At 47.5% G+C, this 140,714-nt stretch overlaps 9 protein-coding genes and 1 pseudogene across 16 annotated transcripts in view; 4 read left to right on the top strand and 6 right to left on the bottom strand.

The window, feature by feature from the left end:
- LOC136550544 (pentatricopeptide repeat-containing protein At2g16880-like) overlaps positions 1-4,416 on the top strand; it is a 7,259-nt gene extending 2,843 nt beyond the window's left edge. Inside the window, exons 2-7 of one of the 4 annotated variants that reach the window (XM_066542161.1) lie at positions 1-638; positions 929-1,056; positions 1,153-1,302; positions 2,456-2,898; positions 3,022-3,224; positions 3,697-4,416. The exon at positions 1-638 is cut by the window's left edge and continues 114 nt beyond it. The gene's annotated coding sequence lies outside the window, so the exon portion shown is untranslated. Of the gene's footprint in view, positions 639-928; positions 1,057-1,152; positions 2,899-3,021; positions 3,225-3,696 lie in introns of all 4 variants that reach the window. The other 3 variants (XM_066542158.1, XM_066542170.1, XM_066542152.1) reach the window with 3 other exon arrangements.
- A 7,046-nt stretch (positions 4,417-11,462) lies between these two features.
- LOC136504714 (endo-1,4-beta-xylanase 5-like) lies at positions 11,463-14,648 on the top strand. The gene is made up of 6 exons (XM_066499691.1): positions 11,463-11,594; positions 11,721-11,815; positions 11,933-11,979; positions 12,675-12,897; positions 12,980-13,143; positions 13,259-14,648. Exons 2-6 carry the CDS (start codon positions 11,746-11,748, stop codon positions 14,489-14,491), a joined length of 1,737 nt encoding a protein of 578 aa, XP_066355788.1. The 5' UTR covers positions 11,463-11,594; positions 11,721-11,745; the 3' UTR covers positions 14,492-14,648.
- Positions 14,649-15,293: 645 nt separating this feature from the next.
- On the bottom strand, positions 15,294-18,850 carry LOC136504706 (uncharacterized). The gene is made up of 5 exons (XM_066499681.1): positions 18,620-18,850; positions 16,679-16,900; positions 16,154-16,329; positions 15,769-16,060; positions 15,294-15,632 (listed from the first exon to the last, which is right to left on the bottom strand). The coding sequence occupies exons 1-5, from the start codon at positions 18,697-18,699 to the stop codon at positions 15,575-15,577; spliced, it is 828 nt and encodes a 275-aa protein (XP_066355778.1). The 5' UTR covers positions 18,700-18,850; the 3' UTR covers positions 15,294-15,574.
- Positions 18,851-18,967: 117 nt separating this feature from the next.
- Positions 18,968-22,280, top strand: LOC136504697 (elongator complex protein 5-like). Its single transcript, XM_066499668.1, has 9 exons — positions 18,968-19,138; positions 19,233-19,325; positions 20,024-20,199; positions 20,284-20,330; positions 20,864-20,933; positions 21,164-21,387; positions 21,488-21,577; positions 21,700-21,775; positions 21,873-22,280. The coding sequence occupies exons 1-9, from the start codon at positions 18,969-18,971 to the stop codon at positions 22,076-22,078; spliced, it is 1,152 nt and encodes a 383-aa protein (XP_066355765.1). The 5' UTR covers position 18,968; the 3' UTR covers positions 22,079-22,280.
- A 10,161-nt stretch (positions 22,281-32,441) lies between these two features.
- Positions 32,442-35,228, bottom strand: LOC136504689 (endo-1,4-beta-xylanase 4-like). Its single transcript, XM_066499660.1, has 6 exons — positions 35,148-35,228; positions 34,684-34,835; positions 34,421-34,556; positions 34,151-34,317; positions 33,943-34,038; positions 32,442-33,850 (listed from the first exon to the last, which is right to left on the bottom strand). Exons 1-6 carry the CDS (start codon positions 35,200-35,202, stop codon positions 32,735-32,737), a joined length of 1,722 nt encoding a protein of 573 aa, XP_066355757.1. The 5' UTR covers positions 35,203-35,228; the 3' UTR covers positions 32,442-32,734.
- Positions 35,229-35,985: 757 nt separating this feature from the next.
- Positions 35,986-40,791, bottom strand: LOC136504678 (endo-1,4-beta-xylanase 5-like). Its single transcript, XM_066499651.1, has 5 exons — positions 40,631-40,791; positions 40,425-40,474; positions 37,900-38,122; positions 37,633-37,796; positions 35,986-37,504 (listed from the first exon to the last, which is right to left on the bottom strand). Exons 1-5 carry the CDS (start codon positions 40,707-40,709, stop codon positions 36,272-36,274), a joined length of 1,749 nt encoding a protein of 582 aa, XP_066355748.1. The 5' UTR covers positions 40,710-40,791; the 3' UTR covers positions 35,986-36,271.
- An 8,059-nt stretch (positions 40,792-48,850) lies between these two features.
- LOC136504649 (adenylyl-sulfate kinase 3-like) lies at positions 48,851-59,387 on the bottom strand. Of its 5 annotated transcripts, none has more exons than XM_066499625.1 (7): positions 58,827-59,387; positions 56,751-56,891; positions 50,455-50,604; positions 50,270-50,388; positions 50,113-50,163; positions 49,972-50,013; positions 48,851-49,335 (listed from the first exon to the last, which is right to left on the bottom strand). In XM_066499625.1, the coding sequence occupies exons 1-7, from the start codon at positions 59,002-59,004 to the stop codon at positions 49,237-49,239; spliced, it is 780 nt and encodes a 259-aa protein (XP_066355722.1). In that variant the 5' UTR covers positions 59,005-59,387; the 3' UTR covers positions 48,851-49,236. The 5 variants fall into 5 exon arrangements, with proteins under 5 accessions (XP_066355722.1, XP_066355730.1, XP_066355713.1 ...); XM_066499633.1 differs by having other exon boundaries at positions 49,967-50,013; positions 58,827-59,385; XM_066499616.1 differs by having other exon boundaries at positions 50,113-50,197; positions 58,827-59,384.
- A 926-nt stretch (positions 59,388-60,313) lies between these two features.
- LOC136504640 (mitochondrial outer membrane protein porin 5) lies at positions 60,314-63,985 on the bottom strand. The gene is made up of 6 exons (XM_066499601.1): positions 63,794-63,985; positions 63,636-63,703; positions 61,491-61,601; positions 61,312-61,398; positions 61,029-61,237; positions 60,314-60,941 (listed from the first exon to the last, which is right to left on the bottom strand). The coding sequence occupies exons 1-6, from the start codon at positions 63,837-63,839 to the stop codon at positions 60,635-60,637; spliced, it is 828 nt and encodes a 275-aa protein (XP_066355698.1). The 5' UTR covers positions 63,840-63,985; the 3' UTR covers positions 60,314-60,634.
- Positions 63,986-64,880: 895 nt separating this feature from the next.
- LOC136467971 (bifunctional dethiobiotin synthetase/7,8-diamino-pelargonic acid aminotransferase, mitochondrial-like) lies at positions 64,881-113,607 on the top strand (annotated as a pseudogene).
- Positions 113,608-116,326: 2,719 nt separating this feature from the next.
- LOC136504631 (uncharacterized) lies at positions 116,327-121,728 on the bottom strand. The gene is made up of 8 exons (XM_066499589.1): positions 121,512-121,728; positions 121,222-121,387; positions 119,876-119,986; positions 119,561-119,695; positions 118,507-118,611; positions 117,533-117,702; positions 117,345-117,444; positions 116,327-116,876 (listed from the first exon to the last, which is right to left on the bottom strand). Exons 1-8 carry the CDS (start codon positions 121,625-121,627, stop codon positions 116,634-116,636), a joined length of 1,146 nt encoding a protein of 381 aa, XP_066355686.1. The 5' UTR covers positions 121,628-121,728; the 3' UTR covers positions 116,327-116,633.
- Between the last annotated feature and the right edge of the window lie 18,986 nt (positions 121,729-140,714).

The following is a 140,714-nucleotide window of genomic DNA, read 5'->3' as shown; positions in this document are numbered from 1 at the left end:
GTTTTTTGTTATTCTCACCTCCTGTTCTTGAACTTTCATTTACCTTCATTTTGCCAAGCTCTTTTTATGAAAACTTGCTTACTAGTTGTAACCAGGGTTTCCTTTTTCGGTCGAAATTCCCGGAAATTTCTGTTCTATCAGTGGGGCCGATAAAACTAGCTATCTGCCAAATTTTCCAGGCTTTTCCTTGCTCCCACTCAGATGGCCCAAATTCAACCGCACAACGGTCCAATAGCGCCTATAGCTCCTCCCAGCCCACCAAAACCCTAGAAATCCAATTCATTTCCCAATCTTTCCCCTCTCACTGGCTACAGCCACACTCATGGCGGCGCCGCCGCCATAGCCACGAGCCCCCACCTCCAACTTCTCTGGCTTCGTTTCCTGATAGAACTCAGGTAGGTCTCTGGCGAGCATCATGGGGAGTGTCTCCGCTGCCGGTCCCAGCGTTGAGATGTTGCCCTGTAGCCCGTCGCTTGTCTGCGCCAGCCCATTCCACATTGGTGGAGCGCAACGTATGTCTCCATACTCTTCAACAGCTTCACTTTCAGCACACACGGCCAGAAGCGTATTCAGTGGATGCAGCGCGACGTACGGGTGTATGGCTTCACGCCTTCAGCAGTTCAGCACTCCAGTGTTTGGTATGTTTTCTCTTTTCTACTTAAGGAAACTTTCTTGCCAGCAATAGATGATAGATGGTAGAGAAGTGCAGTGGTGGTTTGCTAACTGAATAATTAGTGCTGAATCATTCTAGGATGTTGTTTGAGTACAAAATAGTTTCTTTTATTTGTTCAACTTGCTGGATTAGAGACTAGTAGACTTAACTGGAAGCGTGTATCAACCTGCATTTTTGTACAGAATGACTACTCTTGTATAAAATGAAATTCATTTTGGGAATTTTGATACAGCATGTTTCAATCCTAATTGGCAGACAAATCCTAGGAGAGATGGCATTCCATGGCAGTGGCAAGGGGAAAGGGAAAGCTGTAGCTGAAAGCAGCGGCGAGCCGTCCAGTGTGGCCTGTGGGTCATCTAACACATATGTGGTTACTACTGGAGGTCTGTTTGTGTAACAAAATACCTAATTTATTTTTGTTTCATGTTTCATCCATTTGAATTGTTCTGCTCTAACGATGGATCACGCTGTTTTTTTAGGGAGGCAGATACAATTGAAAGGAGCAATTGAGGATACATGGAGCCATGGGACACCGTGCGGTAAAAATGGCTTCAAGTGTGGCTACTGTTCTGTAGGCCAGCAAAGTGGAGGGTGGACCTGCCTAACGCAGCATTTGTGTGGATTACCCGGTAATGTGAAGTCATGTTCCCATGTGCCACCTAATGTTAAGAACATATTGCTGAAACAAGTAGCATTAGCGAAGCAAAAGAAGAGGGATGTTAGGGAAACTTGTCTTGAGAAGGCACTCATGGAGCATGATTACAGAACCGCTTTGGCTAGCCTTGACGAAGAGTCACAGTATGAGTCTATGAGAATGAGATGGCAGTGCAAGAGTCACTAATGGATATTGGCTTAACTCCTAATAGTAGGGCAAGTGGTAGTGGTATTTGTCAGGCAACCAGTCTAGGTGGGTCAAGTGGCAGCCCTCTGTTTCACATGGGAAGTGCCACTAGTACTGGGGTTTCAAATCTAGGCAAAGCAGCAGTGGGAGGAGTAGGTCTGCTACCTTAGGCAAGGCAAGTGGCATTGGCAGTGGGCTGCTGCCTCCAGTAGACAAAGCTCGCTTCACAGTTTCTACCAGAACCTAAGTTCATCAAAAGCTCCCTTTAATATAGACTTGGCACGTAGTAAGGCACCATCACAGCCTCGAATTGACATTATGCTTAGTTTAGATTCCAAGCTTAAGCTTGGTTGGTCTAAGTTTTTCCATGCCAATGATATTCCTGGAAGGAAAGCTGACTGCCTCTACTTTCAATCGGCAGTTAAATTGAGTCAACAACTTAGGGAAGTGCTTATCCCGAAAGGAAAAGAAATAGATGGTCCATTGGTAGAACAGAATTTTAATGACTTGAAAGCTCACATGGAGTCTTTTAGGGAAGATTGGGATCGATTTGGAGTTACCCCCATGTGTGATTCATGGACAAGCACTAGCATGATGTGTATTATTAACTTTATGATCTTTTGTGATGGCCACATGTTCTTTCACAAGACCGTGAATGCAACTGGTGAGGTCCAAAATGCAGAATTCATTTATGGTTGTATTAGTAAGGTTGTTGAGGATGAGATTGGTTCCAAGTGTATCATTCAAATTGTGATGGATAATGGTTGCAATTACAAGAGAGCATGCAAAATGCTCATTGCTAAGCATCTACATATTACATGGCAGCCATCTGCTGCACATACTATAAATTTGATGCTGAAGGACATAGGGCGATTTAATGAGGTTGAGCATGTAGTGAAGAGTGCAAAGCGCATAAGTAATTTCTTCTATAACAATAACAGATTTCATGCTATGATGAGAGAGAAGATTGGTGGAGAGCTGATCCGGTGGAATGCCACTAGATTTGGCACGGCGTTCTTGTGCTTGCAGAGTTTTTTTGATAGGCAGGATGAGTTCAAGGCATGGATGGTATGTCCTGAGTGGAAAAACAGTGAATAGAGAAATGAGCCAGACCATGAATTTGCATATGATTGCTTGACAAATAGGGTGTGGTGGGAAAAGATGGAATTGGTGTTGGACCACTTTTCTGTGTTCTCTGCTATGCTGATCAACAAAGGAATGGTACTGTATCTGGCTTCCTTCCAAAGATGATACATGCATATAATGAGAATAAGTGGTAAATTAAAAAATGGTAAACATGCTAAAGAAGATCTTCATAAGAGGGTAGCTGAAGTAATCAGTAAAAGAGTTCGATAGCTTCTCAATGAAACACTTATTCATGCAGGTAACAACCATGGACTGATCTGAAATTTTTGTTCAATTAATGTTTCTTTGCATCCATTCTAAATTTCTAATGTTGCTTTCAGTTCATATGTATCTAACATTACTGATTTCTTTGCCTTTGTAGCTGCTGCACTTGATCCTCAAGAATCATACAGGTCAAACCTTGCAAAAAAAGTCAACTTCCCAATTTGCTGTAACCATGGCAATCAAACTCAACGTCAGAAGCAGCAGCTGCGATTGATCAATTTTCTCGGTTCATTGAAAAGAGATTGTTATTTGGAGATACAGAAGCTCGGTGGTCAGCACTAAATGGCAAAACCAGCGCAGGTATTGATCTGCTGTTACTCCTGTGTGTAACAGTAGTTACTACCATGACTATATGGGACATGTAGTATTTTATTTTATTTTGAGATGGAGACATGTAGTTATTTTTACTGCCTTACTGGAGATAATTAACTCTGATAGTTTGTGAATATAGACAATGTTGCTACACGGTTGGCTCTGATAGTTTGTAGACTCAACATCAGTCTTAGATAGCTATTTTGTTATCTGAAAATCAATTTTTTCATTTGTTCTTTTTTTAGAAAGAAATAAATACTTTGCCATCTGCATTCATTTTAAATTGTGTATAGATATTGCCATTTCCGAATTTTTTATTAATGTCACTCTCCACTTATCTAAGGCCTAGCACTGTACAACTGAAAGTTTCTTTAGTAATGAGTTCCTAATTTACATGCATGATACTAAAAAGAAAAAAAAGCATTTAGCTCATTATGGACCTTTTGTTTTTCCTCTACAGTTCGCTTATTGAAACCAGGACAATGCTTTTTAGAGAAGCTTGGTGGCAAGCAGACTACTCTCTTAGCCCTGCTTCCGATGTTGCAGGATGTATGCATGACTAGTTGGCCGTTCATCGCCGATTTGGTTAGCAGCACTTTTGATACCCCTTGGGCATTGGCCCTGTATGTAACACTGCTTCCTGTAATACTGCTTTAGGTTTACATAGGTTGCTGATTCTTTGTGGTTAGAGAGTTAAATTTTTTAACTTATTGTGTTTGGTACTCACTGTAATTTCACTGTTCCCATTTTACTCACAGTTGAAATCCTCGTTTCAATCTGTGTTTGCTGCCATTTGCTGAGACATATGGAAGACGCGAAATTCTGTGTGCTTTGAAGGCAAAATTGTGACAAATCCTGCTACTATTATTTGTTATGCGTGTTCGTTCATGGGTTACTGGGCAGGCTTATTCCTGGGAGCGTACAGAGAAGCTTTAGAAGCGGGTGTCAACACCATGCTGGCGATAGCGGTGAAGCTGACGTCAAAAAAGAAGGCGAAGCAAGATCAAGCGCTGCTGAGGGATGACCAGAGCGACGATCAAGATGCTTGAAGTCTTTGCGGCGACACGAGACCAGTGTCCGATGGCTGCATGGTTGTGATGTTACCTTTTAAACTGCTTTTGTCAGTTATGGGTCTTAAGGGCGTGTGGCCCCTTCTTGCTGGTCGTAGCTGGACGTTTTTTTTCTACTTAGTTTCGCGTCTGAGGCAGGCGCCCTGGCTGGGTAGTAGCTGTTATTTTCTGTATTGATCTTGCTCTGCCCTGTAAACTCTTAAAACTGCTGTATTTCCGTTGATTTCAATGGGAATTGGGAAGGTTCCTCGCGTCAAAAAAAAAAAAAAAAAAAAAAAAAAAATCTGTGTTACCACATGGAATTTTGCACTTCAACGGGTCGTATCCACCCGCTGCCGCCTGCAATAACAATACGTACAGAATCAGTTTAGTCTCCTGGTGTTTCTCCACCTGCCAAATTTCAATCTGCAACCAGCCGTTCTGATGCTGCATATCTTGTTACTCTGTAGTATAAAATTGTCTTGTTGCAAGCATCAAAAGCGCAACCTAGCTAAAATTCCTGCAGAAAGAACAACTAGGAATTGCAACAGGAACAAGCATGTCTGGTCCAACTGTGCAAGTGCCGATACAGTACAAACGCTAGTATCGAACGAAATCAGCATACTACATTTTGATTCCTAAACAAGGATGAATAGTCTGTTTGGTAGAAAGATGCGTTTCACATTTTCATTCCTCATGGAGAAGGGAGCCAAGCATAGGACACTGCCGTCTCCATCCTGCGCCGGCGCTGGTTGCTCCTGCTCGATCCATGCAAGGGGAAGGTTCCCGCTGTAAGCTCCTGCTCGTCCCCTACTCCCCTGTACGTTCCGTTGGTTGCGCATTGCTGGCCGCTTCCCGGCTAAGTTATACTTATTATATACAACGTTCTTGTGACTTGTGAGTATTCCAATTCTGTCAGTCAATGAATCTACGGTGAGTGGCGCCTCGTTGGCGAGGTGGGGTTGCCATCATATCATCTGGATAGATGGTGACATGTTTTCCTACTTGGAAGCTATATTCTGTGTAAAAAAAGCCAGGAGCCATCCTCGAGCATCTTGAGGACTTGTGGTAGGCGGCGTCACCTCTGTTTATTCTTATGGTAAAAGGTCATCCCTGTTTATTCATATGAACTGGAAAAGATACATGTTATTTTGGACTTGAGGATGCTCTTGACTGTTGCTGAGGAAAGATTCTGTTATATATGAAGAGCATATACACTGGGCAGCATGCATGCAGGAGCCACTAACTGCCAAGCTCTGAACTTCCTAGTCTACGTTTTCGTCAGTATGACGCTCTTTCTAGAGATTGATTTGAAAATGAACAAAAAGACAAACTAAAAAAAAATAGATATTGCATAGTCACATCAAGTACTGTTTGTTTCATTTTCAAACTGAGCATCAAGTTTGGCATGTATGTTTACCCAAGCAAGGTAGGCAAAAGAGATGAAGAATATTCACCTTTTTTCACTTATTTGCCCTCCAAGGAACGGTAAGTGGCGATGGACAGGCCTCAGTCGGACCCTCATTTCTTCGCTGCACGCCTGCACTGCACTCATCAGTGTTTCATTCTTTGTCCTTTTACGGTTTACGCCCCCAGGCAGTTTGATGCCATCTATGGTCACGAGTCACGAGTCACGAGTTCTCTTGCACGAGCGAAAAGCTAGTCGTATAAGTTAAAACTGCGGGCCGATCCTGAATATGACCCCCAACATTCACATGATGATGGCGGTTCTTTCCTCCTTGGCAAATTAGAGAAGTTTTGGGCGATCGCCCGTGCACAGGTAAAGAGAAGCTTGTGGGGTTCAGCTTCGACTTTTGGTGTATACGGCCATCGCATGGTGGAGGAACCAGGATCTGTTCCGAATCACTGGTGTACCACATGTTTAATTTTTTTTTATTTTCGTACATACAAAAATATATAAAGAAATAAAAAGAAACTTACATGAACTCCTTGGGCCCTTTGAGCTGCCAGTTGCCAAAGCCGGCTCTGTTTCACATGCATGCATCCAACAATGAGCCACTGCACAGCCGGCTCCGGTAGCTAGCACAATTTTTTTTAAACATTTTTTTAAACTAATTTTAAATTTAACACTGTTTTTTTAAACTAACACTTTTGGCCGCGCCTATTGTCATGGCGCGGCGAAACGCCTGTGCCGCGCCATGCATGGTGGCGCGGCAGGAGGCTGACGTGGCGAAGACCGGGGCCGCTAACCGGTGACATGGCAGGGTCTGCCGCGCCACTGATCTTGGCGCGGCAGTGACTTGCCACGGCGCATGGTGCGGCAGGATCAGATAAATATCGCCCGCGAGCCGCCCCTGCCCCCGAGCCGCCCGCTATGCCTCCTGCCTGCCGCCCCTGCCCGCAGCGCCTGTCGCCGCCGTGCCTGCACGCCGACCACCGTGCCTGCCTGCCCGCCCGGCCGGTCGCACGCTGCGCAGAGCCCCGCTAGCCGCCCGCCCGCGCCGCACGCTCCCGCCCACTCCGGTCGCGCCACGAACGCCGACGCGTCACGGCCGCCGGCCGTCCGCTCATATCAAGGTAGGCTCTCTCGATTTCATGTTATTATGATTGTTATTTTAGTTAGGGTTAGTGATTTAGGAGAGTTAGGTTAGTGAATTTGTTAGTGATTTATAATTTGTTAGGATAGTGATTTAGAATTTGTTAGTGATTTAGGATATTTAAGGTTTGGTTAGGTAGTTAGGGTTTAGGATACTGTTAGTTAGGATTTTGGGTTTAGGTTAGGTAGTTTTGGTTAGGTAGTTAGGGTTTAGGTTACTGTTAGTTAGGAATTTAGATTTAGGGATTGATTGTCGGTACTTAGTAGTGCGTGATACGGCGATTTGGATGACTCGATGAAATTTTGTCAAATGCTTATTTTTCTAGTGAAGTTGTTTAATATGTCTGTTAATGTTACTTTGAATATATACATTTGCTTTTATATTGTGTTCGTATTGCATAACAAGTAGTTCAAATTTTACAATGCTACATAATGTTAATTTGAATATTGTTAATTTGAATACTCTAACCCTTTGTTTATCAATTTGTAACAGGATGGCCCTTCCCACGCAGCACCCGTTGTATCCCATTCTTGAGGTGGAGTACGACGACCAGCACCGAGCACATATCTTGAGTGACACCGACGCACAGGTGGTCTTGCCTACTTTGAGGCCCCGCACGCACACCGGGGCGCATCAGTGGGACGAGCGTTACACGTCGTATATACGGCGTGCTGACTTCCTCGAGCTTGTTCGTGTTGTCAACTACGGTCTTCCGCCCCGTGATCCAGCACTACTTACTGCAGCTGTAGACAGGTGCGAGTGCCTTCTTTGTACGTAAACATTCTTATAACAAATTTGAGTCAACTAACAGTCGTTCTATTCTTATAATAGGTGGAGGCCTGAGACCCACGCGTTCCACCTACCTTACGGTGAGATGACCTTGACCATGCAGGACGTGAAGGCTATCTTTGACCTTCGGTTGGAAGGACTTCCAGTAATGGGTATAGTTAACAACGATCACTGGAGGGAGCTGGTGGCTCAGTTCACTGGCTTTCTTCCACCGGACGACGAGGTTTCAAAGAAAAATAAGTGAGCAATTCAAGCATATTTAATACTTGCATTACTTTCCTGTAGCCATTGGGTCTTATTTTCTTTGGTGAATTTCAGGAAAAGTTCTGGAGTTTCGTCGTCCTGGATCACAGAGCACTTTGATTACTTGGAACCACAGGCTGAGGAGGCTCAGATCGATAGGTTCGCTAGAGTGTGGCTCTAGCACTTCCTTGGTGCTTTTCTCTTTCCAGACGTCTCGGGCAACACCATCAGCTGGATCTTCCTTAACATACTACGCCAGCCGTGGAAGAACATAGCGACGTACAACTGTGGCAGCGCAGTCCTCGTATGGACGTATCGGTAGCTATGCGTTGCCTGTTGTCGCACCTCAGGGTATGCGAACCTTGGGGGTTGCTCCTATCTACCCCAGGTTTAGTATTGGGAACGAAGACCCGTTGGGAGGCCCCTTAATACTGGTTTACCGATAATTACTTCGGTTCACTATATTCTTTAAGACAGTTACATATGATGATATTATTAATGGCTAATTTATTATCGTATTCAATGCAGCAATGGAACAGGCATGATACACTTCCTACAGCTCTGTATATCTAGACGGAAGTAGAATTAGTTAGAGGGAATATGAGGCACAAGTACAGGGAGTACACGGACGGTCTCGACGTCTTGACATAGCACCAGGTTACGCTCTCTTTACTATCATACATGTGTCTTGTTCGATGTACACTATATCACAACCTAACTCAATTACAAAATATTCAGGTGCATCGGTGTCCTTGGGATGCTCCGAAGCTCCAGTACTATCTTAGTTCTATCACTAGGGACGAGTCAGATGAGTATCACGGCAACGTCCCTCTTATTTTCTTCCACGTGGTCGAGATTCACTTGCCCATCAGGGTCTGCAGACAGTTTGGAAGAATGACAAGCTACCCACCACCGCTTTACTCCACCAACCAAACATTGTACGGGTGCATTATCGATTAATAACAAAGCTGCAATTTAGAGGTGTGTGTGGTACAACTAACATCGTTTTGTTACAGGTATGACCGCAGGAAGAGGTACAAGACCAAGGATTGTCGCGTGACACATCCACTTGTGGGAGACCAGGGAACGGCAGCCAGTCCATGCGGGTCCTCCACACGACCAACACACCTTCGAGAGTACCTGCGGTGGCTTCACAGGTCTATGAGGACACATATCAAGCCCCCGTATACTGAGGAGGCGATTGACGAGGACTCGGAGGAAGATGTGATCAAAGATGTGTACGACGTTGCCACTAGGGAGGACACACAGCTATAGCGAGCCCCGCTTCAAAGATACGTGGTAAGATACTTGAATGGTACAATTTGTTATCCTTTTGGTATTAAGTATGTGTACTAAAACTATTCAACTACGTTTCTGTACCCAGGCGACACAATTGTCAAGAATGTTCAACGAAGCAGCGTTCCGGCTTCACGAGTCTAGAGGGCAGGGGCCAGGCGTTCCCGAGGCTTTTGTGGAGGTAAACATAAACTTATCCGTTCCGAAAATATTTTTTAGTGTATATACGTTTGGAAAATGCACTACCTTTAACGTCTATTTATGTAGAAGGTGAAGAAGAGCTGCAGGAAGCTAGCTCAGAAGCTGAGCTGCATGGACACTCCTTATGTGGAACCGTCACTCCCGGCGCGGTCGGGTGGCACGTCTTCAGCCTCTTTAAGGACACCAGCCGACTCTTCTCAGCCGGTGACAGGTGCCACTTCCGCAGTGCGTACACCACCACATCATAGCGCAGGGAAGGACCCTGCAACCGAGGACGACGACCCCCCGGGCTTCCGCAGATAGCACGACTAGTGGGACGATTGGCCGCAGGACGAGATCGGCATGTCTCAGCTAGGTGGTGCCCTGTTTGGTACCAAAGGAGCCTCACATGTACTAACAAAGGTAGTTTCTTTAATTACGTAGGCTCCATGAACAAATGATCATAAAGATTATAAGTAATCGTGCATATCATATACTTACAGGGTACGAGCCGTACGCACCGGCGACGCGACCACACCGACGTTGGCTACACTCCCAATGTGTTGTCAACAAATCCGAAGAGACAGAGGTGTCTGAGGTATCCTTACATTCCTGGGTCTTAGTTTATTAGGTCGAACGAATATTGGCGTCCGAAACTTGCAGGCTTAGTTGGTTATGTTATGTCGAACTTATGTCAAACCAATGAAAATTTTATGTGGCAGCTTATCAACTTGCGCACGGACTGCATTTATTTGCTTCATATTCGTTTCAATGCGTCGCGGCAGCACTGTCGGCGAGATTAAGTAGCAACTAGTTTGGGAACCGGCAGTCCTGGCGTATCTCGACGCCGGTGGCTGTCGTCTTGCGCGAGGGGTCGAGGAAGCCAGGGTCCATGGTCGCGTCGCTGCCGATCCTACAATATGGGACAAAAAACCAAAAAAATAAGTGATTCGTTTTTAGCCCTTATAAAAAGAAAACGGATTTTTGAACCTCTTTCACGCTCATGTCCCGTCGAGGTACTGCAGAAAAAAGAACCGTAAAATCCGATCCAATTTTTCGTAATCGATTAGTTAACATGGTGGTTAACCGTATTATGAAAGACGGAAAAAAATAATTGGCTTATCAAATTCTCTATCGAGCCGTGAAAAAGATTCAACAAAAGACAGAAACAAATCTACTGTTGGTTTTACGTCAAGCAATACGTAGAGTAACTCTCACTATCGACGCGGAAAGTTTTAATTAAACCGTCCAGGTACTGTCGCGCCATGCGCCGTGGCGCGTCACTGCCGCGGCAGACCCTGCCACGTCACCTGTCAGCGGCCCCGGTCTTCGCCACGTCAGCCTCCTACCGTGCCACCATGCATGGCGCGGCATGGCAATAGGCGCGACTAAAAGTGTTAGAGTTTTGAAGAAAAAAATAGTGTTAGATTTAAAATTAGTTTAGAAAAAGTGTTAAAAATAAAAAAATCCTAGCACACAACGATTCTGCCAATTAATTCTCCGAATCTGACGTCGGTTGTTCATGCGCTGCAGATTACTGAAACCAGTATCAGTATCCCAAATGCATGGCCTCCAGAAGATACGTTACACCGAACCTGTTACTAGGAGAAGTTCAGTCGCTGAGAACCATGCATGCAATGGGATGACTCCAGGTGAAGTTCAGTCGCTGAGAACCAATGGCTCCGGCCAGGAGAAGTTCAGAATGCGTCGCCGTTTCAGTCGGTGAACCAGTGCACAGACGAGAGGACCGTTCGTGCTCGTGCGTGCCGGCCGGGTCACCTTGCTTGCATTTGCAGAGGATACCAAACACCCTCAGGTCTCGTACCGTCTGCCGAGCCACGGCCACCACAGTTGCGAATAGAATATGGCGAGGACGGACGGCGGCAAGTGTGTGTGTGTGTGCCGCGGCGAATGAAGTCAAAGCCCGGGCGGCGCACTCACTCTTTGGCTGGCCCTCGCGGGAAGCTCTCCTGTGGGCGTAGGTGACCGCGGCCGGCAAGCAACTGCCAACGTATATCCCACGGCCGCTCGCGGGGGTGTTCGCCGCCCGTCCCGCCGTCGCCTATAAATGGGGAGGCCACGCAAAGGTCATGTCATTCCGTGGTCCCGAACCGCACTCTCTTCACCTGAGCACAGGCACGCACAACAACCTCGGAGTAGCTAACAGGCCCGCTGGGTCCGCCGTCTTCTTCCTCACCCTTCTTCACCTGAGCACAACAACCACCTTGGCTTCTGAACGCAGGGTACTGCTGCACCTACACCTGCACCATTGTCCATTGCTAGAGCTCTGTTGCTCTGTACAACTACCATGCATGTCGCCGCCATTGCCTAGACAGGCGCGTTATTGATGGTTGGTTGCTTTGCTGCAGATTGAGTGCCGCTTGCCGAGACAAGATGACGACCAAAGTTAACGGTCTGATGGATAAACTGGCCTTCTGGCTCGGATGGATTGCTCTCCTGCAAGGTAAGGGTACTCCTAGAAGCCTCTGGTTCATGCCTCACTGCGCTGCCATTGCATTCTCTGAGAAACTTGGCCTGTAACTGACATTGCTGCTTGCTGGTTCGTTCTCCGTCTGTGCAGGCTGCATGGTGAAATCTCTTCCATACGATTACTCTGCAAGCATCGAGGCAAGTCCCTGCTCATGTGTGCATGTGTGATGTGTCAGTATTGCTTTCGCAGTTTCAGCTGCCCATTACCCATCTGGGTAGGACACATTCGTGGTCCAGCAGAAGCTTCACTGGCCGGCATTCTAGCTTAGTTTCGCAAAATAATATAATCATTGCCAATTGGCTGCCTTTGTCACGGGCTGCACGATAATCCACCGCACGCAATTCGTTCCTGTTGTGAGCTAACTACTACTACTTAAGATGGAATTCCCATCGTCCCTACGTACGTTATTATATGCTTTTCAGTGCCATGCACGACAGCGGCGCCGGCGCCGGCGTAGTAGCTGTGGTCCGTCGACGTCGAGTGTGTGTTTACATGTCATATAAACCACGCCAAGCTCGACAAAAAGGACAGCATTTTAGACTCCACTCTCCCAAATTTAAAAGACTAAATTAGTTTGGTCCACGTGGCATGCTGCACAAGTAAGCTACTAAACCATTGTTAGAGCGATGGATTGTCTGATAATCTCAGGTACACGCATGCGTGTTTCTTGCTATACAGCAAAGCAAAGCATCTGCCTATTGCCAAGATCAAAGGAACATGCCTTCGTTAAGGATTCCGATGGGAAACTTGCAGCTGCATCCGCCAAATTCAAATTGATCGATTAAAATTTAAAATTTAACGGGAAAAATTTATTGATGGCCGCGTGGTGCAGTGCTTGCCGGAGCCGCTGGAGCCGCAGTACGGCGGCGGCATCCTCCGTAACGCCGACTTCAGCGCGGGCCTCCGGGGCTGGTCCACCTTCGGCTACGGCAGCATCGCGGAGAGCACGTCGGCGGCGGGCAACGGGTTCGCCGTCGCGCTCAACCGGACGCGGGCGTACCAGAGCGTCAGCCAGAAGGTGTACCTGCAGGGCGACACGCACTACACCCTCTCCGGTACGATGGATCGATCGGCCTCGTCGCGTGTGCTTTGCGATTTCTTTCGACTGAGACTGATCAGCTCCGTCGTTGGTTACAGCGTGGTTGCAGGTCAGCGACGCAAGCGCCGACGTGCGGGCCGTCGTCAAGACCGTCGGTGACTTCGTCCACGCCGGCGGCGTCGTCGCCAAGGCCGGGTGCTGGTCCATGCTCAAGGGCGGTCTCACCGCCGCGTCTTCGGGTCCGGCCGAGCTCTACTTCGAGGTAGGAATCAGAACCAGTAATAAGGTTCATTAATTGGTTGTTGGCCTCGCAAATTTTACACGGTGTGAGAGCGAGTGAGACCGATCGATATGAGATTGTGCGTCCGTACGTGCAGAGCAACGCTACGGTGGACCTGTGGGTGGACAGCGTGTCGCTGAAGCCCTTCTCCAAGGACGAGTGGACGGCGCACCGCGCCCAGTCCGTGGTGGTGGCGCGCAAGAAGACGGTGAGGCTTCAGGCGACGGACTCCGCCGGGAAGCCGCTGGAGGGCGCGGCGGTGTCCCTGGACGCGGTCCGGATCAACTTCCCGCTGGGCGCGGCCGTGAGCCGGTACATCCTCACCAACTCGGCGTACCAGACGTGGTTCGCCTCCCGCTTCGCGGTGGCCACCTTCGAGAACGAGATGAAGTGGTACAGCACGGAGCCGGCGCCCGGGCGCGAGGACTACACGGTCCCAGACGCCATGATGGCGTTCGCCAAGTCCAACGGCATCGCCGTGCGTGGCCACAACGTGTTCTGGGACCAGCCCAGCCAGCAGCCCGGGTGGGTGCAGTCGCTTCCATACCCGCAGCTGCTGGCGGCGGCGTCGCGGCGGATCCGCTCCGTCGTGTCGCGCTACGCCGGGCAGGTCATCGGCTGGGACGTGGTCAACGAGAACCTGCACTTCAACTTCTACGAGGGCCGCTTCGGCTGGGACGCGTCCACCGCCTTCTACGCCGCTGCGCGCCTGCTGGACGCCGGCTCCGCGCTCATGTTCATGAACGAGTACAACACGCTGGAGCAGCCGGGCGACATGGCCGCGCTGCCGGCCAGGTACCTGCAGCGCCTGCAGCAGATCATCGCCGCCTACCCGGAGAACGGCGCCGGCATGGCCATCGGCCTCGAGGGCCACTTCACCAACCCAAACATCCCCTACATGCGCGCCGCCCTCGACACCCTCGCCCAGGCCGGCATCCCCGTCTGGCTCACCGAGGTCGACGTCGCCCCAGGCCCCTCGCAGGCGCAGCACCTGGAGGAGGTGCTGCGGGAGGCGTACGCGCACCCGGCGGTGCAGGGGATCGTCATCTGGTCGGCGTGGCGGCCGCAGGGGTGCTACGTCATGTGCCTCACCGACAACAACTTCAAGAACCTGCCGCAGGGGGACGTCGTGGACCGCCTCATCGCCGAGTGGCGCGCGACACCGGGGGCCGGCGCCACGGACGCGCAGGGCTACTTCGAGGCCGAGCTCGTCCACGGCGAGTATAAGGTCACCGTCAGCCACCCGGCGCTCAACAGCTCCATCTCCCGAAGCGTCAAGGTGGAGCTGGGCACAGGGAGTGAGCACTACTTCATTGACATGCAGGTCTAGACCAGCCGGATTATTCTTCAGTTGCTAGGTGTAATGTAAGATTTCAGTCAGGCTCTGGATCATTACCGGTTAATTACCTGCTGTCGGTCAGAACTGTGAAAGCTTAGAAGCTTAGTCATTCGTGTGTATCAGTTTTCACTTTTCACCTTGGAAAATTGCAACGGAAGGCAAAGGAAAAGAACATTTTTAATACTGCTCTCCAAGATTCCAAAGTAAAATGTTCCATGCTTCAGCTTATCATTCCTTTCCCTTTTTTTTTTCATAAAGCTTATCCCCCCTTTGGCTTTGGCTTCAGGTCAACGTTAACTGCCCCTCTCGCCATTTTGATGCTTATTTTTTCTTATATATGCGTTTCTTATATGCAACAAAACAAATCTACATCACTCTGCTATTCTACTCGACATCACGTCACAAGAATAAGTTCAAAGACGTAAACTGAAAACCACAAACAACGACATGTACGTACTCTGATAAATATGGAGCTAGGCTTTTGTCTCATTGGGTAGAACATTTTGTGCTCTATTGCAAAGATCTCCATCGGAGCAATTAATTTTTCAACCATAATTAGCTAGAATGATTAGTGACAGAACAGAAGAAAAGTAGCACCCCAATAAAAGTAAAAAGGGACAAAACTCCTAATTATCCCTAAAGAAATTCCACAGAGAGTTTATTCTTTGAGATGCCATCATCCCAATTCCCAACTCACGATTATGACCTCTGTTAGTTTTAGTAAGTCACGTAACCAACGAGTTGACGTCATCTAGAAGCCAACAAGCAGAATTATGGGCGAAGTACAGGCATAAAAAATGTCATATTTTCGTCCACAGCACATCCAAAGTCCCAAAATGAGTTGCATTATTTGCTACAAAACAAACCCATGTCACACTCTACACAGTTTAAATGATGTGAACTCTGTTATTCTACTCAACATAGCATTCGCATTACAACAGTAAGTTTGAAGATGAAAGAGAAAAAGCACAAACAGCAATAAAAGCTCTGATATACATCACTAATTAAACAGGAGATACTATGGATAAGAAAGCAACTCTTTGATCGTGACAACTTTCTTAAAGCACCAAGTCGTCACGAAGCTTCAACAAAGCCGAACTTGCCAAGCACTGCTGCTGTTTCCTTCCTTGAGCTGCAATTTTGCACTTGGTGTCAAAGATTATTTTTTCTAAGCATTGTGGTAGAAACAATTTCATGCTTCCATCGCTCAATTTGATGAGAACATTTCATTAAAGTTTTGAGGAATTGATACAACTAGTACCGCTTACCTTCCATCTCTCAATATCTTGTAAAATCCTGGTGTTATTAGATCAACAATTGTTGAACCAGCACGCCCAGAAGGAAGTACTCCACCATCAAAGACATATGAACAATGTGGCCATAAACCCTCAAAATCTTTGACACAGACACTACTAGGCTGTCCGCTTAAGTTGGCGCTTGTAAGTGCAAGTGCACTTCCAGCACCATGAGCAATGGATCGTATGAAATCCAGATCCGGCACACGAACTCCAATGCTATCCAAGCCAGGATTAAGTGATGTCTCTAATATGCTGTTTTCACCTAAATGTAAACAAATGAATAGTATGATCAATGCCTGAGCTTGCTTAAGATAGATGCTACATAAAACTAAGGAACACAGTGTGGTAACTGCACCTCGTTTTAGAACAACAGTGACAGGCCCAGGAAGTAGACTATCAAGCAAGCCATGTGGCAAGTGGTCCACTAAAGCAAACCGTGATATGTCTGAGACATCAGCAACACAAATTGCCAGAGGCCGTGTTTGTATGCGCCCTTTGATCTCATAAATACGATTAACTGCTCCCGCAGAGCTGTCATGAAGAGTGTTTTAAGAAACCAAACCAATAAAGAATAAAAAAAATGAAACACAGCCAATGAAACTCCTAAATGAAATTCTCTTCTTCAAACTTCAAAGGATGAATCAGTACTAATTTCTAGCTGGGGATGAAAGCAGAATCGAAAACTAACTAAAAGAGAAATATGAAATATTTGTGTATGTTTCCTCTCACTTATTTTTATGGGTACAGATTCCTCATTACTTGATCCTGCAATTATTACAAAAGAACCTAATATTGCTGTATAGCTGTATTGTGTCCTAATATGGGGCAAGTCATATATGCATTAAAGTTCCTATGACACTAGGGGGAAGAAAACACTAACCAGGCATCACACGCAAACCCGTATATGGTATCAGTGGGCACCGCAATCACTTCTCCTCTGTTGATTGCATCAGTTGCTTTCAAGACATGATCTTTTATTGCTGGGAAAATGTTTTCTGCTGTGGCATCTATTCTGTGAGCTGTGCTTTCTGACACCCTAACTGAGCAGGATACTTGAGACTTCGTCTCATATTGAGAGGGTAATCTGCTTACCTTAACAAAGCTGAACATAGAAATGTGTCATCATGTCATTATGCCATGTAGTAATGCCGATAAAAGAAACAAATAGTTCTCCAGTGCACAAAAAAAGAATCTCCATGAAAAACATAATTCTCAAGCAAATAATTTTCATGGAATACTTTATTCCAGTAGCAATACATGACATAATTTGGAAACTGAGGTTGAAGTTCATCATGCCCACAATTTTCTCAGTACTGTTTGTGTCTGCAGTTCACTGGCAAACCAAGAAACCTAAGATCCCAATTTTCTCGTGACTAAAGAATACACAGAATATCAATTAGCAGACCCAATCTATACTAATGATATGAAGTTGGTAGCATGGGGTAACAACAAGCTCAATCAGAACAAAGGTACTACCAGGCCCAGGTGCCCCAGCGCAACAGCAGGGGAAGCGCGGCCACTGGCCTGGGACCCAGATGACAAGGGGACCTGAGCTTGGCCAGCTAGTATTACTTATTTACATATATAAAATATACAAGCACACCAATCTTGATTGTTTTGTTTATATACACCTTTGACCATGGTGCAGCCTTTTGCGTTCCAGCACTAGCCCCCCTCATAGCTTAATGCTTATAAGCTTCCCATATCATGATTCATGATATCCGTTCATAGCTCTCTGCTGAAATTTTGTCTAGCCTAGTCTCTGTTACCACTAAAAACTCAAATGTGTACTCAAGACAGGCTCTGTTATATACTTATAACTTCAGTGTGCTCCAAAACATCAAATTCATGTGAATTTGTTCCTTGCTTTCATCTCTTATATTATTAATATGTGGTAAGTAACATGTGTATCTGGATGTGGGAAAATAAAGGAAACACACAAACGAATTAATACACATATTCTGTCAAAAAGATCCTGAATTCTAGACTTGTTAAGAATTTTCTTTCTTTCTTTTGCCTTTGGAATCTAGCACTAACAATATTTCTTGAAGAATAATGAACTGAAATTGAAAACATCTCAATGAAATATCTTTTATTTATTAAAAAATAACAAAATTTTGTTCCCTAACAATAGTTCATGTTCGTGCAATATTTGGAATCGCAATAACAAAAAAAAAATTGTCTAAGGGCCTCCACCTTTGCTTTGCCCCAGGCCACCAAAATCTCAGGGGCGGCGCTAGCTGCTACTGGTGGGCACTTTTACTTTACAAGATACAGTGATGATCGAATACAAAAGAATCACTTGCCATCACATGATTTGTATCCAGGTAGTTGGGAGGGAACACAACTGTGAAACAAAGGAGCATGAAAACATACCATAGTAATTTAACTGCTAAATAAAGTTAGGCGACCCAGTAATGATACTAACGCGCCAATTTGTGGCAGTGCCGGAGGTATATGTAATTGTCAGGGTCAACTCACCCCCACGAACTTTCCAATTTCAACTGTGAAACCATCAAATCACTCTTCTAAGCAAACAAAAAAAAAATTATATTGTGTTAGCACTGCGAAGCCCAGTGCCTGACCCCGGTGCACAATACTCTGGCTCCGGTACTGGGCAGTGGCATGCTTATGCGCACTAGCAGAACAACTCATGCTAGATGTACACTCCTACATGTCAATCCTTTGTTTCTATATATACGTATTTAAATAACTGATAATGCCTAATAAGCATATCAAAATTATGAAACGAGGGCATCGAACGATTAGGGAGCAAGCGGAGGAGAATTGACCAGAGATAGACAGAGAGAGATGATAATACCTCCGAGCGAGAGGTCGCCTGGTTGACGGAGCACAGACCAGCGGCAGCCTCTCCCCCGCCGCCTTCGCGCACGCCTTCATCTCCCCTCTCCCCTCTCCCCTCCTCTTTGCCCCCCGCAGGCCGCCGCAAGAGAGGAGAACGAGCAGCGGAGCAGGAGGTGACACGAGGTTTCGAGGCAGCGTCAAACGAGTTCGCCTTGACTAATATCCGACAGGGGTAAGGGGTCCCGTGTCTCTCTGACAGCTGGGCCCCGCGATACCCCTGGCTTCCGGCCTTCCGGGAGTTTGGCACCCGTCTCGGGCTCTTGTGTGAGCTAGGGTTTAGGCACTAAGCGGCGGCGGCGGTGAGGATGGCGGAGGCGGTCGTGAGGTGCCTCCGGGACGGACGGCTCGACGGCGAGCACGCGCCGGCGCTGGCTGTGGAGGGATCACTCCAGTGCTGCCCGCTCGCGGCTGGCGCGATGCTCCACATCGCGGCCGCATTCGCCTCCCTGGTCGCCGCAGGGAAGGCGCAGGCTAGGTTTTGCCAGTCTCTTTGCCTCCTGGTGCGTAGGCTTTGCGTAGATTTGGCTGATGATGTGAATTAGCTTGGTTGTGAATTTTTGGTGGTGCAGGGGGCTGGTGGTCGTGGCATTTGATCGGAGCCCACTGGTGTACCTGGAATTCATGCGGCGCCGCGGCCTTGACACAAATGCTTTGGACCGATGGTATGATCTCACAGAAGCATTTCTGATAAATAGAAGGTGTTTGTTGTGCACGGACCGAATTCGTAAATATTTTTCAGACATGCGGAATGTTACTCCGACATGGACATTGGTGTTGGAATTTGACTCCAATTTGGGTCTCCTATTCAGAATATATTTTTTTTCACGACAAAAGATGTTGGTGCAAAATTGGCAATTTAATAAATTTTGGAGTAATTGCAAAACAAGAGCCTCTTTTGTATCAGGGTGGTGTACTGCCAATGTAGCTCCTCTTAAGCATAGATCAAAGAAGATTCTTATATTAACTAACTTTCTGGAGTGGGAGCTTATGCATTTCCATTCATGCTTAAAATATATCAATAATTTTGATTTTCTGTTGGTCTTGGTTGGTTGAGCACAAATTTAACTATCAGTATCTCAGCGTGTGCAAAATCAAACATTGGATTCTTTGGTAACACAAATACCAGAAACATCTGTAGGGTCACTATGCAAAGAAATTTTAAATTTTAAATTCATAAATGTTCATACAATCTCCTTTCCAATTTAAAATCTGAAGTTGATATACCGAGTTGGCAGTTTGATATGCCATCTGAAGAGTTAAATGCTCAAGCTAACTGGACACTCTTTTGGCACACTATCTGTAAGGCAGAATGCATTCCTTCTGATAAAACGTACATGACAAGTTTACATGCATTCAACAGTGTTCGAATATTGGATTGCTATTCTGACCCCCTTGGATGGAAGCAGAAGATTCAAAATCAGCAGCATCAAGGGAACAGTGCAAAGCAGTTCTCAACAAACAAAGAGAACATTACTGTTTATAGAAGTGTGAAGGATGTTACAAAATTGATGTCCTCCATTACTGAACTTGGAGGAGGTATTATTTGCCATAGAGCGTTTGACCTGTTATTATTCCTTTGTTTCTGCCCTAATCCTAATTTGCTTACATTACTGATGTCAGGTTTTGAAGGAGAAGGCAAAAAGTATTTTTCTGTGGCAGTTGACTCAGTAAGAACTAACTACTTCTCTCTGACATTTTTGTGGGTGGAAACAATACCTGAGTTCGGATTATGTATAGTAACTTTGTTTCCCCCGTTGACAAAACTGGGGTTCCTACTGAGATTAATACCATTTGTTGAAGATTGTTTCATCGTCCATGTTTAATTATCTATGGAACTGATTTGACTAATGTTGTGGAAGTATGAGACATAAATAAACAGAAGATATAGTCTTATACTTCAATGGTTTTGTTATTGGAGTTCAGTTATTGTTCAATAGGTTGAAATTTTGGTGAATCATCATTAGCATATCTTTAACTAACAGCCAAAGCATTATCTCACTAACAACAGAGCAGTATGACATCAATCAAAAGTATTCCACTATTTGCTTTAGTTGGCATTGTTTACTGTTTGAAGGAAAACCCTATATTATCTCTTTATATAATCCAATATTTGAAAAGATGAAAGTCCATTGACTCATTGCTCTTATATATTCAACTTTCATTTGATACTTAACACCAAACATCCTCTATGTTATTTCAGATTAGCTCCATGTTAAGGCATGCTTCAGTGCCATCAATTTCAGGCCTTCTTACTAATCTTCGAAGCCATGGTATCCCTGCTTGTTCTATCTTCCATGCATATCATAGTGTTAGTGTAACCTTCTTGAGCAGCTGAACATAATTTCTAGCAGTGTAATAATATTTTTGGGGATGTGAATCATCTTTGTCTTTTAGTGTTAGTATAGATCTGCAACATTGTACATGCCTATTTCAAACTCTGGACTTTTAAATGCCTTCAAGTAACACTAAAGTGTATTAATATATATCTGTCCTATTGTAGAACAAGTATCATCAATCTTTTGGATGATACATTCAGACCTCCATGAGCCCAAGGTGCCCCGAGCATTTGAATGTCTTTCCACTATGGTTGCTTGTGTGGAGCCAGCGCTTGTGGATCCTGTTTGTGGAGAGAGTCCTGGAAACTTGTCTGTCCTTGAGCAAAATTATTCAAAAGCAAAATTTATTGTGCGCCTTAAAAGACGAAATGGACGGGTGAAGCACCTTGTAAGGCTCCCTGCTGCTCCAGTGTTCTTATTTTTTTCTTTGCTTCTAAATTCAATTGAGGAAAGCCTGTTGATATTTGGTACAAACCCTACCTGTGCAGTACGAGGACCTGTATATTGAGGGGAATGATATCAAATTTGATTCGGCTCCTTCTGTAAGTATAGAAGTGAACCAAAGTCTAGTGCCTAAGGTTAGTTCCTACACTCTAGATTCTAGAAGAATTAAATACTGTTGTGGGCCACTTATGTTAGTTGTTACTCCTATTTACAAATATTGGTCGTTGTTGTAAATTGTGATAAGTTGGTTCAACAGGCTCAGTTCAATCTTGAGCTGTCAGAGAAGGAGCGCAGTGACAGGGCAAATGTTGTTCTTCCTTTTGAACATCAAGGTAAATTTTATATGAAGTAAAGTTATTTCTGAGGTTGTGTTTTGATTCTGGGAGGTGCATTGCATCTGGAACTTGACTTTCCCACATTTTATCTCAGGAAATGGCGAACCAATTCGTATATATGATGGTCGCCGGTCCCTACCTGAGGCTCAACATGACCTGAGCTTAACCGCACCGGCCCTTGTGGATGAAATAAAAGCTCCCAAATCTGGAACTGCAAAGGGTGAAATACATTACTTCCGTGACTCAGATGACGAGCAACCTGACTCAGATGAAGACCCAGATGATGATTTGGACATATAAAGTGTGAGTGTAGGTGCTCTTTACTTTAGTAGGTGGTATGCGCAGATGAACTTAAAGTATAGGTTTGAATATATGTAAGTATGAGCGTTGAGAGTTGCTATCTTTTGTAGGTTAGTATTTTTTTTAGCGCTTCCATGCTTTACCTTGTCAATCGTAGTTGCACAAACCTTGAAGCGCTAAAATTAATGAATTGTATTACTTATTTTGGAGTATGTTTGCACAAATCAACCTTGCTAAGTTTTTGATTGAACTCAAAGAATTTGGTGTTTACATCTGTTTAATATATTGAATGTTTTGCTTCCCATTCTTGGCCACATTGTAGGTAGCAGAAACCTTAGCCAACACTTTTTACTTAGATGAAGTTTGATTGACTAGTTTGTCCAACAAACAAAAAAAAAATGCATAAATGACATGTAGGGGCATGGCTGACTATTTCCCCCCCTCTTTTAGGCTATGTTAAGGCTGAAGTACGCAATAACAATAATTTGGGTGCATAATTCTTTATTAATGAGTTGTTATATTTAATGATATAGGACGATTTTGTTAAAACGAAATCTTACATATGAACTTCAAATGCTCTGATCTCACTGTAACGTGGCTGGGTGAGTCTAAGAGAACTCCTCACGAAATGTAGGCCCAACTATTCGGATTTTGGATATAAACAATCACATGTATGTTGGTCCCTCGGCTGCCCTGCACAGGTAAGCTTACCAGCACACTCACTCACTATGGCTAGAAGTAAAAGAAGATATTGAGAACAGCTCACACACACACAACACAAGCCCAGCGCTGGTCGAAAGCTCTGTCTCTGGATGTGGCAAACTGAACTGATTTGTTGTATTGCCTTTGGATAGAATATATATAACTCTAGCTGTACCTCTACCAGGTACATAGTTGTTGGTGAGTACACCAACTACCTACTACCGGAGTACAAGAGTACATCAACTACCTACTCATAAGGTACAGAGTACACTAACTATCTACTCCTAAGGTACAAGGGTACACCAACTACCTACTCCTAAGGTATAAAGCTTAGCTCAGTCATCTCCACTCTACATGCCTGAAGTAAACCACTACTACTATGTTCTACTGCCTTACTGCTATAACTACAGGAGCTGGTCGGTAGAGCCGATCAGTCTCCAACTCCCAACAGGGAGTGGTCAGCCGAGCCGACCATTCTCCAACAATGGAGAAACGAGAGCAGCAGATTATGTCTTACAATTCTTCCCCTAATCCTGCTGCTAACCCGATGCCTTGATCTCATCCATGCCAATCATCTTCCTCAGCTCCATGAACCGCAGGCGTCCGAGTGACTTGGTGAGGATGTCAGCAAGCTATCTGCCGGTCTCGACGAACTCAATGACGATCTGCCCTCCATCGATACAGTCCCGGAGTAAGTAGAACTTGATGTCAATGTGCTTACTCTGACGTGGAGGACAGGGTTCTTGGTAAGGGCGATGGCGGGCTGGTTGTCCAGCATCAGAGCTGGCAGGTGAGCTTCCTCGCCGGTCAGCTCGCCCAGCAGCCGGCGCAGCCAGACAGCCTGGCACGCCGCCCTGGCCGCTGCGACGTACTCCACCTCACACGTCGACAGCGCCACGATCTTTTGCTTCAGCGACTGCCAAGCAATTGGGGCCACTCCAAAGAAGACGAGCACGCCAGAGGTGCTCCGTCGCCCATCAATGTCGCCCGCCATGTCCGCATCGCTGAAGACAGTGAGCTTCGGCTCACCTTCCTTTGCCTTGGGGGTGCCTCACTGAAGACCGTGAGCCGCAACCCACCCTTGCCGCCACTCTTGGGGAAGATGATCGCTTGATCGAGCGTCCCCTTGACGTAGCGCAACAACCTTTTCACTGTCGACCAGTGATCTTCGCGCGGGTCCCCCATGAAACGACTAACGTACCCAACCACGAACGTAATGTCCGGTCAGGTATGAGTGAGGTAGCGTAGCCCGCCGACGATGCTCTGGTAGCGCGTCGCGTCCACCTTCGCAGCAGTGCTGTGCTTGCTCAGCTTTAGCCGCTCCTCCATCGGAGTCGCGCATGGCTTGCACTCCGCAATGCCGCCGCGCTCCAACAGCTTCTCCGCGTAGGCACGCTGACCTAGGGAAATGCTCTGCTTCCCCTGCCTCACCTCGATGCCAAGGTAGTAGGAGAGCGCGCCGAGATCACTCATCTTGAAACGAACCGCCATCTCGCGCTTGAAACCGTCGATGTCCTCTACTCGCGCTTCGGTGACGATTAAGTCATCCACGTACACGTCGCCGACGAGCTCGTCCTTCCCCTGTCGCCGCGTGTAGAGCGCGTGCTCTGTAGCGCAGCGAGTGAACCCAAGCTTGCCCAAGGTGGCGTCGAGCTTGGCGTTCCACGCCCGAGGGGCCTGTCGTAGCTCGTAGAGCGCCTTGCGCAGCTTGAGCACCTTGTGCTCAGCGCCCTTGACGGCGAAGCCCGGAGCTTGCTTGACGAAGACCGTCTCCGCGAGCTCGCCGTTGAGGAACACAGACTTGACGTCGAGGTGGTGGACGCGCTAATCCTTCGCTGCTGCCATGGCCAACACGCTGGAGCAAAGACTTCCTCGAAGTCAATGCCCTCACGCTGCACGAAGCCGCGGGCGACGAGCCAAGCCTTGTACTTGACAATGGCGCCACGCTCGTCCTGCTTCACCATGTAGACCCACTTCAAGCCGATCGGCCTACAGCCCACCGGTGGATCTACCAGCTCCCATATGCCATTGTCCTCGATAGCCTTCATCTCTTCCAACATCGTTCATCGCCAATTGGCGTCGCGTTCAGCCACTGCAAACGTCGGTGGCTCCTCGGCACTAACAAGGAGCAGCTTTGGATCGTCGAGCAGCCGACTCGATAGGCCTGTGGCCCCTGCATTATCGACGATGTTGTCCAGGCTACGGAACCACACCTCCTCACCATCGTGGAAGGCATCCACGAACTCACTGATGTCGCTTGGAGGGGAGGTAAACTCGATCGGTGGTCCCCGGCCTCCCTGTTCTACCGGAGTGGTCGGCATCATTGCTGGACCGCTCGGTACCACTGTCAGAATGGTCGGATCCACTGCTGGAGCGGTCGGCGCCACTCCTAGAGTGGTCGGCTCCACTGCTGGAGCGTTCGGCACTTCTGCTGAAGTGCTCGGCACCCCCTCTGGAGTTCTCGGCATTGCTGCTGGACCACTCGGCACCACTCCTAGGGTGGTCGGCACTTCTTCTCCAGCGTCTCCACCACCGTGGATGACTAAGTGTTCGACGACGAAGGTGCTGCTCAAGCTGCCAGCTTCCCCAGTGCCCGGACCCTTTCAGTCCCAGGCTGTCATCTCATCGAACACCACATCCCTAGAGATCACAACCTTGCCTCTCTTAGGATCATAAAGGCGATAGGCCTTGCTGCCCTCCTCGTAGCCCAGGAGCACCATCGACGTGCTCCTGTCTTCCAGCTTGCCGAGGTGAGGCTTGGTGTTCTTCACATGGCCGACACAGCTGAAAGGTCCTAATGGCTAGATGGGGGGTGAATAGCCTAATAAAAATTTCTACAACAGCACTTAACAAAATGGTTAGACAATTATGAGGCGAAGCAAGTGTTGCGCTAGCCTACTCAAAATGCAAGCCACCTACCACAATTCTAGTTTAGATAGCATCTATTCACACAATAGCTATGACACTACTCTATGTTAGTGTGCTCTCAAAGACTAACTAAAGAGCCACACTAACTAAGCAAGCAAGCTCTCACAATTAGCTACACTAAAGAGCTTGTCAACTAGTTTGCAGTAAAGTAAAGAGAGTGATCAAGAAGGTTATACCGCCGTGTAGATGAAGAAACCAATCAATCACAAGGATAAATAACAATGAAGACCAATCACCTCGGAATCAATGATGAACACAATGATTTTTTTACCGAGGTTCACTTGCTTGCCGGTAAGCTAGTCCTCGTTGTGGCGATTCACTCACTTGGAGGTTCACGCGCTAATTGGCTTCACACGCCAAACCCTCAATAGGGTGCCGCACAACCAACACAAGATGATGATCACACAAGCCACGAGCAATCCACTAGAGTACCTTTTGGCGCTCCGCTGGGGAAAGGCCAAGAACCCCTCACAATCATCACGATCGGAGCTGGAGACAATCACCACCCTCCGCTCAACGATCTTCGCTACTCCAAGCCGTCTAGGTGGTGGCAACCACCAAAAGTAACAAGCGAAACCCGCAGCGAAACACGAACACCAAGTGCCTCTAGATGCAAACACTCAAGCAATGCACTTGGATTCACTCCCAATCTCACTATGATGATGAATCAATGATGGAGATGAGTGTGAGGGCTTTGACTAAGCTCATAAGGTTGCTATGTCAATCAAAATGGCCAAAGATTATGAGCTACAGCCGGCCATGGGGCTTAAATAGAAGCCCCCACGAGATAGAGCCGTTATACCCCTTCACTGGGCATAACGCGGGCTGACCGGACGCTCCGATCAGTTGACCGGACGTTGAGCCTCCAGCGTCCGGTCGCTCGTAGTCAGCCATGTGTCCCGACTTCAACGGTCATCTGCCTTGATCGGACACTGCTCTTGAGTTGACCGGACGCTGAACACCCAGCGTCCGATCGTTTACAGTAAGGTTCCAAAATCAATTTTTGCTGACCGGATGCGTCCGGTCATGCTTGACCAGACCCTGCCAGCGTCCGGTCACACTGTGACTTCTTACTGTGCTGACCGACAACACGACCGGACGCAGCCCTTTAGCGTCCGGTCGCAGAGCGACCCAGCGTCTGGTCGTTTGACCAACGCCAGCATCTTCTCTGCTACACCTGACCGGACACATCGGTCCAACCGAGGCTAACGTCCAGTCACTTCCAGTGACCTCCGTCTTTTCTGTCTAGGGCGCCGGTGGCACCGTCGGGCTGTCCGCACTCTACGGGCGGACACTCTGCTCGTGGAGTTACTTACCCTTGCACCTAAACTTCACCACCCTTGATCAAATGTGCCAACCACCAAGTGTATCACCTTGTGCACATGTGTTAGCATATTTTCATAAACATTTTCAAGGGTGTTAGCACTCCACTAGATCCTAAATGTATATGCAATGAATTAGAGCATCTAGTGGCACTTTGATAATCGCATTCCGATACGAGTTTCACCTCTCTTAATAGTACGGCTATCAAACCTAAATGTGATCACACTCTCTAAGTGTCTTGATCACTAAAACAAAATAGCTCCTATGGTTTATACCTTTGCCTTGAGCTTTTTGTTTTTCTCTTTCTTATTTCTAAGTCCAAGCTCTTGATCATCATCATGGCATCATCATCATGTTATGATCTTCATTTGCTTCACCACTTAGAGTGTGCTACCTATCTCATGATCACTTGATAAACTAGGTTAGCACTTAGGGTTTCATCAATTCACCAAAACCAAACTAGAGCTTTCAACAGCCAAATGTCCTAAGGAAGTACACATTCGGCTTGCGTCCATGCCAAGCCTCGAACGACGTCTTGCCCTTCAGGGCCTTGGTGGGCGCTCGATTGAGGATAAACACCGCCGTCGTCACCGTCTCTCCCCAGAACTCGACCGGCATCTTCTTAGCCTTCATCATGGATCGAGCCATGCTGACCATCGTCTGGTTCCGCCGCTCCACCACGCCATTCTGCTGTGGCGAGTACGGCTGAAAGGTCCTAATGGCTAGAGGGGGGTGAATAGCCTAATAAAAATTTATACAACAACACTTAACCAAATGGTTAGACAATTATGAGGCGAAGCGAGTGGTGCGCTAGCCTACTAAAAAATGCAAGCCACCTACCACAATTCTAGTTTAGATAGTGTCAATTCACACAAGAGCAATGACACTACCCTATGTTAGTATGCTCTCAAAGGCTAACTAAAGAGCCACACCAACCAAGCATGCAAGCTCTCACAACTAGCTACACTAAAGAGCTTGTCAACTAGTTTGCGGTAAAGTAAAGAGAGTGATCAAGAGGGTTATACCGCCGTGTAGATGAATGAACCAATCAATCACGAAGATGAATAACAATGATGACCAATCATCTCGGAATCAAATGATGAACACAATGATTTTTACCGAGGTTCACTTGCTTGCCGGCAAGCTAGTCCTCGTTGTGGCGATTCACTCACTTGGAGGTTCACGCGCTGATTGGCATCACTCGCCAAACCCTCAATAGGGTGCCGCACAACCAACACAAGATGAGGATCACACAAGCCACAAGCAATTTACTAGAGTACCTTTTGGCGCTCCGCCGGGGAAAGGTCAAGAACCCCTCACAATCACCACGATCGGAGTCGGAGACAATCACCTCCTCCACTCAACGATCCTTGCTGCTCCAAGCCGTCTAGGTGGCGACAACCACCAAGAGTAACAAGCGAAATCCGTAGCGAAACACGAACACCAAGTGCCTCTAGATGCAACCACTCAAGCAATGCACTTGGATCACTCCCAATCTCACTATGATGATGAATCAATGATGTAGATGAGTGGGAGTCCTTTAGCTAGGCTCACAAGGTTGCTATGTCAATGAAAATGTGTAAGAGTTGGCCCTTGAGCCGGCCATGGGGCTATAAATAGAGCCCCAATCAAATAGAGCCGTTATACCCCTTCACTGGGCAAAACGCGCTCTGACCGGACGCTCCGGTCATACTGACCGGACGCTGGCCCTCAGCGTCCGGTCGCCCGATGGACGCCACGTGTCATCGCCTTCAAACGCTGTTCGTCAGATTCCAACGGCTATGACGCTGACCGGACGCAGCAGCTTCAACTGACCGGACGCAGCAGCTTCAACTGACCGGACGCTGAACCCCTAGCGTCCGGTCGTTTCCAGTAAGGTACCGACCACGACCGGACGCGTCCGGTTAAAACTGACTGGACGCTGGAACCTCAGCGTCTGGTCGAGTACAGTAAGGGTCGAAACCTGGTTTTCCTCGACCGGACGCGTCCGGTCCACCTCGACCGGACACAGCCAGCGTCCGGTGGTAAACCCTAGCCACTGTACCGACAGTCAACGCGACCGGACGCAGGCAGTCAGCGTCTGGTGCTTCTGGATCCAGCGTCCGGTCACTGGACTGACGCTGGCATCAGCTCTGTTCTCTCGTCTATCTTCTCCACCCTTGCTCCAATGTGCCAACCACCAAGAATTTGCATCCGGCGCAACAGAAAATAGGCATTTCATTTTCCCGAAAGCGCCGAATCCCGCCGAGCTTGCCAGCGTCCGGTCGTTTCCAGTAAGCTCCTCGAGGCATGTTTTTTCGACCGGATGCGTCCGGTCCACCTTGACCGGACGCAGCCAGCGTCCGGTGCTCAACCCTAGCCACTGTGCCGTCTGACAGCTCGACCGGACACAGCCTTTCAGCGTCCGGTCGCTGAGTGACCCAGCGTCCGGTCAGTAGACCGACGCCAGCATCATTTCGATCAACTCTATTTCAACTCTTACTTCTTCATCCTTGCTCAAGTGTGCCAACCACTAAGAATTTTGCATCCGGCGCAATAGAAAATAGACATTTCATTTTCTCAAAAGCGCTGAATTTTCACAAACCCATCTCAACCCTACACACACCATGTGCACATGTGTTAGCATATTTTCACAAATATTATCAAGGGTGTTAGCACTCCACTAGATCCTAAATGCATATGCAATGAGTTAGAGCATCTAGTGGCACTTTGATAACCGCATTCCGATACGAGTTTCACCCCTCTTAATAGTTCGGCTATCAAACCTAAATGTGATCACACTCTCTAAGTGTCTTGATCACCAAAACAAAATAGCTCCTACAAGTTATACCTTTGCCTTGAGCTTTTTGTTTTTCTCTTTCTTCTCTTCAAGTTTAAGCCCTTGATCATCTCCATGCTATCACCATTGTCATGTTATGATCTTCATTTGCTTCTCTACTTGAAGTGTGCTACCTATCTCATGATCACTTGATGAACTAGGTTAGCACTTAGGGTTTCATCAATTCACCAAAACCAAACTAGAGCTTTCAACGGCGCGGTGTGGTGTCGCACCACGCCCTGATCCGTACAGTACGCAACGAACTCCACCAAAGTGAATTCGCCACTGCGATCAGTTCGCCGCACGCGCAACTTCTTGCCGCTCTCTGCCTCCGCGCGTGCCTTGAACTTCTTGACCGCTTCCACCGCCTCGGTCTTGCTTGTCAGAAGCTGCAGCCATATGTACCGACTGCAGTCATCCACCAGCAAGATGAAGTACATGCGCCCATCGGACGTCACCGGCGTGATCGGCCCACATAGGTCACCATGGACCAGCTCGAGGGCCTCTGCCGCGCGATACTTCGCCGTCTTCGGGAACGACAGCCTTTTTTGCTTCCCGGCCAGGCAGCTGTCACAAAGCTCGCCTGCGTGCTCGATGTGAGGCAACCCAGTCACCATCCTCTCTAGCCGACCAAGAACGTCGAAGCTAAGATGTCCATACCGGGCATGCCACAGCCATGGCTCCTCCGTGCGTCGTGTAGCCAAGCAGATGGGCTGCTCCACTTCAAGTCGAGCAGGTACAGCCGGTTCTGGGACCTCTTCACCTTGGTAAGAAGCCGCTGCTCCTGGTCCCTGATCCTGAGGACGCTCTCCTTAATCAGTACCTCGCTGCCGTGCTTATCCAGCTGGTCAATGCTGATGATGCTTGAACGCAGCTGCGGGATGTAATATACATCCGTCAACGCGCGGTGCTCGCCGTTCTGGCACCTGAAGATGATGGTGCCACGTCCTCGGATCGTCACCCTTGAGCTGTCACCGAACTTCAGCGTGCCGGTCACGTTGCCGTCGAGCTCGAAGAAGGTTTCCTTGGAGCCCGTCATGTGGTTGCTGGTGCCGGAGTCTAGGTACCACCGCTGCTCCATCTCACCACCCACGTCCGAGGTGGACTTGGGCGCGCGGTTCGTCGAGGTGGACAGCCTTCAGAGCCTTGCCGTGCCCTTCCACCGCCATCACCTCTCCCTTCTCCTTCGCCTTAACGTCGTGCAATGCACAAAACGTCACCATCAGGAGAGTGGCCTCATCATCCTCATCAGCCTGCGTTAAATGAGCCTTAGCCTTCTTCTCCTGCTTACGATTTGGGCACTCCTTTGCCTAATGGCCCATCTTCCCGCAGCGTCGGCAGGCGTTGGGGCCGACCTTCTTCTTCTTCTTCTTCTCCGAAGAAGCCTTACCACGGCGCTTGCCATCGCCACCGCGGCCGGAGGAGGTTTCCCCGGACTTCTTCTCCTTCATCTGGGCAACCCACTCATCCTCTGTCAGCAGCAGCTTGCTGCTGTCCGTTGATACTGTGGTCTGCTCCATGCGCTCGTCCACCACCCGTAGACGGCCTGTCACATTCTCAATAGTGAGGGTGGACAAGTCTAGCATCGTCTCCATGGAGAGAGCAATCTAGATGTAGTTCGCCGGCACGTAGTGGAGGTACTCGGAGACCGCCTCTTCTTCATCGATGGTGACACCGTGGCTCCTCAACTTGCTGAAGAGCGTTTGCAGGCGGAGGAAGAAGTCCTCCAGCGACTCACCATCCTTGAACTTGAGGTTAGTGTACTCCTGCTTCAGCAGCTAGGCTGTCGCCTTCTTTGCGCGGTCGGAACCGACGCGCATCGCCGCAATAGCCTCTCACGTCTCCTTAGCAAAGCTCTTCGCCCCCAACGGCTCCCTATACTCCGCTGGCATAGCAGCGATGATGGCTTCCAATGCTGACATGTCGTCTTCTTCGTTGTCGTTGCCCTTGTTAATGGCATTCTAGAGCTGTCAGGCTCTGAGCTTGACATTTATGGTCACTGCCCACTCGCCATAGTTGGTGCGAGTCAGCGTTGGCCAACTGGTGCCGTTGACCTTCTGCACCGGCGACGACGCTTGTACGGCTTCGATACCACTTGTTGGTCCCTCGGCTGTCCTGCACAGGTAAGCAGTAAGCTTTTTCAGCACACTTATTCACTATGGCTAGAGGTAGAAGAAGATATTGAGAACAACTGACACACACAACACAAGCCCAGTGCTGGCTAAAAGTTATGCCTTTGGATGTGGCAAACTGAACTGATTTGCTGTATTGACTTTGGATAGAATATATACAACTCTAGTTGTACCTCTACCAGGTACATAGTTGTTGGTGAGTACACCAACTACCTACTATCGAAGTACAAGAGTACACCAACTATCTACTCCTAAGGTATAGAGTACATCAACTATCTACTCCTAAGGTACAAGAGTACATCAACTATCTACTCCTAAGATATAAAGCTTAGCTCAGCCATCTCCACTCTACATGGCTAAAGTAAACCACCACTACTTGTCCTGTTCGTTTGGCTGATAAGCCATGGCTGAAAGTATTGTTGGCTGATTTGTTGTGAGAGAAAAATATTGTTCGTTGACTGAAAAAAGTATGGCTTATAAGCCAAGCGAACAGGACGACTATGGCCTAGTGCCTTCCTGCTACAGCCACAAGAGCTGGTCGACAGAGCCGATCAGTCTTCAACTCCCAACAGGGAGTGGTCGGCCGAGTCGACCATTCTCCAACAATAGAGAAACGGGAGCAGCAGATTATGTCTTTCAATGTATATATATGGAAAAACAAATTGGAATGTTACAGTTAGCGACAACGGCATACAAATTGGAATGTTACAGTTAGCGACACGGGCATGTTGTGTGGTACTCTTAACCAGTTAGCTAGGCCTTAATGGCGGCCTCTGATTTGGAGTCGAGGTCCACCGTCTGCACGATGGGCTCCTTGAGCGACGCGTGCTTGACGGTGACCTGGTACTCTCCGTGGAAGAGCTCGGCCTCGAACACACCCTTGCTGTCCGTCTTGGGCTTCTCGGGCACTTTCCTCCACTCGTCCAGGAGCTTGTCGACGACGTCCCCCTGCGGCAGGTTCTTGAAGTTGTTGTCGGTGAGGCACATGACGTAGCAGCCCTTGGCGTGCCAGGCCGCCCACAGGACGATGCCCTTGACGCCCGGGTGGCCGAACCCCTCCCTCATCACCTCCTCCAGGAACTCCACCTGCTTGGGCCCCTTGGTGACGTCCACCTCGGTGAGCCAGATAGGCACCTTGGCCGCCGCGAGCGTGTCCAGGGAGCCCCTCATGTAGGGGATGTTGGGCTTCTCGAAGTGGCTCTCCAGGCCGATGCCGTACTTGAGGTCCTCGTTGCCCGGGTACGACTGGATCTGCTTCAGCTTGGCCAGGTACTTGGTTGGCAGCGGCGCCAGGTCGCAGGGCTGCTCGATGGTGTTGAACTCGTTCATGAACAGGATTGGCTTGCTGTCCAGCTTGGCCACCTCCTTGAAGATCTCCCCGGACGCGTCCTTGCCGAGCTTGTCCTCGAAGAAGCTGAAGTGGAGGTTCTCGTTCACCACGTCCCAGTGGATGACCTTGCCGGCGTAGCGGGAGACGACGCTCTTGAGGTGCTTGGCCACGGCGGCCTTGAACTTGTCGGTGCTGAGCTTGCTCACCCACGGCATCTGGTGGCTCTGGTCGTCCCAGAACACGTTGTGGCCACGCACCTTGATGTTGTGTTTCTCCGCCAGCTCCAACATCTTGTCCGCCACCTCGAACCCTTCCTGCCCCTCGTTGTACTCCGTGCTGTACCACTTCATCTCGTTCTCCATCGTCGCCCACTTGAACCGCTTCGTGAACCACTCCTCGTACTTGGGCATGTCCAGGATCTCCTTGGTCATGGCGTTGCCCAGGGGGAAGCCCTTGGCCACCCACTCCACAGACAGCTCCGCGTCCGGCAGTGGCTTGCCGCCGCACTCCACCGTGATCTTCACCTTCTTCTTGCGTTCCTGCATTCGAATTCAGTATATATATTTCAACGGTTCATTGAGACCGATGATTCCACTAGCATTCCATTCTGGGTCTGCATTGAGTGGGAAACCTTGGCGACGACTTCATCGCGGTGAGCGTTCCATTCTTCAAAGCTGAAGCCCTGCAGCGCTATGCTCTCCGCCATGATCTCCGCGGTTGAGTTGCTCTGCACGCATTGTTAGCTTCCATATATCAGTTCTTCTTTCATCCACGTCTCGTTGGACTGATTAACTCCCTTTCATAATTTGCAAAGATTGTCCTGCCACCGATTACATTACCTGGAAGAAGAGATCGCCCTTGCCTTCGGCGAAGGAGGTGGCTCCACCCTTGAGCAAGGTCCAGCAGCCGGACTGGGCCACGATCGCGCCGGCGGTGTTGAACTTGCCATCGGGCGTCACGATTATGGCAGTGATGTCGCCGGTGCCCTTGGAAAACTTGAGCCAAACTGGGAGCACACGCACAAAACGTCTGTCCGTTTAGCTGCATCATCTTCGACGCCTGGTGGTCGACTGATAAATGAATTGGACAATTATATGAGTGCGGATTACCGGAGAGTGCGTAGTGGTGGTCCTTCTTGAGCTCGACCTTGAGGACGGAGCCCTTGACAGGGCACTTCTTGCCGCCGGAGTCGGCGGCGCTGATGATGCCGCCTCCATACAGAGGTTTCTCCGGCTCCTTGATGCACTGCAATGCAAAGCAACGGTGTCGAGCAGGGCCGGTCAGTCGCGGACCAGGGCATATAAGTGCCGATGGAAACGACTCCACAGCTCACAGGGGTGGGAAGGTTTTACTTGGGGCATGTGCTGCTTACCTCAATGTTTGCTGAGTAGTCATAGGGGACCTTTCCTGATGATTTCTTTGAGGAATCGTCGGCCTTTTCTGATGTTTCCTTGGAGGAATAGCCACCGCCCTTTTCTGATGGCTGTTCTGAAGAATGGCCCTTTTTTGAAGTGACCAAGGATCCTGCGTCGAGAGGAGAGATGGTTATGCATCACAGCATCAGAACCTTTTTTTTTTTGGAAATTTCAACATCAGAACTTTTGATCTTGCACATTTTCTGTCGACCAACTTCATCCGTTGTTTGTCTATAAGAATCCTCTAAAGTGAATTGTTATGCCCGGAGTTTGTACATAGGTTAATTAGAGATTTCTCACTAATGTAAAATTGTAAAAATCAATATGTTCTTTATGCTTATACATATTGATTGAGTCAGTAATTTTGCTATTACATTTGAAAAAGAAAATGCATAGTTAAAGCTAATTAGAAAGAACTAACCTTCAAATAGCACGATCAACAAGATGAAGACCAACTTTCCTGTGGAAACCATCATATTTCTTTTGACGCTCTACGATGGGCACCGTAGACTTTGAAAGGTTTCTGTTTATATAGTAGCTTTTAGAAGAGAGAATGACGGGGGACCAAAGAGCTATATTTGGTCTTAACTTTTGTTCAAGATTAAAATGTAATAAGGTGGGATAAAAATAGTAGGAAGGCCGTTTCACATATAGGGAGGGTAACATTACTCCTAAGTAACGCATCGCATGCCCAGCCCCACGGTTGGTCACTATCCAGGGTAATGCACGTTGTTGGGAACAATTGCATACATCAGCTTATGTGTATTGCTACAATGCTACTCCCTCCATCATAAATACTACATGTGTTTGGACAAGTTTTGTTCAAACATTTGAAACTTTAACTGTTACTTACTTTTATTTAAGATAATTAGGGCCAAGAAAGTCATATGGCGACTCCAAATAGTAATGACGTTGCAGAGCACATGTTAGTCACAATAACTTGTTGTTATTAATTACTAAAACCAAATTGAGGGCCTAGATGATTTCAAAAGTATCAATAGCGTCAGTGTGATCCTTTTATTGTTAACTTACATCAATAGTATTTATACATTTAATTCAGTAGTTAACCTAAGTAGAAAGAGTATTATCCTTTTCAACCCCGTTGCAATGGGGCTTCTTGCCCTGTTTTGAATTTTGATTTGACACGGCGCATCTCCGTTAAGCTAGCTTTAGCAAAATTAATAGCCTCGTACTAGTAGGTAATGAGATTGGTAATGTTTGTTCTTGTAAGATTGGTGTCCACAGGCACAGGGGTGAGATAGAGCTATAGAAGGATGTATATCTATATTGAAGAACAAATCGAATTCCTCCTCTGTTTTATATGAACATCACATGGATCGCCTCACCAGGAATTCTATCTCTCGGGCGCCCTATATATGTATGTGTATGTATATGACTGACTGACGACATCACAAACCACAATACCCTAGAATCTAGACCCACAATCATGCACATGCACATGTGTATGCGTATGTATATCAATCCCCTCCTAGCTTAGTAGTAGGAGTACTAGGAAGGAGGCTACTTATATAGGAGCTAAGGCAGCTAGACGTGTATGGTGTACTCGCTATCGGGGTCGGTCTCCCTGTCGACGCTCAGGCTCTGCACCACGGTGGAGTTGGCCACCGGGTGGCTGACGGTGACCTTGTAGTCCCCGTGGAACAGCTCGGCCTCGTAGTATCCGTTGGCGTCCGCCACGGCGGCGTGCGAGTGCGTCATCCACTCCGCGATGAGCTTGTCGACGACGTCGCCGGTGGGTAGGTTCCTGAAGTTGCTGTCGGTGAGGCACATGACGTAGCAGCCCTGCGGGTGGCGCGCCGTCCAGAGGATGATGCCGTGCACGGCCGGGTGCGCGTACACCTCCCTGAGTATCTGCTCCAGGTATTGCGCCTGGTTGGGCCCCGGCGCGACGTCGATCTCGGTGAGCCAGATGGGCGCGTTAGCCTCGGACATGGTGTCGAGCGCGGCGCGGATGTAGGGGATGCTGGGCACGGAGAAGTGGCCCTCCAGGCCGATGGCCATCCTGGCGTCGTTGGTGTTGCTCGGGAACTTCTTGATCTGGAACAGCTTGCCCAGGTACTTGCTGGGCCCGGCCATCGGGTCGCCGGGCCACTCCAGCGTGTTGTACTCGTTCATGGACATGAGCGCCTGCGCGTCCAGCTGGTGCGCCTTGCCGTAGAACTCCGCCGACGCGTCCCACCCGAACTTGCCCTCGAAGAAGTTGAAGTGGAGGTTCTCGTTCACCACGTCCCACGCGATCACCTGCCCGGCGTACCGCGACATCACCGACTTGATCCGCCGCGCCGTCGCCTGCTGGAGCTGCTGGTACGACAGCGACTGCACCCAGGACGGCTGCTGGCTCGGCTGGTCCCAGAACACGTTGTGGCCGCGCACCGCGATGCCGTGGCTCTTGGCGAACCTCAGCATCGCGTCGGGGACCGAGTAGTCTTCGCGCCCCTGCACTTGCTCCGTGCTGTACCACTTCATCTCGTTCTCGAACGTGGTCACCGTGAACCGCGACGTGAACCAACGCTGGTACGCCGGGCTCTGCAGGATCTCCGCGCTCATGGCCGACCCCAGCGGGAAGCCGTTCCGGACGTGCTCGATGCGCACCTGCGCGCCCGGCACGGGCTTGCCGGAGGAGTCCCTGGCGCGGAGCCGCACCGTCTTCTTGCGCGCCGACTTGATGGCCGCGTGGTGGTGCGCCGCCCACTCCTCGCGGGAGAAGGGCTGCAGCGAGACGTTGTCCACCCATATGTCCACCGTCGTCGTGTTGCTCTGCATCCAGCGGACCCATAAGTTCTTGTGAGTTGTAAGAACAGAGCATAGCCTGACAGTAACAGCTTCTCTTCTTGCAACGAACATTCATGCGAATGCGATGCGGCAGGTTTGTGCGTTTAGTTTACCTCGAAGTAGAGTTCTGCTGCTCCGGAGGCGGGGGCGGTGAGGCCGCCTTTGAGAATGGACCAGCAGCCGGACCGCGCTTCGACGCCGCCGGCGTGGATGAAGTCGCCGTTGGTCTTCACCACAGCTCTGATATCGGCGCTACCATTGCTGACCTGCAACCAAGCTGCATATACCAGAAGAAAAAACACAAAGTTAATAAGCTGATTTTTCGTTCATCGCTGCTGCGACCAATTTTTTCCCCCGGAAGCCGGAGCTCACTCACTGACCTGACAGAGTGTAGTGCGTGTCATTCTGCAGGTACACCTTCTGGCTGACGCTCTGGTACGGCCGGGTCCGGTTGCGCGCCACGCCGTAGCTGTTGCCGCTCGCTGACAAGCCTTCCTCGACGGCGCCGTACCCGAACGACGACCAGCCCTGGAGGCCGGCGCTGAAGTTGGCGTTCCGGAGGATGCCGCCGCCGTACTGAGGCTCCAGCGGCTCCGGCAAGCACTGCGCCCACACGTTTCGCAGCACGAGCGTTCAGGTCAACACAAGTTTCACCCTCCGTATAACAGTAAACTTACAAAAAAAATTGTTTGAATGGCAGTAAAGTCACCCTGGACAGTAAGGCCCCGTTTAGATGCAAGCCAAAAACAAAAAATTTTCAAGATTCTCCGTCACATCAAATCTTGCGGCACATGCATGGAGTACTAAATGTAGACGAAAAAAAACTAATTACACAGTTAGCCGAGAAATCGTGAGACAAATCTTTTAAGCCTAAATAGTCCATAATTGGACAATTTTTGCCAAATAAAAACGAAAGTGCTACAGTTGCCAAAAGCCAAAAATTTTCGGAACTAAACAGGGCCTAAGATGGGTGCAGTATAACTGTCAAAAGTGCCAGGCCTGTCAAGATCCCAGTAAAAGCCGTTGAAAAGTTTGTGTACGGTAACTAACTGTGAACTAAAGTAGACTATTATGATGCTACTACGCACATGCCAGATTTTAGTTTGGTGCACTGTCACTCATTTGCAGCCCCATATATGTAGCTATTGGTCTATTTCAACTTTTCTTTTGGATTATTTGACTACAGGTCAACTAGTACTAGAAGCACATATACATACTCCTATATCCTGTTTGACTAGCCTGCAAAAGCCCAAGTGATCGCGTATCTAACTGACGCCTAACATAGGACTAACAAACGAAACCACGTTCTACTTGGCACAAGAAACAATTGGGGTGGCTGACTGTGAAACCAAATTGTGGTGTGCAGAATAACTGAAAGCAATAAGTCACTTTTAGGCCCTTGTTTGGAAGCCCCTGACTTTCCTATCCTGCCCTGGACGGATTCACACACGAGTAGACCTCTTTTTCTTTTTTAAGGGGCCTCTTTTGAACCGAGAGGGAGTGAGCCGATTGATTGATGAAAAAAAAAATATCTTCACCAACCAAATTAACCTGAATAGGTTAAGCTGCAGGTGAGGATCAGTGATCTGTCCAATAAGCTAGCCTCAGTGGTGGCCTGCATGAGAGCATGATCCGGTGTGTGGCAGACACTGGGGTACACACGCCCTCCCCTGCTTGGCGTGCACCAGAAACGCAAGCGAAAAAGGGCCCTGGTTTTTTGACCGTGTCGACATGTCAGGAGGCACACGCCGATATACAAATATAATAAAGATGTGTTGACACACAGAAAGTCAGAACACAACAGTCAGGTAGTCAGCAAAGTTAGTTGTATGTGCGTGCACATAGGCTGATTGCGGCACACCGATCAGTGGGTTGGTTTTTGGTTGCTAACTTGCTATAAGTGGGGGGTCGGCGCTTTGCATGATTATGAGTCGGACGCATTTGGGGGCATCGGCTAACTTTTCCAAGTAATTTTTCAGAAGCTTGTGTGCGTTTTGATGATGATCTGATGACATACAGAGGTGGTTCATCGGACCGGGTCAAGAACTCAAAAACGAGATGGCATGGGCATGGCATGTGGTTAGGCACCTGGCCAACTTACTTATTCTGTCCTTGTTGGAAATATTTGGTCCTGTTCGATCGGGGAGGGAAAATTTGGCAGAATGGCTGTGAATTCTTGTTGCTCCTACTTGTTTGGTCCATCTGCACCTACCCATGATCGATGTGCGTGCATGCTGCCCGATCAAAAGGGGTACTATACTAAATTCAAATGAACCAAAAAGCTGCACACACTTGTATATATGAACGAGGTGTAAGTGTGTAACCTTCTTGTCCTGTGTTCACATGGCCGATAGACTGGGCCTAGTTAAAGAAAGTTCGCATGATGATTCTATTATCACTAATAAAACATTTAATTTGTGACCTGCGCGCGTGCCTACATACGCGACATGTCAAAATCCCGTCCCCACAGTGAGTGTTGAGTGCCTCATCAGTGGACTCCGATCGACCCGCACAAATGAGCCACGGGAGGAGGCGAAACCAGCAAGCAGCAGCAGGCTAGACAAGTATTCTTGTGTTGTGTGCGCAGCTAGTGCACGAAATGGCCCACGCACACGCATGTCACCTGTCAGTTACATGTCACCGCGCGCGCGCGCCGCCGCCGGCGACAGGCAACTAACGACGGCCGGTGTTAACCGGCAGCGCCGCCCCTGCCACTCAGGGATAGGATGCGTGACATGCGCAATGCGATGATGTGAAGCTGATGGTGGCTCTGGTGGATCCATGTAGCACGGTAACAAAGTTCGGCAGCCGGGCACGTCACAGGACAGGTATGTATGGATGAGCTAGCTACTAGCTTAGAGAGGGAGGGAAGAAGGAGAGAGGCCGGTTAGTTAGGCATGCATACCTCAGAGCTCGACGAGTAGTCGTAAGGAAGAGATTGCACCACGCGAGCAACTGCGAGGAGATGAAGAAGAAAGTCGATGTGGTTAGTTTTTCACCCATAACCAATACAGTTGTTTCCACTCAACTGAACGAGAGAAAGCTAGAGCGAATTGAAGAAGAGCCTAGCTAGCTAGCTAGCGAATGGCGGCTAGTTCGATCGAGCTTTACCACTCAGCATGGCGACCCACAGCAGCGACAGGAACAAGGTTTGGGCTCTCCCCATTTCTGGAACCCCCCTCTCTTCCATTCTCTCTCTCTCTGTGTACTGAGATGGCCGAATGAAGAGGCAGAGAGAGATGCTGGAGAGAGGGAGGATCGGAGGCTGATGAGCCGAGCTGCTGATTGCACCGTGCATGCCGCAGCATCTGCTTGGGCTATTTATAGAGGTTTGTTGGCTAGCTTGCTCCACTGCACCACCACGGTCGGCCGGTAGCTTGCGGCCTAGCGATAGCGAGGAATAGGAGTTGCTTGGTTCCCGCTTCCCGCTGCTGGTTAGTTATGTTTAGACGGCCGATGGGAGAAAAAACGTACGTAATGGTCTTGGGCCGTGTGGTGTGATTTCTTCGTTTTGCGCGCGCGCGCGCGCATGGAGTACGTCAAACCAATCGCTACGGCTCTACCGTCCGGCCGGATCCCCGCTGTGTGCGCTCTAGAGCTTCCTTTTTGACCCCGTTCCGTCACTCGTCTCCACTGACGAGGACCTCCTGCGGCGGGTCCACCGGGCCATCGGTATAACGGATTTCTGACGTCATTATTGTTTCATTTCATTCATCCAACCAAGCACAAGTAGAGAAATGACTTTTGATCAACTTCGAAATTTAGCTTTAATCCCAGTATTTTTAGCGCCCGGGACTAGAGAAACCTTTAGTCCCAGTTGGTAGCTCCAACCGAGACTAAAGGTCCCTGCCCAACAGCTACTGCGGCAGGCTTTTGCTGCAGGGGACCTTTAGTCCCGGTTGGAGCTACCAACCGGGACTAAAGGTTAACTTTTACTCACGATTGGTCCCTCCAACCGGAAGTAAAAGTCTACTCCCGGCTGGAGGCTCCGTCCAGGACTAGAAAGGGACCTTTAGTCCCGGTTGGAGCTACCAACCGGGAATAAAGGTTACCAACCGGGAGTAAAAGTCTACTCTTGGCTGGAGGCTCCGTTCGGGACTAGAAATGGACCTTTAGTCCCGGTTGTTGTCTTCAACCGGGACTAAAGGTCCCCTCGTATATACCCTTCTTCCTCCCCGAGCCCGAGCTACCTCCTCCCCACACATCTGCTCCCTTTGCGTGCGTGGATCGACTAAATCTCTCTCATTTTCGCTGATTTCTCCCTCCTCAGCTCTCGATTTACACGGCGGCGACGGCATCCTCCACGGCCTCACCGGTGGCGGCGACGCCCCATCCCTGGTTCCCCACATCGAGCAGCATGGCTCGCCTCCTGTGGACGGCACCCCACACAACGACGGAGCCTGCCTCGCTTGGGTTTGAGCGGCGGCTCCCCCACTACGACGGAGACCACGACGTCCTTCCCCACTCCGACGGCGACCGCGGCGGCTCTCCCAACCCCAACGGCCGTCACGACGGCCCTTCCCCCGTCCCGGCCGCGGCGGCTCTCCTCCACCTCAGTGGTTGCGCGGCCTCCCCTGCTCCCTTGTTGATGGATCCCACGGATCCATCGGGAGGCAGCCCTGCGGCTGTATCTCCGTCCACCCCCCGTGGCTCCTCCTTCACCAGCGGCGGCAGCTCCTCCTCCTCCCCCACCAGTGGCTACCGAGGTGAGTATAGCTGACAAAATGGCACGTGTTCATTCAACTTGGCTGCGTGCTGCTCTATTGCATTAGGAGTTCTGTTCCTCCGCTCTTCATTGAATCGCTGTAGTTCTGTTCCGTCTCCTGTACCTGAAATCGATTTCCCTCCATCTTTGTGTGCCCATAATCGGTGCCCTAAACTTGTAATTTCTGGACCATAACTTGATTTGTATTTTTGAGGATTCGGCTCACAGCACGGTCGTCTTTGTGAATCTTGATTTACCACTTGATCCATCCTGATTTTGGTAGTGTTCATGGTTTTTTCAGCTTTGTGAATCTAGCTTGGGATCAAATTACTATCACATGGTAATACAAAAAAAGAAAAAAAAAGAAAACCTTTAGTCCCGATTGGTAATACCAACCGGGACTAAAGGGCCGGCCCACGTGGCCAGGCTGGGAGGCCACTTTAGCTCCGGTTGGTATTACCAACCGGACCTTTAGTCCCGGGCGAGAAATCGGGACTAAAGGAGGGGCCCTTTAGTCTCGGATTCGTGCTCCCGGTTGGAAAACCGGGACTGAAGGGGTTTTCTAACCAGGAGTGCAGTTTGTTTCTGTACCAGTGAAGGTTCAGTATATGCTACGTGCTTTGGTCCCTCTTCGGAAGTTGTAGCTGTTCCGGAAACACTTCTCGAAGATGTATTCGAAAAAACTCAGGAAGGTGCTCTGAGGGAGTTTCTCTGATTTTAATACAAAGTGTGGTTTTTGGAGTTTTTGTCTATTTCAAGAAGAAACCCTGTTTGGAGGAGTTTTTTTTTTTTTTTTTTTTTTTGCTTTTCAAGATCTCTGAGGAAAGAAAAACTGCCAAAAGCTTCCTAAACATGACCTATTTTTATGGATGGTACAGTTATGCAAGCGGTTATCCAATTGCTAGTTCTGGATCGCCTCGTTCGTTAGTTCATTTATTATCATTTCGTTTTGGATTGACGGAAAAACCGTACCTACATCCCTACTTGTACAGATTATTATAGCAACTCTAGTAGATGCCCTAAAAGTAAGGTTCCAATTTTTTATTTGAGAGCTATGGGACATACTCATCATTTATTCCCCTCTCTCTTTCTCTACTTTTTTCCACACGACACTCTGTCCCCGTGTCTCGACTCCCCAATTCCTGTAGTTGTTGCACTCCTTGTGGTGAGGGAGGGAGAGAGTGTCGCGTCTATGATGGCCTCTCATGTCGAGAAAGAAGCAATGGAGAGGGGCGTCGCGGCACACTAGGACCATCGCCGACAATGGGATGCCCACTGCGGATGGCTGCTCGCTCTAGCGTGGTTGCTCACTGCAGAAGGAGGAGACGACAAGGAGGGGCACAGCAGGGAGGGGCTGTGATAGGGAGGGAAGAAAAGAGTGGGCACGGGATCGAGAAAAACAATCAACTGTCTGATAGGGTCCACGATCGACGCTCATGGAAATGGGGGCTGAAGGGTCAGCTTCAGGGGCCTTTCTAGTTTGGCGATTTGAATAGGGATCCTGTTAGAGTTGTGTTTTATACTCTCAAGTTTAGAGGCTTGTTTGAGGACTTTGCTGAAGTTGTTCTAATAACAGCCAGATGGTTGATTTTAATTTTACGGGCCTCTGTTTTCTTGTCCTTTAAATTATTGAGCTAAGAACGTAAGGACTTATCCGTTTATTTATTTATTTAAAAAATGAACGAATTTAGTTGACTTGTGACCGTTTTCACGGCGCCCAAGTCGATATGTGTATACGTCATCGTCACGGCCGGGGCCGGGGGTCAAACAGAAAGGCGTGAGTCCGGCGGTTAGCAAGCAAGCAGCCAAGCACTGTGGAAAACCTACGAGGCCGTTTGCTGACGACGGGCTGAGCGTTGTCAGCCAAAATTCGCACGCATCGCCCAAGCCACCCGTCCGCTCCCTCCCCGTACGCTACGCCACACCACGGGGTATGGGTGCGTGACCTCCTGGCTCTTCGTCGTCTCCCCGCGCGTGGCGTGGAGGAGTGCCGTGGGGGCAAGACCGCGGAAGCGGGCGCTGGCAAGCCAGGCAACTCAAGCGGGCCAGGCCTGCCGTTTCGACGCTTGAGTTCCAGCACGGGAGGTTGGTTACTCGGCAACGGGGTGAGCGAGATGCATGAAGAAACTTCATCTTGCTTGTGATGCTAGTTCATTGCCAATCACCAACTCTTGGTGAATGCCCGCATCAACTGCGCTGACTCGCTGAGGTTCCAGTTCCAGATTGCAGTATCTTGCAAAGCTGCGCTGCTAAAAGCTACTAAGTGCTAGTAACTGCTAGGAGTAGTACCTAGTACTAGTACTAGTACTAGTAGTATAGCAGGCTAATAACATGATAACAGCAGCTACTGGTGTGCACGTTAAGGTCCAGACTTGGGGTGCAGCAAAGCAACAGAGCCAGAGTATGCAGTGCGTGCGTGCGGCTGCTTGCCCATCTCTCTTGGTGGCCAGAGCTGAGCCGAAATCCCTGGATCAGAATCTTTCTTTAACTCACATAGCAATCCTATATCTCACCCGGTCTCAAGTGTATCGTCCAACAAGGATCAGAATCTTTCTTTAACTCACATAGCAATCCTATATCTCAGGGCCAGTTTGGATGGCGAATTTTTTTGCAAAATGGTACTGTAGCAGCTTCGTTGTTATTTGACAATTAGTGTCCAATCATGGTCTAATTAGGCTTAAAAGATTCGTCTCGTGAATTTCGTCTAAACTATGTAATTAGTTTTATTTTTTTATCTATATTTAATGCTTCATGCATGCGTCCAAAGATTCGATGTGACGGGGAATCTTGAAAAAATTTGGGAACTAAACAGGCCCTCACAAGTGACATCGCATCGTATCTTACATATATTAGTCAGGGTTAAGGTTTTGATATAAAGTGTATAAATTAGTTTATGAAAAAATGTTGTTAAATAACTTCTATATAAACTTAGATGCACAATATATAACATAAAGAAAGACGACATTTAAAATAAGTAAGGTGTTAGGATGCTCCAACTAATCATGTATAGATATAGATTGTTATTTTCAAATTTATTTGTTTATTTGTTGTATTTGGTGTGGACTCTTCAATAAAATATAGACCATTAAATCATTTAGTACTTCCTATGTCCCTAAATAAATCAATGCCTAGAGATGTCTGAAGTCAATTTTTTGAAGTTTGGCTGAATTTACACAAAAGAGCACCAAGATTTATGGCACCAAATCAGTGTCATTAGATACATCATAAACTATATTTTCATAATATGTTTATTTGGTGACACAAATATTTCTGCTTTTTTCCCTACGAGTCCAGTTAAACATAACAAAACTAGAAGATACAGCGCGTGTTGCCGCGGGGATTGCTAACGATTTTGAATGAAAATAACTAGAGATGATGTGGATAGTTTGTATTAAGATATTGAAAATTAGTGGAATGACATGATTATTAGTGTAAATGATGTGGATAGTTAGGGGTGATGTGGATGGCTTGTATGTTGTAGTGGGTATTAGCTTTATAGGAGATACAAATTTGACTTGGAACAATTCTAGAAATTAATTTATTCAGGGACGGAGGGGGTGGTTTTTAAGGTTTGAGTAAATCTTATGTTAGATGATATGTTGTTGTGAAGCGAGAGAGTAGATTGCTACCCTTTTTTATAAGTTTATGCCAAACCTATGAGGCAGATACTGGCGCGCACCATAAACGTGTAACGTAGTATAGTTGGTTGCATTTAGGATTTCAAATGCTCTAAGATAAACACGACATTATTGTTATAGGTTTTTTTTTTGGTTGACAAGCAAGTTTTGTTGTCGATTGCGTTTAAGATTGCAAATGTTCTAAGATAAACATGATCAGTATTGTCATAGGTTTTTTTGGTTGACAAGCAAGTTTTGTCGCAGTTTACATACATTCTACAAAATAGAAACATAAGAGGTGATTAGTCAGAACTCTTATTGCGTGCTTATTTATGCAAGGGAAGAGAGACTAATATGTAAAGAAAGATATATTTATAGAAGAAAAGAAAAGTTTAATTCTTTTTTTTTTGGCAAGGAAAAGAAAAGTTTAATAAATTATGTAAGGAAACTAATAATAAGCTAGAAGAGTTCAGTAAAAAATCATACGGACTTGTTTGGAACGCGGGAATTTCATAAGAATTACGCAAGGTTTTCATAGGAAAAACGCACGAACAAAAAAAATCACGTTTGTTCTAAATACTGCCTACATTGAGATCCTGAAAGGACGCACGAAAGCTAAACAAAACGCTTAGGACGTGATTGAATTGGGCGGGCCTGTCTTCTCCGGAATAGCCTACTCCGACACTTGTCCCCTGCAAATTGGCAAGCGGATCCGTGCGGGCGAGGAATTCCGGCTCCGTTGGCATCCCGTGCGGTTGCGCAACCGCGCGCCGCTGACTTCTCCCGCGCATCGCGCACGTGACGCCCGCCCGCATGACGAGTCACGACACGGCTGCGGCCGGGTCCCGGCTTGGGATTTTGGATTGGATGGACGCATCCATCCGCGGCCGTTATGTTCGGTATGCCGGCGTTGGACGGGAGCGGCGCGGGCGCCGAGCACACGGCACACGGCAGGTGGGCAGCCAGCGCCCAGCGGCGTCCTGACGAAATCTACAGGGCCGCCGACCCGTGACTTCCAACGGAACCGGCAGGTAGTGGAAAGCCTTTTCGATCGGCGCGAAGATCGGGGCGGCATGGGTCGCCGCGCGGGCAGTCGTACGCCGGCCGGCGAAGTGGCGAGGTCCAAGTCGAACCCGGCAAGCCATCCAGACCCGAGCAATAGCGTGCACGGGTTTGATTTTGATCGGTCAGGCTCAGGCAGGCTGCGAGCCACTGCCCAAAAACCCACCCTGCCAAATCTCTTGGAATTGACCGTACCTCTCCGGAGTCCGGACAGATTTCTATATGTCACAAGTCGTCACGCATCTGCTGACGCGAACCACACGCCCAGGACGGTTTACGTTAAGTATGTACGAGGACTAGTGACTGCTCAGGTTAGTGACTGGCCAGGCTAATCATCGGCCGATGAGACTGTATGCCGGTATAGCATAGCAGTACTCAGCTGAAGCCGTCACGTATCTGCTGACGCAAACCACACGCGCCCAGGACGGTTAACCATCGGATAATCACACCCTATGCCGTATGCCGTATAGCAGTATACCAGTTCTTATCGATTTTTTTTCTCCCTGTGCTGTACTGTTCAGTTGCTAGCTCGTTCCACTATCCCAGCCTAACACTTGGCGTGATTAGCGACTGGATTATTTTGATGCGTGCGAGGTGGTCAGCTCCGGCGCGTGCCTGATTTGATTTAAGCGCCGGTTAGTGCGGATCGAGCGAAAAAAGAGAGCAGAAAAAAATGAGAGAAGGGGTTCGGCACTTCGGCTAGGTGGTCAATCGATTTGATTTAACTCGTCCGTTCTGTTTTTTTTGTCCTGCTGCGACTTGGACCAAATCAAAATCGGCCCTGGGACAGTTTGGTTCGTCGCCCGATGGAGTTGAACTGGGTGAGCTCCCCGCATTGTTTACCGCCGCAACTTCTCCCGTCCTCCGTACTCCGGAGACTGTAGACAGAGTGTGACAGACGCATACACCGTCGCCTACGCCGTACATGGACATGCATGCACATGCTGCCTCAGCCCTCACTACCGTCTGACACAGGATTCAAAGGGCGGCGGAGGAAGAAGGCCGGACCGCGGACGATTCTCTCCGTCGTTTCCTTGTGCTGATGCTTGATGGAATGATGGTTAGGTAGCTTCGGCTGCACACGGACTTACTAAAAGACCGTGATGTGAATGTGAATTCTGCCCTAACCTCACCATCCACCCACCACCCAAGTTTTTCTGTGACTCGCCTTTTCTTTTCTTCCTCTCCTAGACCCTATATCTATTAGGAGAAAAGTGGTCAGAACCCAGAGCCCGGAAGTTCAGCTTCAGAGTATGTATCTCAGACTCAGACTCGAAGCCGACAGGAAGCAGCAGCCGGTCGGCGGTAGCGAGTGAGTGGGGAGCCCACTGGCCAGTGGAACGGTCTATCCAAAGCAGCACATGCAACTTGCAGCTTTTCACGTAATCATGCTGCCTAAGTCCTGTGGAAAATGTTGCAATTCGGTCCAATGGAATGCGTCGATGCTTCCAAGCTCCATCGGTCAGAACCGAGATAAGGTGCTGGTCGGCCGTATTGGCACGGGCAGCTCATGTCAGTCGTTCATTTCCAGCTGCTTTGCGGCTCCTCCAAGTATCAGTGCTGTGTTGTGTGGCTCTTTGGATGACCATGATTACAATACTAGCTCGTGATATGATCAGGATGGCTGATTGTGTGCCCATGGATGGGGGGGGGGGGGGGGGGGGGGGGGGGGGGGGGGGGGGGGGGGGCGGGGGGGGGGGAGGGAGAGACCAACAAGATCGATGAAGATATGAATATAACAGTCACTGAGAAGTACTAATCCTAAAAAAAATCAGTCACTGAGAAGTTGAGAATATATCTTCCTGTGTGCAAAAAGAAAGAAAAAGCATATAGTAAGACAAAATGGCAGCCTTTTCTGTGGAAGGGTTTGTAAACCCGTTCCTACCGACTCAGAAACTGCAACAATGAAAGAGGCAGCACAAGCCAAAAGGTCTGAACTCAATGGGAGGCGTTACAATGTTCCTTGGTTTTTATTCCAAGAGGAAACAAGTGATATACAAATTACACAATTTATTCGTATTTACTTGTAACAAATACATTGCCAACAGTGAACCCAAAGCACAGAACAACTACCCAAATTCACACAAACGGTCAACACGAGTTAACCGAATGCATCCTGAATTGCTGATGCAGATAAATCGCAGCTATGCAAGCACAATACACACGAAACAAATATCATCAACAATGAAACGAATGAATCTGTATCCGTTTCTGAACGAACCACGCCTCTGTTACTTGCTACGTGTTGATGCCTTTTATTGATGACCAACAGATCATATTGTGTCCACAAGTAATGGACACACAAGAATCACAACAATCTTCTCAAATATGTGCTAAGCTTGCAAATATCCGTTCTCTTCAAGGTAGCATAGAACTTGCTTGGCCATTGCTTTGGGTGAAGGGCATTCCCCATCTTTCATCGTAATTACTATCTGTATAAGACCGCACAAAGATCAAGCCAGCTTTTCTAAATAAATGGTTAAATTTGCATTTAAATATGGCAATAGAGGCAAAGGGTTATGGTCGACTGCTGAATGATGACCATAGCTAATTTTTTATTAAATGAAATGAGCAAGTCAAACTTAATATGGAAAACATATCTAAAATATAAGAAAATATTGCTTTTGTTTCTAAAGCTGGTAATCAGAATCCAGACGTATGTATGGCATTCCCAAATTGCATGAACTAAACTCATAGCTAACAAGGAATTAGTGTTATTGTCATCAGGCATCAGCTTTAAGTAGTCCATAGTGGAAAATACAAGCTATTGCTTAATTTTAACTTTGTTACATGCTGTTAATTCTTCACTGAATGAGGATCACTGGAGCATAGAGATAGTGATGGAAACAATAAAAAAAAATCTTATAGCTCTATTTCTCAACGTTAAGGAATAAGAGCGTAGAAAGGAAGTGCTTGTTTGTGCTAAACATCAGTAGTCACAGCATAATGACGTCCGTAAGCACTACATCAATAGTGAGGAATCTATATTTCAGAGTTACAGTTCTAGAAATTGTACTGTACGGTGTGATCATGTAGGAAGCAAGGCATGCTCTTTAGGCTCACCTCACCATTAACTGGCGGTTCGTATGGATCATCAACTCCAGTGAAACCTGTTTGTCAAATGGAAATGCTTGAAGTCACTTCTTTCACCTGGGGTGTCCCATAGAGGAAACTTGAATGTCTAGAAAAGGTTCAAAGGCTGACTGTACCTTTAATCTTTCCTGTGCGTGCAAGCTTGTACAGACCTTTAGGATCACGAGCTTCACAAATTTTTAGGGGCACATCCAAAAATACCTACAGAGCTTGCATGTAGTTAGATAGGCTATTAACACTGACAGAACTTAAAAGAATCATAAGTGAGCATACTTCAATAAAGATAGAATCTGGAAGTAGAGCACGGCATGCATCACGATCTCTCCTGTATGGAGATATCAAGCTAGCAATGCATATGATACCAGCATCGGCAAAAAGCTTTGCCACTTCACCTGCACAAAAGATTTAGCTATAGTGAAAGAATCTCTAGTGAATCGTCTTCTTTTTTCAGAACTTACCAACTCTTCGTATATTTTCTGCACGGTCTTCTGCCTTGAAGCTTAAATCTCGAGTTAGGCCATGTCTAAGGTTGTCACCATCAAGTACATATGTGAGGTGGCCTCTATAATGCAACTCGCGACTCAGTGCACATGCAAGAGTACTTTTCCCTGGCATACAAAAAAGATGGCAGGTTATTGTGATGGCTCCCTTATGCTAATATATTTATGAGTCCTGTACTTCTATAGATCTATAGATAGAGAATGGAGAAATCAGAAGCTTTGGTTCATGGTAGCCAAACACAGTGACAAGGAAGTGCTATCTTAGACCAACATGCAAATTCTCAAAAGAACGCAAATTCTGAAATAACACTCAGCCACTCAGGAGCTAACTTAGAACAGCATGCGAGGGAAAAGAAACCAGGGTCTGTGTGAACAACATTGCAAACACGGTCAACAGGTATTATGTCAACACTATCCACAATCACTTTGTAGCAGAGGGAGTACTAAAAGATTAAGAAAATTCGAATTGAAAATGAATCTAGTAGAAGCATCATCACAGTACAGAGCGCAGGACTATTTCCTGCATTGATGCCAATACACAAAGCATGCCAGATTTGGTTCTTATTGTGAAGACGTTAACTAGGCAGCAAACCAGCTCGTGAAAAATTCATTTGTCAACAGGGCAACAGTACATTCTGAGTGATTCATAGTCATCAAGATGGCAGCATTCAGCTGCCTATAGAGCAGACATAAAACTAATACAGCATTGAACTCAAGTAAGCTTATAAAAGAAGTGTTTAGATTGTATAGAAGTTCAAATCTAAAGCTTGATTTAGTTCAACATAACCAGATATCTTATCAGATGGCGAGGAAATGACTTGCATTAAAATAATTGGGAAAAACTTTAAGCCTGCATGAGTATATTGGTTGAGATTGAACACTCAAATTAAATGACTAATTGCTTCTCGCCCTTGGGCCGGCTTGCCTATTCATGTGCCACATAATGGTCGAGCCCTCTTCAAGGTGGCTGTGGAGTCTGTGGTTGGAAATGGCCGAAATACTATGTTCTGGACTGATGGATGGTTGGGTGGAAAAAAACATAGAAGAATTAGATCCTAACCTTCTCAAGACAGTTACTAAGAGGGCTATTAAGCAACACATGGTTGCGGATGCTAATGCTGGTTGTCGATGGGTTTCTGATATAAAGGGTGCTTTGTCGGTCCCTGTGCTTCGTGAGTATCTTCTTGTAACACCCTCGGTGTTACGCCCTAAACAAATTACTAAACCATGTCATGAGCATCATGTTTACGTGATAATGCATGTGATGGAATGAATAGATGAAGTATTGCAACCTAAAATGATCAATAAAAATGCCAAATGAGAAGCTATTCCAAAACTCAGGCAATTATCAAGTAGGGCTTTAAACTAATTTTTATGGAACAAAATACTATATAACATGTGTGTGACGCTTAAATAAAGTTTGAAGTACAAACTTTGTAGATGACAATGAAATACTTGCTGTGGAAAAATAACATTGCTAGCTAACATTTCTAATAGCCTAAAAATGGAACTTGAAATCAAATTCAGCTCAAGGACTTAGAAGAATTTAAGTATATATAAGCAGCAAGACAATGCAATGTTTGGCGATTTATTTTGTGAAATCGAGTTAGGATGTGGCATCGTGTTTTAGCTCGGGTTGGTAGCTTGATATGCTCTCTGGAGCATGGTGAAGATGGTTTAGGCTCAAGAGCAACCGCTTAGTTGTAATAGGCGCTTTAAATTTCGTGCGCGACACGTTCTTGGGTTGGTTGGCAGGGTGGGCGCGGTCACCACGTCCTAGGAGCGCGACGTCGCCTCACTGGCTCGCCGTGCGCGCGCACGCGCGCTTCCACGTGAGGTTGCTGTCACCGTGGCGCCATGCTGCGCTGCTGTTGCTCGCACGGCCGAGCGGCGCTGCCGCACTGCCGACCCGCCTCGTGCCGCGACGCAGCCGCTGCCATCGCATCGCCGTCGCGTCCGCGCCTGTCCGCTGTACCCTTACCCCACCGCTGGCCCGGTTAGATGCCGCGCGCACGTGGTCGAGCTCGCCGTCGCCATGCCATTTATGCACTGCGGCCGCGCGGGCCATGCCGGTCGTGGACGCGCGCACTTGTCTGTAGCATCTGCGCGCGTGTCTCCCCGATCACGCCGGCCACGTCCCGCCAAGGCGAGCCTGAGCTGAGCCCACCTGTTGCGCCCCATCAATTCAGCACGTTTGTGGCTTCACCATCAAGTTCTCCAGCTGCCCAACCCCACCCAGCCATGAAGCACGCACTGCCAAGCTCCAATTTGGCGCTTTTCCTGCCGCCGTGCCGATAAGGCCGCGTCCGGTCGCGGACGAGGGCAGCCCCCCTATCGTCCGCCCCGATCCAATTCACCTGCACCACTAGCTTCGCCTCACCTCCCTTTTCACCTTGCGCACGTCAGCGGAACCGCTACCGCCTCCCCGTCGCCGCTAACGCAACCGTGCCACCGCGGTGCGCCGCCGCACGGCTCGGTCGCACGTGGCCACCCCTCCTCCGCCATCCTCCACCCCAACCGTCACTTCGTCCTGGTCCATGGTAGCCTCCTGATGCTCACGCGCGAGTCAGTTAGGTCCGTAGCAGCCCCAGCTCACCGGAGCGGGTGTGCCGCCGCCGTGGACGACCGCGCGTCGTTGCAGATCGCTCAAGCGCGTTCCGCAGTCCCGCGTTGCTGCTTGGTGTTGGCAGTTGGACCGTAGTTGAAGGTGGTCCGACTGACGGGCCGGCGCAGCCGCGCTATGCCACCGCGCGCCGCGCCGCCGTGCGCTGAGTCACTGGGGGTGCGCGCGGGTGAAATAGTGAAATGTCGGGGGGTTAAGTGAGAAGTCTTGTGAGAAGGGGAAATAGCGTTAGGACTTAGTTGTAATTCAGAAGTAGTGTGAGGTCTATTTTGCAAAAGCGCCAACGCGCGCAGGATTCCCCCGCCGCGGGCCGTCTCGCGCGCGGGCCGGCATCGCGTGGGCCGCTTCAGCGGGCCGTTGCGCGCGCGCTGTGCAGCGCGGGCCACGCGTTGTGGGCCGCGCGGAGAGTCCGTTTTCTTTTTCCAGGGGATTAGTAAATAGTTTTCTAATTTATTTTCTGAGCTGATCTTTGGTAATTAATATAAAATCATGTAGGTGTCCAAAAATTGCGAAACAAATTTTATTAAGTTTCTAAAATTGTGATCTATCTGTTAGTGTATTTAGTTCATATATATACATGTTGATACCAGAAGCTATTAAATTGTTTGAAAGTGCTTCATATTATTAAAATTAATCATTGTAGGAATTTTTGTGGTAAATTGGTGATAGCGTTAGTCCTTAAATTTTTATAGTAGCTTCATTGTATTATTATGTGCTCACTGTAATTTTTGTAGCCTTAGAATAGACTAAGCATTAGGGTAGTTAAATGCTCTTTGTTTCAATATACATTAAATCCCTAGTACAAATAAAGATATATCCTTAATTTGCCAACCTAAGGGTTTGTTAGTTGAACCCAACACTTTGCTTGATGAAGATGGTAGTTAGCTTAGTACCTTAGTCATTAGAGCTAGCTTAGTAGCTTAGTATGCGTATTCTTATTTTAAGAGTTGTTGTTACCTAAATGCTAAGTGTTGCATCATCGCATGCATGTAGAGAACGAGTTGGTGGAGATAGTGACCACAAACGATCGCGAGTTCGAGGAGATCGTCGAGGAGTACGAGGAGATTCTCGTGCAGGAGGTGGTCCCGGAGCCACCACCGACTGACTCGGCAGACACCGCGCCTGCCCAAGGCAAGCCCCAGTGCATAACACCTTATTTTTTATAATCACTGTATATATATGTTATGTGCATTTACATTAAAGGAATTTTATGAAAACCACATGCATAAATATATCTACCTATGAGTCCTATTAGTATAGGTTCGAGTAGCTGCTATGCTTAGGTTTTTGGTAGCGTGAGGTTCGAGTAGCTGCTATGCTTAGGTTTTTGGTAGCGTGAGTAACCTGCCTTTACTCACAATAGGTGATTATTATATTTACTCTCATGATAAAATGATGAAAGAAAAATGGAGACCGAATAGGGATATGGTATGGGTTATGATGGGTGTGACGAGTTGTGTCCCGTGGCCACGGGGCTTAGCTTGGTTACACTGTTTTTCCTGTCCGTGTCGATTGAGGACTGTTCGTTGCTGTGGATGGTAGTCAGGTCACAGACTTATTATCCGGAGCACATACTTGCTTATGGGAGTGGGAAGGCTCGTTACACTCTTATCGTAGGTTTCGGCTCTTTCCGGACCGACTGATTGGAGGCGGGAAAGGTGGAGGTTTAAGCACCATATTGAGACCGGGTCTCAAGTGTGAGAGCTTGGAGTCCAAGTTTGGATGGCGACCTGAACCCCGCGACAGGAGTGAAATGGGTTGGTCTTGTTTGTGCCTAGGGTACAAACGGGGCGTGTGTTTCGGGGTACCCAGCTGGGATATATTAGTTCGCGAATCGCCGTTTCCGTGAGACGGTACGACTTGGCTATGGTCTAGCACCATAGTAAGAACTGGAAGATGAAAGATAATAAATTGGTTCTGATTGCTCAACCCTTGCTTGAAAGTAGAACAGGTGCTTTCCTAGAATGGTTAGCTAATGAAGTAATCATGACTGCTAATTAAACTTAATCTTAAGGACGTACTTCTAGTAACGCTTTACGCAAACAAAAAGAAAACAACAAACTCATATTGTCTATCATACTCCTTGGAGTCAGGAAACTATCCCCACTAGTCGGTTAAGTCTTGCGAGTACACTGTGTACTCAGGGTTTATTTTACCCTGTTGCAGGTGCAGCTGGAGTAGTAGCTCTTATGTTGAGGATTCTTCTGGTGGGCACAGACGGATCCTTGTATCACTTCTGTTAGATGTTTATTTTTACTCTGTTGTTTAATTATCGCACTCTGAACCTTGGTATTGTAATAAATAATTTTCAAGAACTCTTGTTGTATGAAATGGAATAAGTATTGTAAGCTCGTACTCATTATTGGATTCTGGAGGTAAAATGTGGATTGATTCGAGTTCTCCCGTGGGGTGTGCTCGACGGAACTGTCCGATGTAGCTAACTTTCGGGGTGCTTAGTGTCTAGTGGAAGGCGAGCACCTCCGAAAGCGTGTTATTTCGGGCGGTTCTGCCACACTTCTGATCTGGGACCTGGTAGATGACTTCCCATTACAACCAAAGGTGACTGATTAGCATCATTGGAAGCTCTCCAAATCTGGATCTTATACTAGTAAATCGGCTTACGATGCTTTCTTCCTTCGCACAATTCAGCTTGCGCCGTGGAAGAGTTCCCCCCAGCCCCTGCTGCAAATTCTTCATCTGGCTTGCTATTAAGAATCGCTGCTGGACAGCAGATCAGCTTGCCAAAAGAGGTAAAGAGGTCTCCCACACCCTGTTGCTTGCCCCCTTTGTGACCAAGAAAATGAAACTGTGCAACATTTGTTAGTCTCCTGCACCTTTACCTGCCAGGTTTGGTATATAATCCTACAGAAGCTCAGCCTGGCCTCGGTTGTTCCTCAGCCATCATCAAGTTCTCAAGCTGGTGGTGCCAAGCTCTGAAGGGTGCACCAAAAGGCTGTCGAAAAGGGATCAACAGCCTGATCATACTTGTCTCTTGGGAAATCTGGAAGCACCGAAATGACTGTCTTTAGTGGCACTAGCCCAAGCATCTCTATCTAACTGCAAACTATTACTGATGAATGCATTTTGTGGTGTGCAGCATGTACAAAAGGTCTTCAGGAGTTGCTACCTAAGGCATTTGCTGCAGGCCATTGATATGTTTTGGTTCTAAGGCTCTAGATGGGTCGTTTTGGTCTCTTGTATCGGGGTTTTAAATTTCTTGTTGCGTGTGAGTGTGTGTGTCCTCGTGTGAGTGTGAGTGTGTGTGTGTGTGTGTAGGGGGGGGGGGGGGGGGGGGGGGGGGTTGTTCCCCTTTGTTTCCTTTTATCTTCTTAATGAAATGTCTCCTGCATGTTTGAGAAAAATAAACAGCCTATTCGCTTGAGCTACTTTTCAGCCATAGAACAGTATTTTCCTCTCACAACATTTCAGCATAAGCCAAATCTTGCAATCTAGCATAAAGCAACCTACCAAACTGAACTGAAAACTTGTGGTAACAATAGCATCTGGATGCTTTTGTTTGATAAAAAGAATAGGAAATCCTTCATAGAACCTGAGTACATGACCAAGGATTTAAAAAAAAAAAGGCTGTAGCCAGCAAATAGACCAAGGCAACAATCCACTGAATACATACCTGAACCACTGAGTCCTGTTATCCACACGACACAGCCTTTTTGTCCCAGCAACTTCTGTCTATCAGATTGTCCAATCGGGCAATTATGCCATAAAATATTAGTTGATTTCCCAATGTTTGACATTACAGGCTTCTCCTTCACTGATGATGATAGACATCAGTAAATGGTTAGTGCAGTTGTATTCTTCATGTTGATAAAATCCATTTGCACAATAGTAAAAAGTAAATAAAATGGCATAGCATAACTTATATGGACATAACCGTGACGCATATTCTTAATGAATGTTTCCTTCACAGTTTCAGATTTACAAAGTCTGATATTCCCTTTTTTTTTCAGGAAACTGTGAAAAAATAAAAGTTCTTGTAAGGAAAATTATCCATGATCCTAAAGTAACACATAAATCAAAGTGGATTCTTTGTTTGTCGTACCTATTTTCAGGGGCGGAGCCAGGAAGTTGATTTTTTGAATGTTAGGGGCCAAGAGTGTTGAATTTTCAAAATAAATTTTAAATTAAAGAAAGTCAGTGGAAATTTCACTTTCATAGCCCCCCCCCCCCCCCCCCCCCCCCCCCCCCCCCCCCGCCCCCCTATCACCGCCCCTGCCTATATTATAACATTTTTGTGGCAATTGTGAACGATGGACTAACAAGTTTTCACTACCTTTTACCTTCAATTCATAAGATGTATGCCATTGAGTCCAGTGGCGAAGCTAGAGTTGAAATGAGGGGGGTGCAACACTTCAATAGTACCATTGTTCTTCTAAACGGTCAATTAGCTTGTTTAAACACTGCGTAAATGCTATATAATGATTCATTTAGCCCGTTTAATTGACCGCTCAACCCGAATACTTTTATCAATAAAGTTGGTCAAACTTTAGATTACTTGCACAAAGAGTGCACCTAGAATTGCATTCTTTTGTAGATATAGAGGTAGTACTTGGTAAAATTTGTTTTTTCTAAAGCAATAATCATATTTACAGAAACTTAAATTTAAAAATAAAGGGAGGTATGCAAAATCTATAAAGGTGTATATTGAGTTCAGAAGCTTAGATAAAAATTATTGCTAATATGTGCAGAGTTTAGGTATAGAAAATTAGATGCTATCGATTGTTTGCCATAGAATCTGATAACATTAATAACTAGCTTTAGCCGATCAAACTCCTAGCCCTTATTATTCTTGTGTACTTGGCATCCAGCCTATCTCTACCTTAATTGAAAAAAAATCTCCCAATGCTAATTGATAAATTAAGACAATCTCAGTCTGCTCAAGCTTTCACGCATCCACGTTGGCATGTGGGGGGTGCATGATCCTTGGCTGAGGGGGGTGCACACATGGTGAATGTGAGATGATTAACACTAAATTTTGTTTTTGCTGTGGGTGCAAGGGCATCCACTGTGGGATACGTAGCTTCGCCCCAGATTGAGTCATCACGTTTCAAGTTTATTTGAAACCACCACCCCTCTCATGTACTTAGCAATTAAGACTCCTCGTCACTGTCGAACGCATTGCTATTAGGTCACTGTGAACGATTAAGATGTTTTCAGGGAAACTAGGAGATCCAGAGTTACCAGAAATCCAGGATTATCTACCACCACGACATTGATGACAACCCTCCAAGCGACCAGGACCAATCACCAAAACAGAAGGTGAGATGTCATAATGGCAATACCGCAATACAAACCTTCCTACTGCCCTTCTTAAAGAGGTGGGGAAAATATACTAGAACGGTTCTTTCCAAAAAAAAAATACTAGAACAGGACTAGACACATCACTGTCAAGCGTTCAATTGACTCCAGTTCGAGATCCAGTTCCACACGTATTTACTTGCAGTTACATCAACAGCATCTCACTAAACCTGTTCTTGATCTAAATATGTCCGTGTTACCTACGTCTCTGTCATCCTTATCGGATGATCGGCAGGACCCAAAGGTTAGCAGCAGTGGCTGATGACTAGTGAAGCAGAAGCAGCAAGTGGATAACCTCACGTACAGGTACGGCCACACGGCCCCGTCCGACACATCACCCTCTAGAATTAGAAAATTCCTGACGGTAGCTTCACCCCGGCAGATGAATTACCTGGGGCGTGTGGTGCCTCCCCGTGGCGCTGCTCCATTCCGCCGCCGCCGCACCCACCGCCCAATGCCGCGGTGGCAGTGCGCACGCGCACCGCGGCCCTCCCTCTCCTCCCCCTCGCGACGCCCACCACCGCTGGCGAGGCCCGCGGGAGCGTGTGAGGAACGGGGAGTGAGGCCATGGATCACGAGCGCCGGCAGCGGCGCATCGTGGGGGGTGGGGGAGGACGGGACGCGCGCGCTATGGATTTACGGGGCCGACGGCGCGGTGGCCGCTCCCGGCGTCAGGGTCGGACCGAAGAGGGTGTTGCTGGCTGGGCAGGCCGCCGGGTTCGGTGGTTGCTGCGTGTAACCCTTTGATTTGATGAAAATGTTTTAAAATGCGTGGAGGTGCCGAGGTGGCCTGGTGGGGTGCGACCGCGCGGTTGTGGAGGTGGAGTGGAGAGGGATGGAGGCAACCGCACCGCCGGCCGGTAAGGGCCCTGCCGCGACCGCGATGCGTGGGCGGGCGGCTATAACGCAGGTGGGCCGAGGGGCTTGCAGTGTTGCATCTGCCATGCCACCCGAGGCAAATGGCAATTGAATTGCTTGTTGTGTGCCATGCCATTGCCATCCATATCCCCAACCAATAATCCATCCGACAGGTACAAATAAAATAATGTAATCCAGAGACACGTGAAAGCTACAGCCGAGATGCGCGACCCAGGATTCTTGTGGCTGGCAGTAGTAGACGTACCCCAGTAGTTCACAAATCACAATACTACACCTAGCACTTCAATTGCAAAAGCCAGCCGCCTCCGCCTCCGCCTCCTGAAGATTCGGGGTTAGTGGGTGACCTCTCTTCTCGACGTACGCCGATGAAGCACCGGACTACCGGAGCATAAAGTGCGTAGTCGGGTGGTTGCTAGCCTGTCACGCGCACTCTGTATTCTCGCCACATGACTAATCTTGCTACCTTCATCATCGATAGAGGGTAAAATGCTTTCCCACAGAGAAATAACAAACCACCAAAGCCTTTGGAGTATCTCCCTCCGATCTTGAATATACCAATTAACTCATTTCAAAATAATTAACCTATCTTGAACATCATATTTAAAATCGGAGGGGCTATGTACTAATCCTAATCTGCCACAGACGTGTCCAGTCCAGAGCTCAATCTCAAAGAGACCACATCCAGTTCCAGCTCTCAGCACGGCGACCGTACTCCGTACATTCTGTAAACAACGATCCAACCCAAGCATTTTGACACATCTGCTGATTGCTGCATCTTGCAACACGATACTCCAGTAATTACAAATTGGCAAATGAAAACGCACTCGCGCGTTGCTTAAAGATACCCGTCTAATTACCACCCTGAACTAATCGTTCAGAAAACAGGAAACCAGTCCCAAAATAGAATCAAGAGCACAGTGACAAAAATGAGCGTCAACAAAGCAACAATATATATGCATACACAGAATAAATGAGCTCCAAACAAGTGGTAAACCTTAGTGAGTGGTAAATCAAACACCGAACAAAATTAACATGCAATTCCTGCATGCAATAGATTACCGTAGCGGCTACTCAGTAACACAGTGGCAGAGAGGCCTAGGTGCTAAAGAAACAAGCACAATGTACATCTACCAACGGCCAGATGCTTTTCAACAATAAAAGCAGACAGGTAAAATTCCTGTAGACGACCCATCCGGATCCTTACCACAGTGCTCCAAACATTTGCCAGATTAACAGAAAAGGTTCATGGAACGAATTATTGGCTACAGCTTTGCAAAAACAACCAAAGAATTCAAAATTCACCAATCTGGGATGATCTGATCAGGGCTTCAGTGCAAGCGCCAAGCCAAACTTGGGGGGTCTGTCCAGGGCCTTGGTGTCGAATTCACCAGAGATTGTCAAGACTGACTTGGGTTTAAGCTCATGCTGAAGAAGCGCAGCAAGCGTTCCAGTGTTGTTGAGCCTTGCCTTCACGGCCGTCTGAGGATCAACTGTGTACAGTCCACCGACTGTGAGTGTATTCTGATTTGTTGAGAGCCTCCGGGTTAGCTCAGCCACAGCTGAGGCCTTCTGTTTCTCATCAAGGTGATAAACACCTGACACTTTAATGGTGTCACCTTTGTCCGCCCTGTAAAAGTAGGTGTGATGTATCAATATTCAATACTTGCGTGCCAACCTCAAGAGCCACTCAAATCACGGTGAAGCATGGACTTACAGAATGAATGCAGCATGGTAGTCTGGCTTGGTTACACCAATTGCAGCAGTGTACTTGGTAAATTTTCCTGTAGCAGTGTCATACCCAGCTTCTGCACCAAATGCAACTCCTTGAGCGCCTACTGTCCCAGAAAGATCAATCACAGGAGTCGGCTTCGTGCCAACAACAGTAGCAAAGGTTGCATTCTCATGGAAGTATTGCAGCTCCACCTGGTACAAAGAACACATACACTCAAGGACCTGTTCTAATTCAACAACCATAATTTGACATTAAATGGAAATACCTTTCCAGAATTGTAGTCGGGCAGCTTCACAGAAGTGACAAGCTTTGTGGATGGCAAGGCGTCCAACACAGTCAATGTAGTAGAGATCTGCCGGAATCATACAAAAGTGCTACAGGTTTATGTCTAGCTATAAGCTACAAAGAGAGAATGCATAAATTTAGGTGTTTCATGTCACTAACATTTGATTCTGTGTCCACTTTAACATCAACAGTGGTATTCTTGTACTTGTAAACTGAACTGACATCCAGAGAATAAAGACCTCCTTTCTTCACAGCTGTGGAAGTAAGGCCCTAAAAAAGGAATAGCCATGACAAGCATGTTCATAAAGAGGCAATGCATATATAAAGAAAATAAGCTCAAACAACAGAAAGTACACTACTATTGTCATCTAGCAGTTAACAACAGAATTTGTTTTTTTTTTACTAACTTTGGATGGTATTTTGATGAACATATTTCAAAATAGTGCTACAGAAGCATAAAATGAAAAGGATATATAAATATATAAGTTTACTGTTGCTGAAAGAAGCAAAATGATGATATGGCACGGCAAACAGAGTACACAAGATCATAGCTGGTACATTAAAAAATGCAAATACTCAATATAACATTATTGCTGTGGTTTCAATGACTTACAGGGCGGTGAGCACTTATTATCCACACAGTTGCATGTATGTCTAGTCTTAGCTTCCAAAATTTAATTTGAGTAAAATAATTGGTTGTATGTCTATCTCCTGATGACCAATTGACAATTTAATTCAACAATATATTATATATTACTGAATCACCAAGTTTTGCACTTTAATTTAATTAATATATCATGCTTAAGTAAAGACAGCTTTTGTGATAGTTCAGTTCAGTCAATGAATGGTATGTTGCTATAGTAAGACTGATCATAGAGCATAAAGGCAAATTGGTACAGACATATCCAATAAGGGTGCTGGAATACAACCCAGTTTTGGGTGTCTGATTCAGCAATTTACCAAATATAACTTAAGCTAATTATAAGAACATGATTATGGATTGATAATATACATATCTTTGGGCAAAATGATAGGAGACAGCTGTGACAGCACATTTTGTGAAATAAAAAAAAATAGTAAATCAAATGACACTAAACGGAATCCTTGACTGCATACGTTCAGTACAGTAACTAATGAAATCAGGTTTAAAGCAGGAAGAAAATGTAACTGCACAAATTTGAATTCCCATCATTGGATACATTAACTGGCAGGTATCAACGCTCAAAACAATAAACATGGTGACACCAGATATATGTGCTTGTGTTGATAAGATACTGACAGAGATGATAAATTTGGCAAGTGGAACTACCAAACATTTATTAAAATAAGAATGTAACACAGAGTATGTCATGTACATATGCCAACACAGTGAAAAACTGAAAACAGAAGGCAGCAACAGGAGAAATCATGATAGGTTGTGCTACAATAGAATCTTCTAAAGGATTGTATTGTACTAATGCTGAAAGTGCAACTTACCGAAACCAATTCCCGACAATGACCTTAACAACTTCTATAGAATATAAGCAGCTACACTTATTCAGTACTTACGTAATCAGAATGGCAGGCAGATACGCAGAAAGACTAATATGATGACTCAGAAATAAGGCATGAACAACAAAAGAATTTAAAACGAGCAAGCCGAGAACCAACTCATTTCTTCAGAAGCATAAACCTTGGCAACTTCACAAAACAGTATAGGCTGAGATCGTGACCACCAATGTACCAGCGGAAAGAAAGGTCGAACGCAGAATGTCAAATACACCTGCTAACTTAAATTTGGCTTGTTCGGCTTGTTTTTTCAGCCAGAACAGTGTTTTCCTCTCACAGCAATTCAGCCGGAACAGTGTTTTTCAGCCAGTTTCAGCCAAAGTTCAGACCAGCGAACGGGGCCTTATTAGTAGTTAAGTACTACTCACTTAGTAGTTAAGTACTCACTTAGTAGTTAAGTACTCAACAAGCAACTGCATAAATCTACAAGAAAATGACCAAATTACCATTTTCCATCGTTCAGCCACACAGTTAACAAGCACCAGACACATTGTGCCCTCAAATACCAACACACAGAACTACAGATACAACGACCACAGAAATCGTAGGCAAATTGGTAAGGCAGATTCAAAAGTAGTAAGGTAACAAACACCTAACGAGGCACACTTAGCGGCCAGCGTGCGTACCGCACGACGACCTCGCGACGCTGAACACAGCCACAACCAGATCAGGCATCGCGGGCACGGACAAGCGAACAGGGCGAACAGGAACCAGGCAGCATGGAAATGGAATCACACGAGTGCGATCGGATCTTACCACTCCAGAGGCGCTGGCGGTGGAGATGGTCAGCTTCTGGTCGTACGTGTAGTCCTTAGTGAGTAGATCTGCAGATCACCAAACCACAAACCGGGGAAACCCGAGCCAATTAGAGAGATGACGACGATGATAGCGAGGAAACGACTAGGAGGAAGTACCCTTGGCCTTCTTGCCGATGTCGGAGAAGAGACCGGGTCCCTTCATGGCGGCGGTGGCGGTGGCGGCGGCGGCGGCGGCGGCGTGACGGAAGTGGAGGAGGGAGGCGGCCGCCGATCGAAGGCGAGGAAAAAGGACAGGTCAGGGCGCCGCCAAGAGGAGCTGTGTGGGGCGCGACAAATGACAGGCGCTGAGAGGGGTTGCAGCCTGCACTGCACGTTTTGGCGGCTCGGTTGCGCCGTACAAAGGCTGTGTTTAGTTTCCAAAAATTTTCAAAAAAGTGTTACAGTAGTCGTCACATCGAATCTTGTGATACGTGTATGGAGCATTAAATGTAAACGAAAAAAACTAATTACACAGTTTGGTTAAAAATCGCGAGACGAACGTTTTGAGTCTAATTAGTCCATGATTGAACACTAATTGACAAATAAAAATGAAAGTGCTACAATAGTCAAATTCCTAAATTTCACAAACTAAACACAGCCAAAGTATTCGTTTTGTTTTTTATTTAATATATAAGTCGGGGATTCGACGTTATTTTTTTTTCGAAAGCGGGCATTAGCGCGTGCAAGTGGAAACTGTTACAAAGCCCGTGGCCCGTGACGGCGAGCCGCCGATCCTGCACGACGGTCCGTGCAAGAACATCTACACCATCGAGGGGCGCTTCATCGAGCAGCTCGAGCTCATGGCGCCGTCGTCAGCTTCGTCGTCGAGGCAGGGCAGCCGCCGGCGTCGGGCAGCCAGTGGCGTCCGCACGTCGGAACCCGCGCGCGCCCACGCCTTTTTTCTGCCGTTCAGCGTCTCCAAGATGGTGCAGTTCGCGTACCGCCCCAACACCTACGACAAAACCCCTCTCCGCGCCATCGTCGCCGACTACGTCCGCGTCGTCGCGTCCCGTCACCCCTACTAGAACCGCTCCGCCAGCACCGACCACTTCATGCTCGCCTGCCATGATTGGGTCAGTGTCGCAGCTAGCCCGCTAGCTACGAAATCTTGGCATCTTGCTCGATCGACGCAAACGGTTTGACGACCATTTTACTAGATCTTACTTGCGGTGGCCGCATATATGCACAGGGTCCTGCGACGTCGATGGGGCACCCGGAGCTGTACGCGAACGGCATCCGCGCGCTCTGCAATGCCAACACCTCGGAGGGCTTCCGGCCGGGGCAGGACGTGAGCGTGCCGGACATTAACCTCTACGACGGAGAGATGCCGCGGGATTCCGGGGGCTCGACTAAATTTTAGTCTTTCGCATCTAACGTAGGGGTATTGGACACAGAAGGAAAAAACTGACACGGTTAAACTAGTCAACTAACAGATGACCCATGAAAATGGACGGCAGTGCCATTTAAAAAAGAAAATTTTAACTTATGCCAAATAGGAAAGTTCAAATTTTCAAGTGCCAAATACAAAACACTGATTTGTTTCAGTGTCAAATAGATAATTCTCTCCGAGAGATAAGTAGGACAAGGGAGTCGAAGCCGCGCCTGAACGTATGTGGGAAGGCCACTCGGGTCTGCATCCACCAATCGGCCACGGTCTGAGTCATGGCGTGGCCAAGCTGCTGCGCGGCCACGGTCGAGTCATGGCGTGGCCCAAGCTGCTGCAGTCCCGCGGTCACGAGGAGGCGGACCCAGACCTCGCGCGTGAAGGAGCAAGAGGCCAGAAGATGATCGGTGGTCTTGTCGTCTTGGTCACATAGCGCGCAGTTGGCCTCTGATTGAAGGCCATGTCGTTTCCTGTGCTCGGCAGTCCACAAGCAGCCGTGGAGAGCAAGCCAAAAGAAGAACTTCACCTTTGGCGTCACAGAGGCCCTCCAGATGAACTTAGCTCCAACCAACGAAGTTATTCCACATAAGAAGGCTCTGTACGCAGAGGAGGCGGAGTAGTTACCGCTCGCCGTTCACTTCTAGATGTAGCGGTTGGCGGAGTGTGGCGACAGCTGGAATGGCTCGACCATGTTCAGACACGGACGTACTAATGGCTCTGCACGCAGAGGATTCGACGATAATGATCACTCAAAACTTCCGAGATGAAATTTTGATTTTAGGCTGAGATAAATAATTCATAATTTTGAATTTTATTTGAAATCCTGCTTAAAGTTTCCAGAAAGGTGTTTCCAAATCCAATTTCTGTCCTCCAAAGTAGTAGTAATCCACCGTTACCCTTATTTTCATACATCATTTTACATTTTACTGACCCCTAGTGCGGCCACGTCACCGTCAATTCTCGGCCGCCAGATCTACCATCTACGGGCTGCAATCACATGTGTCGTCGCTACTTCTAGATAGTTCTACAACTTGCGCACCATTTTTCATCCCCCTTCCGTCCTGTGTGTCCAAAAAAAAAAGAAACGTCCTCTCTCGACGATTCCGCCGCGCTCGGCTCGGCCACCGCCTCCGTGCTCGTCGGCCTAAGCGCTCAGCGTAGCCGCGCCCTATGCGCTCGGCTCCCACGTGCGCTCGCCTCAGACTCTGCCACCGACTCCCTACCTTTGCCTCTGCGCACGTTGTCCACGGCGCCGCACTACGTGCTTGCCGCAGACGCGCCCTAAACGCCGGTTGCGGCTGTGACCCGCGCCCGCTGAAAGGTCCTAATATGGCTAGAGGGGGGGTGAATAGCCTATTTAGAAATCTACAAATCAACTAAAGCAATTTGATTAGTATGACAAATAGCGAAATACAAACTTGCTTTAGCTCTACAAGGGTCGCAAGCCACCTATCCAACAATTCTAGTTGCAATGATTATTAGGCACACAACTTGCAATATTACTAGTCACTAAGAGCTCTCAATCTTGCTACTCTAAAGAGCTCCACTAGATGAACTTAAAATAACAAAGCAAGCTCTCAATTCTAATTACACTAAAGAGCTTGCCACACCTAGTCTGCAAGAATATAAATGAGTGAGTATGGTGATTATACTGTCGTGAAGAGGAGTGAACCAATCACAAGATGAATACTAAATCAATCACTGGGAGAATACCAAAGGGCAGTAGACAACCAATTTTTCTTCCGAGGTTCACGTGCTTGCCGACATGCTAGTCCCCATTGTGTCGACCAACACTTGGTGATTCGACGGCTAAGAGGTGTTGCACGAACCTTGTCCACACAATTGGACACCGCAAGAACCAACCCACAAGTGAGGTACCTCAATGATACGAGCAATCCACTAGAGTTACCTTTCGGCTCTCCGCTGGGGAAGGCACAAGACCCCTCACAATCACCACGATCGGAGCCGGAGACAATCACCAACCTCCGCTAAACGATCCTCGCTGCTCCAAGCTATCTAGGTGGCGGCAACCACCAAGAGTAACAAGTGAATCCGGCAGCGAAACACGAATGCCAAGTGTCTCTAGATGCAATCACTCAAGCAATGCACATGGATTCTCTCCCAATCTCACAAAGATGATGAATCAATGATGGAGATGAGTGGGAGGGCTTTGGCTAAGCTCACAAGGTTGCTATGTCAATGCAAATGGCTAAGAGAGTGAGCTTGAGCCGGCCATGGGGCTTAAATAGAAGCCTCCACGAGATAGAGCCGTTGGGCTCCTCACTGCACTGAACACGGGCTGACCGAACGCTCCGGACATATTGACCGGACGCTGGACCTCAGCGTCCAGTCGTGCGATGTGCGCCACGTGTCATCGGCTTCAAACGCGTTAGTTAGAAAATGACTGAACGCGTTAGTTAGAAAATGACCGAACGTTGGACCTCAGCGTCCGGTCATTTCTAGTAAGGTTCCAAACGCGAATTATCATGACCAGAAGCGTCCGATCATGCCCGACCGGACTCACCCAGCGTCTGGTCGCTCAATGTCTCTTCTGTACGCCCTACGTCAGCGTACGTCAGCACTGACCGGACGCACCCGCCCCACGTCCGGTCACTTTTAGCGTCAGCGTCCGATCGAAGACCGAAGCACGTGCCCTCTGCTGCCACTGACCGGACGCGCTGGTCCAACCGAGACCAGCGTCCGGTCACTTTCAATGACCTTCGCCTTTTCTATAAAGAGTGCCGGTGAAGTTTCTAACCCTTGCTCAAATATGCCAACCACCAAGTGTATCACCTTGTGCACATGTGTTAGCATATTTTCATAAACATTTTTAAGGGTGTTAGCACTCCACTAGATCCTAAATGCATATGCAATGAGTTAGAGTATCTAGTGGCACTTTGATAACCGTATTTCGATACGAGTTTCACCCCTCTTAATAGTACAGCTATCGATCCTAAATGTGATCACACTCGCTAAGTGTCTTGATCACGAAAATAAAATGGCTCCTACTATTTATACCTTTGCCTTGAGCCTTTTGTTTTTCTCTTTCTTCTTTTCTAAGTTCAAGCATTTGATCATCACCATGCCATCACCATCGTCATGATCTTCGCCATTGCTTCATCACTTGGAGTAGTGCTACCTATCTCATAATCACTTTGATAAACTAGGTTAGCACTTAGGGTTTCATCAATTAACCAAAACTAAACTAGAGCTTTCAATCTCCCCATTTTTGGTAATTGATGACAACCCTTTCTCAAAGATATGAGTTGAAATTTAATTGAATCCATGTTGCTTGCTCAAGCATATTTACAATGTGTAAAGGATATGGACAAGTTTCATGAATTCCAAATGGTAGTAATTACTCCTCCTACATATGTGCTAAGAGTTTGGATTGTAGCTTGCACATATGCTTAGATAGGAAATATAGGAGTCAATTTCTACCAAATGATGCTAAGGTATAAGAGATGGACCTTTGAAGCGTGATACCAATCGGAGTGCATCAATATACCATCCTTAGCACCATTAGTAACTAGACATACATAAAAACTAGAATACCCCATGAGATCAACATTACAAGCAAGGGTCTAGTTTCCATAGAATGAACATAAGTCTAGTTACTTTAGCCTATGCATGCTAGTTTTTCATTTCATCATCCAAGCCTATAACTAGCATACACCACACAAGCATGGATATTGAAATTTAGAACTTGTGCTATGCAAGCAAATATATGAAATGCACATAAAAATATAACATACAAGTTTATGAGCTTGCTCCCCCTACTTGTGTGCATTTTTTATTGATCCCCTTACATTGATCCCTTACAATGTCAATGTCATTTCATTTGTTTGCTCCTCCTATCTTATTATCTTTGTGAATTTCTCTCCCCCTTTGTCAACAATTAGCATAAAAGGTGAGCTGAAATTATAGATAGGTTGGGGTGAAACCATGTGAAATGAGGATCATTTTCTCAATTTGGTTCAATCTAGATTACTTTGCAAAAGATATTTAACTCGGTTTGATCCAAGGACAAGCTTTTTCACACCTCCAAATAAGGGTTATCTTGTACCATGTTGAGTTAAATACTTATAACTTATTTTCTAGATCAAACACTAGGTTTACAAGCCCACAAACATGTCATATGCTACCACTAGATCATTTCAAGCATACAAGCAATAGTGGTACCATACAAGCATCAAATTCATTCGATTTTCATGAATGAGCCTATTCAAATGTGAAATATGTCTAGATGCACTAAACATGTCCTTAGCAAGTATGTATGCCATGCCAATCAACTTTTACCTTGGATTGGTCGAAGGAGAGGCATGTCATATAAGTGGGGGGTGCATCAACACATATTGGAGAAGTCAAGTATGTTCAATTCATTCCTTAGCTTGCAAAACCTCTTCTCGTCAAGTGGCTTAGTGAAGATATAGGCAAGTTGATCTTTGGTGCCTACACTCTCAATGCAAATGTCCCCTTTTTGTTGGTGATCTCTTATGAAATGATGGCAGACATCAATATGCTTTGCTCTTGAATATTGAACCGGGTTGTTGGTGAGCTTTACGGCACTCTCATTGTCACATAGCAATGGCACTTGCTTGAATTTGATTCCAAAGTCACTCAAAGTAGCCTTCATCCAAAGTAATTGAGTACAATAACTACCGGCCAAAATGTACTCCGCTTCGGCGGTTGAAAGTGCTACACTATTTTGCTTCTTTGATGACCAAGACACAAGTGATCTTCCCAATAGTTGACATGTGCCCGATGTGCTCTTTCTCTCAACTTTGCATCCCGCATAATCAGAGTTCGAATATCCAATCAACTCAAATCTTGCTCCTTTAGGATACCACAATCCAACATTTTGTGTATGCTTCAAGTACCTCAATATTCTCTTTGTTGCCTTCAAATGACTTTCTCTTGGTGAGGCTTGAAATCTAGCACACATACATACACTAAATATCACATTCGGCCTTGATGCGGTCACATAGAGTAGGCTTCCAATCATAGACCGATACATCTTTTGATCCACCATGTTGCCACTAGCATCACTATCTAAGCTTCCACTTGTCCCCATTGGTGTACTAATAGCTTTACTATCATCCATTTCAAACTTCTTGAGCATGTCCTTGATATACTTGCCTTGACTCACAAATATGCCATTCTTTATTTGCTTGATTTGAAGACCAAGGAAGTAACTAAGCTCTCTAATCATGGACATCTCAAACTCACTTGCCATCATCTTACCAAACTCCTCACAAAAATCTTGATATGTTGACCCAAATATGATATCATCAACATAGATTTGCATTACAAACAAGTCATTTCTAAGCTTCTTGGTGAAGAGAGTGGTGTCAACCTTTCCCATCTTGAATCCCTTAGAGAGTAGGAAATCTCTCAATCTCTCATACCATGCTCTAGGTGCTTGTTTTAATTCATACAAAACCTTTCTCAACTTATAAACATGGTTGGGTTTCTTCTCATCTTCAAAACTGGGAGGTTGCTCAACATACACAAGCTCATTGATGTACCCATTGAGAAATGCACTCTTCACATCCTATTTGGTACAACTTGATGTTGTGGGCACAAGCATAGGCTAACAAGATCCTAATTACTTCCAATCTTGCAACCGGGGCATATGTTTCTCCAAAGTCAAGACCTTCAACTTGAGTGTAACCTTGAGCTACTAATCTTGCTTTGTTCCTTATTACTATCCCATCTTGATCTTGCTTGTTCCGAAAGACCCACTTGGTTCCAATCACATTATGATCCTTAGGCCTCTCAACTAACTCCCATACTTGGTTTCTTGTAAAATTGTTTAGCTCTTCATGCATAGCATTGACCCAATCAGCATCCTTCAAAGCTTCATCTATCTTCTTAGGTTCAATGAATGACACAAATGAGAAATGCTCACAAAATGAAGCCAGTCTTGATCTAGTTTGCACACCTCTTGAAATATCACCAATGATAGTGTCTAAGGGATGATCTCTTGCAACATTGGTTGGTTGAAATACTTGCACTTGATTGCTTGCATTTGATAGATCACTTGGTTGAGATGATGAACTAGCCACTTGTTGTTGATCTTGCACTTTATCATCACTAGTTCTTGCTTGAACTTGATCATGAGAACCACTAGCTTGCACATTTAAGTTAGAGAGCACTTTATTCTTGTCATCTTCAACATTAATCACCTCTCTAGGCCTTATATCACCAATATCCATGTTCTTCATTGCATTGACTAATTTAGTGCCTCTTACATCATCTAGATTCTCATCTTCCTCTTGGGAACCATTTGTTTCATCAAACTCCACATCATGAACCTCCTCAAGAGTACCACTAGCCAAATTCCAAACTCTATAAGCCTTGCTAGTAGTGGAGTAGCCAAGCAAGAAACCTTCATCACATTTCTTTTCGAACTTGCTCAATCTAGTGCCTTTCTTCAATATGTAGCATTTACAACCAAAAACCTGAAAGTATGCTATATTTGGCTTTCTTCCATTCAATAGCCCATAAGGTGTCTTCTCCATCATGGGATGACAATAGAGCCGGTTGCTATAATAGCAAGCCATGTTGATTGCTTCGGCCCAAAATGAATGACTCACATTGTACTCACTCAACATTGATCTTGCCATGTCAATGAGTGTTCTATTCTTCCTCTCAATAAGGCCATTTGATTGTGGAGTGTACTTGGCCAAGAATTGATGTCTAATTCCAAATTCATTACACAACTCATCAATCTTTGTGTTCTTGAACTCACTACCATTGTCGCTTTTAACTTTCTTGATGGTTGTTTCAAACTCATTGTGAATGCCCCTTGACAAATAATTTGAATGTTGCAAACACATCACTCTTGTCCACTAGAAAGAATACCCATGTGTATCTAGTGAAATCATCCACAATCATAAATCCATATTTGTTTTCACCAATGCTAGTGTATGTGGTTGGTCCAAACAAGTCCATGTGCATCAACTCAAATGCCTTAGATGTGCTCATCATGCTCTTCTTAGGTGTGTGTTACCAACTTGCTTTCCGGCTTGACATGCACTACATAGCTTATCCTTTTCAAATATGACATCTTTCAAGCCTCTAACTAAATCATGATTGATCAACTTGTTCAATTGTTTCATTCCAACATGACCAAGCCTTCTATGCCATAACCAACCCATGCTAGACTTAGTGATCAAACATGTTGTCAATTGAGCTTCTCTAGCATTGAAATCAACCAAGTATAGATTTTCATATCTAAATCCTTTGAATATCAAGTTAGAGCCAGTCTACACTTATAATCTCTACATCATCCACACCAAATATGCACTTGAAACCAAGATCACACAATTGAGCTACCGATAAAAGGTTAAAGTTCAAGCTCTCTACTAGTAGCACATTGGAAATGCTCAAGTCATTAGATATTGCAATCTTACCAAGCCCTTTGACCTTGCCTTTGCCATTGTCACCAAATGTGATACTGTCAATCCCATTGCTCTTGTTTTCATTGATTGAATTAAACATTCTTGGATCACCGGTCATGTGTTGTGTGCACCCACTATCAAGCACCTAATGCCTTCCTCCAGCTTTATAATTGACCTACAAAAGAAGATCAATTCATTTTAGGTACCTAAACTTACTTGGGTCCTTGAAGGTTAGTTACCAAGGTCTTTGGTACCCAAATGGCCTTCTTCTTTGGGCCCACAATTAGTGTATCAATGAACTTAGCCTTCACACCATTGGCACCCTTAAAAAGCATGTAACAAGAATCAAATTTAGGTAACTTGTTCTTGTTAGTCTTGCAATATTGCTCTATATGCCCAACTTGTTTGCATCTATTGCAAAACCGGCCATTTCCCTTCATAAAGCTAACTTTGGGAGTGACAAAGACCGCCTTACCTTTCTTGAGGGTATAGCCTAATCTCTCTTTGTTGAGAGAAAACCTTTGGCTACCCAAGCACTTTAGCAAGTGGGCATCTCCACCATAGGCATTGCCTAAGGCACGAGTGAGCTCATTCACCTCCTTCTTGGGGGTCTCATTTTCCACCATTAGTGAGGCATCACAAGAGAGACCATCACTCAAAGGTGAAGTGGAAGTGGTAGTGCTACAAGAAGAGTTAGTGGGAGCAACTACAATGGGCTTATAAAAAGATTTATCAATAAGATCACAAGTTAGTCCCACATCACATGATGCGATCACTTGCTCCTTCTTGGCTTCCTCCACTTTGACATGCTCAATGAGAGAGGAGTGAGCCTTTTCAAGCTTAGAGTGAGCTTTGCCAAGCTTCTCATAGGCTTCCATTAGCCTCTTATGAGTGGCATTGAGCTCATCAAAGGATTGCTCAAGAAATTTTACCTTCTTGTGTAATTCTTTGCTACTCCTTTCTCTTCATCTCATTGCAAGCGTACACTTGCTCACACATGTCCAAGAGTTCTTCCTTGGTGTACTCCTCATCCTCATTCCTCATCATCATCATTATCATCATTCCTACAAGTATCACTTTCACATTCATCATCATCACTCACATCATACTTTACCTTGGTAGGCTTTGCCATGAGGTATGCCGATGGAGTGTCGAAGATAGAGAGCTTGTCGTTGATGGCGATGCTTGCTAGTGCTCTCTTGATAGATTTTTTATCATCATCACTAGAGCTATCACTATCCGAAGAGCCATCACTATCACATGTGACCACATAGCCTCCACCTTTCTTCTTCTTTTAGAAGGTCATTCTCTTCTCCTTCTTTTCTTTCTTATCCTTTTTGAGCTTCTTTTTCTCATCCTCATCATTATCACTATTGTAGGGACAATTTGCTACAACGTGATCGGGGCTCTTGCAATTATAGCATCTTCTCACATATTCTTTGCTTTTGGTGTGATCTCTTCTCTTTCTTGCTCCATAGCCCTTCTTCTTCATGAATTTTCCCATCTTGCATACAAAGAGGGCCATAGCTTCATCATCAATATCACTAAGATTATCATCATCACTTGATTATTTCTTGGACTTGCCCATGTTCTTGGATGATGATGAGCTAGCCTTGAATGCTATACTCTTCTTCTTCTTCTTTTCTTCTTCTTCTTGTCATCCTTGTCATCCCCCTCCCTTTCCACACAGTATGTCTCTTGGGTCATGACATCACCTAGTACTTGGTTAGGGGTAATCTCCTTCAATCCTCCTCTTATGATAAGCAATCTCAACATCTCAAATCTAGGAGGTAAGCACATCAAGAACCGATGAGAGACATCATCATCCTTGATCTTCTCTCCCAAGGCCTTCAAGTCATTTACAATCACTTGCATCCGATGGAACATTTCCGGAATACTCTCATCTTCCTTCATCTTGAAGCTTGTCAACTTATCCTTGAGAATATACAACTTAGCACTCTTCACTGTCAGTGTGCCCTCATATATTTCCTCCAATATCCTCCACACCTTATTTGCTCTTTCACAATCCTTGATTTGCTCAAACACCTTGAAATCAATGGCATTGTATATGGTGTTAAGAGCCATTATATTGCATTGCTTCTTGGTCTTGTCTTGGTTGGTGGGGTCATCGGGATCAATGATAGCATAGTCATTCTCGGTCACTTTTCATACTTGATCATTGATTGAACCAAGATACATCCTTATCTTTCTCTTCCAATAATCATAGCATGTGTCATCAAAAAACGGTGGTTTGCCCCCCACATGGTTGAACACAACTTGAGCCATAATTTGACACTGAGGTTGTTAAGCCTTCAATCAAACGGTGACCACAGCTCTGATACCACTTGAAAGGTCCTAATATGGCTAGAGAGGGGTGAATAGCCTATTTAGAAACCTACAAATCAACTAGAGCAATTTGATTAGTATGACAAATAGCGAAATACAAACTTGCTTTAGCTCTACAAGGGTTGCAAGCCACCTATTCAACAATTCTAGTTGCAATGATTATTAGGCACACAACTTGCAATATTACTAGTCACTAAGAGCTCTCAATCTTGCTACTCTAAAGAGCTCCACTAGATGAACTTAAAATAACAAAGCAAGCTCTTAATTCTAATTACACTAAAGAGCTTGCCACAACTAGTTTGCAAGAATATAAATGAGTGAGTAGGGTGATTATACCATCGTGAAGAGGAGTAAACCAATCACAAGATGAATACTAAATCAATCACCAGAAGAATAGCAAAGGGCAATAGACAACCAATTTTTCTTCTGAGGTTCACGTGCTTGCCGACACGTTAGTCCCCGTTGTGTTGACCAACACTTGGTGGTTCGGCGGCTAAGAGGTGTTGCACGAACCTCGTACACACAATTGGACACCGCAAGAACCAACCCACAAATGAGGTAACTCAATGACATGAGCAATCCACTAGAGTTACCTTTCGGCTCTCCGCTTGGGAAGGCACAAGACCCCTCACAATCACCACGATCGAAGCTAGAGACAATCACCAACCTCCACTCAACGATCCTCGCTGCTCCAAGCCATCTAGGTGGCGGCAACCACCAAGATTAGCAAGTGAATTCCACAGCGAAACACGAATGCCAAGTGCCTCTAGATGCAATCACTCAAGCAATGCACTTGGATTCTCTCCCAATCTCACAAAGATGATGAATCAATGATGGAGATGAGTGGGAGAGCTTTGGCTAAGCTCACAAGGTTGCTATGTCAATGCAAATGGCCAAGAGAGTGAGCTTGAGCCTGCCATAGGGCTTAAATAGAAGCCCCCATGAGATAAAGCCGTTGGGCTCCTCACTGCACTGAACATAGGCCGACCAGACGCTCCGATCATATTGACCGGACGCTAGACCTCAGCGTCAGGTCGTGTGATGTGCGCCACGGGTCAATTGATGACCAAACGCGTTAGTTAGAAAATGACCGAACGCGTTAGTTAGAAAATGACCGGACGCTGGACCTCAGTGTTCGGTCGTTTCCAGTAAGGTTCCAAACATGAATTATCACGACCGGAAGCGTCCGGTCATGCCCGACTGGACTCACCCAGCGTCCGATCGCTCAACGTCTCTTCTGTATGCCCTATGTCAGCGTACGTTAGCACTGACCGGACGCACCCGCCCAGCGTCCGATCAAAGACCGAAGCATGCGCCCTCTGCTGTCACTGACCGAACGCGCTGGTCCAACCAAGACCAGCGTCCGGTCACTTTCAGTGACCTTTGTCTTTTCTGTAAAGAGCGTCGGTGGCACCGTCAGACTATCCGCACTCTACGGGCGAACACTCCGCTGGTGAAGTTTCTAACCCTTGCTCAAATGTGCCAACCACCAAGTGTATCACCTTGTGCACATGTGTTAGCATATTTTCACAAACATTTTTAAGGGTGTTAGCACTCCACTAGATCCTAAATGCATATGCAATGAGTTAGAGCATCTAGTGGCACTTTGATAACCGCATTTCGATACGAGTTTCACCCCTCTTAATAGTACGGCTATCGATCCTAAATGTGATCACACTCGCTAAGTGTCTTGATCACAGAAGCAAAATGGCTCCTACTATTTATAGCTTTGCCTTGAGCCTTTTGTTTTTCTCTTTCTTCTTTTCCTATTTCAAGCATTTGATCATCACCATGCCATCACCATCGTCATGATCTGTGCCATTGCTTCATCACTTGGAGTAGTGCTAGCTATCTCATAATCACTTTGATAAACTAGGTTAGCACTTAGGGTTTCATCAATTAACCAAAACCAAACTAGAGCTTTCACCCTGCCTCCCACGCCGCCGCTGTCGCGGCCCTTCTTTCGTGCATCCACTCCCCATCGCAACAGCCGCGACATCTCTCAGTGCCATATCCTCCTATTCCTCTTTCTATCAGGTTCGCATGGTCTTCTATTTTCTTTTGTGGTTGGGGGTTGACTACATGTTTTGCCTTCATATTTGCAATGGTTCCTTGTGTGTTAAGGTTCAGCTACTGTATTTCTCCTAAGGATCGCAATGGGGCGGGTCTAAATCCAAAACCCACGGGTTTGGACCCGGTGGGGATAGGGGCAGGTCCATTTTTTGCCCCGCGGGTTTTCGGGTTCGGCGACCCGAAATGGGGCGGGATAGGGTTTCGATTTTCCCCCGTGGGTGGCCATCGAGGACCATGAGAAATCTGGACATCAGGCCTATCCACTGCTCACCCCTCCCCATAGCCGCACCCCGCACGGGATACACGCACGAGCGCGCGGCGCTCCGCCCGCTTGTCGCTCTGCCTACTCTGCCTCTGGCCGCTCTGCCCGCGCCACCTCTCGCGTACTCCTTCCCCTGCTCATCGGTCGCGCCGTCGTACTCCCTTACCCTTCTCTCGTCCACCGCATGCGGCAACGCACCAGCACTCCAGCAGACCGGTAGCCCCGCTGACCCACACGCCCATGCCGCCATAGTAGGCCAGCACCTCCGCCCTTTGCTCTACCCCTCTCCCCCCATGGCTTCGCATCCCCCGGCAGTAAGCGCTCAGCTGTGCTCGACGTAGACGGCACCCACTCTGACGGGGGGTGAGCAGAAAGAAGGCCCCCGCTTGTTTCCTCCGTCCTCTGTAGTCCTCCACAACAAGTTAGCTGCTGTGTCGATGTAAGGGGGGTGTTTGATGCTCAACTTTAAACTTTAGTCGTTGTCCCATCAGATGTTTGATACATGCACGGAGTATTAAATATAGATTAATTATAAAACTAATTATATAGTTTACGACTAATTTGCAAGACGAAATCTTTTAAACCTAATTAGCCCATGATTTGACAATATGGTGCTACAGTAAACCTGTGCTAGTGGCCCCGTTCGCTTCGCTGAAAAACAAGCCGAAATACTATTCCGGCTGATTTGTTGTGAGAGAAAAACTACTATTCTATCTGAAAAAACAAGCTGAAAAGTATGGATTATAAGACAAGCGAACAGGGCCAATGACTGAATTAATTAGACTTAATAAATTCGTCTCGTGGATTACTGATAGATTCTGTAATTTATTTTTTTATTAGTATCCTGAACTACCCCATGCGACATCATGTGACACCTCCTAAATTTTAGTCGTCCGGATCCAAACACCCTCTAAGTCGGGTATTGATTTCATAGGGGTATTGATTTCATACACACTAGTCCATCACGTGCAGCCCTTGCGCGCGTCGGTTATCCAACCAAAGATGCAGCGTAGGATTGAACAATCATCTAATCTTTAACAACTGACATGACAAATACTCAGGGTCGTAGCATGAGGATGGTATATACATATATTTTACATAGATAGATGTGATAAGCGCGGTAATGGTCCACCTTAAATGCACAGGTCCGGTCTGTAGAGCTAACATAACAGTTGACAACACTTGCAAGCTTTATACATTAGGGTTGATGCTAGGTAGCAACGGCAGTGATGATATGATGACACATAGTTTATACACACAGTGACAGGTCCAGGTAATTAAACATTGTAGGTCAAGCACTCGGTGTTGACCTTGTCGGTGATGACCTTATTAGCATCTCGCTTCTCGGTCTCAGAGGTTACTGTCTGTGGAGACAGAAGCTTCCTAGGTGGATGAATCTGTATGCAGATTTGCTTTTGTTATCTCTCTGTGGTTTGCGAGGCATAAGATAAGGAGATTCAGTTTGAGAATTCGGAAATTTACCAGATCCTGGAGGCATGATGTGTGCATTGAGAAGGCAAGTAAAAGCAATCTAAAAACAGGTAATAACCTAACATGGTTGAAGAGGTTAACACAAGCAGAAATAAATGCCATAGATGCATGAATTGAAATGTAAAGTAAAATGTTAAAAAAAGGCTCTCGCCAAAACAACAGATCGTTTCAGAATCCTAGGTGATGACTGAATTGGTAGGAAATTACTGCTTCATCGCTACATGGCAAGGGCAAAGAAATTAGTCTCTACACTAAATAGACATGCATAATTTGGATAGTGGACAGTCCAAGTTAGCCGGCTGCATTGGCGTTCACGTTGTACATATACAGGCTGAAAAGTAAACCCAACAAGAGGGTCTAGTGCAATACAGAGCAAACACAGCTATAAGTAGGTCTATGAAGTAATAGCAGGAGAATCTAAGAAAACCCATTGCACGCACACAAAATCGAGTGCAAATGGCATGAAACCGGTAGGAACTGAATTAAATATTGCACTAAAATTCCTGCAGCAGATAAATGTCAAATCAACATGAGGATACTACTGAGCATCCATGAGGATGCTTTTGTACATCAGAAATACTACAGCTATGCGTTGGCTTCATAGCAGGTTGAATACACTTTTTAAACATATCGTTGTATTTTTGGTCTTAGAAGTTACAACAATTTTAATAGGCAAGTGAAGCTGTCAAAATAAGCAAATCATTACAAAACCATGATTCAATAATGAAAGAAAGATGGACATAAATATTCATAAGGATATATATGAGCCCACGTGTGTACCTGCAGCTAATACAAATGTAGCCAATCTAATTGTATATGTGGAGATATAAAATCACTCTGACTGTGTCAAAGGTAATGAGCAGCACATAAGAAAAGCAGAGTATAGAAATCAAAACTTTGAGTCCTTTCGGGTCCTGAAAATCACTCTTCTTTCTTGAAGAGCCGAGGAACTGGAGCCTACAACGGGACAATAAACAATTAAGGCCGCTGCATATAGCGTTTTTAACAATGCAGGTCTATTTAGCAGAGGCTAACTGGAAACAGACCCATGATCATAGCGATTGGTACGTATCTCGTAAACTTGTGGTAGCAAAATATGAAGCAAGGCTGTTGTAGTTGTACTACTGGAACAAAAAAATTACTTTCTTTGTTATAAGAAAGTTTTTGTCATGCTTGTCGTAGAAAGACAATTGAACGATGCAAATTGATTCTGCTATCATGGACGAAAACTTTCTTATAATAAAGTGCGAGCGCCCATGACGAAAACAATCAAACAACACAAATTAATTCTGCTACCAGTGGACAAAAACTTTCTTATAACAAAGTGCACGCGAACGTTGACTGAAGCAAGGGTGTCGTAGTTGGACTACTGGGACGAAAAAAATATTTTTAATTTAAACAGTTGGGCAAGCCACACACATGTCTACACTATTCTACAAAGTGCTATTCTACTCATCGATACAGTGGCTACAGACTTGTCATATAAAGATAGGTACCATGAAAGCCACAAACTGAAACTATACACAAGGGTACCATCCTATTGATTTGCATAGTAGGTAATCAGGTACAACAAATAGATTTGAGGCTTAGTAACTATGCTTAAGCGTGAGAGGTAAACTGATGTTCTTTCCTGCAAAAAAAAGCAAAACAATTCCCACTGTAAATAGATACCAACCCAGCTGCAAACCTGTAACTAAAGCAGCCTAAGCGTGTTGCAGAATAGAAATCTGCCTATAGCAGCCTACATAATATTTCCTCAATGAATCATTTAATGGGGTAGCTGATCCACAGGAACTCAATTAATGGAATAGAAATTTGCTTATAGCAGTCTATAAAAGCAAATGAACTCACCAGTTCACTTTCCAATCTAGCTAATCCACAGGACCTTAGTTCCAGTTATGTTGTTTCAGACCTGCAAGAAAGTGGATTCTGCAAGAAAGTGGACAGAGATGGATAGAAATAAATACATCATTGACTATGGGGTGTGGTTAGTAATAGAACAACCAACAAATCATGTGAACACATCACTGACAATGGACTTATGCTCAGTGACAAACGCACAAAATGTAGCGAGTAACGAAAATGAAACAACACATGCAAAAGCGAATTGGTAAGATATAATGACATTGTCATCACAAAACTAATGCAAATAACAAGGGTCATAGAAGATTGAAAGAACTAACCATCATTGCACAATTCCATTGTCTCCGTCTAAAAAAAGTTCATCATCCCACAACCCCAAAAGCTCAGTAAATAACATGGAGAATGAAACAACTAATCATCATTGTACAATTTAGGATATCAGTTCTGCATATGGTCCATGCATTTGAAAACAGTAAAGTGGCAGGAGCCGACTGGCCTCCTAGGGGTGTGGCCAAGATCCTCGCAGTGAGGAAGGAGCTTGAAAGGATCAAGATGCCCAAGAGGGAAGGGTGAATTGGGCTAATTCTAAAATTCTTTGCAATAATTAAACCCTATACTTAGTCCACTTCACCCCTTGTGCCTAGAATGTGATTCTAATGATCTATTGCACAAAAAATTAGCACCCTAAGTTCCAAGTCCTACTCTAGTATGACTAATTCTAAGAATGTAAAGACAAGAATTGAATTGCTCAAAAGAGAGAAAAAGGAACGCTGCGATATTTTGCTGAGGTATCGGAGAGTTGCCACTCCCCACTAGTCCTCAGTTGGAGCACCCACGCAAGGATGTAGCTCCCCCTTGATCAGCGCAAGGATCAAGTGCTCTCTACGGGTTGATTCTTTGACACTCCGTCGCTGGTGAATCACCGATAACCGCTCATAACTTGAGTTGGGTCATCCACAAGCTCCGTCGGATGATCACTAAACTCCCAATCACCACCAAGCCATCTAGGTGATGGCGATCACCAAGAGTAATAAGCAAGAACTCTCACTTGACCACAACAAGCCTAATGAGAAGGGTGGATGCACACTTGCTACTCTCTTTTCACTAATGAGGCCTTAATCTTGGATTCTCAAATCTCAATCACCTCACTAGGCTCTTGCTCTCCTTGGCACTCTCAAGGGTGTTTCTCAGCTGTTGAAATGGGCAAGAGTACTCCCTTGAATGAATAGAGGAAGTATTTATACCCCCTCATTCAAAACGAATCGTTATGTGCCTGAGTTAGCATTCTACGGGGTGACCGGACTGCTCCGGTCAGTTCTCCCCGCCACTGAGCCGTTAAGTTGTGACCGGACTCTGACCTGCGTCCGGTCACGAAAACTGCTCTCTGAAAGCTTACTGATGTTGACCGGACGCTGGAGCCCAGAGTCCAATCACTTCGCTGTTCAGCGTCCGGTTAGCAGTTAGCACTGACCGGATGCGTCTGATCAGGATTCTCTCTTTGGAACCTTATTAGAGTTGACCGAACTTTGGCACCCAGCGTCCGGTCACATTTCACTCAGCGTTCTGGTCGCATCCTAGACGACTTCACTTGATCAAATGAACTGACCGGACTCTACTGCCAGCGTTCGGTCAACATTTGAAGCTCCATTCACTTCCAACTCAAAATCATATGTGAATGAAGTTTTCTCTAATTGATCTAAGGGCTACTTCGGAGTTACCTAGTGCTAGATTTGACAAGTGTGCACCACACCTAACCCACTAGACTCACCTAGGTCAAGCTACTAGTCCATACAGTGGCTGCTGGAGGAAGGCAGTGGGGGAGGGTGGAGAGGTGTGGAAGGTGCTGGAAACTGCTGGTGGCATTGCCAGCCCCGGTGCCTCTGGTACTCTTCAGTGCGACCTCTACCGGTGCGCGTGCCTTTCACTCCTTGCAGCTTGGCTATTGATTTCATACACATGCCTTATTTCTTTGCTTGATTTTATTGAATTTGGATATGATGTGTCTAGGACAGAATGAACATAATGACATTTGGGTTTTGTTTGTTGCCTGTGTTGGTTGTGCTTGTGCATTGCAATTCAGCATCGTGATAATTGATCTAATGTCCATGCATGTTGCATTGCATATACTCTATCTGAAATATAGTTTAATGGAAGCATAATTTAGTAGACTTTTCTATGGAAATCGTAGTATAAATGGTATTCCGTACAAGCCATATCAATTTTTAGAAAAAAAGAAGTTTATTCCGGTCTCTGCAAGAGTTTTGCACACAACCAACTCTTCATTACGTTCTAGCCTCTTGCTGTTCTTTTAGCTCTCAAAAAGAAAAACCAAACACAGGGATGATGGAGTAAACTGCTAAGCCTTTTCAATGACGGACCATCAATGCTTGGTGAATATTTCCATAGGACCATAGCCACAGTCTTATCATGTGACATGCCCACTTCAAAATAGGCATGTCGCTCTTCTTCTGCAGGGTATTCCACTGGTAATTTGAAATAATAGTGAAGGTTTTTTTCCAACATTGTAGAACCGATTTTCATTACCAAAGCAATGGAATTACAAAGTTTGCAAGTTCGTAGACATAACTTGATGCCAACAACTTCCCCACGCCCATGCCTCTGACCACTGAGGGATCATCCGGCACTGGCCCTACCGAACACATCAAGCAAGACAATAGAACAAACAAGGTTTGCCAGCAAATACCAACACAAGTACGGCTACTTAAACTTTTCCGATACAGGCCAGGGGCACTGACATTAGCATGCAGGCTAGAAAATAGGACAGCTACAGAAGACGATCACCCAGCGCTATGAATGATGAGTTGCCGGTCATCTTGGTCGTCTTCCTCTGTGACTTTCTTGTGGAAGTAGAGCGATGTCACCTTCAGGCTCTCCGCTCCTTGCTTCATTTGCCTTTCCTTGTCTGCCTTCTGCAAGCCTACCCAATAAAAAAAAGGAGCACATCATACAGATAATCTCAGTAGGAGATTTGATTCTTTTGTCCTCAAAACAAATAGCATTACTTGTGCACCATATTGCCCAACAAAGAGCCGCCAGCCCCACTGCATATATAGGTTTACTATTCGGTAAGCTAAGCTTGATCCAAACCCAAAACCTATCAATATTACAAGGTCTGCAACTGACTCCAAGGGCACATGCAATCAGACTCCAAATGTATTTCGCCGTCGTGCATCCAGAAAAGAGATGTTCCACTGATTCTTTTTCTGTACAAAAAGGCACAGATTTGACGTCCTTTACAATTTCTTTTTGTGAGGTTATCCTTAGTAAGGATAGCGTTTTGAAGCAGAAGCCTCATAAAGATCGTGCGTGCTCGCTGTAGCTTTTCCTGGCTGTGGCTGCAGCTTCTTCAGTTCATGCTACAGTAAATCATAGTTATAGAGCTTCAGCCACAGCAAGTTCAGCCGAACACTACCAAATTTTAGGGGGATTTTGGCTTGCCAAATATGTTTAAAGTTTTGTCCCTGATCCTTTCGACATAAATGTTTATACATTGATTTAACAAGAAAGTTCTGGATTTTTCCCAATACCTTTTTGCCTTATTCTTCTCATTATTCGCATTGCATCTATATAGGATGTCATGCAATCTCCTAAAATGGTTGTGCAGAATCCTCCGAAAGCCATCTCCTAAAAGTTAGCCACCAATTTCTCATTTTTATAGTTGCAACTGAGCAAGATTGCTCTTCATTGATCTCATATAACCTTGGAAACTTGTCCTTAAGGGACACCTTCCCACACCACTTATCATGCTAGAAGCTTATGTTTTCCCATTACCCGCAAGCATGATTCTCCCTCTTAAGTAGATATGTTTTACTTTAAGCAAATCATTCCACACAGGAGAATTGTTATTGCTTTTTTTCAGCTTGAAAATACCACCTAGATTTTATTTATTTCCTTTGAACAATATCATGCCAAATACCGCTACCATTTTCCACCTTATGCCACTACTTACAAAGCAAACTAGTGTTCATTTTTCTCAGATCTTTGGTGCCCAATCCTCTCGGGATTCGTTACCTTTACCCATTTGACTAGGTGATGTTTCATTTTTCAGCCTTCCTCCTTGCCAAAGAAAACTTTTTGTAGTAGTGTCCATCTTTTTTATGGTAGAGATGGGTAGGAGATACAAAGACATGGCGTACAAAGGCATGTGTGGGGGTATGGCCCCTGGTATCCTCAAGACAAGACATGGGCCGCACCATCAGAGGTGGCCCAGCCCACAAGATCAAGGCGTGCACGGCGTTGCTCGGCGTGCACCGCAAAACATTATATAGTACCAAATAGGATACTTTCCTTGTAACCCTACCTCCTCTAGAGTATATAAGGAGATGTAGGGGTCCCCTAGCAGACAGGATACATATACGATCCATCTAGATCGATACATCTCATTAACATACAGCAATACAATCAGACGCAGGACGTAGGTATTACGCCTTCACGGCGGCCGAATCTAGATAAAACATCGTGTCTGTCTTGCGTCACCATCTCGTTCGTAGCTTGCGCACCTGTCTGCCGATAATCTACTACCTTAGGCATACCCCTAGGTAGACTGCCGATCATATTTCATCGACAGTGGCGCGCCAGGTAGGGGGTGTGCGTACTGCTCCCCAGACGAACAAGATGGTCATCGTCCCCGGTTCCATGGCTACGCCGAACGGCCTCACGTTCACCATCGGCCAGATCACCTGGACCACTAGCTCCGACAACTTCATCGCCATGACCACGGAGGAGGCACGGATCTAATCTGCGTCAACCACTGCTTCACCAGCATCAGCTATGGCTCTGACCATGTTGGATCTAGCTCCGGCCACACCAGCATCGTCTTCAGCCACGCCGACAACCCATCGTTCGCTTCCTCGCTACAAAGGGAGGCGGATTGACAACACCGACCTGCTCGACTCCATCGATCAGGTCGGCACCAAGCTTGTTGAAACCCTAGCTCTGGTAGATTCGATTCAAAATCAACCTACCGAGCAGGTAACCACTACCCACAACAGATCTACCCGACCAGCTCAGGCCAGTCGTCCTGCACGACTCGGTACGGATCTCGTGGTCACGTCTACTCCTGAAGGGCGCTCCGTTCGTTGCCGACCAGCCCCCGCAACGGGTCTCTGGCTCTCCAAGTGCGAAGCCTTGATGGAGAATTACTAGGCTCAGCCCTACTGGCCTGCGAAAACACTGCTTCCAACTACTGCGTACAATATACAACGCCGCTCGAATCTAGTGTTTTATACATCGACCTCAGCCAAAGCCATGCAACTTCGTCAACATGGTTCGGATTGAGGAGCATCAAGAAGGGTCGGTCCACACAGTTCAAGAGGGCGGTTCAAGCTCCCCGTCTAGCATCGCATCTATTGGCTTCCATCCATACTGAGCTTTAGCATCGTGACAATGAAGAAGTTGAATACAATCTGGAAAGGGGTCAAGGCCATGGATTTATCTACTCCAACGACGACTACTGAAGACAACAGCATGCATCAAGCACCCTTCGGCCATGCCTCCATCTACTCTGCCATACAGCATCGTTTCTCCAACCAGTCAATGATCTCCTCGAATCTCCTAAGGCTGATCACTAATATAAGGACGACATCGTCGGACTCCTTACTCTGACCATCTTCCACATCGCAATGATGATCGCCGTGAAGAACAGCGCCGTGACAACCTCGACCGCCGCCATGACGACAGGCTGGAAAGCTCGAGGGCCGAGCAACGCCGTCAACGCCGACCAGATAACGCCATACGTCGCCGACTAGACGCTCCATCCAAAGCTAAGTCACGCTTTAATATTCTTCTAAATATTCTCCAATCTTCGTATATCGCCATAATGTTTCTCTGAACTGTTTTCTCCATATTTACTCTCCAAACGATTTTCTGAACCCTCGAATAGTCCTGTTGATGCTCGAACGCCTCCAGAGACGGCCCTGTCTCCGGCTCCTCCCTACACATGCTACGGGCTCCGCACTCTACGTTATGGGTGGTCGGCAGTGGCTCCTTGGTCACGCCTGTTCCTCCTACATGTGCACGGGCTCCGCGCTCGACGTTATGGACTATGGGCTAGCTAGGGCCGGAGACTCAGCTACACACTAACTATTCGGGCGGTTTATATTAACATAAATATATTTTCACTGCCAACTGATAGCCGAACTGCATACTGTCGTTTCATCACCATTGCTGATTTTTCTCCAGAGTTCATTTATTTTTACATCATGTACTACCCGTTCTACATGTTTGTATTGCTAGGATCATCATCCACCTGGTGCTCGGACTTCTCCACCGATCAACTGGTCAGGACCGCTTGGTTCATGGACTCCAGTCGCTGACCAGTTGATCGAACTAATCACCAGCTACTGCTGGTTACTCCTCGGCGCACGAATACTTCATGCTCGAGGACTAAGTGGGCACACTTCACCGCACTGGACGTCGTTAAGCTACAGTCGGTGCTCGGACCTCGCCCCCTACAGCCGGGGACTCCTCAGTGCTCGGACATCGCCGCCTACGCCGGGGACTCCTCGGTGCTCGGTCATCGCTAGCAACATCGGGGACTCCTCGCTCCTCAGGTGCTCGGTCATCGCTAGCTGATGTCGGGGACTCCTCGCTCCTTGGTGCTCAGGTCATCGCCAGTGATGCCGGGGACTCCTCGCTCTTCGGTGCTCAGACATCACCATCGACGTCGAGGACTCATTGGTACTCGGACATCGCCAGCGACGCTAGGGACTCCTTGCTCCTCGGTGCTCGGACATCGCCAGCGACGCCGGAGACTCCTCGGTGCTCGGACATTGCCAGCGACGCCGGGGACTCCTCGCTCCTCGGTGCTCAGACATCGCCGCCTACACCGAGGACTCCTCGATGCTCGGACATCACCTGCGCTAGGAACTCCTCACTGCTCGGACATCGCCAGCTACGCCGGGAACTCCTCAGTGCTCGAACATCGCCAGCGACGTCGGGGACTCCTCGCTCTTCGATGCTCGGACATCGCCAGCAACGTTGGGGACTCCTCGCTCTTTGGTGCTCGGACATCGCTAGCGCGCCGGGAACTCCTCGGTGCTCGGACATCGTCAGCGACGCTGGGGACTCCTCGCTCTTTAGTGCTCAGACATCGCCAGCGACGCTGGGGACTCCTCGCTCTTCGATGCTCAAACATCGCCAGCGACGTCGGGGACTCCTCGCTCTTCGGTGCTCAGACATCACCAGCGACGCTGGGGACTCCTCGCTCTTCGGTGCTCGGACATCGCCAGCGACACTAGGGACTACTCGCTCTTTGGTGCTCGGACATCGCCAGTGACACCGGGGACTCCTCGCTCTTCGGTGCTCGAACATCACCAGCGACACCGGGGACTCCTCACTCTTTGGTGCTCGGACATCGCCAGCGACGCTGGGGACTCCTCGCTCCTCGATGCTCGGACATTGCCAGCGACGTCGAGGACTCCTCGCTCCTTGGTGCTCGGACATCGCCAGCGATGCCGGGGACTCCCTCGCTCCTCGGTGCTCGACCGACATCACCAGCGACGCTAGGGACTCCTCACTCCTCGATGCTCGGACATCGCCAGTGACACCGAGGACTCCTTGCTCTTCGGTGCTCGGACATCGCCAGCGACGCCAGGGACTCCTCGCTCTTCGGCGCTCAGACATCGCTAGCGACGCCGGGGACTCCTCGCTCTTCGACGCTCGGACATCGCTAGCGATGCCGGGGATTCCTCGGTGCTCCCTTGGTGGTCGAATCTTGCTACAGTCTCATCGGTGTGCTATCAAGCTGCTCCATGCTGTTCGGATCAGGGTGCTGATCTTGGGCAGCACGTCCTGGGGTCTTGATACTGCGTAGGTTAGACTTCTTTTTCTTTGACCCTGCTACAAGATTCATTCTTCATCTTCCAGCAGGCTCGAGGACTAAGTGGGCACACTTCACCTTACGATGAATGTGCGCTTTTCTCATCTGGTGATAAGAATCATCCCCCCCACCCCCACCCCCACACACACACAAAAAAAAAAGAAAGAAAAAAAGAAAGAAAAGGCTAGAGAGATCCCCTGCCATCCATCTAGCCTCTTTACCATCTTTTTCTCAATTGGAAGGCAGTCAACAGTATGTAAACTGGTTCCAGAGACAGGGACACAAGGTACTTGATAGCCCATTTACCAATTGCACAGTTAAACATATTAGAGAAGTCAACCATTTTGTTCATGTCTTGGCTAACCAGAATCACCTTACTTTTTGAAAAGTTATAATATTCAACCCAGACATGGCTTCATTACATGTATAAGAGCAGGTTCAAATGAGCAGCTTTTTCTTTGACATCTTGAATGCAAAGAATGGTGTCATCATCATATTGCAAAATGGCCACCCCATTATTAATATATTCAGGGACTAACCCTTTGATCAGATTATTGGTTTGTGCGAGGTTTGCCATCTTGGCTAAAGTGTCTGCAGTGATTTTATATAAAAAGGGGGATAAGAGATCCCCTTGTCTAACTCATTCCCAGTTTTAAAATAAGCCCCCTGGATGTTGTTGATTTTGATGCTAAGGGTCCCATAGGTCAGGATCAGCTGTATCCATTCACACCATTTTTTTATTAAGACGTCTCTATCTGAGACATTCAAGCAACTGTTCTGAAGTTTACTAGGCTATATTTTGAATATTTTCAAAGAGTTGAAACAAAGATTCTACAGTTGTTTTCAAATAAGCCTAAAATTTAGCTAAATTCAAACATCTCGAGTCGTATGATGCAACTTGACTCCCTAAAAATCGCTGCCAGGAATCCCTATATCTCATTCTTTGTGTTCCCTCCCCATGTTGTCAGTTGTCACCGAGATCGCCTGAAGGACATAAAAATTATTTGTGTCTATGCTTTGGCCTTCTCTTGCTTCCACAGATTCTGATTTGTCTTTAGGTGAGGATAAACAAATGACTGTTCAATTGTTCTTGCACTGGAGCAATTCCATGTTATCGCAGCTCAGTAAACAATTACATACTCCAGTTTCTGGTTCTGGATATTATCTGGCTAGCTTACTATTGGCAGTTAATGATTCTTGAATTGTAGTTTTTGAGCTTGTGAATTCTTCGAATAAATCTTGTGATGTTCTGCGTATTATTCTCTTTATTTCTTTCCTTTCTTTTACAGTTTAAGTTTTGCATGTAAAATAACTGCTAGGTCAACTGATGGATTAAAATTCAAAATGCCTTAACCTCTTAAATCACCTTCTGATGTTAACTGTTAGCTTGAAGCCTTGAACATTTTAAACGTCTATTTGTTGAGTTGATCTTTTATCTGGCTGTTATTGATTTGTTTCAACTCTTGACATGCCTTTTAGGTTACCTGCGATTCTTGTTGGAGATGGCCGTCTTGGTGGTATTTCATCCACTTTGTCTGTGTATGAAACTTTGTTGCTTAGAGGGTATGATGTGAGCGCACTTATTTTGGAAGATCGTGAGTTATCAAATGACAAATTCTTGCTTTCTTACTTGAGAAACAGGTTTCTATTCATGACCATCCGTTTAATTCTTTTATTTTATTAAATGAATAGTTCTGCTGCTCTGCTTTTGTTTATGATAGCTTTAAACTCTATTGATTTTGTTGTTTAGGGTACATGTGCTTACCTTGCCACAAGTTCCTGAAGATCCTTCAGATGACCTGACTGATTGGTTTTTTGAGTCATCCTCAGCTTTTAATTTTCTTAAAGATGCCCTGCAATCATTTCATTCCAGAAGAATAGGGAGGTTAAACAGCATGCAAAGAAAATCAAAGGATTTATTGTGGTGGCCTTTTACTCAGCACAATCTTGTTCCTCAAGATTCTGTTACAGTAATTTATTCGCGTTGTGGTGAGAATTTTTCTGTGTACAAGGTTTGTCCACTTTCTAGTTCTGCTCCTCTCTCTTCATTATTTCTTCAAAAGAAATTTGTAATGAAGTTCTGATTGTGCAACAAGGTTGGCTGATCAAGTGATCATTATATCAATTCTCTAAATCGTTGATGTAGATTAAAGAAGGGCGGGCCTAGTGCAAGCGGTAGAGTCTTACCGCATGTGACCGAAAGGTCCCGGGTTCGAGTCGTGCTCTCCTCGCATTGCACAGGTAAGGGTAAGGCTTGCCACTGACACACTTCCCCAGACCCCGCACAGAGCGGGAGCTCTCTGCATTGGGTACGCCCTTTTTTATGTAGATTAAAGACAAAATGCTCGTCCCTCAATTTGATGCATGCGCAAGTTGGTGGACTCAAGGGCCTGATTCTAACTTGCAAGTTTTCTCCTCACATCTCCGGCATATGTGATTTATTTTGCTACAAGAACTCCCTTTTACACTTTTTTATTGGTAAAGTTGTGTAGACAAGCAATTTTTGTAGCCTAAACTTGTATACTGGAACTTTTGACAGGCAATTTTTGTAGCCTAAAGCCCTAAACTTGTCTTTACTCATTAGATTGAACTTGCAAGAGATATGGGTTATGCTGCTGCAAGATATGGTCATGTGATGTTTCCATAGAATGTTCATGAGCCTGCTCTTCGTTCTGCAGAAGTTTTACTTGGAGGAGTTGGTAAAGGTTTGTCAATTTAGCTTTTCTTTCACTCAGCATTGGCTCAATTCAAACTCTATGGTACTCTATAATGAATTTGATGCCATATTAATATGAAAATTGACTTGGCGCTTGAAATATGTCTCACCTTCCTAATTCTCTCCCTTTTCTTGGATATATCTAGAGCTTATGTGCCTGATGATTTGTTATGTTTACCTCAAGAAATGAGGCGATTATAAGGATGTGTATGTGAAATGAGACATGCTTTTATGGGTCATGTCAATAGTTTAACCTTGTACAATATGATTATTTCTTCCTTTATTTCAATATTTGTGTTATTGTTTTGTTTTCTTATTTATTTCTTGCAACTCTTTCCACGTGGGTGATAGCATTATTTCTTTTCGTGTGCCTGCCATATTTGTATTGGCTTATTTGTGTCACAACTTCCCCTTTTTCTCAGGTTGGGCTTCTCGAATCTATTATTCAGACAATGGATCCACTATGATTGAAATTGCTCTGAAGGTGGCATTTCGTAAATTTTGTCTTGATCATGGAATTATGTCTGGCAGTGAAAATAGTACAAGAAATGAAAGAAACATTCAGTTGAAGGTATATTATGGCCATACTAAACATCCTTGTCTTCCTTACTTAATTATTGACTGAACTACTAAACAATTCACAATAAGAGAATGATGTTTTTTTGTTTATTCTTCACGACTATCAACCTCAGTTGATCACCATAACCCTGTGTTTATTTCAGTAATTATATTATATTTCATATATGTTTTAGTATTTACAGGGGACAACTTAATATAAATGTTGTATAAATAACTATAAATGCCCATTTTGTGCATCCTAATATATTCTTAACAATTGATTCCTCTCTAGGTACTTGCTCTAAATGGTTCCTATCATGGTGATACTCTGGGTGCTATGGAAGCTCAAGCTCCATCAGCTTATACATCTTTTCTTCAGCAACCATGGTAATGAATTTGAGCACTGTAGTTACTATACTTGATGTTTTTAGACTTCTCTACTCTTCTTGAGTTCTCTTTCGGAACTGTGCCCTTTTCTGTCACTTCACTATGCTTATTGTCTTGGCGTTTATACTCTTCGGTGTGGTCTTTTCTGTACCAGCCTTTTCTTTGATAGCCTAATAGGATTTTTCTTTTCTATTTTTTCTTAAGAATTTAGTAAGACTCGGCCACACTCCTTTTTTTACAACCTCCTACCTTCCTGTTGGTTATCGTATCAGTAAGTAAAGCTGAGATCAATTACATGAGGTTTCTTTTGTAGGTATTCAGGTTGGGGACTTTTTCTAGATCCTCCAACTGTGTATATTAAAAGTGAGGTCTACAATATTTCTTTGCCCCAATCAATGCAGCATGATCCTCAGACATATGGTGATACATGTCAGTTTCTTGTGTTTGACACATCAGATCTAATTCCTTATGGGTGTTTATTTAATTTGTTCTTTGATTCAAAATGCAGGCTTTTCTTCACAAGCTGAAGTCTTTTGCAATACCAGGGACAAAACGTTTGCTGCTTGTCGGGTACCGTAGAACGGGGTACCCCGAGCGAACATCAAAGGGGTCACTTAAGTCCCATCAAAAAACAAAGCTAGAAGGTAAGCCGTGGGCCCCTCACCCGCCACGTCCGAGCCCACCAGGCTCTCCGCCTCGCCTCGAGCCTCGCGCAGGAGGTCTCGGCGTCCTGACGCAATCTCCGCCTCACGTGAGGCTCTTCACGGAAGGCCTCGACAGGGAACGCAATCTCCGCCTCGCGCGAGGCTCTTCACGGAAGGCCTCGGCAGGGAGTATAATCTCCGCCTCGCGTGAGGCCTCATCCTCCGTCTCGCGCGAGGCCTCATTTTCCGTATCGCGCGAGGCCAGCTTATCCATAGTCCGTCGCCCCCGCCTTGGCCGATCTTCCCGACAGCACGTCATGTCCCATTAATACGTCAACCACTCCCGCAATCTTAGCCGAACGATGGCTCGACACCACAGAATGGTCGACGGGACATGAGGTCGCATCAGCCCCATATCGGCTGAGACAGGGCACGGCGGGGATTACCGGTCACTGTATCCTGATGCTGTGCCCACGATCAGCGCCCACACTGCACTGTGCCCCGCGATCCCCGCCTCGAAAACAACACGACATGGATGGCCTGGCCCGGTTCATCATCGTCTCCAAGCTAGCACCCCGGATCAGCCGCTCTCTCTGGGCCTCAGCACTATGCACCAGGGTCTCAGCTACCTTGGGATTCGTGTCTACCGAGACCCCCCCACTGCGGTGCAGCCTCGGCACCGACCGAGCCTCAGCCTCACGCGCCGCCAATCCACAGCGATCCGCGCCCTGGCCGCCGCGCTTGCTCCGAGGCAGCCCAGGGGCTCCCATGACGCACAGGATCGGACGTGACCAGCATGTCGCCCCAGTGCTCCAAGGACGGACCACTCCGACGACCACATCGCCACAGGAACAGGCCACAGGGCTCGGACACACCGCCCCTGTTGGCACGATGCCGTATAGTCAGCACATGTACTATCCTTGTTCTCCCTTCAACTATAAAAGGAGAGGACTTGGGCCACTTAGAGGAGGACGGACAGGAGAGAACACCTTGTAACACACACATACACATCCCCGCCGCTTGAGAGCAACGTCTCAAGCAGCCCACATGACCCGTCGCCGAGACCTAGGATCAGCTCCCTCTCTCACTGTGCTTGTAACCCCCTACTACTAGCACTTCGGTGCAAGGAATACAAGATTGATCTCTCAGACTAGACGTAGGGCATCGATTGCCTGAACCAGTATAAACCTTGTGTCTCTTTGCATCACCATCCGGGATTAGAGGCACGCAGTTCAAATTCACCAGTCGGTTGAGGACCCCCCGGTCCGAAACATCGACAGTTGGCGCGCCAGGTAGGGGACTCTGCTGTGTTAGTTTCGTCATCCCAGCAAGTTCCGGATGGCAGACCCCGTATGACCGTTGCGTCTCGGCACGGTGGTTTGGTTTGGGAGCCTAGAGTTCATGTCTCTAGGGCATGAGTACGACATGGTACTCCTCACTGCTCAGGCCCCACCAACCGACGATGAAGTCACGCACCGGCAGCCCAGGCGCAGGTGGCGCCCGGGCGGCCGCTCTCGCCGTGCTCGCCAGGCACAATGCGAGCAAGACCACCCCGACGCTACGCTGAATCCGGGGTGGCACGCCGCTCCCCGCAGATATCCTACGACCAGCTGTTGGCACAGGGTCCCTGGCTGGGGACCTGTCTAGCCTGAGCTTGGACAAAGGAAAATCGCCGGTGGCACACGGCGATGCCCAGTCAATCAAGCTCCGCTCCACCACTCCCTGAGGAGCCAATCCCGGCGAAGCAAAGTCCAGCGACGGCACCATCCCCATACCCCTTTGGGTTGAGAAATGCTGCCGCCTCTTATGCTTACGCTTATGCTGTTGCTCAGTGGATCCCTCAGCACGCCGCCAACTCTTCGCCCTCGACTTCAACACCACCGCGTCGACCCACGCCTACGCCGACTCCTCGGAAGAGGACGAGGCATGGGCTGGAGCGGATTTCTCCGGGTTCCATGACCCTGAAACCATGCGCCGCTTCTGGACTGCAAGCGACTACTTCTTCGGCTACTCTGACTCCAACGATGAAGGTGCTTACGACCCCACTCGCGAGTGTTTCCACGTCGGGCTCGGGATGCCGAGGGCGGGCGAGGAGGATGAGGGGGTAGGTAGCCATTCCCCGCTTTGCCTAGGTACAGGCGCCGCCACACCTCCACGCATTGTCCTGCCGGCAGCACGGAACGAGAACCTCGCTCCTGCGCGACCTCAACGCCCGGACCTGGAATAGCACCGTGAGCTCCAGGCCAAGGTCGAACAAGACCGACTTCTTCTACAGCAACTTCGAGACTCTCTCGAACAGGAACAGCGAGGTCACGGCGAAGGCGGAGGAGCCCGACAGAGGGCCCGCGATGTGCATCACCGCATCCACGATGATGAAGGGAGTGAGCAACCCCCAGTCTTCAATCGCGCTAGCCAGAACATCGTGGCTGCGGCAATGCTGGTCCATGCAATGCCCGAGCCTTCTACCACGGAGGGGCGATAGGTCTGCGGTGAGCTCTGAGATCTCCTAGAGACCGCCGCGGTACAGCAGGCCGAAAGTTCCGCCTCCCGATGGCACGGGGGCACCTTGAACTTGCCCGCGGCACCACCTCGGTAGGATAGGGAAGCCTCGGTTCGTCCTGAGCCTGCTCGAGCGCCGGTAGCCCATTGGGTCCCCCTGCTGCTTGACCGCCTCGGCAATCGACGCGAGGCGCAGGGAGACCATGAGGTAGTCAGCAGGCGACGATGCCATGACAACGAGGGGCCCGCCCGGGGCTACCACCCACACCGAGGTGGCTGCTATGACAGCGAGGAGGACCGCAATCCTTCTCCTAAACTGCCAGGCCCTCGGGTCTTCAGCAAGGCCATCCGCGCTGCTCTTTTCCCAGCCCAGTTTCGACAACCAGCCAATCTCGTGAAGTATAGCGGCGAGACCAACCCCGAACTCTGGCTTGCCGATTACCGCCTGGCCTACCAGTTAGGTGGCACGGACGATGACCTGCTCGTCATCCGCAACCTCCCTTTGCTCTTGTCAGACTCGGCGTGAGCCTGGCTCGAGCACCTTCCTCCCTCACAAATCCACGACTGGCGCGACTTGGTTAGGATCTTCATCGGGAACTTCCAGGGCACATACGTGCGCCCCGAGAACTCCTGGGATCTTAAGAGCTGTCGCCAGAAACTGGATGAGTCTCTCCAAGACTTCATCCAACGCTTCTCCAAGCAGTGCACTGAGTTGCCCAGCGTCGGCGACTCGAAGATCGTCCAGGCTTTCCTCTCCGGCACCACTTGTCGAGACTTGGTTCGAGAGTTAGGTCAGAACGTGCCGTGCTTAGCTGCCATGCTCCTCGACATCGCCACCAACTTTGCCTCGGGTGAGGAGGCTGTTGGAGCCATCTTCCTCAACAGCGATGCCAAGGGCAAGCAGAGGGATGAGGCCCCCGAGGCCTCGGCCTCCCGCCTCCCCAAGAGAAAGAAGAAGGGGCGCCTAGGGAAGCAGGAGGTCCTAGGGGCCGATCTGGTCACGGTCGCAGAATGCAAGAATCCCCGAGGACACAAAGGCCCTAGGCCTTTCGACGACATGCTTAAGAAACCCTGCCCTTACCACCAAGGCCCGGTCAAGCACGCCCTCGAGAATTGCTCCATGCTGCGGCGTTACTATGCCAGGCTCGGGCTCCCTGACGATGACGCCAAGCAGAAGGGTGCCGGTGACTGGGATGATGACAAGGACGATGGTTTCCCCGAGGTACGCAATGCCTTCATGATCTTCGGCGGACCCTCGGCGTGCCTTATGGCGCGGCAGCGCAAGAGGGAACACTGAGAAGTCTTCTCGATCAAGGTGGCCACCCCCCGGTACCTCGACTGGTCTCAGGAGGCGATCACCTTTGATCGAGACGACCACCCTGACCATGTCCCGAATCCCGGGCAGTACCCACTGGTCGTCAACCCGATCATCGGTAACACCCGACTCTCCAAGGTGTTGATGGACGGAGGCAGCGGCCTCAATATCCTCTACATCAATACCCTGGAGCTCTTGGAGATCGACCGGTCGAGGCTCCAAGGCGACATCGCACCCTTCCACGGCATCATGCTAGGGAAGCGCACGTGACCCCTCAGGCGCATCGACCTTTCCGTCTGCTTCGGCACCCCCTCCAACTACCGCAAGGAAGTCCTTACCATCGAGGTAGTCGGGTTCGGGGGAGCCTACCACGCCATCCTAGGGTGGCCGTGCTACGCCAAGTTCATGGCAGTCCCCAACTATACCTACCTCAAGCTCAAGATGCCAGGCCCCAGCGGTATCATCACGATTGAGTCCACGTACGAACATGCATACGACTAGCGACGTTGAGTGCATCGAGTACGCCGAGGCTCTTGCGGAGGCCGAGACCCTCATCGCCCACCTCGACCAACTCAGTGGCGAGGCGCCTGACTCCAAGCATCGCGTGGGGGCGTTCGAAGCCCGTGGAGGCCATCAAACTCATCCCGGTCGACCCCGCCTGCCCCAACGACCGAGCGCTGAGGATCAGCGCCACCCTTCGACATCAAATAGGAAGCCGTGCTCATCGACTTTCTCCGTGCGAATGCCGACATATTCGCATGGAGTCCCTCGGACATGCCGGGCATATCAAGGGAGGTCGCCGAGCATGCCCTGGACATCCGGGCCGGATCTAGACCGGCGAGGCAACTGCCTACGCCGCTTCGACGAGGAAAAGCATAGGGCCATCGGTGAGGAGATACAGAAACTTCTTGGCGGCCGGATTCATCAAAGAAGTGTCCCACCCAGAGTGGTTGGCTAACCCCATGTTAGTCAAGAAGAAAAATGGGAAATGGAGGATGTGCGTAGACTACACCGGTTTGAACAAAGCCTGTCCAAAAGTCCCCTTTCCATTACCCCGAATCGATCAAATCGTTGATTCCACTGCAGGGTGCGAGACCCTGTCTTTCCTTGATGCGTATTCTGGTTACCATCAAATCAAGATGAAAGAGTCAGACCAGCTCGCGACTTCTTTCATCACACCATTCGGCATGTACTGCTACGTGACTATGCCTTTCGGCCTCAGAAACGCAGGTGCCACGTACCAGCGGTGCATGACCCAGGTCTTTGGCGACAACATTGGGCGGACCGTCGAGGCCTACGTAGACGACATCGTGGTCAAGACCAGAAAAGCCGAGGATCTCGTCGACAACTTGAGGATAACCTTCAAATGCCTTAGAGAGAAGGGCATCAAGCTCAATCCCGAGAAGTGTGTGTTCGGGGTCCCCCGAGGCATGCTCTTGGGGTTCATAGTCTCGAACTAGGCATTGAAGCCAACCCTAGAGAAGGTCTCGGCCATAACCAGCATGGGACCAATCAGAGACCTCAAGGGAGTACAGAGGGTCATGGGATGCCTTGCGGCCCCTGAGCCGCTTCATCTCGCGCCTCGGCGAAAAAGGTTTGCCTCTGTACCGACTCTTGAGAAAATCCGAGCATTTTTCTTAGACCCCCGAGGCCAAAGAAGCCCTCGACAGACTCAAAACGCTAGCTCACAAATCCTCCCATCCTGGTACCCCTGACCAGGGATGAGGCCCTCTTACTCTATGTCGCCGCAACGACCCAAGTGGTCAGCGCTGCCGTAGTGGTAGAGAGGCAGGAAGAGGGGCATGCTCTACCCACCCAACGTCCTGTTTATTTCATCAGCGAGGTGCTCTCCGAGACCAAAGCACGCTACCCCCACATCCAGAAGCTGGTCTACGCCGTGGTCCTAGCCCGACGCAAATTGCGTCACTACTTCGAGTCTCACCCAGTGACTGTGGTATCATCTTTCCCCCTAGGGGAGATAGTTCATAACCGGGAGGCCTCGGGCAGGATAGCCAAGTGGGCCGTCGAGCTTATGGGGGAAACCTTGACTTTTGCGCCTCGAAAAGCGATCAAGTCTCAGGTCTTGGCCGATTTCGTGGCTGAGTGGACAGACACCCAACTGCCACCTGCTCAAATTCAGACGGAGTGCTGGACCCTGTACTTCGATGGATCCCTGATGAAGACCGGGGCAGGCGCGGGTCTGCTCTTCATCTCGCCCCTCGGAGTACACATGCGCTACATGGTGCGGCTCCACTTCACCGCCTCCAACAACGTGGCCGAGTACGAGGCCCTCATCAACGGCTTGCAAGTCGCCATCGAACTTGGGGCACGGCGTCTCGACGTCCGAGGCGACTCGTAGCTCAGTCGTGGATCAAGTGATGAAGGAGTCAAATTGCCTCGACCCCAAAATGGAGGCTTACTGCAAATTGGTACGTCGCCTAGAAGACAAGTTCGACTGGCCTCGAACTAAACCATGTCGCGCGGAAGTACAACGAGGCCACCGACGAGCTATCAAAGATGGACCTCAGCACGGGCCCTGGTCCCCCCAAACGTCTTCGCCAGAGACCTCCACAAACCTTCCATTGACTACACCTCGACGACAGAGGAGGGCCCACCTGTGGGACCCACGGCAAAGCTCGACGCCCCCTCTGCTGCCGAGACCCCCTCGACCGAGCCCGAGGTCATGGAAGTCAACACCGAGCCTCCGTAGACTGATCAGGACGCGGATTGGCGAATCCTGTTCCTCGATTGGCTTGATCGGGGGGAGCTTCCTGGCGATAGGACCGAAGCACGACTGGCTTGCGCGCCGAGCCAAGACCTACGTCCTCTACAATGACGAATTGTACAGGCAAAGTCCCTCAGGTGTCCTCCAACGATGTATCACTACCGAGACGGGTCCGAGCCCTGCTTTGGGACTTGCACGCAGGCTGCTTGCGGGCACCATGCGGCGCCTCAGACGCTCGTGGGGAACGCTTTCCGCCTAAGGGTTCTACTGGCCGACGGCGGTCGCCGACGCTACCAAGCTAGTACGCTCCTGCGAAGGATGCCTAGTACTATGCTCGGCAGACACATCTCCTGGCCCTGGCCCTGCAAACCATCCCCATCACGTGGCCGTTCGCCGTGTGGGGGCTCGACATGGTCGGGCCTCTGCAAAAGGCCCCCGGGGGCTACACCCATCTACTGGTATCAATCGACAAGTTCTCCAAATGGATCGAGGCTCGTCCGATCAATCGAATCAAATCCGAGCAGGCAGTGCTGTTCTTCACTGACATTATCCACAGATTTGGGGTCCCCAACACCATCATCACCGACAACGGGACACAGTTCACCGGCAAAAAGTTCCTGACGTTTTGCGACGACCACCACATCCGTGTGGCCTGGTCAGCCGTAGGACACCCAAGGACCAACGGCCAAGTAGAGCGTGCCAACGGCATGATCCTACAAGGCCTCAAGCCAAGGATTCACAACCGGTTGAAAAAGTTTGGCAAGAAATGGCTCGCCGAACTCCCATCGGTCATCTGGAGCCTGAGGAACACTCCAAGCCGAGCCACGGGGTTCACGCCTTTCTTCCTAGGTCTATGGGGCCGAGGCCATCCTCCCCACTGACTTGGAATATGGTTCCCCTGAGGCTACAAGCCTATAACGAACAAAGTAACCGCACCACCCGAGAGGACGCCCTCGATCAACTGGAGGAAGCCCGAGACGTCGCGCTACTACACTCGGCCAAATACCAGCAGAGCCTACGGCGCTATCAGGCCCGACGCGTCCGAGGCCGAAGACTTGAAGGTAGGCGACCTGGTATTGAGGCTAGCACAGAGCAACAAGGGCCGCCACAAGCTGACCCCGCCATGGGAAGGACCGTACATCATCGCCCAAGTACTGAAGCCCGGGACCTACAAGCTGGCCAACGAGAAGGGCGAAATCTTCACCAACGCTTGGAACATAGAACAGCTACGTCGCTTTTATCCCTAAATTTCCAAAGCATTGTATATGTTGTTTCTCGGAATACAATTAAAAAGCGTTCTTTAGTTGGTCTAATTTTTCGAGAAACCCCCCGAGCCCATCGTAGGTCTCGGCAATACAATAACACGGCAAGGGAGACTCGGCTCTGCCTCGGCAGAACCAAGCCTCCCTCGGGGGCTAGATGGGGGACTCCCCCTAGGTCCCACGCACCATTCTTCAGTCGTTTTTCGCAAAAATTCCTACGCCAAGACTCTAGCATGCTCTGACGAATCGGTTGTAAAAACCCCTCGGACCAAGGTCTGTTTCCTAAGCAAGAGGCCGGTAGAGTCGCGAGACGGCCTACGCCTCCGGGCTACGGCACTCCCTCACTACCTCTCGCCCAAGGGACGGCTTAGGCCCCAAGGGGGTGTTTTGCAAACGAAATCTGATCAGGAGCAACAGAGGGCAGAGGCTCGGAAACATGAGAAAAACAACTAAGAAACACAAATACTTCAAAAATAAAGGCCTCGACGGCCACAAGCGTTACGATACAAAAATAACTCCTACTCTATTTTTACATAGCCCCGGGGCCCAGATCAAGGCTCAGGGCCTTCAGCACCGGCAGATGGTAGGGGAGGAACCACCTCCTCTTCGAAGAGCGTCGCCAGCGCCGTGCCAGGGCCTTCCGCCGCCTCCATCAGCTTCGTGACTCGCGCAGTCGGCCTCCTCGTCATCATCAGGCAGGACATACCCATCACTGATGGCTGGGAGGTCGACGCCTGACGTAGTGAGAAGAGATGACGGCCAGCGCGCGCTTGACACCCGTGTGCAGCGCTCCTCGGAGCCGCTCGCGCATCTGGTTGCTCAGCGCGATCAAATGGCTCCCTAGGGAGCTGCCTGACTGAACCCCTTCAACCTCCAAGGCCTCAGCAGGCGGAAAGGGCGGCACGTTTCAGCGCCTCGTGCTCCTCCGATCTCGGTCTCGAGCACCGTCTGCACCGCGCTGGAAGCCTCGGCTGCCCGAGTAACCTCCGCCTCTGACTCTGCACCATGGAGAACGGAATAAGGTCGAGCGAGGGAAAAAACAACCTAAATTAGGAGCGGAAGCCCACGGAACTCACCCTTGGCCTTCAGCTCCCAGCGTCGGGTCTCGACCTGACAGGCCTCGGCTTTCTCCTTCCAGCTAGGGCCTCGGCCCGGGAAGCCTCGGCCTCCTCCTTCAAGCGCTGGGCCTCGACCCGAGAAGCCTCGGCCGCCCTGGAAGCTTCACTCCCCAGCTCTGCGTCACACAAGGGAGTTAGGGAGCGAACATAAGGAAAAGAAAACAAAATGAGGGGACTAAAACTCACCCTCGACCGTCCCCCTCCAAACCACAGCCTCGGTTCGCGAGGCCTCAGCTGCAGCAAGGGCCTCATCCAAGGCACCTTTCGTCAGCTGGTGCGCCCTCTGTTCCGCCCCCAGCTGCCCCGCGAGAGCCGCAGCCGAGGCCGTAGCTTCAACGGCTCGGCCCCTGAAGGCATCCCGATCGCTGACCGCGCTGGGTGAGCTCCTCCTCCAACTCCTTGACCCGCGCCGCCAGAGGGGCGAGCTACGTCTGGGCCGTGGCCGCCTCGACCTTCGCGTCGGCACAACGAAGGCAGAGGTCCTCTACCTCTGCGCTCCACGCCGACAGGAGCTCATTGGCGCCGGCAAGAAGGCCCTTCTGCCGCTGAAGCTGGTCCCAGATGCCCCTCTCCCGCCGGAGAAAGACCGACTTCCCAAGGGACCGGGTCTCGAGCTCCTGGGGAAGTAGAACAGGGGTCATTGATTGCAACAAAACCAGAAAAGGACAACATCACGCGAGAAAGGAAAACGCGAACCTAGGCGACTCCGGGCAGTTCGTCGGCCACCATGGATAGGGCCATCCATAGCGACCGCTCCGCCAGCTGGTGGTATTGCTCGAAGGTGCCCCAGCGCCCGCCCTCGGCTGCGTCCTCGAGGGCGAACAGAGGCTCCCCCTCAGGGTCATCCCTGGCTCCGCCATAGTACCCGCAGGTGATCCCACCCGCGAGGCTCGGGTCGCGCCCGCACGAGGGCCGAGCTTCCCTCATCCAAGATCAGCGCCGGCTGTTCCATGACACCGGCCTCCTCGGCGTCGACCACCTCCCGCGCCCGGGAAGTATCGTCGGAGGAGATCGGATAGACCTCCGCCTCCTCGGGCGCTCTCTCGCAACAACGGCGGCCCCTGAACCAAGGGCGCCACCGAGGCCTCCGCCGCCTTCATCTCCGCCTCCTGGACAGACGGCCTCGCCTGCCATCACAATGGCCTTGGTGATCTCGGGGCTCCGGCCTCCGAGATTATGGCCTCAACGGTCTCGGGGGCTCCGGCCTCCGCCATCGTGGCCTCGGTGGACGCAGAAACACCGACCGCGGCCACTACGGTCTCGGCGGTCTTGGGCGCCCTGGCCTCCGTCGCCTCAGCCTCGGAGACCCCGGGGGCCTCGGCAACCAAGGGCACGCGGCCCCATCCGACTCGTGAGCCTCGCCCTCGCGGGGCGGAAGCACTCCCTCCCTCGTCTGTGTAGGGGTCGCCTCGGCAGCCCCTCCTTGGGCGGCCGGCTCCTTCGGGTCGGCCCTCACCGACGCCACGCCGCGTTGGATAGCGGCTTGTGCCTCCGCCACCCAGTGGGCGGAGGAGCCAGGGCTCGCCTTGAGCGCCTTAAGGGGCGCTCAAGGGAAGCTCGTCCGCAGGCCGCTTCGACTAAGGAAAAATAACCTACAGGGTCAGCGCGAGACCAAAAGGCGAACGGAAGGCACTATGACCCTGCCAAAAATACACCTACCTTGAACGGGGCGGCAACCGCTTCGCCACTGGCAAACCTCGTCCGCAAAGGCGGAGGCGGCGGTAGAGGCAGTCGCCTCCAGTGTCCATCAGCGCCGGCCGGTCCTCAAAGGACCCCGGCGCCCCGTCGGTCCTCTAGCGGGGGCGGTAGCATCGCCTCCGCCGCCACTTGTTCCACCATCGCCGTCGAGCCCACCGGGCTGACGGCGCGTTTGCCCAACGCCCGCGCCTCGGGCGTGTCGGCCTCGGCCCCGGAGCGGGCAACCGCCGACCCCGGGTCCGCTTCTCCTCCTCCTCCCGGGAGTGCCGGGCTGCTTGCCAACGCCCCGGGCACCACCTCCACTACGTCAGGAAGGTGGTCTAGGGGACCATCGCCCCACCTCACCCCCGTCATCCCCGTCAAGGCCTCCGTCGACAGCGACGACGACGGGGATTCCTCCAACAGGAGACCATCCTTCCGTTGTTGACGGCGGCGCTTATCCAGCTCTTCGCGCGCGAGGATTTGCTTCGTGCGCTTCGCCGCCTTGGCGTCTTTTCGCTTCTTCTGCGCGTCGGCGGTGCGCCCGGTTGATCGCCCGCCGCCTCGTGTCCTCGGGAATAGGCGACGGAGAAGAGCGCACGTCCCTCATCCCCTGCAGGAACGACGGATGCGCATAAGGGAACAAGGGGTAAGGGGAGACTGAGGAGGCTCGGAGGCTACAGCGGCACACGACTTACCAGCGAGAGGAACCCCCGCGACGGCCAGCATCGCGATAGGGGTCAAGTTGCCGCCCCTCAGCTTCGCCTCTACCGTCTCCCCCACCCAACGAAGAATTTCCTCGTCGGAAAGGGCAGGAGGAGGACATCCGGATGCCCTCAATGGGCTCACCCGGCTTCATCTCGAACAGCCGCCGCCGCCGAGCCATCAGCGGCAGCACCCTCCGGTGGTGGAAGGCGGCCACGACCACAGCCACGGTGAGACCGTGGCCCAGCAGCCTCGCCAGCCCCTCCAGAAGCGGCTGTAGCTTGGGCTGGTCGTCCTTCGGGACGCCGTACTTCCATCTCTCCGGGCAACTCCCCACAATCCGCCCAGTGTAGGGGGGAAGTCCTCCGTCGTCGTTGCGAAGGTAGAACCAACTCGTGTACCACCGGCGATTGGATGACGCGAGTTGGGCCGGGATGTAGAGGTGCAGGCGGTCCTGGCGCACTTGGAGAGTGCAGCCGCCGGCCCTCGTCGCCTTCCTCGTACCCGACGTGCCCGTCGGCTTGGTAGTGTGCCCCGCTCGGAATAGGTGGAGCCACAACTCCCAATGGGGAGCAATCCCCAAATACCCCTCGCAGACGGCAACAAAGATAGCCGCCTGAGCGATGGAGTTGGGATTGAAGTTGTGGAGCTCCACGCCGTAGTAGTGCGGGAAGCGCCCGCATGAACCGATCCGCCGGGACTGCCGAGGCCACGCTCGTGAAAGGAGACGAAGCTCACGACAGTAGCCGTCGCGAGGCCTCGGCTCTGGCTCGCCGTACGGAGCAATCCACTCCGGCCTGGTGGGGTCTGTCACCGGGCGAAGGAGTCCACCGTCGACAAGCGACTGAAGCATCTCCTCGGTGACGTCCGACGGATCCCAGGGGTCCGCCTCGACAATGATGATGTCGCGGCCATGAGTGCGATGGAGGAATCGGATGCGGCGGTGAGTTTTTCTCTCTCTCCCACGCTCTCGCTTTTTTCTCGCTTTCTCCCTAGGCTCACTCTTCTCCCCTCTTCTTCCCGGCACCTGCTGCTCTAGCGACGGCTCGACAGGAGGCAGTGCTAATGCAGGCAAGGTAAGACGAGGAGGGGCGAGACTCTTCGGGTATTTATGCAGGGAGGAGGCGAAATGAACGGGCGACGAAATCGGGGAAGTTTCCCCCCCCCCCCGATCCGGCATAGTTAACCACGAGCCAATTTCGCCGGCCCACGCGCCCACGTCTTCCTCATTAAATGCGAGAACAGTTACGTCCCATCCACCACGTCACGCCCGGCCACTATGGCAGCAGGCGTCGTTTCGCCTCCCCAGAAAACCGCCTCAAAAGGCGCGCCACCCGTTGCGAGCCAACGGGGAAGATATTCCCCCCGGCCTATTCCTTTCATATGAAGGAACCAGGCTCTGAGCCTATTACAGTCCAGGGGTTCGAAGGCTGGGCCCCAAGGGGTTTCGACAGCCGCCCCAGGATAACAGAGTCAGGGACGACCACGGGCGAGCCTATACGGGGCCGAGACCCAAGCAAGCGAAACGCTTGGGACGCCCAAAGTCGTGTCCGAGACCGGTAGGAAGGTCTCTGAATGGGATCCCACCGTAGGGAGGCACCGAGCCACCGAGGCCCAGCGAACGGCCTCGGCACCCACTAGAGAAATCCTCTAGTACTCTTGGAGTGTGTCTCTGGACCGCTAGCCGTCCCCTAGCGAACTGGGGCATCGGGCCTCCACTCGGACTACCCGATAACAGCTCACCGGAAGTGCCACCGCTCGTGCCCACCGAGGGTAGCGAGGCACATTCCACCCCTCCTTCCGAGCGAAAAGGAAGCATGAGGGTCGTACAAAAAGTCAGGGGAACCCCCGACGGCCTTCTCGCTCTATGCAGAGGCTAAGGGGCTCTTCCTGCAACCTTGCCGAGACCCAGCGACCCCGGCTCGCACTCGAAGGGGCTCGGCAAAACAAACCCTCCTTCCGAGCGAAAAGGAAGCGTGAGGGTCATACAAAAAGACAGGGGAGCTCCTGACGGCCCTCTCGCCCTAGTGCAGAGGCTAGGGGGCTCTTCCTGCAGATACGCCGAGACCCCACGACCCGGGCTCGCGCCCAAAGGGGCCTCGGCAAACAAACCCTCACGCGCGAGGGGCGTATAAAAAGCCAGGGGAACTCCCGACGGCCCTCTCGCTCCGCGCAGAGGCTAGGGGCTCTTCCTGCAACCTTGCCGAGACCTACGGCTCCGGCTCGCACCAGAATGGGCTCGGCAAACAAACCCTCCGTCCAAACGAAAAGGATATGTGAGGGTCGGATGAAAAAGCCAGGGGACCCCTGACCGCCCTCCTGCTCCTGGTGGAGGCTCGGGGGCTCCTCCTGCACCCAAGACAAAGACAAACGGTCTAAGTCCATGCTAGAAGTTTCGTTACAAATGCGATAAAGGGCACCGAGCCCGTTACGGTCCAGGGGTTCGAAGGCTGGGCCTCCAGAGGTTTCGACAGCCGCCCCTAGGGCAACAGAGTCAGGGACGACCTTGGGGCGAGCCTACGAATGGCCGAGGCCCGAGCGAACAATCGCTCGGGGCGTCCTAAGTCGTGTCCGAGACCGGCAGGGAAGTCTCCGAATGGGATCCCACCGTAGGGAGGCACCGAGCCACCGAGGCCCAGCGAACAGCCTCGGCACCCACTAGAGAAACCCTCTGGTACTCTTGGAGTGTGTCTCTAGACCGCTAGCCATCCCCTAGCGAACGGGGTACGGGCCTCCACTCGGACTCACCCGATAACAGCTCACCGGAAGTGCCCACGCTCGTGCCCATCGAGGGTAGCCTGGCACATTCCACCCCTCCTTCCGAGCGAAAAGGAAGCGTGAGGGTCGTACCCAAAGTCAGGGGGACCCCTGACGGACCTCTCGCTCCGTGCGGAGGCTAGAGGGCTTTTCCTGCAGCCTCGCCGAGACCCCCGCAACCCGAACTTGCGCTTATGGGCTCGGCAAATGCGATAAAAACTCCTCGCTCAAACGCGAAAACTGAAAAAAGCCCCTGGAGGAGTAACTCCACTCCTCCAGGGCCTCGGGGGCTACACCCGGCGGGTGCGCTCGCGCGCACCCACCGGAAACCTCAAGAAACAAAACCCAATTCCTACGGGAGCGGGTATAAACCAAGCCTCGGCAAACCCTCAGGGAGAGTGCACGCACTCCCCCGGAGGCTCGGGGGCTACTGTCGGGTACCGTAGAACGGGGTACCCCGAGCGAACATCAAAGAGGTCACTTAAGTCCCATCAAAAAACAAAGCTAGAAGGTCAAGCCGTGGGCCCCTCACCCGCCACGTCCGAGCCCACCAGGCTCTCCGCCTTGCCTTGAGCCTCGCGCAGGAAGGGTCTCGGCGTCCTGACGCAATCTCCGCCTCGCGTGAGGCTCTTCACGGAAGGCCTCGGCAGGGAGTACCAATCTCCGCCTCGCGCGAGGCCTCTCACGGAAGGCCTCGGCAAGGAGTCCGAATCTCCGTCTCGCGCGAGGCCTCATCCTCTGTCTCGCGCGAGGCCTCATTTTCCGTATCGCGCGAGGCCAGCTTATCCATAGTCCGTCGCCCCCCCGCCTCGGCCGGTCTTCTCGACAGCACGTCATGTCCCATTAATACGTCAACCACTCCCGCAATCTCAGCCGAACGATGGCTCGACACCACAGAATGGCCGACGGGACATGAGGTCGCATCAGCCCCATACCGGCTGAGACAGGGCACGGCGGGGATTACCGGTCACTGTATCCTGACGCTGTGCCCACGATCAGCGCCCACACTGCACTGTGCCCCGCGATCCCCGCCTCGAAAACAACACGACATGGACGGCCTGGCCCGGTTCATCACCGTCTCCAAGCTAGCACCCCGGATCAACCGCTCTCTCCGGGCCTCAGCACTATGCACCAGGGTCTCGGCTACCTCGGGATTCGTGTCTACCGAGACCCCCCACTGCGGTGCAGCCTCGGCACCGACCGAGCCTCGGCCTCACGCGCCGCCAATCCACAGCGATCCGCGCCCTGGCCGCCGCGCTTGCTCCGAGGCAGCCCAGGGGCTCCCATGACGCACAGGGTCGGACGTGACCAGCACGTCGCCCCAGTGCTCCAAGGACGGACCACTCCGACGACCACGCCGCCACAGGAACAGGCCACAGGGCTCGGACACACCGCCCCTGTTGGCACGACGCCGTATAGTCAGCACATGTACTGTCCTTGTCCTCCCTTCAACTATAAAAGGAGAGGACTGGGGTCACTTAGAGGAGGACGGACAGGAGAGAACACCTTGTAACACACACATACACATCTCCGCCGCTTGAGAGCAACGTCTTAAGCAGCCTACACGACCCCTCGCCGAGACCTGGGATCAGCTCCCTCTCTCACTGTGCTTGTAACCCCCTACTACTAGCACTTCGGTGCAAGAAATACAAGATCGATCTCTCAGACTGGACGTAGGGCATCGATTGCCTGAACCAGTATAAACCTTGTGTCTCTTTGCATCACCATCCGGGATTAGGGGCACACAGTTCAAATTCACCAGTCGGTTGAGGACCCCCCGGTCCAAAACACCGACACTGCTGATTTGTATTCGTCCTATATAAAACAGAAACTACCAGAATTTTCTCTATCAAGTAGCTCTGAACATCTTGCGGCACTAATTATATAGAACCAGGTAAATAAAGTTTCACTCGTTGAGCTTCTTGGGAATATTTCCATTTTTTTGCTCTTTAGCCTTTAGTATGTCTACTATCATTTTGTACTAACAGCCGACAAAATCTCAGTACTTTTCCATGCCATTTACTGCTTCAACCTCATTAACCCATATTTGTGTAGTAATACAAGGTGCAGGTGGAATGCTCATGATAGATCCTCTTTTCCAGCGAGTACTTGTCAGTGAGTGTAGAAGTCGAAAAATACCTGTCATATTTGATGAGGTATTTACAGGATTCTGGCGTCTTGGTGTGGTGGTAATACTTGACAATACCTTTTCAGAGGATAAATAGATATTTTGTTTGTATTTCATAATCTTGGTAACTTCTCTTTCAGTCTGCTTCAGAGTTACTTGGTTGTTTACCGGGTAAAGTATACTTTAGGACCTCCAACTATCGTAGAAGTATGGATTTCAACCTCCAACTTCAAAACCGGATAACATTGGCCCTCCAACTCTCGAAAAAGTTCACTTTAGGACCCTGGCCGGTTTTCCAGGCGGTTTTGCATGGCACTGTAGCAGTGCTGACGTCAGCGATGACGTCAGCACTTCTTTTTAATTTGCAAAATTGATATCTTTTTATTCGGAGCTCCAAATATAGCAAATAATATATCAATTTTGATCGTCTCGACGAGCTCTTTGCAATGGTGTACTCCGTTTTGTTGTTTGAGATAATTTTATTTCATGAAAAAATAAATATTTCTACAAAACAAGTTATGCAATTAAGCTGACGTATGCAAGTATTTTATATACTTTGTATATTTGTATATGTACAACACCAACGTAGTCAGTATATAAAACAGGGAGTTGGACGGTCAATCAGACCTGCCACGATCGTTTAGATATTTTTGAATTAACCTTCCCTAGCTGCGGTTAACTAACTGTCAACATATGACACGATCAAACGATATGTTTACTGCTCCTAGTGTAGTTTTTTTCTGTTTTTGTGGTGAAATTAAGTAGCTAGTGGTAGTAGTAGTATTATATTTATCTTGTACCCAAATCCGATACAGTATACGATTCGTGTACACCTGTTCCTTTTTCCTTTCCTATGGCTACTATTGCAGCACACAGGAACTGGATGACCATTCGGCCGACCTGTACGTATCTGTTTCCTGGCTGGCATGGCATGAGTATGACCGCATGAAGTGGCAGTGGATAGCTAGATTGAATTGAGGGAGCAGGTAGCAGCAATAGTGAGTGGCTTACTCGTGGTCTAGAATCTTGTGCGGCATCGGTAAGTTGAGCGCGTGCCCCCGCGGGAAGGTCGTCCGGGCGAGGATCTCCGTGGCGTCGGCAGTTGCGGTGCGCCTCGTCGCCCTCGCGCCCGCCCGACGCGAGGTGGCAGCACACGAAGCAGAATCTTGTGCGGCATCGGTAACTTGTTTTGTAGAAATATTTATTTTTTCATGAAATAAAATTATCTCAAACAATAAAACGGAGTACACCATTGCAAAGAGCTCGTCGAGACGATCAAAATTGATATATTATTTACTATATTTGGAGCTCCGAATAAAAAGATATCAATTTTGCAAATTAAAAAGAAGTGCTGACGTCATCGCTGACGTCAGCACTGCTACAGTGCCATGCAAAACCGCCTGGAAAACCGGCCAGGGTCCTAAAGTGAACTTTTTCGAGAGTTGGAGGGCCAATGTTATCCGGTTTTGAAGTTGGAGGTTGAAATCCATACTTCTACGATAGTTGGAGGTCCTAAAGTATACTTTACCCTTGTTTACCTGATATCGCCTGCTATGCGAAATTGATGACTGGGGGAATTGTACCATTAGCTGCAACCTTAGCAACGGAGGAAGTTTTTGAATCCTTCGAAGGTGACTCTAAGGTAATCATCTTGAATGTAAATGCATAATTGGTCTCAACCATCTTGAAGCATGAATGCATGATCGTTGATGTTATGTCAAAAGTATCACAATGAATGCATCATTACAGTTTAGCACTGATTCTATTTTTTACCTGGTCCAGCTCACGGCACTCTTACATGGCCATTCCTACACTGCTCATGCCATGGGCTGTACTGCAGCACTAAAAGCTATGCAGTGGTACCGGGATCCATCCACCAATTCGAACCTTGATACTGACCACATGAAGCTCAAGGAGGTAATGAAATATGCTGTTTGAGTAGGTAGAACTGGTTATTTAAAGTACTCCCTCCATAATCTTTTCTTAGGCGCGTATGCAGATTTTACGTTTTTGAAGCTATGTAAGTCATGGAGGATGCACCGAGGCATCCTCCGATAGATTCAAAGCAGCATCCAACCAAGCGTCCTACAGTTACTGCTGCACTCCAAATTCCAAACATTGTTTTGCATGCATGCATCCCATCAGGTGCTTGCCTTTGGCTTTCATCAGGCTACGAAGCGTTGCATGTATGCATGCATATACATGCAGTTGGCAGAACCAATCTGCGGCAACGACGTGGCCGCGCCGAGTTCAGTGCTTCATTAATCTTTCACCTCGTATCTGAAAACCCGTGGATACGCCTTAGAAAAGATTATGGAGGGAGTAAGTCACATGAATTTTAGAATAGCTCAAACTAAGATAGACTAAAACTATGGTCTGTGATACTCCCTTTGAGTGTCCTTACCTCTTTGATATATGATATACTGCCGTTACATAAGTACACATATTTCTTTTTTTGAAGCCATGGAGTTCTTAAAGAACACTTGTATCTGAATCGTATTTTTTATACAAGTATAATATCATTTGAAGGAGAATAGGAGCATGTCCTTTCTCTTAACATTATATCTTGCCAATTCATGCATGTAATTATGCCCTTCAAAAGATAACTGATATGGTTTACTCTCAATTTGCAGTTGTGGGATGGCACACTTGTTAAGCAGTTATCGTCACTACCGAATGTGAAAAGAGTGGTCTCATTAGGAACTATGTGTGCAATTGAGCTCAAGGCTGAGGGATCTGATGCTGGGTATGTCACATATGAATGAGTCATTATATTTTTTTAAGCTTCACTGACGAATTTTAGTATTTTTCTTGGCATAAAAAACTTTTAAAAGAGGATCCAATGATGACTAGTCAGTAGTTTGGCATCTTTTGCTGCACAGAGTTCTGTTATGGTCCTATGGAGTTTAGTTTGCTCGAGAATACTTTCTTGGTATAAAGAATCTGATTATATTGAAACTGTTTTTGTGTTCCTAGTATCAAACGGTTGAGTGAGGTGTGGTGGGGGCGGGGGGTGGGGTGGCGCTCCTAAAGTGTGGCCACGCGAAGCCGCCAAAGTTAGCCCATGCCAGTGTTGGGAGTAGGCACTTAGGAACCATCTCCAACAGCGGATAGCTCCCTTCTCCTGTTTAGGATACAAACTGATGAGACCAGATGTCTAGGTCGTTACAAGGCGTTGAGATTATTCACCTGACACAACAAACGTTGCATACCGGTAGACTTGTTACGCACCTCCCATATGCTCCGAGGAGGGTCAGTAGGATGGAGTGAACAGGTCAGGTGGAGATGCAGTAGTCCTGTTGGGTGAAACAATCACACAGACACCAAGTTTGAACACAAGTGTAAAGTTATATTCATTCCATCATCGTATAGTACAATGCCAGAGGGGGTATTTATAGAGGTCCTAGTCTTCGTAAGTTGTATACAAATGACCATTTTACCCCTCTTTCTAATCAATACAACTCCTTTAAACTATAGGGGCGAAGTTGTCTTTTCATCTTCGAGAGTTCATTCTTCATGCCCTTTTGTTAATCAAGTCACTTTCTTCAAAGGTGTCTTCACGCTGTTGAACTTGAATGTTCTCGTCGTGAATCTTTTAGACTTCGCAAGTTGGGCGAAGTCTTTATTCTTCACGTTGCTTGGGCAAACTTGTCTGGCTGCAAGCGAAGCCCAAAGTCTTTTTGCTTGTTCTGAGCGAAGTTGATTTTCCTTCTTCGCTCTAAAAGTCCTGAAAACAAACTTTTGTATAGAGGTTAGTTGTTCAACTCCAAAGTTTCGGGGCTGCATTTTTTATCGAAGTCAAATCCCCAACAAGTCCAGAGCGTCTTCAGCGTCCATTTGAATGTAAATCTTGCAGTCCTGTACTCCTACTATTGCACACCACAATGTTGTGGTCCCAATATGAAAAGTATAGCTGATTAGCTGAACCTATAGTAATATGAAATTGCTTCTATTTTTTTCTCGAATACGCAGGAGAGCTGCGTATCATTATAATATTGATTGACCTGGATTGTAATGACAGCTATCATATATAGCCAACTGTCTGCCTAATGGTCCATCTCATATTCGAAAGAAGACAAGTAGCGAAGCCTCAGAACATAAGTAACTGAACATAACAGATAAGGAAGTCAAACCTGATCTTCTGTATAGGCCAACCCTACTGGTTTCTGAGCCGCAGACTCCACCTTAGCAGCTTGATTCTTCCTAATTTGGTACTCGATGCCACATATAATAGATTCATATACACAATTGTGCTAGAACCACTGCAAACAATGATGGATCTGGTCATTCCTTTGGTTGTGTAGTAACACAAACCGCAGTATTTTCTGCTGTACCCATGAGTTCATTTGACTCTTGCTTGTTTTCTTCATGGTGCATTGTGGCTTAATTTGGTGAATAGTTCTTACACTTCCAGTTTGGGCTAACTTTTGTGCTTGATTGTGATAATTTATTTAAGTATAATGGTGGAATGTTATTTTTTTTAAAGGATGCTGGAATGTTATTTACCACTGTGCTATGAGTTTCATGTTGTTCCCTCTATAGGTACGCTTCACTCTACGCAAGTTCCTTGGTGCAACAGCTCCGCAAAGAGGATGATATTTATATTAGGCCCCTGGGTAACGTGATATACCTCATGTGTGGTCCATGCACACCCCAAGATAGCTGCACTCGACAACTCCTCAAAGTACACCGCAGGCTTTGTGAGCTCAATTGACTCGATCGGCTGGGAATATGATTGAGAGCAGACTTTCGGAGTTTTGTCTTGTGACAACTTAAGTTTCAGACCATCAGTTAACCATCAGGTGATGTTTGGTTCCACAAATGGCAATGGCAAAGCAAAGGGAATAAATACCAGCGGCAGTGTGAAGGGAAGCTTTGTTTGCTTGTTTTGTTTGGTTCAGTATCATTCCATGGAGGCATGGTACGAGAGAAAATTGCATATTTGGGACTCAAATCGTCGCGCTTCGCAGTTTTGGGACTTCAATCGTCGATGGATTAGTTTTAGGGCGTTAGTGATGATGATAAAATAATAACTAAATGCTTTGCTGACGTTACATTGTTGGTACTCAGTTTTGGCTCCGTTCATCGATGCATTTTTAGGTGTAGTGCCAAAGGGTTTGTGACGTTTTTTTCAACACAACAAGTTAGTTATGTTGTACATTTTTAAAAAAGGAAATAAATATTTTTTAATAAAAAGTATATATTCACGCCTAGTGGGACTCAGGACCCACGATCCCCTGATCAGAAGTCAAAGTGACTTATAATTTGGAACTGAGGGAGTATGGTAAACATTAGTAGACACAGACTTTGCCCTTACCCCTATGAATAACACCATTAAGGTAGTGTTTGGTTTGACATTTCGTGATTATGGAGGGTTAAGAAATCTGGTAGCACACGTTTGTTCGGTGCCGTGCAATCGGTAATCAGTCAGATTGAGAGCCTCTCCGGAGTAGAGTCAGATCATTGTAATTGTAATTCTGTACAATTTTTGTATCTAATGTCGTTACATTCGGAAACAAAACAAAAGATCATAATGATTGACCCGACCTTTCCCGCCACCTTCCTATTTGATCGGCCTTCTCTGGGAGGTGTTTCTCCCTTCATTTACTAGCCGTAAAGTGCTTGGTTCGTTTTGTTGCGGATGTACACAGCCAGCCAAGATAGCTGAGGTTGTACCGTGCCTATCTGGGCGATCTCTTCTATTTAATATACCGGGCAGCTCTCCTGCTGGTTCGTTTCAAAAAAGATTAAGCCCACCTTTATACAGTGTAACCTGATTTAGTTACCATTTTGCACTACCACTGGTTGAAGCAAACATCATGTAAATCCTAGAATAAATCTAAAAAAAGACCATGCTAAGTCAAGTGAAGGATTTGAACGTGGGCGAACAGGCTTCACCATAGAAAATCTAAACAGCCAAGCTATACTCCGTTCGCCACTGTATGCTATGTTGAATAATAGAATGAAAAATATAGCAAAATGTATTAGATTTTAATCTACAATGATGAAAACTGCATCTGAGAGGAAAATGAACATTATGAGGTGGACACATCACGGCACCATCACCACCACCAACTAGACCAGATACACTAAATACAGCACCCCAAATATGGTGTACCTTCGCAAATCCAATATCCATATACATTCCATCAAGCCTCCCTGCCTCACCATTTTGCTAAATACATTACGCATCAAGAGATAAAACTCTCCGTGTCTCCGATAAAATTCTTCCTCCATTTGTCGACATCCGAACAAATCATAGAATAAAGTAGAACGATACACGGGTTGTTTTTCTTTTTAATCACACCACTTGTTGCTGCTGCTGAAGCTGTTTCCTTAGCTCCTTGCGCAATATCTTGCCCGATGGGGCCTTGGGGATCTTGTCGACGAAGGTCACTTCCCGGACCTTCTTGTAGTAGATAACCTGGAGCAGAAGGTCCCTCAGTAAAAAGGTTGGAAAAAAAGAGAGGACAAACGCATGTATTTGTTTCTTTATTTATCTTGAGTTCTATTGCTATTCCACTGCTAATGTTCAGATTCAGCATCAGAACGTGAACTCAAAAAGAAGCAAACATTTTCTAGCTCAAGAAAATAACAGTACCTCCTTGGTCACAAATTGTTTCACGTCATCTTCGGTGAGCTCGCTCCCTTTGGCGTTGGCCACAAAGGCGACTGGGATTTCCCCGATTTCTGGCTCGACTTGTTTCCCGCAATGATCGTAAACACCATGCATCTCAACTACTGAATGAAATAGGTACCAAGCATCCATTGTTGCGCAAACCACCTAGCTAGTAAACAATATTGTATTACATGAGCCAATTTGCCAATGTTGGTTCTGGTTCAGCAAGCATATCACATACAGACGTGGAAAGCGATCACCAGCGCGCACTGGAACGAGTTTCAGGAGTCCGAACAGCCCCTTTGAATCTCATCAGTCCTCACCAGTGCACCAACGCATCATCAATTCCTGGACTCAAGAATAAACTAAGAGTGTTTGGATCCTACGACCAATAGTTAGTTACTAAAAATTAGCTAGAAACATGTTTGGATCCTCAAATAAGATCAGCTAATGTCTTACCTACCACTCTGATAACAATTAGCAGCTATTAGCTGATTTCTCTCAACAATTAGCTATTAGCTGATTTTCCCCAGCTAACACAGCTAATAGTTAGCTAGGTGGATACAAAGAGGGCATAAGAACCAAACAGCACAGCTCATATGCTTCCCCTTGTCCCGCTCCTAACAATCACACATGATTTCCAGCAAATGGGTTCACACTTCACAGATAACACATGCTGCAGCAGCACCAAGCCCATGCCACTTCCACCACCACCATTACATACAACCCACCGACACGGAATCTAAAGCACAAGGAAATAAAGCATAAAACGAAGGCACAATTCCAACCCGACCAACTTACTAATGGCAATGAAACGCTGCAAATAAGAGAGGAAAAGCATCAGATATTCGTTGAGATCTGACAAGAAAGTCATCTTAGACAGACGATACCATATCATTAGCTGACCATGGCATTGTTACGATAACATTGTCCCATTTACAATACCAAGTTACCAACTGTTTCAGTGGCCACCTATCCACAAGAGCAGGAGTCTTCACCATTGTGTTTACAGCAAAATTGTGCATCCCAGAACAAAAGGGAAACACAACAATGGTCAAACTAAACATCTCCATATTTTAAAGCTTGACAGAAACTATAGCACTAGTTACCATATCATGTAGGGCTAATTAGTAAGAGGATCTGGTTTTGAGAAGATGGTAGAAGTAACAATTGGGAGAGAGGTCAGATCCGAAGGTCTTCGATGTCTGACAACAGGGTTGCTCCACCAGCTGATCTTTCATCTGGGAGGCTAACCACCAACTGGCCACAAGCACCAGCTATGTCTTGACCCATCTGCTGGCGAACAGTGGTTCTGATGTGGTAGATGCCTTTTAGGACCTTTTGGAACTTCTTCACATTTTGGTCACTGCTTGTCTTGAAATTGCTTGATGACCCAATTGGATTGAATGGTATTAGATTGACAACCTGTTGGTAGTTTAGAGAACATATTGATCACTCCATTTCCATACAAAAAGGTGAATGTACAAGTAATGCTACCTACATATGTCTTGACCATCACTTGGTATTAATAGGCTCAGTGTACAAAAATCACACTAGTAAGTTATTGCAAAAATTTTGAGACACATAAAAACAGGAGTGGGTGACAATTTCAGAAAGACCAATCAAAGATGTGAATAATAATCAATTCAAAACACCTAGAAGAAATTTGGGGTACCAGGATTACTAAACAGAAATGTCAATTGTCAAAAGCAAACAAATAGGGAAAGATGGAAAAATAAGACTAGTGGAGGCAATACAAAATGGATTGAATAATGAACATAAGAAGTTAATGACGCAAAACTGCCTCGTTAGACATCTTGTAAAAAGAAGTGACTACAAAGGAACTAGAGCAAAGTAATAATGATAAAATGAAGTAATGTAATAGTGTCTCACCGCTTTGAACGTTTCAAGCAGTTTACCAAGCTGATGAGCATGCTCCTCCTGATCGTTAACTCCATCAAGCATAATGTACTCAATAAAGATGGTCTGCTTGCTGTGATGAAACATGAAAGTGTAATCAGAAATCAAATCTCCATGCTAACATTTTGACACTGGTAAGAGATGCATTATTGTAATCTCACCTCTCATTTTGATAGGACTGCAGCGCATTCATTAACTTTACTAAAGGAAAGGCACGTGCAGCAGGCATTATCTGACAGCGTATGTCTTGGTCAGGAGCATGCAATGACACAGCTAAATTCACCTTTGGAAGATCTGCATTGAATTTGTTGATTCCATGAATGATTCCAACCTGCAGTTGCAATGTAACAGGACGATTAACACTAGAATTTATTACAACTGCAGTAATTATTAAGAAAAATCAATCTATCAGCTTCTCTAATTCAAAAGTTCAATCTTAAAACAAACTTTTAGCAAAAAATACAGTGGCAGAACACACCATGGCTTCAAAGCTAATATGGAAAAAATCGGTTTGATAAATGAGCACATATATAAATAAAATTAACAGGCATAGAAAAGTTTTTGCCACACAACATGATGGAAACAATGAATTCTATTGTAAACCTAGAAGCAGCAATAACGTAAGTGAAAAGAAAGATTTGGCATCAGAACCACATATGTTATGTAATAACTGTATTTTAAAAAACATGATAAATGTTAACGTTTAAATTCTACAAGTGCTAGGGGCAGACCCAGTGCCGGAGGCTACCACATGAGTGGGGTCTGGGGAAGGGAAAAACCGAGGCAAGCCTTCCCCCCGCAAATCTGCAGAGAGGCTGCTTCGAACCCACGACCTGGTGACTCAGTGAGACAGCTCTCACCACTGCACCAGGCCTGCCCTTCACAATTTATACAGCTGGCCAGCTACACAATTTATCAAGTTATATTTGCACAATTGAATAAACAGTTTTTGACGGATACGCCATTGTGTGGTTTATCACAGCAGAAATTCATTAGGTCATTCAGAAGTGTACCAGCAGCCACTAAACAACATATAGTTTATAAGAATATTTCACTACTAACAAAATATAGTGCTTCAACAAAAATCTCGAGAATGTGATTTCACATGCAACGGTGATTATCCAAGTATGCTTACAGTAGATACAGTAATTCTCTTAGGTGAAAGCTGGAAAGGAGATCCTGTAAACACTCCGATTGCTTCAACCAAAGCATTATAGTTGTTCATCGGCTCCCCCATTCCCTGCATATAAATAACACCTCGCTAACCTCTGGAGGACACTAATACTGTTATAACAAACATCAAATAGAATTCACTTATCATGGTTCTTCTCAATAATGACATGACACCACCCAGTTCGAAGGATGTTCACATATGTAGATAATAATTTACAATTTTGTAAACATGCACAAACATTTAGCGACCCACAAATTTTTAGCAATCAGCAAAGCAGTGTTTCTAATTTCTATATCAAAGAATCAGCAAAGCACATAATCTATAAGTGCCAGAAAACATGAACATGAAAGAATAAACCATGTTTACTATAATAATTTAGAAACTAACTCAAACAGCATACCACTAGTTTTTGAGAATGGGAAGCCCCTATTCTATTTATAGGTAAAAAGGGATAACTGTAATACCAGCAGGAATTTTTACAAGAACCATTGTCACCACTCACCAGCAAAAGAAAAGCAGATCAACATATTGCCAGCTCAATCCATAAATCAAGCAAACTAGCTAAGAAAATTCTGGCATTCATTCTATACATGTAAACTTTGCAGGAACAATTTCCCATTTCTACAGTGGTAATACTTTCAAAATGAAGCACTGTTTGTCTGTAAGTAAATTGCCCCCAATGTAAAGTATATACAAATATCAGGGTAATAATGCTCAGTATCATCACAATGATCAAGTTAGGACTACAATCTAATGTGAGGGTGACATGTGATACTTGTTGGCAAAAGAATGGAGTAATGGATGTCATTTTCCAATCTATGAATCTTACTGAGCTTATTTGTTCACAGAATCAATGACAAAACCAAGTAACAAGTTAAATCTGGTCAGCATAATCAAGATGAAAATAACGCTACAAGGGATCACAAAAGATGCGTAATCATCGCATTCAAATGCCACAATTTTTCTTTCTTAGATAGAAATTTCAGGCAATCGCTACTACTTGAGTGAAAATTACCATGAAAACAACATTTCGGATCTGAGAATAGCGGGATGCATGGACCAGCTGCTCTACAATTTCTCCAGAAGACAGATTGCTTTTGAAGCCCATTGTTCCAGTAGCACAGAATCTGCAGCCCATCTTGCACCCAACCTGTTTAGTATTGTAGAAAGAAAGTCACCAAATAACAATAAAGTAACAAGTTTACCAAGAATCATAACACACTGATGAGAATTAAGTTATGAACAGGTCTTCTGGTAAAAGGTGTTAAACCATTAGAAACAAGTTCTTCCAGACTTGAGCACCTGACATCCAATATAGAAATATATTTACCTGTGATGACACACAAAGGGTTGAGCGCACTCCACCAGGCCGAGGCTTTCCATCATACTTCCCCAGTCGTGTGTCATATCGCATGACCACTGCCTCTACAGACTCTCCATTCTACACCACGAATTTGAAGTCCAATAAGTTGTTCTTCAATGTTAAAAAATACAAAATCTGAAAAGAAAAAACTCTTACAACAAAAAAATGACAAATTTGTGGTTAAAAACTTCTTCAATGCACAGACATAAAATAATTAGATAAACAACAGCCAAGTCAAAAAAAAAAGGAGGCGGTCTGAAGTAGAATTGTAGCTTGCAAGAAATGTTGTCCACCTGTAAGGAGTTCACTATGCAGAAAAAAGGGAGTAGAATTTAAATCGCAAAGTTACAGGCTATCTAATACAGAGGATGCTACCATAAGTCATATAACATATTATAAGGAGTGAAACCATTATATCTTGATCTATTCATTTTGAAGATGACTGAAAACTACAGATATAGAGCCAAAGGGCAAAGAAACTAAAGGATACAAGTGTGAAATATAAAATCCAAACAAGGAGAATGAAATATCAAATATATATGGCTTAAGCTGTTCATTTTTGAAGATGACTCAAACCTCCTACTATCTAGCCAAATAGCAACAGAAAATAAATGCTCCTCCACAACATTTGGTAGAGTTAATGTTAGCAACAAGTCAAGCATTTAAGTTATACTTGTCTCTCTTTTTTCTTTTTTATTCGCGGAAGGAGGAGGGGCAAAAGGCCCTGCTTGTTAGTTATACTTGTCTTTGCTATAAATATTTAATAATTGGATGGTTCAGGTGCTGCAGGTTGAATCTGTAGAAGTTAGAGTACAAGATAGTGCATATCTGTATCTTGGTGCTCCCTATTTGTATTGCAGCTCTATTACATCCAAGACACCAATAATGATGAATTTCTCTTCAAAAAGAAACATAAAACTACACAGATTAGGTATTTCAAGGTATGCTATTATCTTCCACAAACATTGGAAAACCACATAAAACACGAAACAAAAGTACTGTTTTCTAATGCCTACTCTACCAGAGACAATCAGGGTGAATTCGATCCCTAAAATAGTGCCCGTGAGGCTAATCAATTATGCATGTGTCAACCATTCCAATCCCAACGGAGTAATCGAACAAGCATATGTTTCATAAGCTCACATCACCAAGAGAAAATTTCTAATGTCCACGGACAATGAACCAAATGCAAAAGTAGCTACCGAAATAACCGGGGAGACTACAGCATATTTCCAATTTCGCATAATCCCCAAACACCAGTTGATTGCATGCTTTCGCACGCCACATGCCACATTTGTGAATGCACAAATTACCTGCAGGGAGATGAGGAGCTTGGTCGTGGTGCGGTCCTTGGAGTCCGCGGCAGCGGTTAGCGTCGACGTGGTCGGCCGGAACTTCTGCCGGAGGAGCGCGTACGCGGCCGCCGGCAGCGACGGGACGCCATCCAGGTCGCTGCACCTAGGGTTCTGAAGTACGTACCTGCGCACGCAGAGAGAATCACTCCTTAGGTTAAACAGAAAAAAAAAAACTTGGGACTTGGAGAAAGGGAGCGAGACGGGCGGAATTGTGGCATGCGCCTGTGATTTGGCGTAAAGAGGTGTACTTCCAGATGAGAGGGATGAAGTGGCCGGAGATGCCGGCCGCGGAAAACTCCGAGCGGATGTAGGCGGCGTCGAAGACGGAACGGCGCGACGACGTCGCCCTCGATGACGACGCCATTGGGGCCCGAAGGAGGAAGTGTAAGGGACGCGGCGGCCGGCGGGGTTTGGAACTTCGGGTGCGAAATTGCGTTTGCGGCTCGAGTGGGGAGTACTGGAGAGAGTGGGGGCTCTCGTGTGGGGTTTTTGACAGGGCTTTGATCGAACCGTAGAAGTCTAAAAAGTCTACTCCACACCTCAATTATATAGTTCGGTCTACGTAACCCCTCAACCATACCTGGAACTTTTCAAAACCGTCCATTTTACCCCTCAGGCGGTTTTCAACGACGGTTGCTATAGTAACATAGATTTTGCTACAATAACGACGGTTTGCTACAGAGTCAGGGGTTTTGTCTTTTTTCTTATTTCTGCTAGATCTTTGAAAAATCATAGTAAATCACAAAAAAAATCATAAAATAGAAAATCTAATTTTGTTAGACTCCACATGACTAGATCTACACAGTAAACATATAATATGTACACTTTAGTATAAAACTTTTACTGTAGATTTATATTAATTAGAAAATCTAATTTTGTCTGTAATTAATTGGAATTTATCTATAACTAAGTTATACATGGTCCAATGAGTACGAAATTTTTATTATAGTTTAAGCATATAATAATTAACATACCATAAAAATTTCACCATAATTGGACCATAGAAGCTGCAGCTATGAATTATTCTAATTAATTACAGACAAAATTAGATTTTCCAATTAATCTAAAGCTACAGCAAAAACTTTGTACTAAAGCATACTATATTATATGTTCACTGTGTAAATCTACTCATGTGGAGTCCAACAAAATTAGATTTTCCATTTTATGATTTTTCTGTGATTTACTATGATTTTTCAAAGATTCAGCGGAAATAAGGAAAAGGCAAAACCCTGACACTGTAGCAAACCCGACGTTACTGTAGCAAAACCCCATGTTACTGTAGCACAACCGCCGCTGAAAACCGCCTGGGGTAAAATAGACAGTTTTGAAAAGTTCAGGAGGTAAATCAGACCGTTTCATAGTTGAGGGGGTTATGTAGACTACCCCCCATAGTTGAAGGGGTGGAGTAGACTTTTTCCAAGTCTAATCGAGCGCGCACTGATACTACAGTCTACAGTGTTTGTAGATATATTATTGTTATTTATTTACTAATATATATTATACACCAAATTCTAAGATATTTTAAGTTTCGTAGATATATTATTTTTTACTATATACCTAGACTAAGGTATATTTAAGTACTGTGCATAGGGGAAAAAACTCGACCCACGAGGATATAGCGGCCCCTGGACATTCTACTTATATAAGATAGAAGGATACCTTCTCACACAGATCGAGAAAACACTTAAACCTTTACTCTACACTAGGAGAAAACCTTCTCATAGAAAACCCCTAAACCTTTACTTCACACTCGGCCGGTCCTTTGACCTATGCTTTGCTATGCGATAGGTGAGGGGATTTTTTTTACCATGCGCAATTATTGCGAATGCAAGGTGGGAGTCGAACTCCCAACTTAGAGATTCTGTGGCAGAACCGCCTAATCTAATGCTCTATCAAGGGTACTTATCTTCCACTAGACATTAAGTACCCAAGCGATGACACAAAATTATGCAGTTCTATCGAGCACACACCGAGGAAAAACTCGAAAATCCATATTTTTCCATCAGGATCATAAAAGAGAGAATAAAGCTTACAATATTCTTAACTATTTCTTACATCACTTTATTACAACATTAGAGTACTTAAACAAGTTGAATGCGATAGCGAAATTAAAATAGTTTTACATGTAAAAGAGTTTATACATTTTATGTTTATATTTTTATCTTACAGCGGAGAACAACATATGATCAGAGTTACAGCGAAAATAAAGATTAATGGTGAATCATTAACATAGTGAACATTTATAAACCAGATATAATGCCATATCATAAAACTTTTCTTCTAAAAACTTTTAGTGAGGGTTATAAATAAATACTATGACCGTAGCGCGGAAGGAATCCTCTCTGAGCCCACCAGGAGGTTTCCACACACAAAAGTCGTCTACCATCCATCAGTCACCTGCAATAGGGGGAATAAAACCCTGAGTACTCGAATGTACTCAGCAAGACTTACCCGACAGGAAAAAAATAAAAGACTCCAAGGATATGCAAGGCTATCTGGCTTGTGGGTTATTGCATCTGCATAAAGTATTACTAAACGTGCGTTCTTATATTCAATTTTATTAGCAGTCATCATTAGTTCATTAACTAACCATTCTATGTAAGCACATATGCTACTTTTAAGCATATGGTAAACAATCAGAACCATTTTACCATATTTTATATTCCAGTTCTTACTATGGTGCTAGACCATAGCCAAGTCGATACCGTCTTAGAGAAACGACGATTCACGAATCAATGGCTCTGTTCGCTTCTCTTATAATTTATATTTTTTAGCTTGTTTTTTCAGCTGGAACAGTGTTTTTTCTCATAACAAATCAGCCCAAACAGTGTTTTGTTTTGTTTTTTCAGCGAAGCGAACGAGACCAATGTATCCCAGCTAGACACCCTGAAACACACGCTCCGCTTGTACACCAGACACAAATAGAACCAACTCATCCCACTCTTGTCAAGGGGTCTAGGTCACCGTCCAAACTTGGAGTCCAAGCCCTCACACTTGAGATCTGGTCTCAGTGTGGTGCTTAGACCTTTACATTTCCCTGCCTCCAATCAGTCGGTTAGGAAAGAGCCGGAACCCATGACAAGTGCGTAATGAGCATTCCCGCTTCCATAAGCAAGTATGTGCTCAGGATAATAAGTATATGACCTGACCACCATCCATAGCAATGGATGGTCCTCAATCGACACAGGCGGAACAAACGTAATCCGAGCCTCGCTCGAATGCCTAACCAAGTCCATATCTAAAGTACCATTACGTCCGATCTTCAATTATCCTCCATATATATTCCATGGGATAGTAATATAACAACAACAATAATATCTTTCCTATCTCTCGCGAGTGATAGATAATCACTCGACTTCTACTGGAATCTTTTAGCATAGCAATCTACACGATCTTGACATACTAGTAGGACTCATAGGGTAAGCATATATATATATATATATATATATATATATATATATATATATATATATATATATATATATATATATATATATATATATGCAAGTGGTTTTCATTCAACTCCTTAAAACTTAATGCACAAGCATAAAATAAAATGTAGAATAATAGGGGTTATGCACCAGGGCTTGCCTGAGTAAGATATAACTAAGGGTTAGCACTCCATCGTGGTGACACTATCATCAAGACACCATCTTTTCTGCTACCCCGGATGACTCCGTGATCCATCATTGTTCCTATTATGATATACATGGATGCAACGCAGAGATGTAATTAATCAATGGCAACCGCAACTCAAAGAATGCGATTACGCCTCGTAAGCTAACGAGATAGTTCTAATAAATAACGTGCTAGGCTCATTTTATTGATTAAATATATATTTGAACTAGGGCTCATTTAACTACTTTAGCAAACTAATTATTATGGAGCCACAAAAATTAGAGAGGGCACCTAATAATATGAAGATTTTACTGTTAAATTTGTAAAGCCAACACTATTACCAATTTATCACAACAATTCCTGCAAATTTATATTTTAACAATATTAAGCACATCAAATTAATTAGATCACTCTTGAAAATACTATGAAACTATATGAATAAAATATACTAGCAAATAGATCATAATTTTAGATACTGAACAAAATTAGTTTCATAATTTTTTGTTAACTATACCAATTTATATCGAATTTAAAAGCTAGTCTTAGAAACTAAATTAGAAACGCCTTAGAAAAAGAAAAAAGGCCGGTGGCCATCCAATTGGCCCAGCAGCCCGGCTTGGCCCAACGTGGGGCGTGGGTGCGTAGCAGGCCGGCTCAGCAACGGCCCAAGGCGGGGAGCCCGCACGCGACGGTGGCTTTGCAGAAAAGCCCCCAAGCTTCTAGGTAATAGTTTGACTACCATGTGCACTATTTCTACCAGCAACAACTTTGCAAACAAGCCCTCGGGTGTTTCCACTTGTACCACGAGAAGGTCCCTGGGGATCCCCACACTCGCCGGCACGGTGGCCGATGGCATAGGGCGATTACGCCAGGCAACCTAGGCGCGCTACGATGAAAGTAAGGGGCCGACCACCATCTACGGCTAAACACACAAGGATGGGTGGCTGTTAAGAACTCATAGATGTACTAGCACGAGCGGTAGCAGTGAGCAGTTATCTGCAAAAGCAGCGCGGCCGTTCCGACGACCTAGGGCACTAACGGAGAGGTAGAGACAGCGGGGAAGCACCAAAAACTCACCGAGGACCGAGCTGCGGTGACGATTGAAACTAGGAAGTGCTAAGGTGGTCTGGCCACATGCGCCCACACCACGCGGCGGTGCTCCGAGCATGGCACCAGCGCATCATCTGTAACACCTCTAGTGTTACGAGCTCGTTTAGCACCGAGATTTAGGCCTAAGAAAAATTTCCAAAACGAGTTTCTTAGATTTTTTATTTAAAACATACTTGAAGTGATAAGGGAATCATGTGTGACTCAGTTTTGTGGACTCGAATCAATGTCAAGTTAAATTACTCAATGCATAAAGATATTTAGGAATGTTCGATAACGATTCTAGCAAGTAAATGACGAGTGGCTTGTTTTGTTGGATTGAGCATGAAAACAATTTTTATAAACAAAATAAAATATAACTTGTAATTAGAACGTAAATAAAAATTGGAAGTGCAAGTTAGTAGTTAAAAGTGCAACTATTGATGTGGCGTGTGGATGTTGTTCCATGGTATGTTCGATAGCTAAAAAATCGAAATTAAAAATTTAAAAACCATCTTATCGCGTCAACGGTAAAAATCAGAAATTATATTTTAAAGCGTTGTTATGATGATTTGTTTTACGCAAAAATAATTACATAGCACCCTAATATTTTATACCATGGCTTGGTATGGAGTATGAGCTCATCAGCGGTTTTTGCGTCTCTTAAAAATTCGTGCGCATCACTACTGACCGTCGTACGGCTTAACCTACGGTCGCCATGTATACTGCCTGCCAGCCGTCTGGGTGATGTGGTGCTTCGCCTACCGCACGACCCACCTAACCACGGAGGAGCTGGCTGCCTTTACGTCCCACCAGGTTTGAGTCGTCAAGTCTATGCGCTAGTGTGACGACGGTGGTGCGTCCCCCTACTTTGAATCAGTCATCTGATTTGTTGCGACATGTCGCCGTGTCCCTACCACTTGCTGCTCGCATCATCCCGTCGCTCTACAAAGCTGTCGAAGCACGCCATCATGTCCCTATGTTAATGAAGTTGGTCGAACCCTCGCGTTGTTTTCCTCCTTCCTTTTCTATTTCTGCTTGCCTCTGTCTCTGATTGTCCTTGCCTGTCGCTGCTATCTGCCTCTATGCTGGGCCGAGCACCCGTTTTGGCGGCGCTCGTCGTCGCTGCGTCCCCTCCCGCCCGTCGTTTCCCCTTTCCCTTTGCGTGTGCACAAGCGGCTCTACCTCGCCTCCTCTCCTCCGCGCGCAGTGCCACCCCTAATTCTTCCTCCCGCATCGCGTGCTCTCACGCTGTTGGCCGTCGTGCCCACCCCGATCCGTCGTGTGACTGCCACCGCGCCCTAGAGCGTCGTCACTAGGTTTTTTCCATCGCGTGTGTGCCGAGCCACGCACCTCCCCATGCTGCTCCACCTCTGGCCACAGCACCACACTGCTCTCCTCCCACTCACTGAAGCCCGCGCGCGATTTCGCCTCGCCTCGCTCCTCCACGCCCACCATAGTCGTTTCCACCGCCGCCACCGTGCGCATGAGCGCACCAGGTCTGCCTGGAGCCTTGCAGCCGCCCTGCCAGCACGACCGCTTCCTTCGCCTACCGCCATGCACGCGAGCGCGCTTGGGCCCGTGTTGCCCCACAGCCGCCCCACCGAGCGCACAGCCTGCTTTTCGACGGTCGTTAATGGCAAACCGCACCACCACCTCACCGCTGGTGTGCTCTCACCACGGAGCCACCTGGTCCTGAGTGTCGGCGCACGTGAGCGGGGCACCATGCTTCTGCTCTTGCCGAGTCACGTCCTCCAGCAGGTGCGCCCACCATCGGGCAAGCCGTGAGGCTACCTCCCCACCGCCGTCGACGAGCGCATGGCCGGATTCGACCGCCGGCCGGTTTCCCCCTGTCGTGCTTTGGTTTGAGGAAGGAGAGAAGGTGAGAAATCAAAATAGAGAATGTTTTAGGGTTTGTTTTGCAAAAATGCTAGACTCGTAGGTTTACAAATAAGGGCGTAGTTAAATGCAGGTAAACTAAGGGGCCTCATCGCTAAAGTGTCGTTGCTGCGCCGCGCGTGGGCTGGCTTGCTGGGCCGCTTGAGTCCACACGCTGGGCCAGTCGATCACCATCGTCCTCACACTGGGTCGGCTTGTGTCGCCCGCCTGGGCCACTGTCCGCGCGCCCCGCCTAGGCCGTCGCACCCTTTACTATGCCACTGGGCCACGCTTGGCTAGCAGGCCGCGCGCGGCTGCTGGTCCATTTTATCGCCGGCCTTTCCATTTTCTAAATGCTTTTCTAATATATGTTTCTAGTTAACTTGTAAAATCAATATAAAATGGTATAGGAATCCAAAAATTGTGAAACTAATTTTCTTGGGTTCCTAAAATCAAGATCTATTTGTTAGCATAATTTGTTCACCTAGTTTTAAGATGTTTCTAGGGTTGCTCTAATTGATTTAGAATGCTTAATATTATGAAAATGTAAATGTAGGTATTTTTGTGGTAAAATGATGATAGTGTTGACTCTAAAAATTTTACAGTAAACTACTAATATTGTTAGCTGCTCATTGTAATTTTTATAGCATAATAATAATTAGTTTGCTAGGTTAACTATTGAGCCCTAGTTTGGATATATATTAATTTAATGAAATAGATAAAGAAATGCCTTGGGGTTTCATGACTAAGGCAATTGTTGGGGAGTAACGCCTTATTCGACGACATGGATACGTAGTCTAGGTATGGTCATCGTTAGAACTAGCTTGTTAACTTGAAAGACATAAATCATATTTTACGAGTCACGGTTGCAGTTGATTAATTACGTCTTTGCATTGTATCACATTGCATATCATAATAGGGACATCGATGGATTGTGGAGTCATCGGAATTTGCTGGAGAAATGGTGCTTTTGGAGATCATGTCGCCATGATGAAAAGCTAACTTTTGGTTATATCTTACCCAGGCAAGCCTCGGTGTATAACCTCTACTTTTATGCACTTTAAATTATATTTCTGCATTAAGTTTTAAGGAGTTGAATGAAACCCACTTGCATATAAATCTTTATCCTATGAGTCTTACTAGTATGACAAGATCGTGTAGATTACTATGCTACAGGACTCCGGTAGAAGTCGAGTGATTGCCTGTCACTCGCGAGAGATAGGAAATATATTACTGTATTATTATCACTTGGAAAATATAAATGGTGAAAATGAAAAATGGTGATAGGGTAGGGATACAATTTGGTATTAGTGGGTGTAAGAGGTTGTGTCTTGTGACCAACAGGGCATAACTTGGTTACACTGTTTTCCCTGTCTGTGTTGGTTAAGGACCGACCATTGCATTGGGTTCTAGGTAGGTCACAGATTTATTATCCCAAGCACTTACTTAGGTATGGGCGCAAGGAAGACTTGTTACTCTCTTGTCATGGGGGCATTGATTCATGAATTGTCGGGTGATCCGGTACGACTTGTCTATGATCCAGCACCATAGTAAGAACTGAAAGATAAAAGATGGTAAAAGAAAATCTAATTGCTTACCACCTGCTTAAAAGTAGCACTGGTGCTTACATAGAATGGTTAGTTAATGAACTAATGCACTGCTAATAAAAAACAAATATAAGGACGCACTTTTAGTAATGCTCCTACAGATGCAATAAACCCATAAGCCAGATAGCCTTACATATCCTTGGAGTCTTTTCTTTCCTCCTATCGCATAAGTCTTGCTGAGTACAATTGAGTACTTAGGGTTTTATTTCCCCCTGCTGCAGGTGACAGGTGGATGCTAGAGCTGACCCTTATGTGTGGATTCCTTCTGGTGGGCTGAGCGAGGATTCCTTTACGCTGCGATCATAGTCTTATTTATAACTCTCACTAGATGTTGTTTTATATGAAAGTTTTATAATCTGTTGTTATAGTTTATATATCAACGCTTCATCATTTCATGAATAGATATTTATTTCTGCTATAATTCTGATCACATGTTTATATTTCGCTGTTAAATTAAATTATTCATAACTCTGATAACCAGATTATATTCCGCTATTAAAATCAATAAATGTTATACTCTGATGTTGTATTAAAAGTCATATAAGAAATGGTTAATAATGATGTTGTATTAGGCGGTTCTGCCACATCACCGCACCCACGGTGGAAACCCGGGCCAACCTGACACGAGCACCAGCTAGAGGAGATCAACATGAGTCCAGAAACACCACCAATTAGGTTCTCCCCCATAGATTGGGACTTACCCCCAACCCACTGGCTGCGGCGGCGCTCATGGCCGGCGGTGGGCAAAACCTAAAATTGGCCACAGCCAGACCACTGCTGGACCCGACAGGAATGGGGCGTCTAGTCAACTCCTCATGCTACTCACTAGCACAAGGAATTGGGCTAAGAAGTCTTAAGCTGGTGATTATGAAGGGGGGAGAGAGAGCGGTGCATCGCCACTGCTACATCGCATGAAGCGACCCCGACAAAGGTTACCTAGCCATGACCCGATAGGGTACGACAACGTGAGGACAGGGCCATATGAGTGAGGGCAGGAGGCGCGCCGGTTAGTGCTTGCATGGAGCCAAGAGGGGTGCCAGCGCGGGGAGCACTAAAACATAGTAGCCAGGCCGAAGCGGGGTCACCGGCGTCAGTTAGCGGGACAGAGCAAGCAGAGAGGCATCACCATCACCCTGTGGCTAGGGTCGGTTGACCCAGACGCGGCGAGCAGCGACATAGACCCACGGTAGGTGAATCATAGGGCGGGGCGACCACCATACGAGCATGGCAATGATGGCCACAGCCTCGGCTCGACCTCGTGCGTGTCTCAGCGTTCAAGGTTGCGCGTGCACGCGATGACAGTGGGGAACAAGCGACAATGGCATCACGACAACGCATCGCAGCGCGGTGACGTAGCAGCGTCACCGGTGCAGCGCGGTGGCACAGTGCTCGTGCGCACGCAAGGCCTAGGCACAACTCGACCGACTCGACAATGGTGGCTATGGCTAGCTCGGCCCGACACGTAGCACGGGGGGCAACGATAATACGACCACCGGTAAGGCCATGAGTGATGTGGTGCGTGCTTACGGTAGTGGGTGCACCAACGCGTGATGTCGCACCCTGAGTGCGGTGACCACGCACACACGGCTAGCCAGTCCAAGGCGATGTCATGCATGTCATAGAACCGTCCAATTTATAAGAGCACAAGTATAATAGCAACCACTGAGGCAGTTAAACCATCACACTTGAGCCATATAAATCCGGTAGTCTGTCGAGTATCATGAAGAATCTTGAATCAACCAACATACAAGCCAAGATCGTACATGATTCAACATACAAGCCACATGTTACAGCAAGTTCACAAATAGTTTGTCATACATTGGAGTTCTAATATAGTTATTACAACATCAGTTTTACAGTAGCGGAAGCAACATAGTTCTGAATGACATCAACAGTAGTTTAGATACATAGCTAGTTTTCATAGTCATCTCCAACAAAAGCACAAGGGTGAGATGATATATATAGAATGACCATGCCCATGGTCCTATTCCTCATCCACTGCGGGAGCAAAGCAGTGCTTACAGTAGCCGTGGTACATCACGTTATCTGCAACAATAGGGAAATAAACCCTGAGTACGAGAAGATACTGAGCTAGACTTACCCATCAGAAACAAAAATAATAGACATCCTTTCCCTATAGGCCAATTGTACCACCCCTGGTGTTACGAGCTTGTTTAGCACCGCGATTTAGGCCTAAGAGAAATTTCTGAAACGAGTTTCTCAGATTTTTAAATTAAAACATACTTAACGTGATTAGTGTGAAAGCAAGAACTGATAAGAGAGAGAGCGCAACAGCTTTGTTTATTTTTCTTGGCATACAGCGTACTCATTGCACGGCAATTATTTACCGTCTCGTTCTCGTCATGGCGCTGCATTTCTCTGCATTGCAAGCATCCCATCCAATCGCATACAAACTGGTCCACTACGCTGGGTGTCCAAAATGAGCAAATGGTTCTACCCCCTACCCACGTTGTGTCCTCTCATCTCCCTATACGCGCACTGGTGCACCGCTTGCCAGCCACGCTGCCCTATCCCATCCTGCCTCCGCGTCGGTGATCTGGCGTGTGTATGATGTGTACCTCCCTCGTGCTGCTTCCCGCTCCTTCCTTTTCTACTACCATGGAGGAGATGCCCCAGCTTCGGTCTACCCGTTCGGTTCTGCTGCTGCTTGCTCTGACCTTGCTTGCCTTGCCTAGCTCAGCTTGTCTCCTTCTGTTGCGGCTTGTCTCAGTCTGTCCTCGCTTGTCTGGACTGCCTCTCTGCTGAGCCCAGCACCCAATTGACAGCGTCCTAGTTGCCTTGGCCTACTCCCCACGCCCCTTCTTTTCTCCTCTCCATGGTCTCTACTAAGCCTTAGCAACCACAGGCGCCGCCGTGGCATACCGCTGTCGTCGCTACCGGCACCGCACGTTGCAGGCACGCCCAAGCCATGCGTGGCTCCTCGCCCTCCTCTCAGCACCGGTGCTATTTTCCCTCCTAGCCTGTCTTGCGGTGCTGCTCGCCCTCCTCGCTTGCTCTCTCTCACTTGGCTCCTCTTCGTTGTTTGACTACGCCATCCGCCATCAGCCCCTCACGTGAGTGTGTGGGCTCCCTTGGTTTCGTGCTGGAGCCATAGCACCCCACCCTTCATCCACGCCGGGTCCGACGGTGCCGGAGGGCCTACCCTCAATTGAGTCACCACGACCCCGCACGACGCTACCCTCCACTGAGCGCCAAGGCCGCCTCACCCCATTGATGCTGGCCTATCCCCACTGACGCCCCAGCGCCACCCCTTCCCCGCTCCTTAGCGAGTACTAGCACTCTCTTCTGCTTCCTTGCGCTGGACCGAAGCCCTGGCACCGCTCCCTCCCTCTGCTTGCCTCGCGCAGGCGCCCCATGAGAGTGCGCTACTCATCCATGCTCGAGCTGCATGGAATCGCATCATGCTGCCCCCGACAGCCGTAGCTCCTCACCGCCCCCGTTGGTGTACAGCGGTGGAGCCACCGATGCCCACGGTGTCCCGGAGCTAGCCGCGCCATCGAGCTTAGGAGCATCGTCGCCTTGGCCTACTACTCAACCACCATAGCACCCTTGCCGCCACTATGCCTTGCCGCCGGTGTTGAGGGACCCGCGCCCTATAGCGCCTCTATGGCCACACCATTGCCCTTGCCCTTCGTGCGTGCGTGTGAGCACGCGTGCCCCATGACCGTGCCAAACCTCCGGCTCCATAGCACTATTCCCTTCCATGCGCTTCCTCTACGGTCTCGCCTTGCCACGGCCGTGCCGGTGCTCCGCCGATGCACGCGTGTGCGCCGAGTACGCGCTGCCTCCACCTCCGGCCGCAATCCCACTGCATTGTCGCGCCTTGTCTGCCGGCGGGATGCTCCTACTACTCTGTGTGTCTGCTCTAGGACAAGCAAGGAAGGTGTGGAGGGTATGAATCCAAGTAGAGATTTTGTACAGGATCCTTGGTGCAAAATACGAGACCCTAGTGAATAGTGCTAATGTACTATGGGTGATTTGTTAGAAGATCAGGGGCCATTCACAAATATGCCTGCGCCACTTGCCACCTGGGGCTGGCCTGCATTGTCGCCTGGGCCGCTGGCGCTGCTGGCGTTGGGCTATTGGGCCGCCTGGTCGGTAAGCCGCGCACGTCTGTGAGCCGCGCCGCGCTGCCAAACCTGCGCGCGTTTATGGGCCGCTTGCGCCTACCTCGAGTTGGGCCGTGCCTGCCTCGCCTGGGCTACCATGGCCACTGGTCCAGGTGAACTAGGCCGCTTTGGGCCCAAGGGTCTTTTCTTCTTTCTTTGGTATTTTGTTAATATTAGTAATCGGCTGGATGTTTGAAAATTCATAGTAAATAGTAGAAAAATTATAAAAATGCCAAACTAGTTTTGTTAGTCTCCTAAAATCATTATCTACCTAGTAGTGTATTTTGTTCACATAGATTCGGTATGTTTTTAGGGTTACTCTAATTATTTTAAATACTTATATTGTTAAAAGGAGAACTTGTAGGAATTTCCGTGGTAAATTGATAATAGTGTTGAATCTAAAATTTCTACAGTAGGTTCCTAGCAATATTAGGTACTCACAGTAACATTTTATTGATTAAATATATATTTGAACTAGGGCTCATTTAACTACTTTAGCAAACTAATTATTATGGAGCCACAAAAATTAGAGAGGGCACCTAATAATATGAAGATTTTACTGTTAAATTTGTAAAGCCAACACTATTACTAATTTATCACAATAATTCCTACAAATTTATATTTTAACAATATTAAGCACATCAAATTAATTAGATCACTCTTGAAAATACTATGAAACTATATGAATAAAATATACTAGCAAATAGATCATAATTTTAGATACTGAACAAAATTAGTTTCATAATTTTTTGTTAACTATACCAATTTATATCGAATTTAAAAGCTAGTCTTAGAAACTAAATTAGAAACGCCTTAGAAAAAGAAAAAAGGCCGGTGGCCATCCAATTGGCCCAGCAGCCCGGCTTGGCCCAACGTGGGGCGTGGGTGCGTAGCAGGCCGGCTCAGCAACGGCCCAAGGCGGGGAGCCCGCACGCGACGGTGGCTTTGCAGAAAAGCCCCCAAGCTTCTAGGTAATAGTTTGACTACCATGTGCACTATTTCTACCAGCAACAACTTTGCAAACAAGCCCTCGGGTGTTTCCACTTGTACCACGAGAAGGTCCCTGGGGATCCCCACACTCGCCGGCACGGTGGCCGATGGCATAGGGCGATTACGCCAGGCAACCTAGGCGCGCTACGATGAAAGTAAGGGGCCGACCACCATCTACGGCTAAACACACAAGGATGGGTGGCTGTTAAGAACTCATAGATGTACTAGCACGAGCGGTAGCAGTGAGCAGTTATCTGCAAAAGCAGCGCGGCCGTTCCGACGACCTAGGGCACTAACGGAGAGGTAGAGACAGCGGGGAAGCACCAAAAACTCACCGAGGACCGAGCTGCGGTGACGATTGAAACTAGGAAGTGCTAAGGTGGTCTGGCCACATGCGCCCACACCACGCGGCGGTGCTCCGAGCATGGCACCAGCGCATCATCTGTAACACCTCTAGTGTTACGAGCTCGTTTAGCACCGAGATTTAGGCCTAAGAAAAATTTCCAAAACGAGTTTCTTAGATTTTTTATTTAAAACATACTTGAAGTGATAAGGGAATCATGTGTGACTCAGTTTTGTGGACTCGAATCAATGTCAAGTTAAATTACTCAATGCATAAAGATATTTAGGAAATGTTCGATAACGATTCTAGCAAGTAAATGACGAGTGGCTTGTTTTGTTGGATTGAGCATGAAAACAATTTTTATAAACAAAATAAAATATAACTTGTAATTAGAACGTAAATAAAAATTGGAAGTGCAAGTTAGTAGTTAAAAGTGCAACTATTGATGTGGCGTGTGGATGTTGTTCCATGGTATGTTCGATAGCTAAAAAATCGAAATTAAAATTTAAAAACCATCTTATCGCGTCAACGGTAAAAATCAGAAATTATATTTTAAAGCGTTGTTATGATGATTTGTTTTACGCAAAAATAATTACATAGCACCCTAATATTTTATACCATGGCTTGGTATGGAGTATGAGCTCATCAGCGGTTTTTGCGTCTCTTAAAAATTCGTGCGCATCACTACTGACCGTCGTACGGCTTAACCTACGGTCGCCATGTATACTGCCTGCCAGCCGTCTGGGTGATGTGGTGCTTCGCCTACCGCACGACCCACCTAACCACGGAGGAGCTGGCTGCCTTTACGTCCCACCAGGTTTGAGTCGTCAAGTCTATGCGCTAGTGTGACGACGGTGGTGCGTCCCCCTACTTTGAATCAGTCATCTGATTTGTTGCGACATGTCGCCGTGTCCCTACCACTTGCTGCTCGCATCATCCCGTCGCTCTACAAAGCTGTCGAAGCACGCCATCATGTCCCTATGTTAATGAAGTTGGTCGAACCCTCGCGTTGTTTTCCTCCTTCCTTTTCTATTTCTGCTTGCCTCTGTCTCTGATTGTCCTTGCCTGTCGCTGCTATCTGCCTCTATGCTGGGCCGAGCACCCGTTTTGGCGGCGCTCGTCGTCGCTGCGTCCCCTCCCGCCCGTCGTTTCCCCTTTCCCTTTGCGTGTGCACAAGCGGCTCTACCTCGCCTCCTCTCCTCCGCGCGCAGTGCCACCCCTAATTCTTCCTCCCGCATCGCGTGCTCTCACGCTGTTGGCCGTCGTGCCCACCCCGATCCGTCGTGTGACTGCCACCGCGCCCTAGAGCGTCGTCACTAGGTTTTTTCCATCGCGTGTGTGCCGAGCCACGCACCTCCCCATGCTGCTCCACCTCTGGCCACAGCACCACACTGCTCTCCTCCCACTCACTGAAGCCCGCGCGCGATTTCGCCTCGCCTCGCTCCTCCACGCCCACCATAGTCGTTTCCACCGCCGCCACCGTGCGCATGAGCGCACCAGGTCTGCCTGGAGCCTTGCAGCCGCCCTGCCAGCACGACCGCTTCCTTCGCCTACCGCCATGCACGCGAGCGCGCTTGGGCCCGTGTTGCCCCACAGCCGCCCCACCGAGCGCACAGCCTGCTTTTCGACGGTCGTTAATGGCAAACCGCACCACCACCTCACCGCTGGTGTGCTCTCACCACGGAGCCACCTGGTCCTGAGTGTCGGCGCACGTGAGCGGGGCACCATGCTTCTGCTCTTGCCGAGTCACGTCCTCCAGCAGGTGCGCCCACCATCGGGCAAGCCGTGAGGCTACCTCCCCACCGCCGTCGACGAGCGCATGGCCGGATTCGACCGCCGGCCGGTTTCCCCCTGTCGTGCTTTGGTTTGAGGAAGGAGAGAAGGTGAGAAATCAAAATAGAGAATGTTTTAGGGTTTGTTTTGCAAAAATGCTAGACTCGTAGGTTTACAAATAAGGGCGTAGTTAAATGCAGGTAAACTAAGGGGCCTCATCGCTAAAGTGTCGTTGCTGCGCCGCGCGTGGGCTGGCTTGCTGGGCCGCTTGAGTCCACACGCTGGGCCAGTCGATCACCATCGTCCTCACACTGGGTCGGCTTGTGTCGCCCGCCTGGGCCACTGTCCGCGCGCCCCGCCTAGGCCGTCGCACCCTTTACTATGCCACTGGGCCACGCTTGGCTAGCAGGCCGCGCGCGGCTGCTGGTCCATTTTATCGCCGGCCTTTCCATTTTCTAAATGCTTTTCTAATATATGTTTCTAGTTAACTTGTAAAATCAATATAAAATGGTATAGGAATCCAAAAATTGTGAAACTAATTTTCTTGGGTTCCTAAAATCAAGATCTATTTGTTAGCATAATTTGTTCACCTAGTTTTAAGATGTTTCTAGGGTTGCTCTAATTGATTTAGAATGCTTAATATTATGAAAATGTAAATGTAGGTATTTTTGTGGTAAAATGATGATAGTGTTGACTCTAAAAATTTTACAGTAAACTACTAATATTGTTAGCTGCTCATTGTAATTTTTATAGCATAATAATAATTAGTTTGCTAGGTTAACTATTGAGCCCTAGTTTGGATATATATTAATTTAATGAAATAGATAAAGAAATGCCTTGGGGTTTCATGACTAAGGCAATTGTTGGGGAGTAACGCCTTATTCGACGACATGGATACGTAGTCTAGGTATGGTCATCGTTAGAACTAGCTTGTTAACTTGAAAGACATAAATCATATTTTACGAGTCACGGTTGCAGTTGATTAATTACGTCTTTGCATTGTATCACATTGCATATCATAATAGGGACATCGATGGATTGTGGAGTCATCGGAATTTGCTGGAGAAATGGTGCTTTTGGAGATCATGTCGCCATGATGAAAAGCTAACTTTTGGTTATATCTTACCCAGGCAAGCCTCGGTGTATAACCTCTACTTTTATGCACTTTAAATTATATTTCTGCATTAAGTTTTAAGGAGTTGAATGAAACCCACTTGCATATAAATCTTTATCCTATGAGTCTTACTAGTATGACAAGATCGTGTAGATTACTATGCTACAGGACTCCGGTAGAAGTCGAGTGATTGCCTGTCACTCGCGAGAGATAGGAAATATATTACTGTATTATTATCACTTGGAAAATATAAATGGTGAAAATGAAAAATGGTGATAGGGTAGGGATACAATTTGGTATTAGTGGGTGTAAGAGGTTGTGTCTTGTGACCAACAGGGCATAACTTGGTTACACTGTTTTCCCTGTCTGTGTTGGTTAAGGACCGACCATTGCATTGGGTTCTAGGTAGGTCACAGATTTATTATCCCAAGCACTTACTTAGGTATGGGCGCAAGGAAGACTTGTTACTCTCTTGTCATGGGGGCATTGATTCATGAATTGTCGGGTGATCCGGTACGACTTGTCTATGATCCAGCACCATAGTAAGAACTGAAAGATAAAAGATGGTAAAAGAAAATCTAATTGCTTACCACCTGCTTAAAAGTAGCACTGGTGCTTACATAGAATGGTTAGTTAATGAACTAATGCACTGCTAATAAAAAACAAATATAAGGACGCACTTTTAGTAATGCTCCTACAGATGCAATAAACCCATAAGCCAGATAGCCTTACATATCCTTGGAGTCTTTTCTTTCCTCCTATCGCATAAGTCTTGCTGAGTACAATTGAGTACTTAGGGTTTTATTTCCCCCTGCTGCAGGTGACAGGTGGATGCTAGAGCTGACCCTTATGTGTGGATTCCTTCTGGTGGGCTGAGCGAGGATTCCTTTACGCTGCGATCATAGTCTTATTTATAACTCTCACTAGATGTTGTTTTATATGAAAGTTTTATAATCTGTTGTTATAGTTTATATATCAACGCTTTATCATTTCATGAATAGATATTTATTTCTGCTATAATTCTGATCACATGTTTATATTCCGCTGTTAAATTAAATTATTCATAACTCTGATAACCAGATTACATTCTGCTATTAAAATCAATAAATATTATACTCTGATGTTGTATTAAAAGTGATATAAGAAATGGTTAATAATGATGTTGTATTAGGCAGCTCTGCCACATCACCACACCCACGGCGGAAACCCGGGCCAACCTGACACGAGCACCAGCTAGAGGAGATCAACATGAGTCCAGAAACACCACCAATTAGGTTCTCCCCCATAGATTGGGACTTACCCCCAACCCACTGGCTGCGGCGGCGCTCATGGCCGGCGGTGGGCAAAACCTAAAATTGGCCACAGCCAGACCACTGCTGGACCCGACAGGAATGGGGCGTCTAGTCAACTCCTCATGCTACTCACTAGCACAAGGAATTGGGCTAAGAAGTCTTAAGCTGGTGATTATGAAGGGGGAGAGAGAGCGGTGCATCGCCACTGCTACATCGCATGAAGCGACCCCGACAAAGGTTACCTAGCCATGACCCGATAGGGTACGACAACGTGAGGACAGGGCCATATGAGTGAGGGCAGGAGGCGCGCCGGTTAGTGCTTGCATGGAGCCAAGAGGGGTGCCAGCGCGGGGAGCACTAAAACATAGTAGCCAGGCCGAAGCGGGGTCACCGGCGTCAGTTAGCGGGACAGAGCAAGCAGAGAGGCATCACCATCACCCTGTGGCTAGGGTCGGTTGACCCAGACGCGGCGAGCAGCGACATAGACCCACGGTAGGTGAATCATAGGGCGGGGCGACCACCATACGAGCATGGCAATGATGGCCACAGCCTCGGCTCGACCTCGTGCGTGTCTCAGCGTTCAAGGTTGCGCGTGCACGCGATGACAAGTGGGGAACAAGCGACAATGGCATCACGACAACGCATCGCAGCGCTGGTGACGTAGCAGCGTCACCGGTGCAGCGCGGTGGCACAGTGCTCGTGCGCACTGCAAGGCCTAGGCACAACTCGACCGACTCGACTAATGGTGGCTATGGCTAGCTCGGCCCGACACGTAGCACGGGGGCAACGATAATACGACCACCTGGTAAGGCCATGAGTGATGTGGTGCGTGCTTACGGTAGTGGGTGCACCAACGCGTGATGTCGCACCCTGAGTGCGGTGACCACGCACACACTGGCTAGCCAGTCCAAGGCGATGTCATGCATGTCATAGAACCGTCCAATTTATAAGAGCACAAGTATAATAGCAACCACTGAGGCAGTTAAACCATCACACTTGAGCCATATAAATCCGGTAGTCCTGTCGAGTATCATGAAGAATCTTGAATCAACCAACATACAAGCCAAGATCGTACATGATTCAACATACAAGCCACATGTTATAGCAAGTTCACAAATAGTTTGTCATACATTAGAGTTCTAATATAGTTATTACAACATCAGTTTTACAGTAGCGGAAGCAACATAGTTCTGAACGACATCAATAGTAGTTTAGATACATAGCTAGTTTTCATAGTCATCTCCAACAAAAGCACAAGGGTGAGATGATATATATAGAATGACCATGCCCATGGTCCTATTCCTCATCCACTGCGGGAGCAAAGCAGTGCTTACAGTAGCCGTGGTACATCACGTTATCTGCAACAATAGGAGAAATAAACCCTGAGTACGAGAAGATACTGAGCTAGACTTACCCATCAGAAACAAAAAATAATAGACATCCTTTCCCTATAGGCCAATTGTACCACCCCTGGTGTTACGAGCTTGTTTAGCACCGCGATTTAGGCCTAAGAGAAATTTCTGAAACGAGTTTCTCAGATTTTTAAATTAAAACATACTTAACAGTGATTAGTGTGAAAGCAAGAACTGATAAGAGAGAGAGCGCAACAGCTTTGTTTAT

This window comes from Miscanthus floridulus, chromosome 1 (assembly GCF_019320115.1).
Source record: "Miscanthus floridulus cultivar M001 chromosome 1, ASM1932011v1, whole genome shotgun sequence".
Taxonomy (NCBI): domain Eukaryota; kingdom Viridiplantae; phylum Streptophyta; class Magnoliopsida; order Poales; family Poaceae; genus Miscanthus; species Miscanthus floridulus.
This window is presented reverse-complemented; position numbering and strand designations above follow the sequence as displayed.

What these genes read in the sequence shown, in the direction of transcription:
- LOC136504689 (XM_066499660.1), bottom strand. Translation starts at nt 35,202, where the DNA reads ATGATGGTTTCCACAGGAAAGTTGGTCTTCATCTTGTTGATCGTGCTA. An exon ending in GTTGATCGTGCTATTTGAAG is followed by an intron (nt 34,836 to 35,147) that starts GTTAGTTCTTTC and finishes CTCTCGACGCAG; the next exon opens with GATCCTTGGTCACTTCAAAA. An exon ending in CCACCACTACGCACTCTCCG is followed by an intron (nt 34,318 to 34,420) that starts GTAATCCGCACT and finishes GTGTGCTCCCAG; the next exon opens with TTTGGCTCAAGTTTTCCAAG.
- LOC136504697 (XM_066499668.1), top strand. Translation starts at nt 18,969, where the DNA reads ATGGCGGAGGCGGTCGTGAGGTGCCTCCGGGACGGACGGCTCGACGGC. An exon ending in TTTCTGTGGCAGTTGACTCA is followed by an intron (nt 20,331 to 20,863) that starts GTAAGAACTAAC and finishes ATGTTATTTCAG; the next exon opens with ATTAGCTCCATGTTAAGGCA. An exon ending in ACCAAAGTCTAGTGCCTAAG is followed by an intron (nt 21,578 to 21,699) that starts GTTAGTTCCTAC and finishes TTGGTTCAACAG; the next exon opens with GCTCAGTTCAATCTTGAGCT.
- LOC136504649 (XM_066499608.1), bottom strand. Translation starts at nt 59,004, where the DNA reads ATGGCCTCACTCCCCGTTCCTCACACGCTCCCGCGGGCCTCGCCAGCG. An exon ending in AACAGGACTCAGTGGTTCAG is followed by an intron (nt 50,605 to 56,750) that starts GTATGTATTCAG and finishes TTTGTATGCCAG; the next exon opens with GGAAAAGTACTCTTGCATGT. An exon ending in ACGCACAGGAAAGATTAAAG is followed by an intron (nt 50,014 to 50,112) that starts GTACAGTCAGCC and finishes TTTGACAAACAG; the next exon opens with GTTTCACTGGAGTTGATGAT.
- LOC136504714 (XM_066499691.1), top strand. Translation starts at nt 11,746, where the DNA reads ATGACGACCAAAGTTAACGGTCTGATGGATAAACTGGCCTTCTGGCTC. An exon ending in ATGGATTGCTCTCCTGCAAG is followed by an intron (nt 11,816 to 11,932) that starts GTAAGGGTACTC and finishes CCGTCTGTGCAG; the next exon opens with GCTGCATGGTGAAATCTCTT. An exon ending in CACGCACTACACCCTCTCCG is followed by an intron (nt 12,898 to 12,979) that starts GTACGATGGATC and finishes CGTTGGTTACAG; the next exon opens with CGTGGTTGCAGGTCAGCGAC.
- LOC136504678 (XM_066499651.1), bottom strand. Translation starts at nt 40,709, where the DNA reads ATGGAAGAGAGGGGGGTTCCAGAAATGGGGAGAGCCCAAACCTTGTTC. An exon ending in GTGGGTCGCCATGCTGAGTG is followed by an intron (nt 40,475 to 40,630) that starts GTAAAGCTCGAT and finishes ATCTCCTCGCAG; the next exon opens with TTGCTCGCGTGGTGCAATCT. An exon ending in CAGCAGAACTCTACTTCGAG is followed by an intron (nt 37,505 to 37,632) that starts GTAAACTAAACG and finishes CGCTGGATGCAG; the next exon opens with AGCAACACGACGACGGTGGA.
- LOC136504631 (XM_066499589.1), bottom strand. Translation starts at nt 121,627, where the DNA reads ATGGCGTCGTCATCGAGGGCGACGTCGTCGCGCCGTTCCGTCTTCGAC. An exon ending in TCCGAAATGTTGTTTTCATG is followed by an intron (nt 118,612 to 119,560) that starts GTAATTTTCACT and finishes ATTTATATGCAG; the next exon opens with GGAATGGGGGAGCCGATGAA. An exon ending in AGAGAATTACTGTATCTACT is followed by an intron (nt 117,703 to 118,506) that starts GTAAGCATACTT and finishes TTGCAACTGCAG; the next exon opens with GTTGGAATCATTCATGGAAT.
- LOC136504706 (XM_066499681.1), bottom strand. Translation starts at nt 18,699, where the DNA reads ATGAAGGCGTGCGCGAAGGCGGCGGGGGAGAGGCTGCCGCTGGTCTGT. An exon ending in CACTGTTGTTCTAAAACGAG is followed by an intron (nt 16,061 to 16,153) that starts GTGCAGTTACCA and finishes GTTTACATTTAG; the next exon opens with GTGAAAACAGCATATTAGAG. An exon ending in AAGATATTGAGAGATGGAAG is followed by an intron (nt 15,633 to 15,768) that starts GTAAGCGGTACT and finishes GCAAAATTGCAG; the next exon opens with CTCAAGGAAGGAAACAGCAG.
- LOC136504640 (XM_066499601.1), bottom strand. Translation starts at nt 63,839, where the DNA reads ATGAAGGGACCCGGTCTCTTCTCCGACATCGGCAAGAAGGCCAAGG. An exon ending in CATCGGCAAGAAGGCCAAGG is followed by an intron (nt 63,704 to 63,793) that starts GTACTTCCTCCT and finishes GGTGATCTGCAG; the next exon opens with ATCTACTCACTAAGGACTAC. An exon ending in AAGTGGACACAGAATCAAAT is followed by an intron (nt 61,399 to 61,490) that starts GTTAGTGACATG and finishes TGATTCCGGCAG; the next exon opens with ATCTCTACTACATTGACTGT.